Source organism: Trematomus bernacchii, unplaced genomic scaffold (assembly GCF_902827165.1).
Source record: "Trematomus bernacchii unplaced genomic scaffold, fTreBer1.1, whole genome shotgun sequence".
NCBI classification, from domain to species: domain Eukaryota; kingdom Metazoa; phylum Chordata; class Actinopteri; order Perciformes; family Nototheniidae; genus Trematomus; species Trematomus bernacchii.
This window is the reverse complement of record NW_022987973.1, coordinates 18397434-18541612: the sequence shown is the minus strand read 5'-3', so window position 1 is coordinate 18541612 and position 144179 is coordinate 18397434. Positions and strand designations below refer to the sequence as shown.

Below are 144179 nucleotides of genomic sequence, written 5' to 3'. Positions count from 1 at the left end.
GACTGTGAATGACTGAGAGGTGGTGTCCAGGGGGCTGAGGAGTTTGTTCATTGTGGAGAAGAGTGTTTTTGCGTTTGTGCTTTGGTGGGTGGGAATGTTGATGGTCATGGTGATGGCGTAGTGGTCGGAGAGGAAGAGGTCTGAGCCAGAGAGATGGTGAAGGTTTAGTCCAGTCGAGCAAACAAGGTCCAGAATGTGGCCACGGTTATGGGTAGGAAAGTTGACATGTTGAATGAGGTTGAAGCAATTAAGCATCTCCATGAAGTCTGCAGTTATTGTAGAGTCAGTGGAGTCCATGTGGATGTTGAAATCACCAAGTAGGAGGACTGAGGTGGAGAAAGAACAGAGCTGGGTCAGAAATGCAGAGAAATCAGAGAGGAATGATGGTTTTGGTTTGGGAGGGCGGTAGACAACTGCCAGGACTGACTGTGTGTGACCAAAGAGTTTAAAAGCCAGGTGTTCAAATGAAGGAGCAGATGAGATGGAAATGAGGCTGGTTTTAATGTCCTGTCGGTGTATTACGGCAATTCTACCACCTCGGCCATCCGAGCGTGGTTTATTTATGTATGAGTATCCATTGGGTGTAGTGAGGTTGAGTGAGAGATAATCCAGAGGTTGTTGCCAGGTTTCTGTCAGACAGAGAAAGTCCAGTGTATTGTCCAGAATGAAGTCGTTGAGAATGTGGCTTTTATTGTTGAGGGACCGGGTATTGAACAGAGTGAGTTTCATATTGCTTGTTGTTATATTTGTATTTTGTGTCATGTTTACATGCTTTAATGTTCAGAAAGGTCTTTGTTATTCTCGTACTGCCTGTGCTGCAGCACCTCTTTTCACCCTCTGTCTGAAACCAGAGCCCAGTCTGTTCTGATTGGATTGTTGAACAGATCTGCTCCGATTGGTCAACTGCTAAGAGACGTCCCACACCTTTGCATACCATGTACAATCTGTTGGAGCGCTAGCCAATAGAAGCGTACATTTTACATAGTGATATCACTATGTTACTTAAGTAAAATAGGGAGTCCAATCAAGGCTTTTGAGGTAAGGGAGGGGGAGTATGTGGGAGAGAAACCCCCCTTTTAAGGGATACTTTGGGATGTTAGCCTTTGCAGACCATTTGTATGCACACATACCTATATCACACAACAGGAAAGGGAAAACCTTAAAAAGCTAAATATGGCCTCTTTAACAATTTGTGTCAGCAGTTAAAATATATATTGCGTTTGTAACAGTGAAAAGCTCTACTTAAGGTATAACTTTTGCATGACAGTAAAATGTGTGAAAACTCAACATCAGAATCTGATTTAGATCACATACCCAGAGGTAAGTTTCAAACTCATCAAATTATAATTTGGCTTGGACTCAGTTTCAACAGAATCCACCTCAGTTTGTGTGGGTTTGCATCAGATTTGTTGGTACCAATCCCAACTTAACCATCTTTGGCCAACAACACCCCCGGAAAGTGTGAGTCAGCTGCAGTGTCTAACACACAGCTGCTATTCTAAATCTGCAAAAAGAGCAAGCAAACCACATCACCATATGACTGCCTGCCTAGCAGCCGTTTGAGCCTGTGACTCATAGCTGCAGAGCCAGAGCTGCAGAATGAGGGGACGAACTGTATGACAATGCCAGCTTCTACTTGACAGATGACAGTTAATATCATAATGAGTAGGGCTTGGTATGCAATGATTTCATGATACTATTTCCAGTGTATCATTTGAGTTTCGAAGCATGCCATACAATACCTTTCTTTTGAGAGGGATACACTTTTTTTCTACAAAAAGTTTTTTATCAAACCAAAGAAGTCAAAGTTTTTAAATGTACATGTTGTCTTGCCAAAAGACAGCCACACTATAATACAATTGTGTTTAAATGTATTTCAATAAATAAATATCAGTTTTGTAGCTGGCCATGGCATAACAAACCTGAACAATCACCTAACCTGCTACATACATAATATAGGATGCTAAATACAGAAGTTGGTCACCTGAAGCTTCACTGCTACTACCCACTGCTCAGGATCTTTTAAATTCAGAGGTAAAATATATTGACAAAAATATATTAAAAATCGAATAATTGGAAATCTTCCATTTTAGCGTTATTTTAAATACAGTAGGGTGCCGTGTTTCCGATTCTGTTTCGAAGCATTGATTTGGAACCCATTACTTTGAGGTCTATAATTTAAAAAACTATTTTTTTTAAATCACACGCTGTTAAGTAAAAAAAAGTACTTAGTGAGGATTATTCAATCAAACTTGCTCACATATAAGGCAGGTATGTTATTGAAGCCCTGTGGAAAATGTGGACAAAAACACTCTGTGGCGCTACTAAAGGTCAAAAACTCACAGGGAACCTCAAAGCTGATGTGACTACAAATGTCAACCTACTGCAGACTTTGTGGCCTTAGCATGGCTTGGGTGAGAGAGACACCATTTAAACATGTTTGTCAGCATAGTGGCAGTGAGGATCAGGGACGACACGCACCATCTTGTGTGCAGCAGACCTTAATTGAATCAATTTTGAGCCTAATTGTGATATCAACTCAGTATGCAGCACACATTCCCTGACTCTATGTACTAGACACTAATAGCATTTCAAAAAAATACTACATTTTTAAATATGAAAGTCAACATTTCTAAAGTGATCAATATTGTAAAAATGTGGGTTTATAAATATGTTTAACAATACTAGTAGTCCCACTTTCTACATTTTTCTCAGCAGTTTTTAGTTACGTACAATTATTCAAAATATGATCTAAATCGCAATATTTAGAACAATTATAAATGTCTGAAACATATCGCATTAGCAATGAATCACGATACGTTATTTTTCCAAATTGTGCAGCCCTATTAGTTTCCTCTCAAAATGTGTTAATCTATCTGAAGAGTCTGCAGCGCATTATTTCTATTTAGTGCTCATGCCGAAAATAGTTAACCCTTCGTGTAGTGAGTCAAAGGAAACTACATTGTTTGGAGGGAGGAGGTGATGGTGGAGGGTAGCAGGTAATGTTATGTTTTCTTATTTAGAACTGTAAAAAAATATATTATTATTACCTTAAAACAGCTGTAATATATATTGTATACAGTCCATCACATGACAATGCTTAGGGGTTGCCTGTAGTGATGCACCTGCAGAGGATTATCCTGCAATTGTACACCGTTAGTGAGATTTAACTAATTGATCACTTTCAGTGCTCTCATAGCATTGTTTTCATCCACATCAGGCAGCTGTTTCCAGAAAGAAATCCCACTGTTCACTACCTGCTCAGCGGCACAAGGAAACAGTTAGCATCGAGCTGGTGAGCAAAGTGGAGCATTTAGCTGCTAAAGAGCGAGATTTCCCTCAGGAGTTGGCAGAGAAACCTTTGGTAATTTACATGTAAGTATATTTTGAGGCTCGTACTTTTACTTTAATAACATTTTCAATGCACGCTCCTACCTGTAACAGAATATATATATTATGGGGCATTACTCCTTTTACTGTGTATGTAATAGTTATGCATTAAAGTGGACCTATCATGCTATATTTGAACAATATATTGTAGGGCCATACCTATATAAAGTATAAAAATATAGTTTTTTTTTCAAAATACCAAACAGATCCTGCATTTTAGCAATGCCTCATTTCGCTCCATTTGCTCTTTCCAGCCCTGTTTTTGCAGGGGGCTGATTCTGTGAGCTGCAGCGGACCACGCCCCCCTGCAGGAGAGGGGAGCCTGCTCTGATCAGCTGCTGGGCTGTCGGAAGAGGGGCAGAAAAAGAGATCTCCGTCCTCCGTGTATTATTATATTATTATATAGAGTCGTTATTCATTTGTTTTAAAGCTCAATAAATAACAAAGAAGACCTTTGACCGGCACTTTTCTAATTTTGTCCGGAAGATTTAAACTTTAACGGACATCTTGACCGGCGAAAGAAACTGAAACTCTGCCGCACGGTCCCCTCGTTCCTTGGAAGAGGCGGAGAGGTGGGTGTTTGTCATCTGCTGGTGGACTAACCGGAGAGAATTACAGTGCTTGCCTCGACGGGGAGGGATTGCATTGAATTAAAGCAGCGGGAGCAAACGCTTGCCTCGGGGAGGGAGAAAAAAAGCCACAGCGGAGAATAAACAGAAGGGCAACCATGGTAACCATGCGCGGGAAGTCTTCTTCGCTGCTTTTGTGGCAGACTACAGCGCCACTTACAGGCCTGGCATATGTACTACAGCGTCTCCAGCGCTTTCGAGCGGCAATGGCCGGCCGTGGCCCAACCCCACATTCCCCTGATAGGTGGAGAGTTGGCCCAATAACCGTAGCGCCACCGTCCTGACGTCAGTGAAATGTTCAAATCTGGATCAGTTTTTATCAGATCCGTTGCAGCCCCGTTTTTAGAGATTTGGGCAGTGGCGAACCGTCAGGGCCTTCAAGGTATTCAGAGAATACCCTGGAACACTCAGATAAAACAATCAATTTAATTATATAAATAAAATGTAATAAAATGTATATAAAATGAATAAATGAGAATCGTATCTGTGTTGTTGATCTGTAATATTACAGTGTTACGTTGATTTGTTTGTCCTTCTCGGACCATGCACTACGCATTTCAGTGGTTTTCTGTTAGAAAAGAAAGCAACCAATCAGATCTTGATCTGGGTCTCTGGGTAGAATATCCTTCAACCAAGGTATTCTACATCCTTGATAGAATGCCCTGGCCGTTGCACTGAATGAGAGCGTACGTTTGGACTGACAGTTTGATCAACCAATCATATATTGATTTTTAACGTTGAAATGACAAGTGCAACAGGTGAAGATGAAGTTGTTGCGGAATTGTTGTGAGTACCCTTTTCAAGACGACAATTCAGTGAAAAGACGGACATTATAATGCCGCGGCGGGGGGGTGTGTGTGTCTACAGAAGGTCCAGTTGTGATAGACACGGTTCGTCACTGGATTTGGGTATGGAGGAAAATAGAGAGGGTTGTGTTTTCTGACACTTGGTGAGTTCCCTGGAACACCGGGGACACATATTCATGTATAAAAGACGTACAAAAGTGCATTTTGCATGATAGGTCCCCTTTAAGTAAAGGACATTTACTTAATCATTGCCATTTGGGGCTATTTGATGTACTACTATTGAGAAACATGTAATGAACCCAGTGGTGGGTCCAGCAGAACTGAGGCGTTGTATCCAACTTCCTCTGGTTACACACAGCCAGAGTAAACCTTCTGGGTAAATACTATGTGGGACCCATCTGCCCCAAAATAGAATCTAATTTGATGCAATCTCAAGTGTCAATCAGTCTTAACAGCAAAGAGCCTGTACAGTGCACACTGAGTTTTCTGTTAACATCAAACGTCCTCTCATTCCATGCCACGAGTTTCCTGCCACCTACTGAGTTTCCAATCTTTGCACTCTACCACTACACTAAGTGCACCCTCGCCAGAGAAAGAAGCCTTAGGGGGTGTGTGTTGGTCTTAAAATGTGTGTGTTTGTGTGCATTGATGGTGCATTTGTTTGTGTTGCACATGAGGGAGCATGCGCTTTCTAAAAAGACCTCACAGTTTAATGGAATTGTGCACGGTGAATGTGAGACAAGACCAAGAAATGAGCCTTATGCAACCCCAAGGGGACCACTTTTCTTTTCACTGAACTGTGTGTGGAGAATAGACCAAATATGAACACCAAATGCTGCTTTTGTGAAATGGCAGTGAAGCAGGAGCATGCTCATTTTCTATCAAAAGAAAATCTATATGAGCAGAGTAAATAGGGTAGTTCCATTATGATGCTAAAAGACAACATAAAAGGTATAGTGTTGAACCTTATCTGTATAGGACTATAAGCACTAATGTACTGGTAATGGAAAAATCCATCCTGAAACAATTGAATGCTCTTATAAAATAACTATTATGGTCAATACCATATCTGCTTGATGTTGATATAAGTGGGAACATGATGAAATCAGTATAAAAAAGGGGATTATGTATTAGCAAGTTTTGAAGTCACTAAAAAAAGGCCTTCTTTAAAAAAGCAGCCATTTTGTATCAACACTCAATTTGAAAGATAAGTGTAAAATGCAAAGAAGAACTCATTGGCGAGACATTTATATTCATATATACGCCCACCTTTGATTGAAAGTAATAAGTTCATGCCCCCCTTCTCTCCAGGTTGTTCAGTCGATTTGGGTGACAAAGGAAATCACAAACTGAAGCAGAAGTGTTTCAGCCAAGTCAAGGGGAAGTGGGATTGCCACAAAATTAAATTACAAATTTAAATTAAACACTTCATCACAAAATAACTCCTGAACGTCAGTGAATATCTCAAAGCGATGATATCAGCCGGAGTCTATGAGAGCTGATTCATCCTTTTGCAAGCGAATAACTGCGGGGACAATAGTAATTGCAGCTTCTCTAATGGATTAATCAACACTCCTTTTGGGAGGCATTTTTGTGAGAGAAGTGATGACAGTCTGGTGGTGAAATGACACAGTCAAGTGGAAAACAGTCCAAAAGCTATACTGGAGCCTGGAAGTGTAAGAAGCATCAATGTTAACGTCAAACAAATCTTGTTTTTTTCAATAATGCAAGGTGTAGAAGACCTTGGAGCGAGATGAGAGCATTATTACGACAACGTTTACATTACTCTTCTTACAAATGTATTGCTGAACAAAAACGGGGGAACCATGGCAAGGACATCTCAAGACACTACATTTGAAGTATTTAACACTTCTATAGGGGCTGTGGAATAAAACAAATCTTAACTGTGTATCAAAAGTACATTTAGAAGAAAACAGTAGAGAACAACTTGCCATACAGTATATTGTTGGAGACATTCATGGATGATATGAAGTATAAGCAGTCCATGAAAACTTTTTAAAGAGAGTGGATAGAGCAAACGCAATGCTTTTTAACTTAACAATGAACCATCAACAATTCAAAGAAAAAGCAGGCTCAAGTTTAACTATTGACTTCCAAGCCAAAAACCAGAATTGAATAAAAATTCTCAAAAATCTTAAAGTATTTATAAACTAGATGTGTTCTGCAAGGACGAAAACCAAAATCAGGAATAATAACATGTTTGATGTCTATCAAATTAACTTATAAATACTAAGTAGGTGATTATCCAAAGTAATTCAGATTTATTATCTTCTTTTTTTTCCAATTTGGTGAATTAAGCAAAATTGAGAGTTAATGAGCATTTGCAGAAAATAATATACTGTGTTAACATCTCTTCACCTAAGTAATTACAAATAAAAACAAATCGACCGAACAAGTTTATTCCAGTAGTAATTACAAACTAATGCAGAGCTTATTAAAGACCAGTCTTTAAATCTGTTATAAAATGTAAGAAATTACCCATTTTCACTTCCCTCCTGTCTTTTTCAAAAACTGAAATGATAAGCCTCCAGAAACGTCACACTTGTGTTTCATCTTACAACATTTATTAATATGGAAATCCCATTTATTCATATCTCAACGCCTAGCAAACATTGTACATATCTTGAAAACTGTGAATGATCATGCATGAATAACAAAGAGCAGTGTAGCAGCATGCAATCACAACACAAGATTGCTGTGATGGATATCGCTAAATGGAGGTACAGATTCAGATTCACAGAATCTCCACCCTTTGGGCTTATGAAACGTCCTTCCTCTCTAAAGCATCTCGCTTTCTTACAGAGACTTCTATTATGCATTTAATCATCCGTTGTAAAATAATGTTTTTGGCACTAATGTCTCCGGATACAATGCATTTTTTCTCTTGCTGATAAGAAACTACTGATGCTGTCTACCCTTGCTTCAACAGAGGAAATTAAAGTATACAATCTAATAAAAATAATCAGCTCAAATGAAGAGAGTCTGCCACCCAGTGCATCTATCTCATTCTACCACAGTGCTGTCGAGAAGAGACAGGAAGCACTGGCTCTGGAGCACAATTAATTACACCATGATATTTTTCCAGGGGGAAATGCTGAAAATAAGGTTTGCCTTGTGAATGACAGCATCTCTAATTTGTTATGACCTATAGGCATAGACAATTTGGAAGTTCCAGCTTCATGGCCACTGAACATTATCATGAATGTATTTTACTGATCTATTAAGAGCGCTGATGGTTTGTTTTTTTTGTTTGTGTTGTTTATGAGACAAATGTATAGCTGTGTAATGAGGATGTTTAAAATTGCTTCTGACATTTCTCTCACATGAGCTGAGAATTTATACTTAATTACCGATGTATCAGAAATGGCATGTGTATTTTAGGACTGCATTCAGGACCACTGCTAATTGGTACGTGTCTACTCTCAACGGCAAACATTTCATTTTAACTAGCAGAGTGTAAGAAAGCAGCAAAATGGAAAATCTTAAATTGTAGGATAGTTTTAAAATGCTTTTTGATTAGATTTCTAGCGAGAAGTGTATATTGTACTTTTAGAATCCACGTCCAGTGGATGTGTAGGATCTATAGTTTGATAGATAATACGAAGATTATTTGAGGTCTCGCCAAGAGAACATGTATATACAACACACTCTCACTCCATAAATGTCCAGGAGCGACGCTTGGTCAGGATCCCGAGGCGTGCAGTTGGGACGCTCCTAGGCTCCTTCAGCTTCATAAACAGACGCAAATAGCTTTCAACTGATTGCAATGTATTCCCATCTGCGGCGGGATTTGACGCTCATGGAAGCACGGCATTCGTTTGTGTCGGAGGCTGTTAAAGGCAATGTGAGCGTCCATTCCCATTGGATAACGGAGAATTGTACACCCGGAAGTAAGTATTCCCCTTACTGTCGATTGATTTGACAGTGATATCTCCACTACTCATCAACTCAAAAACACCAGATTACTGTATCCTTGTTAATTAAACGACATTGATAGGTTTTAGTGTGTGTACAATGCTTTTGTCACGTTTTCCCCTTCAATTCTGAGAAACAAGTAGTTTTCTATGAGTTTTGGATGGCCGAAGACATTACATTACCCACAATCCTCTGTAGACTGTATAAAAAAATTAAATAATACATTATTCCGAGTGTGCTTGCTTTTCTTTTTGAAAGTCATCACATAACGGCATTGTAATACACGTTTCGGCTGCATTAAATATTACATATCTGCCGTAGTTAACTCTATTTATAGAGCCCTGATGACAAGACTTCTAGACAAACAGGAACTGCCGCCAAAACTGATTTTAAATATATAAGCAATTAAACAACATCTTACATTTCTTTTCACACAATACGTCTCCTTACAGTATCAACACTAATTCGTCTGACTTTTATATTTGATCCAATTGGTAGATAGGCTGTATTTACGCCATAACAGTGCACAGCTGATAGAAAGGGACACCTACTGGTTAAAGCACGTTATTGCATTTTATAATTGTATTATTAGATATTAATAGGATCCCTATAAAGTATATTCTTTACTCGTCGTTATTCTCTACTAATAGTTAATTAAAGACTGTATATAATGACTATTTTGCACATCCCATTCAAGATTTCAAGATTTTCTAAGGTTTATTGACATATCATATTATACACAACTACGGTGTAGTTATGTAATGAATGAAAAACTTGGGTCGCAGGTTCCTCAACAATCCGTGTATCTACCGTCCAATTGTTTTTCTTTATTAACCTGTTAAACCCCAAGCCTGTTTTTCAGGTCTCAGGCTCGAAAATGACATTCCCAGAACAAATGACAATAACTTCCCTTCTAAAAGGGGTAAATTAATAATATTTGTTCTCAAAACAATGATAAACCTGTGAGTTGGATGTAGAAAAGTCAGAATCAATATAGATTTTTTTTATTTTAAAGTAAATTCAGATTGAACATAGTGAAAAAATGTAAATTATAGTGTCCGTCCAAAAATAAACCATTACTTATAGTGAAAACCACCCTTGAATGATGGGATAGTAGACGAAAAGCTTTAGGAATCCAAACTATAACATATAATAAGTACCCTGTATCAAGATTGATGCAAAACAAGTGACATTTGACCTTTTTAGAGAGGTTTAGCAAAAAAAAACCCACCTCTGGGGTCATTTGGGTAGAAATGGGTGTATCTGCCGTTTCTCTGAAACCCATTGGTCGATTTTGATGATTGACATCTCTTTTGAACCGTTAGAGCCAATAGAATTGAAGGAGAATTTCCACATACACACACACACACGTTACCATTGAGAAATGAGAGCCATGCGCACGCAGTTTGCCCAAAGCGAAACCTATCTTACGCTCTGAAATCTGAAAACTGAAAACCAGTTTTATTGCTGATAGATTATCAGAAATCATTTCAAAGTGACACAGACACATTGGATTAACCTATTGATTAACCTTCAGCAGCGTTTTTATCGTTTTAATGCCATTGAAGATAACTTTTGATCAGAAAACAACAAAGGTAAGACATATTGCCCTGTTGGCTACCTAATGCTACGTGGTGTGATGTCTTTGTTAGCTTCTCATGTCGCGAGTTCGGATCGGTCAGTAATGATACCAATACCTGTCGAATCTGTGCAATCTCAGCTTGCTAATCGATATCTTGTTTTTGCAGATACGATAAGTAATAAGGGTATTTTAACGTGTGTTCTGTGCTAAGGGTGTTAGCATTTTTTTGCTCAGGGCTAATTCAGAGCCTTTGTTATTACCCTTATGTTTTGTTTTGCTAAAAATGGTTAATATTGTCTGATAGCTGAGTTTCTTCCCGTTAAGTGGGTATGACACATTAATAGGTTTTTAAATGTTAAGAAGCCCTCAGACGCTGTTTCTTGCAGATGTTGCGATTTTTCCCCTGCCCGCGGGGGAATGGGACTTAATCTACAAAGTAACTAAAATAATTGTAGTGGACTAAAAATACCAGGTTAACCTCTGAATTGTAGTGGAGTAGAATTACAAAGTAACAATAAATTGCATGTTGTACATGCTGCTGAAACAAAAACATTTCCCAACTTCAATATCAATAAAGTATATCTTATCTTATTTTAAGATGATCGATGGCTACTGCCATATTTGCAAAATGTGCCTCTGAACCTTGACAAGTGCATGTTTCAGGCTTATCAATTAACAACAGGAGGGGTCACAGACATAAGACCAGCTGTTAAATAAAGCTCTTCTGACTTTAGCTGTCATGTGGGTATATTAATGCTGACCATTATGGACACAAGCGATTTTCACCCATTTATGAATTATATGTTTTAAATTTGATAACACCAATGTGTTTCATATCCCCTAAACCTCCAGGGATGTACACAGTTTGATACTGGCAACTTTAATTATGGGAAATACGAAAACGTCTTTTAAAACTACAATTCCCAGTCGAGACGTGCCATAGACCATGTTGCGAAACACAATAGCCAGCATGTGTTGTTCTTGGGGGGGGGGGGGGGGCTGGGCTGGACCCGTTCGAGTCCAGTTTTGGATAGTCTGCCGTGGATTCATTCCAATTCAAAGAGCTCGGCGTAACCTTGGCGCACTGCCACTCAAACATCCAATCACAGAGCTTCAGGACTAATCACGGGGTTTGTAAAGCAAAGCAGATGTTGTAATCCCAAACGATAGCTGAGGATTATGGGTAGTGTAGTGTCTTCAGCCATCCTAAACTCAGAAAAAACTATTTGTTTCTCTGAATCGAAGATTAAAAACACAAAAGCATTATATACAATTTAAACCAATCAATGTTGTGTAATTAACAAGGATAAACTGATGTTTTTTAGTGGATGAGCACTGCAAATATCACTGTGTAATCATTTGACAGTGAGGGGAATACTTCCGGTTTTATTATGAAAACTTCGAGACCGGAAATACTGTTTTCACCCCGTGAGGGTTGACGCCAACTTTACATGGACGCTGCGGAAAGACGTGGTATATACACGTTCTCCTGGCGAGACCTCAAATCATCTTCGTAATATCTATCAAACTATAGATCCTACACATCCACTGGACGTGGATTCTAAAAGTACAATATACACTTCTCGCTAGAAATCTAATCAAAAAGCATTTTAATGGCCAAACTATCCTACAATTTAGGATTTTCCAGAGATGGTTATTAGCAGAGTTGGGTGTAACTGTAATAATATGACTTTTGTCGGTAACGGAGTAATGTAACGCGTTACTTTTATAAATGCAGTAATCACACTACAGTTACTAACATTGCCCGACACGCGTTACTTTGTTACTTTGTTACTTTGATAAAAATCAGTAATCACACTACAGTTAGCCTACTAACATGAAGAATTACTAGATTCTCCCTTTGAGAGAGGGGTTTCTGCCGCAGGTTTATATTTACGTAACATTTGCGCGACTTGCACGTCCACATGCAGTGCATAAACATGGCTGAGTCAACAGCGATAACTTTCGAGGGGTGGAGGTATGCCCATTATTTTGAGTTTGTCCGAAGAAAGGACAGGAATGTGACGGTGAGGTGCAAACTGTGTCCAGGCCAGAAGCTTTTATCCACTGCTGCAAACACAACGTCAAACCTCAACAAGCACCTGCAAAAACAACATGCTAACGTGAAGCTAATAGCTAAGGACCCCCGAACCTAGAGTGAGGATGTAAACAGGGCCGCCCCCTCCCGCTCCCTCCGCAGGGAGGGGCGGCCCTGCGTGTAAAGTAACGAGTAAAGTAACGCGTTACTTTATGTAGAGAGTAACGAAGTAAAGTAATATATTACTTTTTTTTAAAGTAATAAGTAATATGTAATATATTACTTTTTTTGAGTAACGACCCCATCTCTGGTTATTAGTGAATATACGACCCTCCCGAGCGTTTGCAATCAATTGGAGCATATGCCGCAAATTGTTGTTTCTTACACGACCACTAGAGGTGCTAAACTTTCAAACATGACTAGGTCGTAATAAGCTGCTGAACAATCGACCTATTTGGTCGTTTAATAGAGTGGCGAAGTCACGCCCATCTACTTCCGCCCCATGGGACCTTATTTCGGAAAAATAATGTATTGAAGTCAATGGAGAGAGAAAACTTATCTTTCGATCCCGTTTGAATTGTGCCATGAATTACACATATGATGTTTGTCAATCTTAAAAAATCATCTCCATGTCAAAAAAGTCACAGTTTGTCGTAAAACTGTTGAAATATAAGACTATGAAAAATACGCAACTAGAAAGACTACAAATCCCAGAGTAAGTGATGTCACAATTGAGACACTAAGAGATAGCTAAGATCAGCGCCATATAGATTGAATCTATCTATATGGCGCTGGCTAAGATAAGATAACTTTAACAAGATGCCTATGTGCTTAGTACCAGGTTGTTATTATACCAGCAATGGGTCTTGCTCGTTCTTTCGCTTCCCGTCTGATGAAAGGACTAGGAGTGTGTGGATCAAGCTAGCTAGTAGCTAGCACGTTAGTTATCATTACAGCCTTGTCATTTGTATTAGCCTTAACATGAAGTAACATTAAGTAACCCAAAATGTTAAACAGTAAGAGTAGTAGTCATATTTCGTGAACCCTTTGAAGAGTACTGTCACCGGTGTGATTATTCTATAATACACCATTTAAGCCCGGGGGAGAAATGCTAACGCTAACGCTAGCGATCTTCTCTACTTCATGCTATCTGCACAAATGGTTGACATTAAACATTAAAAAGACCAGGCAGTTCAGAGAGAATCAAAGGAAGGCAGGCAGGCAGCTTTGCATGACATTCTTCAGGACGTGTTTCATTGTGGTGATAGTGAGGGTAGTCAATCGTTTTGTTGACAAGACAGTAGTGACGGCCATCTTGGTGACGTGTGTTGTTGACCAGAGATGTAGTTCATTGAGCGTTTCACACAAACAAATGTGTTACTTCACAGTTTTACGACACTTTTTTTTTTTTTTGACTTGCAAAATTATCTTTTAAATTGACAAACATCATATGTGTAATTCGTGGCACAATTCAAACGGGATCGAAAGATAATCTTTCTCTCTCCATTGACTTCAATACATAATTTTTCCGAAATAAGGTCCCATGGAGGTCCACCGGAAGGGGAGGGACTTCGCCACTCTATGGAGGAGGACAGGCTGCTAAATTATGATGCCAAACACATCTTACCATTTAAATGTGCATTTAAAGTTACTTTAAAGACAAATAGCGCCTTGTCATCTGTTGAACGTGATTAATGCTGTAAAGATTCTCTCATCCTAATTACTATGAAATCTCAAATACAACTCACAGTTAATGAGCCTAATGCAATAAACAACTAGACACATTAATTAGCTGATATTTCAATGTCAACACATGCAATGCCCATACACTTTAAATTAAGGCTGCAACTATTTTTTTGGAAATAAAATTCAATAATCTGCCAACTAATTTATAGATCAGTCAATCGATCTAATGACATTTCATTAAAAAGTGAAAAGTTATATTCCAGTTCCTCAAAGTCCAAGAAATGTATTTCAATAATATAGAAAAGCATGACATCTAAGGAGCTGAAACAAAATGAACAAAATGTATTACTTACAGTTAACCATTTATCATCAATGATTTATTCTAGCTCTGTACCTTTTCCCCAAAAAAGAAAGAACTAGGATGCAAGTATTCAAACATTTATAATTATACAAATCAATGCAGTTCATTTACTCTAGGTGAACGTTGAGTGTCAGTACTTCTTCTGGAGTTAATATTCACCAGAATGACACATAGACGGCAACATGGACACATACAAATACATAATGTTGGATCAGATTTGATGGGACTGTTCGTATATTGATGTTGTTATGTTATGTAGACAAGTCATGCCACTCTATATGGCTGTTCTAAAACCAGACCTGAACAAATGCTTTTTTAAAGCTTTACAATTATCTGAAATGATCTACATTTTTATTGTTTTTAGACATTCATCATATATGTTACAATATATTTGTTACCAGCATACCTCACCATACATAATAAAATGTGACACAAATGTGTTTTCCTAGCAAAAGATAGTCTCCATAAAAGCAAATATACTTCTGGCACATAGAGAGCACTTACCGCCAGTGAGGAGAGTCAAAAGGGCTACAAAATCATCAAGTGAGGTTGAGGAAAATTGCAAGTTAATGAATCAAAGCCACAGCAAATTAATGGCATGTCATGGCATTGTAGTTTCCTTCATAATTATTTCTAAAATGGTGTTATATTCAAAAGAAAACATAAATGCCAGACCATAAAGTTACATGCATTAGCAAGTCGTCGGAAAAACAATTTCAATAAGTTGAAAAAAAGTTCTAGTCTGGAATAGGGCTGTATCAAGAAATGTTTTTTTCGGTTTCCAAATTATAATACACTAATTTATGAACATCATATTGGCATTCAGCTGAGTAATTACAAAAATTATTTTCTCACTTCGGCCAATAAATACAAAATGGGATGTGTGTGTGTGTGTGTGTGTGTGTGTGTGTGTGTGTGTGTGTGCGTGTGTGTGTGTGTGTGTGTGTTGTGTGTTGTCTGTTGTGTGTTGTGTGTTGTGTGTTGTCTGTTGTGTGTGTGTGTGTGTGTGTGTGTGTGTGTGTGTGTGTGTGTGTGTGTGTGTGTGTGTGTGTGTGTGTGTGTGTGTGTGTGTGTGTGTGTGTGTGTGTGTGTGTGTGAGACATAAGTAGTAAGACAGACAAAGCCTATCAATGTTTGGAGCATCATGGGAAAGATTGTCACCAATGATTGCATAAATACCATTTTCATTACACAAACACTACACACACCACTACAGTAGGTCAGCACTTGTCTTGCAGTTATCCCATTAGAGTAACACTTCATCCAAAATGTTTTCTCCTTCGTAGAGAACGGCAGCTGTTGCGTCCTTGACTTCATGTCGACTAAAGTACTCTTCCATGCTAAGAAAAACCCATGGGCAGTGTACTTGTGTGTTTTTGCATCATTTAGTAAAATTATGTAAGAGTTGTTTGAGGAGAAATGTCTAGTCTAGGGAATGTGTTGAATATAAACTCCCTCTGGAGGAATCTTTGGGATTTTAGCCTTTGCAGGCCATTTACTGTACATGCACAGAAACCTAACACACTACAGGAAATGAGTGGTTTGAAACAGTGATGACGCATGTGGACCAGAAAACTAAAACCCTAGACTGAAGCATTTCAACGCTCTGATATAAACTGCAGAGATATTTATTTGACGGTTTTGGCACTGCAAGCAACACCTTCCCATACACAGACAGCTTTTTGTGTGAAACTATAATCTTATTTAATGTAATGGGATGCCAGCCAGAAGATATTGTGGCAAAAATACATCATAACATTTGAAGCAAAAGTTGTGGCAGTTGCAATATCAAAATACCATGAACACCAGTTTTTTTTCAAATCATTCAAAAGTGTATTTTCAAGAAGAAAGGTACTGCTGAGACCAATGAATAACAGCAAAAGTAAATGCTTCAATGTCCATCAAACCAAAATACTATTTAAAAAAAAGAAAAAAGCCAATGCTAAACTATGATAAATATCAGGTAAAACAAAGAGCTACACATACATTAAAAAAAATCACTTTTAACAACCCTGTTATTTTAAGTATTAACTCATAACTCACTAATGTTTACATTCCTATTTATTTAAACTGCATTTTTGTGCAACATTGGCAACATTTAATCACATTCAAGCCCACCTGATACGTTGTTTTTATTGCAGTGTTATGAATTAATTGTAACTGAAGTAATATATTGCAGAGTCTTCTCTTTAAAAGAGAAAACTACCAACTTCATCAAATAGACGGTTTATAGGAGGCTTTTATTATTAAAGAGAATATAACTATCAAGAACTGTATTTAATTAAGAAATATGGTCAGAGCAAAGCCAATTAATTTTCTCTTACCATCAGAATTAAATTAACACTGCAATTCAAAACATTAGGCTAATCATCTAATCAATGCAATGTTCTCTCTACTTTCTTCTCATTATACTTAGACATTGTAATTCCAGCCATTCCCTTAAATGCAAATGAGTATCTTCCAAAAACACTCAAGATTCAGGAGATTTTGGTAAATAATCACTATAAGTGTTGTATTCTGCATGGCTGATTTTGGTAACTTATTATATCACAAATATGAACTTGTAAACATAGAGTTTAATTTTAAGGTCTGATTCAATGTATTTATTTTGATTACAGTTTATTCCCCATGTCTCTTAGACCGCAGTGATTTCTTTGACTTTCTTTTTAGCAGAGTAAATCCATTTCTGCTGGGTAATGTTCTGGCCTTGAGGTGTTCATGCGTAAAATGATCGCTGCTGAACCTGCTCTTTGTGGTTATCTTCCAACCCACCCATATTCCCTCAGATATTATTCACACCCAATTCCTCAAAGAGGTTATGCAGGCTGTGGTCTCTTGCTTGTGCTCTATTGTAAAAGTCTTCCTCTCTGCTGATGGCATTCATGATTGTGAAGTGTTTAGCCTCTCCAGGAGCCTCCCCTGATCCATGACTTTATAAGAACTATACCTTTGTTACAAAGCCGCACGTCTTACTTTTAAAGCTTTGTAGATTGTATTGCAAAACACCAGGATGTGATGTAACCAAGCAACAACTGAAGAGTGACTGTTTCACTGCTTTTGTTTTCTTTCTCAGTATGTGTTCAATCTTCAAGAAGGTCACCTTTGGACCACAGCATTCAACTGTGACTTCTGTCTCTTCCAGCTTTGTTTCAAATCGCCAACATAATAGTTTCTGGCTATAAAACATTGACTGTATGATCCCCCACTTTACATCAAATATAGTAGAAGAGAATAACTTATTTAAAAGGCATATACTGTAAGCTAAGTATAACATAAAAGATACTTCTATCATAATGGAATTCACTCATGTAAAGGCTGCAGCAATTATCACTGCATTTCCTCTGCATGTGCTCTATGTATTCAGCTAATAGTGATTAACCTACTCAACCCTATAGTCTGACTCTATAATAAGACCTCAACTATACTCCCTCCCTTCATTTCCTATAGCACAGAACAATGACTGCATTGTCGAGAAAACCATTTAAATCGTCACTGCCTCTGATTCATGGGGCTCAGCACTGAGCACTAACATGTCAGTAAAATAGTATTTGTATATAAATGTTTAAAGATATTTGGGAATACTTTATCCACAAAGGGATCATTTTGCATGCCTCTATGCTGAATGAAGGATCAAAACCCAACCTTGTTATATTGTTCTTAAAAATGCACTAATGAGCTCAAACAACCAAAGCCTTTGGTTCTTTATTAATAAATGAATGACTGAAAAGAAGCAGAATATAATATAATAGTACAATTGCATGTGGAACATTTTAGAAATGTTATCAAGGTGGTCTTTGTGTTCATCAGGGTCATCAAACAAGGCTTACGTACAGAATAACCGAGGTAAATGACACATTCGCAATTGATGTATCACTTTGTTTAAATAAAAGACATGTTTGACGTAACGGTTTCATATTTCATGTAATATCCTGCTGAGGACACACTTTGGTCTCAGTTCTTTAACATATTCATCATACACAAGAAAATGAATATTGGTTGGTATACTGTAACTGCTGATTTATGTATGTGTTGTCCTCAATTCCAATCCCAAATGTCTTCAATGATCAAATCACCTTTAATAAAGCAGATAAAAAGCCTATCCTTTGCCCACTAAACTCCACTGTGTTCCTTCCACCTCAGCTTGATAGTGTAGCACAGTCTGATTCTTCATGCAAGCATTTTTTGCTTCATCAGTAAAAATTAGAGTTTGATTTAAAAAAAAATGGATAACCCTCATTTCAAAAAGCTGTCTAAATCAACGAGGCCCAAAGAGTATGGGCTACCCACATCAATAGACATGGAAGGAGGACATTAATCTAGGTTTGCCTTATATAACTCTAGCAGTGTTTATGGATGTTATTGTGCTCCCGTAATATGTCCTCATATTCTCAGGTATATAGACCCATACAAAAAGAAATTATTCTAACCCTAAGTGGATGAGTGCCCATGGGAAATATTAAGTGTATTATATCCAACATCAATGTTAATAGCTGGCAAGAGCCAACAAAGACAGCACGCTTTCTCCCAACATATAGTTGCCTCACATGGCACAAAAGAAAAGCATAAATGCATGGTCAGAATGTTAATGGATGCTTTGTGTATATACTTTTAACTAAATGTTCTATCTTTTCCCATTTATTAAACTTTAAAAGACATCACCTTGGACTTTGAGAAACAGGGATAAATATGTTGTCCCTTGTTTCTGATTTGATACATTTCAAACGATAAATCAATTAAAAGTTAAACAGCCTTAATGACATCATACTTCACAAACGTTCAAATATGTGCAGCATGAATTATTAATAAGAGTATATGTCTAAAATGGGAAAATGACATTGGCCACTTTTTATTGATCGCATTGCTAGACATTTTAAACATGGAGGTAAATTGATAAGAAATACTGAAAGACCTACAGTGAAAATAAATCTAGTCGACACAAAATAAAACACAAATAATTCAGATAAGAGAACAACACATTATATTGGATAATAAAAAAACACATGGCAACAGAACGCAGCACACGTAAGTAAGCTACTGTATGATAACAGCAAATTGCATGACATGGCATATTAGAGGTTAAATTGATTTGAAAACCCCTGATGCAGAAAATTAAATCATATGTGAGAGCCAGTGTGTGTGCTTGTGAGAATAGTTATGGATGGATGTGTTTGTTTACTAATTTAATCTTCTATTAAATGAATTTCCCTATTCCCTTTATCAAGAACTCTTGCAATTTGTTATAACATGCATTACATGCCCTTTAGGGTCTCACATACACTTGGTGGAAACCCTCTCAGTATAGAAATATTCACTTTACTTGTATTTTCTTTAGTCCATGTATTTTCTTTAGTCCATGTCGTTTGACCTTGGTTGGACTACTGCAATTCACTTTTCTCCGGGCTACCAAAATCAACAACCGCCAAACTACAACTGGTTCAAAACACAGCTGCCAGAATATTAACCAGAACCAGAAAATGAGATCATATCACCCCTGTTCTCATTTCACTGGCTCCCGATTCACATAAGATCTGACTTCAAGATTTTACTATTAACCTTTAAAATCTTACATGGACTAGCACCTATCATCATTAATTACCCCGCGAATATCTACCAGGCTCCCACAATCACATAATGCCAGTCTCTTTCCATCCCCAGAACTCACAAATCATCCATGGGTGGAAGAGCCTTTTCATTCCGAGCACCTCTCCTTTGGAATCGTCTCCCATTTCAGATCTGAGAAGCTATTTCCGTTGACTCCTTTAAGGTCGCATTCACACCTAATAGTCTGCTTCTTTGGTGCGCACCAGACGACTGTTTGTTACATTGTTTCATTGTTCACAAGGTTAGGTTTGCTTTCACACAGGCAAATCTCAGGCGGTGGTGGTGAAGTCCATAGGGACTTGGCTTGGCAACTGGAAGGTCACCAGTTCAAGTCCCGGGAAGACCAAGTGCTACCGAGGTGTCCCTGAGCAAGGCACCGTTCCCTACACTGCTCCCCGGGCGCTGTACATAATGGCAGCCCACTGCTCCTAACACTAGGATGGGTCAAATGCAGAGAAACCGTTTCGTTACATAGCACCTGTACTACGTAATGACAATAAGTTGAATCTTCAATCTTCTTCTTCAAAACTCAAACGGACTATAAACTTTAAACACAAGTCGTGTGCACGGAAATGCTGTTCAACAATTGGTCAGACATTAAGGGGGTAAAAACGCAAATTCCGGCAATTTCTACCGTAGCCTCCACCATGGAGCATCGGCAGGTTATTTTCATACTTCTGTTAATCTGGACAGCATATCAACAGACTCTAGCAACGGCGCATGATTATACAATCAGACAACGTGCGATAAAAAACATTATAACCGATATGAGAGACGTTCTGCAGTAAGGAGGGGCGTTTCACCGACGGCAGGTGGCTCTGACTTCTATGTATAGTTGACGGAGAATTTTTACACAACACTGTTCAACACTTCATTCTGCTTCACTCTTTCGCTAAAGATTTTTGAAGACATCCGCGTTCTTGTGACTCGTAAATACTACGCTTCCTGTGTTTTGGTGCGGACTGCGTTCACACCAGCGATGAACCGCTCCAGAGTTCACTTGCAAGCGGTCCGAGACCACCTCTTCTAAGCGGACCAGAGTCCGGTTGTTTAGTTCACTTCAGAGTTCTCGGACTGCGTTCACACCGACCCAAACAAACCGCACCAAGCGGGTAAACGCACCAGGGTTCGATTCGATAAAAGCAAACTCAAAACCCATCTCTTCGCATCTGTCTTCGTTGTAAACTAATTTCCATCACCTAGTTTCCGTTCAACATTACCATCCCTTCAGTCACATGCTTTTATCACATGGCAATACTTATGTTGATGTATGATGTTGTATAATGTTTTTATAATTGTTATGCTAGGACGTTTGTATTTTGTATTTGTTTTTGCTTTTGTTTGCTTTGGACAGCCCTTTGAGTCATTTCTTGTGATTTGGGGCTATAATACATTTGGATTTGATATGATATTTAGTGTCTTGATTCAAGCAAATATAATGTAATCCCTCTGATTACTGAACACCAGCCATAGGCAACCGTAGAGGCACTACTGCGTCCAAAACTTCATCTGTGATAATCCGCCCCGCACATGTTAGAGTGGATTTAAACTCAAACACCATTCACTGTCATTCTCTCCATCCCTGGTCTGTGCATCACCATTAGAGTAATGGTCTACAGCTCATATGCAAAAAAAAAGAAAATGGATTTAGGATCCATTAGCTTATTAGGCGCAAAATGACATTATCTCCCCTCAATGTGAACTGGGTATCAGCCATTCGGAGATAAATTATGCCGCGGCAACACCCCCAGATCTGTCAATCAACCCTCTTATCGGTTAGTCTCCTGCTGGGATTGCAATCGCCCATTCACTGCATGCTATAAATGAATGGAAGTGCACTGAGCCATGCAGCATGTTTGTAGAAGGACTACTCTAACTGAGAAAGATATTCTGAAGTATTGGAAATGCTTGAATAGAGATAACAGCCTTATAGAGGCTGCCTGGACTAGACTATATTTGTGTCAGGTCCTTATAGTGCTCATTCCAATCTCCCATTCACCAGACATTGGACTCTTGACTCTAAACAGAAATGCAATGTGTTGCTTTTTTTCAAGAGATAGTTTTGTGTTGCGTTCACAAAAATGTTTCCACAGACACAATTACACACAGACTCACGAGGTAAAAACTGCACTGGTGCAACTGGTATTCAACCAAGACAATCAAATCTTTAAATATAAAAAGCTGGAACCAGAATATCTGGATTTTTGTTCTTCTTGATTAAACACATTTAAAAAAAACAATTATTTCAGCAGTATATGGAAATACAGTAAAGATATTCTATTCTCTCTTGCTTCTAGAATTGTTTCCCATTAAAAACCTTGAGAAAGATGGTCTCCTATGGCTGTAGATTTTCTATTTAAATCTTTACAGTACATTTGGAGGTGGTTAAACTGAAACTTCCAGTGTGGCCTTGGGAGGATGAATTAGGAATGAAATAGTGTGTCTCTGAAGGGTTAGCTCTACTCCAAATTGGAATCTTTCTTCTCCTAGCTTCATTATCACAACTTTCTCTTTGTGTCTGCTCTGAGGCTAATTAAGGGGGGACGGAGAGAGCCAGAGAACAAGACCCCACTGATGGTAATCAAATGAGAAGGACAGGAATGTGAGAATGGAGGAATAATCGGTCGTCTGATGAACGCTCAGTGCCCTTGATGAATAGCGCCAATGCCTTCCTAAAATGGATGAGAGGCGAGCGAGACAAGTACCAGGGACAAACTATACTTTGTTCTTGAAAAAGGAGGAGAAACCCGAGTGTAGGAAAAACCAAGAGTAAGTAGAATCAGCTTAATTTACTGGCTTGGGTCTTAATATTCGTCCTCCTGCCGCCTCGGAGGCAGACCACATAGCAATAATTGGCTTGCCACAAACCATTCTTTCTCCCTTCGTTCAATTCATCCCGCTACAATGAGTAGGCCTACACTGCTGTTCTTTTACAGAGAAGGCTAAACAAGCAATTAACCTTAAGTAATGAAAGGAAAGCTGCAACTAACAATATTCCTTTTATTGCTGATTAATATTAACGAATGGATTGCGTTATCTTCTCATAGCCCAGGGTAATGTGTTACAATGTATGGTCTTGTCTTACAGTCAAAAGTCAGATGAAATTGAATTCACAGTTATTCAAATTTCATCGATCATCTTCTGTAAATAATAATAATAATAAAAAATTGCAACTTCTGTCAATGGGATGGCAAATAATTAAACTACAAATTGGATAAATGACAAAAAATGTGTGCCATCACAATTTCTAAAGCCCAAGCTGATTACCCTTTTGCTTTCTATAATCCAACCAGCATCCAATTAGCAATATCAGCAAATGTTTACAATTGAGAAGCACTAGGTAATATTCAACATATTTGGTTGGAAAATAAATTGATAATTAAAGTATCTAATATTTTGTTTCTGTAAATGAACAAATACCAGATCTGCGTGTTCACACTTCACCAGAAGCCGAGATCAATGTGCGCCTCTCGTTGCTTTTTTACAGACTCTGGGAGGTCAATTACTCACTTTGAGTTTTCTTTTAAATCCTGTGCGACAACTGACCTTGCAAAATGGCTTTTGTCAACATCTCTGCATCATAATTTATTCTCTACAACACAGCCATGGCTGCGCCAGTGAAGCATCATTCAAATTGGTCATCTAGGCTAATCTGATACAAAAGTCAATTTATTAAATAAATCACGTCTCATGCCTCGTCTGAATGAAATAAAGTATTTTAAGAAAACAAACTGTTTTTGATTAAGGTCACGACTTTAAATGCACAGCTATCCTGTCTCCAGTCAGGCATGCAGGGTGAGGTTACTGAGCAAATACTTTCCCAGGAGGCTAGGGGTGCATACCGGTTCCCGGTATTACCGAAATACCGGCTACTGGTGGCTACGGTATACCGTACCGAAATCAGATCCGGTTTTCGATACTTTTTTTTTATAAAAGTGGGGCGTAATATCCTTAAACTCGCGCCCAAACCTTCGGAATTACGATGTCAATTTCGCGTGAAACTCCGCAAACAAGTCACTTTAGAAAATCTAAAGTGTGGCTGCATATGACTGCCAGTCTGAATGGTGGGGTCTGTAACCACTGCCAGTCTGAATGGTGGGGTCTGTAACCACTGCCAGTCTGAATGGTGGGGTCTGTAACCACTGCCAGTCTGAATGGTGGGGTCTGTAACCACTGCCAGTCTGAATGGTGGGGTCTGTAACCACTGCAAGTCTGAATGGTGGGGTCTGTAACCACTGCCAGTCTGAAGGGTGGGGTCTGTAATCACTGCCAGTCTGAATGGTGGGGTCTGTAACCACTGCAAGTCTGAATGGTGGGGTTTGTAACCACTGCAAGTCTGAATGGTGGGGTCTGTAACCACTGCCAGTCTGAATGGTGGGGTCTGTAACCACTGCAAGTCTGAAGGGTGGGGTCTGTAACCACTGCCAGTCTGAATGGTGGGGTCTGTAACCACTGCCAGTCTGAATGGTGGGGTCTGTAACCACTGCAAGTCTGAATGGTGGGGTTTGTAACCACTGCAAGTCTGAATGGTGGGGTCTGTAACCACTGCCAGTCTGAATGGTGGGGTCTGTAACCACTGCCAGTCTGAATGGTGGGGTCTGTAACCACTGCAAGTCTGAATGGTGGGGTCTGTAACCACTGCCAGTCTGAAGGGTGGGGTCTGTAACCACTGCAAGTCTGAATGGTGGGGTCTGTAACCACTGCCAGTCTGAAGGGTGGGGTCTGTAACCACTGCCAGTCTGAATGGTGGGGTCTGTAACCACTGCAAGTCTGAATGGTGGGGTTTGTAACCACTGCAAGTCTGAATGGTGGGGTCTGTAACCACTGCCAGTCTGAATGGTGGGGTCTGTAACCACTGCAAGAAGTTTATTTCTGGGAAAGGTGGCAACACATCCAATCTCCAACCAATGCTGTCTCGTATGGCAACCAAGTACCTTTGTGTTCAGGGAAGCAGCGTGCCAAGCGAGAGAGTGTTCAGTTCAGCAGGTGATATCCTACGCTGTGAAAGGGCCCGTTTGGATCCAGAGAGCAGATATGCTCATCTTCTTGAAGATGAATGCACAAAACTGAACTGTGATGGGATTTGTTTTCTTTCATCAGGCAAATGTTGATTTTAATGATGCTATTTGTTTAATGTGCAATGCCAGATCTCATGATCCTTTATGTGTTCTCTGGTCAGTCGAATCTCAGGTTGAATATTGATTATACTGGTGCTATTTTATTTTTGCATTGACAAGATGTACTATTCACGCCTGGTGGTTGTTATAAATGATATCGCAGAATCTTTTTTCTTCATAGATAACGTGTTTTTCATTGTTTGTTCAGTACTAAAAGGTCCCGCTATTGAATTTAATATTCATTTGACATGTTAACTATATCATAAATATATTACATAATGGGAGTAATTGCGGGATGATAACATTTTTCCCTTATGCAACATGAAAGTATCACGATATGTATCGGTTGAGTATCGGTATCGTTCAGTGGTATCGGCATCGGTATCGGTATCGTAAAAAAGTCAACGATATGCAACCCTACAGGAGGCTACACATTTCAGAGCATTCTGCCGTTTGATCAACATGAATGTGCCTGTCTCTATTCTTCTAATAAAGACAAAAAACCCAGACTGCTAAGTCAATATCAAAATCTCAATTCATAGACTACGTATTGATTATCAAAGGGAATCACATTAGAGGGCAGAGGTTGACTTCCAGGTCTTTAGACTATGACAAGACAGAAAAGAGTGGTACAGGAATGAGTCCTAAATCCCTGAAATGCAGTATGTTAGCATGTTTGTACTTCCAGGGTTTTTGAATGGGTTATTGAGTGCGTTTTTGGTAAGATGCCTTAAAGGTGGTCAGTAGTTAACACAAGGTTAAGAGTTTTTCTTGTTTTGTTCCATGGCATAGTTGAGTCATTAATTCGCCCCACATGCTTCTATGTCTAATAAATGGCAATTGCTAACAAGTGACTTAATAGGACTACTACACTTCATCGTACTAGTCTACCGTTAGCTTATCGGTTTGAAGTCATGGGACAGTGATGTAGGCTGTTTATAAGCCAAAGCTGGCTTTTTACTTCCTGCAATTGCATAAATGCTTCAAAAACGATATAGCCGTGTTAAAATTCTGAATTTATCCTGCTGAAATCTTTTTGCAAATATTATAAACGTTATTCTGCCACAAAGCTTATTTTATGCTATCCAAAATCCAATGGAGAAATCCCATAGTTTTTCTTCGGGGGAGCCCTTGCGGTGTTAACATCCGGGTCAGCATAAACAAATATGTCATCCCTGCATCACTATCACATTTACATGTCCTAGTTGAATTGATGACAGTATGAGAGAGCAAAAGAGACAAACCTGGCAAGAGTATTTGATAGGCATTACAGTTTTTTTACTGCGTTTGTACAATCACACTTTCGATAGACGCTCGTTGTAAAAATAAATGTACATCCGACCTACACTATGACTTTTGTATTACTGTGCTTTTGCTGAGCTATGACAGTTATAATTAAATAGATTGTTATTGTATATCATACTTTAAAATGAATTGCAACATACTAAACTGTGACTTTGTATGACTATTTATGTGGCTTAACATACTGTAATTTATTTCAAATGTATTCATGACATACTCAACTATGACAAAGGCAATGTGTGTTTTTTTAAAGAGAGAAAACATACACACAGTATGTACACAGTAGTATGTGGGTACTGTGTTCGGCTGTAAAAAGAGTGAAAGAAAGCTTAATGGATAGCATAATGGAGGTCTTGTTCATGAAATTAGTCTAAGCATAATGTGAGCAGAAACTCTTCATCTGACTGTCACAATATATTTGTTCGTATATACCCAATATGAGGAGGAAAAATAAAAACAGCTGTTGTGTAATTTTCTGCCAAGTATATAGCCTGTGCATGTTGTGTGATTCATGTCAGTTTGGCAGGCAGACAACCATCTACTCTGCACCATATCTTTATGTAATTGCTACAATCACGGAGGGGATTTGATACGTCTGACAGCATCATGCACATAATAGTGTTCTTCTTCAGTGTATAAAAGAACTCTCGAAGAAGACTGATGGGACTAAACAAAAGCAACATCTTCTACTGATAAACCACATTAGCCATTGATGCATGCTAAACAAAGGCACATTACGTAAGATGGTTAGACAAAGAATACAATATCTGGTGCCACAAATGTTGCGGGTGCGGAGGCAGACAAGTTATTTTTCCTACACTTTATTGAGATTCTTGTTAATGGGAAATGCTTTTGAACACTTTTTATTTGACCATATTGCTTTTACCTAATTACAGTCCTGTTTCCCCTGAAATAAAACTGATGATGTGGCGTCCAAAATGTACATTTGGCTTACCGGCCAATGTGACTCTCTCTCCTCTGCTAAGGCTTAGTTCATAAGAAATATAAAAGTATGTGGCAAACTAACATTAACAATATAAGATTGCATACATATTTTTTTCTTTTTCGCTTTGCTACGGCCAATTGGCTTGCTGCTTCCTTACTGCGAGTTGGACCTAGGTACCCCTTAACAAAAACACACCTGTTTGCTATCTTGGCTCGTTAACGGTGGAACAAACTCGCCATTGTAGCAAGACTGCTGAAAGACCTAACATCTTCAGTCACATCTTCGACTGCACTACGGCCATTAAAACCAAATGCAAACCTAAAATAGTTTGGCATATTTGAAGCTAATGTACTTGCACGTTTATTGCTTCTCTTGAATTTGTATCTTAATAGTCTGTCGCAAATATTTTGAAGTAGATTTGGATTTTTTTTAAACGTCTGCTAAATGAAATGTTCCAGTAATGTTTTAGCTTGGTGTTACAATTCACTATTGGTTGTGCCAGTACCCTTTGCCAATAGTGTACAACTAGTGATGTAATGTAACCAAGTACATTTACTCAAGTACTGTACTTCAGTACAATTTTGAGATACTTGAGTATTTCCATTTGTTGCTACTTTGTATTTCAACCCCACTACAGTTCAGAGGAAAAGTGTGTACTTTTACAACACTACATTTATTTAATATCGTTAGTTACTTTGCAGATTTTGATTAATAATGAATAATACAATGAAATATAAACCCTTAAATAAGACTTTAGTAACACCTGGAGTCAATTCACAAGCTACCCTGCAGCATACAAAGTAATGAAAACTGGCTGCACCCTTCCCAGCTTTGAACACTTCAATTTAGAAAGGTGAAAGCCATTTATTTTATAGATTCATTAAACACAAAATGAATTATTTCTAGCGTTTATTTGTTTTAATCTTGATGATTACCCAACATTCAGTATCTCAGAAAATTAGAATATTACATAAGACCAATAAACAAAACTGATTTGTAGTACAGAAAGATCGGCCTTCTGAAAAGTATGTTCATGTGTATGCACTCAGTGCAGTGCTTGGTTGGGTCTCCTTTTGCATGAATAACTGCATCACTACCGCGTGGCATGGAGGCGATCAGCCTGTGGCACTGCTGAGGTGTTATGGAAACCACGGTTGCTTCGATAGCGGCCTTCTGCTCTTCTGCGTTGTTGGGTCTGGTGTCTCTCCTCTTCCTCTTGACAATACTCCATAGATTCTCTACAGGGATCAGGTTCAGGCGAGTTTGCTGGCCAATCAAGCACAGGTATTGGTACTGTTGGCAGTGTGGGCAGGGGCCAAGTCCTGCTGGAAAATGAAATCAGCATCTCCATAAAGCTTGTCAGGAGAAGGAAGCATTAATTGCATCATCGTATCCAGGATGTGCTACAACTGTTGCATTCTTCTTGTCAAGCCACTCCAGAACCACCCCAAAACTCCAGAGACAACATCAGAAGACTTGTGCTAAGGAGAACATTAGCTGGTGGTCTATTGCTCAGTGTTTCAAAGTCCTCATTTTAGAAGAAAAGTTCATTTGGAAAATCAAGGTCCCAGGGTCCGGAGAAAGGGTGGTGAGGCACAGAATCTAAGTTGCTTGAAGTCCAGTGTGAAGTTTGCACATTCAGTGATGATACATGTTGATACATTTAAATGTCAACCTAGCCAAGCAAATGACAGACATATAAATGTTGCCAGACTATTTGATTTGAACCAAAAGCTACTTTGAATATGAATGCATAATAACAAATATAAGGGGAGCATCCGAAGATGTGAAGTAGCTTCACTGGGGGGGGGGGGGTCTTGTTGAAAATTACATCAAATGTCATAAAAAAATGCAGACAGCTAAAAAACAGACCAAGTGGTGGATACACAGTGATATACAGGCTACATTTAAATTGATAAATTGTAACAATTAGCATTTTAATATCTCCTATATCACATAATGACCATGATTTATCTGGGAGAGAAAGACAGGGTTGAACAGTATACTGAATGTAGTTAAGATACAACTACTGATCTCTGAGGGGGGGGGGGGGGGGGGTGAAGGTTGTTAAAGTAGAAAAAACAGGAATTAGTGTAGATAAGGGAATAGAGCCATGAAGCAACTAATGGGAAGTAAAACAAAAGATAATAACGAGGGCGATAAACAAATGCAGCCCACCATTACAACATGTTAGGAAAATAAAATGGGAAAACAGTCATTAACATTTATGTTGCTCTCTTAAGGCATACACAGTATGAAAACACAGAAATAGAATCAAGCTACAGACACAACGAATACAAAGCAACCACGTTTAAGCCACAGTATTAATAAATAGTTTGTTCTAAGGCTGTGCCATATATTTATATTATATCTTAGTCTTAGATTTTGGTATCGTGATGAGGCAAGTGTTCTTCTTTTTGGTTTTAAAGGCTGCATTACACTGAATTCATGTCATATTCTGAACCAACAAGAATGTTCTAGCTCTTCTGTTATTTGTCTTTGAACCACTTCACAGTCATTAGAGTCTCATTACAAATGATTATTTATCCAATATGCAATAGTCCCTTCATTCACCATTGGTACTATAGTCAACTAATGAAAGTCATCTGCTGCTTGTCCTCTTTATGGTCAAAATAAGGAATACAGCATTAAAGAATAGAAAGTAACTCTTCTGGACTTTAAACACTGCAGCACTTCCTCTCACGACCATGACTGTCGATGTTTCCACTTATCTGTTTCATTGGAACAAAATGTTTTTCTTGACATCAAGGCAGTTATTTTGCACTCAAGGCTATGTGTAGAAAAAGCTTCAGGTAATTCTCTGGAGACCGAGATGGCGTTGTTGATGATGATGATGCAGGCAATAATTGTAGCCTGACCAGCAGCTCAGTCTGGAAATGATTGAGCCTGATTCCTTTACTTTCATCACTAAAGCTCTGAAGTTTTTATTTATTTAATGAATGTCACCCGCTCAGCTGAATCAGACAGACTATGACTCATCTCTTCTCCTGAATGTAGTTATTAGTCGACGCTCTTAATAGTCCATTTATTTACTGCTTAAATATGTTGCTTTTGGGAATGGAGATCAAGTATTTTAAAATTGCCATACATGTACACAACATTTAGATTTAGACTCTGCATTTAGCACATCCTAATTTTAGGAGCTATTATTTACACATCGCTTGGGGAGCAGTGTGGGTCCAATGCTTTGCTCAAGGACATCTCGTCAGTGCCCAGGAAGCAAAGTGTCACCTCTCTAGGTGCCAGTTCACACTCTGCACTTGGCGACCCAAGCCCAATCTCTGCCACCCCCTTGACCTAGCATCTGTGCCTAGAGCTAAATGAATATCTTTTTTTATCTTAAGATCATTGGAGGTGTTTTTCATTTTAGGAGAGGTGGAGCATTTATACTATAAGAAGAAAGGTTGTTTTAAATAAAGCATATCGGTGCAATAGAACAAACAACTGAAAAACATCACAAATGCTTCTAAATAATGTAACCACTAATTAACTCAATAATCTTGACAAATGAGAAACATCTTTAGCCCAGAATTATTAGAACTTTTCAGAGCTGAATATTTTGTTTGGTTATAGGTGACTGGATTACCGTAGTGTTTCTGGAATACAGCAATGTTCTTTGTCATATACAATGGCATATTCAAGCAGCTTTGGTCCTATAAGTATGCAAAACTCACAGCTACAAAAAACAAATACAACCAAACACCACATGGGACCATTTGAATACAATATTTGTTAAAAGTCTATTAAAAAAAAAGTCCTGAAACACGGATCAAACTTCTGTTCCTTTAAAAGTCAATTCCTTTTCAGTTTTTGTTTTTCGTTCCACTTACAAGCATAGCCAGTCCTATTCGATTGCTTTCCTCTCTTCTCTCATCCAACAAAAAAGAATGGCTGATTGCTTTGGGGCGGACAAAGTCCCACAGAGTAGCTCAATTATTGACTTTGCTAAGTCAACCTTTAACGTTCAAATCCTGCTCACACTCTTGTCCTTGTGGTGGCCCAGGGCCCACTGAAGGCACGTATTCAGCTCACAGTCCAGCAGACATTAATTCCTCTCAATCTTCACACTCAATTTAGTCTTGAATGTTCCTGCCAATATGGCTGAGCCTTGGAATTAGAAGTGGTAAATTATACAAATAACCCCTTAATAGCATGCCTGGCCCGAATGAAGTGAACCCTCCAATGTGGAGGCGATTTTCAGCGTGACAAGTGAAATGGAAGGGCAAGTCCAATCATGTACGAACATGTATTCAGTGAGCAAGATATGGTGGCATAATGAGCATTGGTGTCCACAATGCAAATGATCTACATACAATGTCTGTTTGTTTGTCATTATTTTAGGCTTTCCATCCTCACAAAGAAGTGTCTTTGGCAACAATAAAAATCAATTCAGCACTACTGTTTGTCAAGACAGAAGTGATGTGGAAATATTATGGAATGAAAAGAAATATTTTCAAAAAGTCAAATAAAATGTCAGTCAGGGTTTGCCTTCAAGTTTCTGTGGATAAGTATTTTTAACACAATGGCCTCCATGAATCAGGAATTTGGCCTTCAGACTTGCTCAAAAGAGTGTAGAAGGGTTATATTTATTCATTTGTATAGATGCAAATACTTTTAAAGGGAAAGACACACTTGGAACTGATTTTACAAGTGAATAAAGAGTACGTTCGGAGTGAATATGTGGTGTTGGACTCTGAAATGGTCATTATCTGCAAGAAGACACCAACCTCAGCACAGCAACAACTGTGTAGTGACGATAATAAACTGCCCTCAGGGGAACTTGGAGTCACAGCCTAAATGTTGGTGTGAAGGTGGGGTTTGTGAAATGTTACAAGAAAGCAGCAATGGCAGCATCAAGTTTTTGCAGCAATGTAACAACAGAGTTAGCAAACTGGCCAATGGCGCCAACCATCATTTTGCCCATGCCTGGCCAGGCACCTGAGACCACGATATAAATACTTTGGAGTGAAATTAGGCAGATATATCAAAACCCAGCAATCCGCAATCTGCAGCCACAGGCCTAAAGATATCAGCTGTGCAGCAGATCATTATTATTAGTTAATACATTCTAGTGCAGTGTCTATTAAAACGTGCCTTTTCAGAACGGTTTTCCTCGGCCTCTGTCAGTATTGCTCCTCACATTTTTCTTGAGAACTGCTTATCCAAAAAACGTTCGCTCAACACTGCATTTTTCATAATAATTTGCAACACAACCACCATTCCACTCTATTCAGATTAAAGACCTCAGGTTTCAAGGTTAAATTCCTCATTTCAAATCCAGCGATGGACAGCAGATGACCGCCTGTAGGTTGACAATGCAGGAAGCAGTTTTGTAAAATGATAAGCAAGAACTCAGCAGCTTCGATATGCAAATATGGTAAAAACAAATATCATGGAAATATGTAAAGTTCTAATTGTTATATAGCCTACTTCTCGCATATCCAGTTAAACACCACGGCCCGCGGGCGGGGGCAAAACGCAACATCTTGCAACAAACAGCGTCTGAGGGCTTCTTAACATTTAATAAACTATGAATGTGTCATATCCACTTAACGGGAAGAAACTCAGCTATCAGAAAATATTAACTATTTTTAGCAAAACGAAACATAAGGGTAATATCAAAGGCTCTGAATTAGCACTGAGCGAAAAAATGCTAACACACTTAGCACATAACTCACGTTAAAATACCCTTTTTCCTTATTGTATCTGCACAAACAAGATATCGATTAGCAAGCTGAGATTCCACAAATTCCAGACATATAAGTATCGTCACTGAGCGATCAAAACTCACGGCGAAATTACAAAAAACAACAACAAAAAGATTAGCCAGAACGGCTAAAAATGACTTATCTTTGTTTTCTGATCAAAAGTTGTGTTCAATGGCATTAAAACGATAAAAACGCTGCTGAAGGTTAATCCATAGGTTAATCCAATGTGTCTGTGTCACTTTGAAATGATTACTGATAATCCATCATTCCATTTTTATGTCAATAACGGAGTTTTCATATCAAGCTGCTATGAGAGCTACGAGAGTGTAGGACAGCTTCTGGTTCCGGGGCATTCTGGCTACGTATCACTCATTCACCAATGGGTAATGTTTAGATGGATTTTGGGAACTTCCCCTCGATTCTATTGGCTCTAACGGTTAAAAAGAGGTGTCAATCATCAAAATCGACGGGGGCCAGAGATATGGAAAATGCCCCCAAATGACCCCAGAAGTGTTTTTTATTTTCTAAATTTCTCTAAAAAGGTCAAATGTCACTTATTTTGCATCAATCTTGATACAGGGTACTTATTATATGTTATAGTGTGGATTCCTAAAGCTTTTAGTCTACTATCCCATCATTCAAGGGTGGTTTTCACCATACATTAAGTAATGTTTTTTTTTTGGACAGACATTTTACTATATTCAATCTGAATTTACTTTAAAATAAAAAGAATCTATATTGATTCTGACTTTTCTACATCCAACTCACAGGTGTATCATTGTTTTGAGAAAAGAGATTATTAATTTATCCCTTCTAGAAGTAAAGATATGGTCAATTGTTCTGGGAATGTCATTTTCGAGCCTGAGGCCTGAAAAACAGGCTCGGGGCTGAACTGGAAGCGTGTCAGAAATTAACAATGTTACTGGGCTAATTTACCTGCTTTGTAAAATAAAGCCTTTTTTTATCACAACTCATATAAATAAAAATTATGCTTGCAACAAAAGTATGTTCAGATATTAGGCTATCTATGATAATAGACTGGCCAAGACAGAAGAGTTTATATCCCTAAAGCCATTGTACAATACTGCATGACTTCTATGGGCCTACAGGACACAAGTGTGTATCCAAAAACAGCAAATAGAGATTATGCACATGCTCAACAACAACCAAAAGAAAAAAAGTCTCAGCTAGCAGCAATTCAACAATTAAAATGAGTGCAAATGCTGCACACACAGGCAGGTAATGTTTACATCAGAAAAAGCAGCTAGCAATCACACACATATAGCGGGGCAACACAGTCTCACGGCATTTCGTGTTATAGTCACAAAATGAATCTATTGATTCGTGTTCACCAACACGATTTTCGCATTTTTTTTGTGTCACACAGAACGATTTTAAAAGCAATGTATTTCTATTGGTAGTATGTTTCGTGCCTGCACCAAATAATAACAAATTAGAAGGAACATTTTTTTTTTTAAATACAGATTTCAGTATTCTTTTCCTTGCGGACGGCAAAAAAACTCAGACATTATACAATTTAAAATAAAAGGGTTAGGGTTAGGCTTAGGGTAAGATATTGAGTAAGAAAATGTTGTTATGAACCACACAGCTTCCGGTCTTCCAATACCCGACCGAACAAAAAGACCTGGTGCAGGCACGAAATATACTACCAATAGAAATACATTGCTTTTAAAATCGTTCTGTGTGAAACGGAAAAAATGCAAAAATCGTGTTGGTGAACACAAATCAATAGATTAAATTAATTTCGTGACTATAACACGAAATGCCGTGAGGCTGGGTTGAGCGGGGCATTCAATCTTAGCAGAGGAAGAAGAAAAACGTACCATGAAGAAGTGACGCAGAAACAGGAGAAGCTCATTTTGAAGAGTTGATGTCTGATGTTTAAGTATCCGTGAAAGCCGACAGTTCACATGATGAAAGAAAGACAACATACCACAAACATAATTACTAAATTGGCTGTAGTTTACTGAAGGGCGGCAGAACAAAACACACAATTTCTCCACAAAACTGTTCTGAAGCCACATCACCTAACACGTTAGATTCTTCATTATATGCTAGCTAAACGAACAAAAGCAGAGTTGGCCAATTAGCATATCAGCCACAGCTGCAGGTAGCGCTGAGGGTTAGACTAGGTTTATTTTTCAGAAACAAGTCCTGTTTCTCATTTGAAGCCAGGAAAAGGCTAGTCACTGTGACCTTTTTACCTGTGCTGGACTATGGTGATCTGGTCAATATGAATGCACCTGCCCATTGCCTGAACAAGTTAGATGCCGCCTATCACAGTGCACTTAGATTTGTCACAAATTGTAAAGCACTTACACATCACTGTGTACACTGTATACCATGGCAGGTTTGCCATCACTTACTGTACGGAGACTCAGTCATTGGTACACGTTTATTTATAAAGCCATGTTGGGTAAACTCCCGTATTACATCTGTTCACTGATAACACAGAGAGTTGCAAGCAGCTATTGTCTGAGATCGCATGATGTAGTCTTGTTAGATGTGGCAAGACCAAGGACTGTCTTAGGTAAGACAGCTTTTATGTGCGCAGCTCCACTTGCTTGGAACAGTCTACAGCTAAAATTGAAACTGAGCAATTTTATTCCTCTGAATGTTTTTAAAGCAAGTCTAATTGAAATGCTCATTGTAACTATGGGTATTTGTAAATGTTGATAAGTATGTACATTTAGCTTGTAAATATGTTGTATGATATCCTCTAATGTTTTATGTTGTTTTATGTTTCATGTGGAACCTAATTGCTGCAGGTCTCCCTTGAAAAAGAGATCTATGATCTCAATGGACAATCTGGTTAAATAAAGGTTTGAAATGAAAAAGAGACATTATCACTTAAAATAAAGAGAAAACTTAAAGGTGGGGTAGGTAATTCACTTCAGAAACACTTTTTGTTATATTCCATGGAATGCTCTCAACATCCCGATAGCAATGAATACATTAAATGCTTTGACAATAAATACATTAAAAAAATTCATCCGTGGAAGCCATAGCGCTGTAAAAAGCACGACCAATCATCTGAGCCGGCCCGGCTAAAATAACTGGATGGCCTACCTGCCTGTCAGCCTTCCATCTCGCACAAACTTATCTTGTGCCCTCATTGGTCATGTGCGCGTTTGTGTGTGTTGGAGGAGGGGCTCTGTAAGGAAGTCTGAAGGAAGGGGCAGATTCTTTTCGGCTGCGGAGTTTCAAATTCTAGCGCACTCGAGCTGGTTTCTCCATTCTTACCTACCCTACCTTTAAGTGAAGCGTAAATGTATATTCTTGATGTTTGCAGTGAAGGACAGGTTGTTATCTAGGGTCACACCCAGATTCCTTGCAGTCTGAGTCGGGGAAACAACAGAGGTGCCGATGTTGATTGTTAGGTCAAGAGTGGGACAATCTTTTCCCGGAAGAAAAAGCAGTTCAGTCTTGTCAAGGTTGAGCTTGAGGTGATGAGCAGACATCCACTGAGAGATGTCTGCTAGACAAGCAGAGATGCGTGCGACGACCTGGGTTTCAGAACGGGGAAAAGACTAAATTAATTGAGTGTCGTCAGCGTAGCAGTGGTATGAAAAACCATGCGGAATAATGACTGATCCGAGCGAGTTTGTGTACAGAGAGAAGAGGAGGGGACCAAGAACAGAGCCCTGAGGGACCCCTGTAGTTAATTGACAAGGGTCGGACTCGGACCCTCTCCAAGTTACCCTGTAGGTGCGGTCACTGTTCAATGAAAGAAATACATAATTTATAGTTAAACATGATTTTATTCATAATGTAAACCTACACATTAGCTTAACACAAACATGTATTCTTTATGTTTCATTCTTCACACGTAAATGATCCTATTTAAATGTAAAAGACTTAAAAACATATTTTGATAAATTTGTTATGCTTTCTTCGCAATGTTGTATACAATACAACATGTCGTCAAATCATCTCAGAAACTGATCAGTAATTAATGCAGCCTATTTGTCTAAAGAATTTCCTGTTTGAAACAACAAAGTCATTCCATAGAGCTTCACTGTAAGAGGAGTAATCAAAAATTAGATTTTAGCATATTTCTTACCCTAATCTAGGACACAGAGTTAAAGGAACCCTGCAGCATACTGTGTTTTATTTATCTATTTTTGTTAGTGCTGGTGGTGGTGTGTGTGTGTGTGTGTGTGTGTGTGTGTGTGTGTGTGTGTGTGTGTGTGTGTGTGTGTGTGTGTGTGTGTGTGTGTGTGTGTGTGTGTGTGTGTGTGTGTGTGTGTGTGTGTGTGTGTGTGTGTGTGTGTGTGTGTGTGTGTGTGTGTGTGTGTATGCAGTGTGTCTTAAGTCTCACAAGTGGAGATTTAGGGTAGAATATTTCAGGACCCTGAACAAAATCCTTTTGAGAAATGCTGCAATAAAAAAATCAATATTAGTTCTGTCACCTCCCAGTAAGAGTGTCCTGCATTTTGAAACCAATTTCCACTCTTTGTAGAGTTTGCTTGTCCTCCCCGTATTTGCATGGTTTTTTTCCCCTTACACAGTCCAAATACATGCAACTTTAAATTGTCTATAGATATGTGGCTGTCTCTCTGTGTTAGGTCCTGTAATAAACTGGCGACTTGTCCCGTAATAAACTCCAGCAACCCCTTGCTCCTGGACAGATACGAGTAGATACAGACTTAGATGTTAAGAATTGTTGAACTCTGCTCTTTCAGGAGTACTGTACATTGGCAATCTGAGGGTAACTTGAGGAGATTGCTTCAAATAACTTCACTTCATCTTCAATAAGTACAACTTAAGTCAGCAATTTGGGCGGAAGATATCCAGGCTTAGGGTCTCACATTATCATATACCAAACTCCTTTATATTAGTTAGGTTTTTTTAACCCAGTGATTTTGTCGAGAACATGTGATTCCTCAAAAAGTAGGTTTTTATTTATTTTATTTTATTTAGATAATCATTCAACTAAACAGTGGTAGACTCAAGTATTTTGGAGCCTCTAATTGCCACCCCACAATGAATTAACAGAAGTGAAAGAGTTGTTCTAATGAATGCACATAAAACTATTTAAAAAATAAATCTGCCTCACAAAAAAAGCAATTCTGTATATAACAAATATTTGCACAACAACCAAAAATGTAAATGGTTGCAGCTTGCATACAGTATTTGCATTCAAATACATTTTTCTATCAAACATCTGCAGAGCATATTTTCAAAGATGTGTTGCTTTTCTTCTGAAAATCATCAAGCATTGCAGTTGCAGTCTAATGTATCCATGACTCAAACAACTGCTCATTCATCCTGTAATATGTGCTTCATAATTGTTTGTTTGCCTTTTAACTACTGCTTGACTGTGCAAAAACCGCCGTGTTGATAGCAAAGGATGAGGAAATGAATTGGTCATAGGACTGAATTCGTTTTTTAAAAAGGAGGCGGAAGAAAATATACACAGTTAAAAGGGTGAAATTGTGTGTTTATTGCAAAGTCCAAGGAGTGTACTGCATGATAGCTGAGGGATTGTGTTTTGGCCTCATGATTCATCACTGTGTCCTTTGATTGCTCTAAAAACAATCAAAGGTAATTAAATTCATGGTTCAGTTATATCAGGAAAGCAGGGGCAATGCGCAGATTCCTGTGTATATGCAGTTAGGCTGGACTGAGAGGAGGGATTGTTGTGTAGTGCAGTTTGTGCTATTTGGCTGGGAAGAAAAAGTGTATCAATAGTGCCACCACATGGAAAGGCCTGAACAGTTCTAATGGCTTTCTGTAAGCAAATCTTTTTTACAAAGAAAACACTCTATTGCTACATTTCAAGCAGCATTAATAGGAAAAGTGTGTCATAATATGTAACCCTTCTTTTCGCTTTATAATAAAGTGGACAAACCCTGAAATAAATTAAAACATCCGCTTTATTTCATATATTCAATTCAAACTCTTAGCAGCAGGCGATATGAAAATGAAGATAAAGAATAACAAGAATAACAGCTTGGCATTGTGCAAGTAATCATCATACAATAAAGCATATTTACTTAAAAAAATATAGATCTAATATGTAAAGCAGTGCATTTGGGCCAGCACGTTGAACTAGCTCTTGGAAAGGCTCCATTACAATTCTTTCGGCTCTTCATTGTTTCATCCACTGTCACAGAGTCCACCAGTTTCACCAACATATCACCCCCGATGGAGGTTTAATGTCAGCAAATCCGTAATACTGTAGACATCTGTTGGTCTCCAGACGGGGTGCAGGGAAGCCAAATGGGTCAAACTTGTCAGTATCAAACGTTTTTCTTTGGAAGAGCTCATCTGGTGCTCCTCCTCAGGCTCTCCACGGTCTGCAGGAAGGACCGCAGGGCTTGGTCCTCCTCCAGGGTGGAGCAGTCCTCCTCCTCCTCCTGAATGATGCCACACTGCATGCAGCGGAGGCGGGGCTCACGTTGTCCGGCCCTGCAGACACAAGCTGTGGACAGAGAGTGGGGGAACTCCTCCATCACCAGATACAGCAGATGGGCAGGGAGCGTGTCCATGCTGGTCGCCATGGTGAACGAATGTGAGGATGATGAGCTGGAGACGATGATGCACGAATTGAAATCCTTTCGTGTGAAGATCTCTAGTGTATTGGATGGGATGTCTCCACAAGTTTTGGTAAAGAAGATGCAACAAAAATCTGGAGAAAAAACCCCCACAATCAGGCCGAGCTGTTTAATATTCAGTCCTGAGGGCTCTGCTTCACGAGATGATTTCAGAGATCCTGTTTTGCTCGTCGCTCTGAAACTATGCTGTGAAATCTCAGAGAGAGTGATTGTGACTGAGCACCACCAAGCTCCTCTTTATATACTTCTCTGCAACCCACTCCTTTCTTCCTTTTGGGCATCCCTCCACACAGAGCCGCTCTCCCTCCTACACGCTCAGCGATGACACATTTCCGCAGCTTCCATACCAGTGCACCGGAAAAATCTCCCAGAAACTGTTGGCATGGGAACCGGACGGTGATGTTTGGGAGGAGGGAAGAGAGGCAGAACGTGAAAAAGCAACTCATTTGTATGGACTGTGAAGAAGACCAATAATGGCACAAGTTACACAAACTGATTGACGCTGCCATGTTTTATTAAACAGAAGAGTGTGTGGGCTTTTGACAGATAATGTTGGAGATGCCACTCGGTTTACAGACATGGAACACTTTACTCATGTGATATCTGACTCCAAACTCATTCATATTGTATCTAATACAAAGTTTGACACAACATGTAAACTAGAACTGACCCATCAGATGTTGCCATTGTATATAAATAAGCTAAGAGCTGTCCCATGGATATTATAAAAATAGAGAATGTGATACAAAAAGCAATTGACCCAAAGGTGAAACCAAGAATAACACATGGACTGTCGTTATTTGAATTAATATTTATTGATGGCTGGACAAATGTAATTTGATTACAGTTTGTTCTGCTTTCAACCCCAACATGCACCCCAGGTTTTAGGATTACACCTAATCCTAGAGTAAACACTTGACTGGAAGTTGGTCCCCTGCTGCTGCCTGCTGCACCTAGTCAGTGTGAGTAAAAAGTGTCTTTAGGGTTATTACAGTATAACTTAAAGCTGGTATCTTGACAAAGACACATGGAATGTGAGTGACAACATATTTAACACAAAAACTAACAAAAATGTAGCTTTCAAAAGAGAAAATCAAATAAATGTATCAGCTCTCATTTGGTTTGGTTCAACATTTTAGGAAATCAATCAATACAAGTGAAAAGATTGAGATGAATGTATGTTGTTGTACCTGGATCTAATGTATAGTGAGAGAATTTTAGTTTTAGGTTAGAAAGTCCTGCAAAACAGTAACACCAGTGGTACAAATTAATTTGAAAATCAATTTAGTTAGAAAATAAAACACCCATTTTAACATTCCACCAAGGCATCTCCCTCTCTGCTGGTTATCCATTTACAGCGGTTCCTCTTAATTAAACTAAACACGCACTGACTTCACCACTACATTAACACCTTTGAGAACATTTTAAGTTAGAAAAACCAAACAAGAGATAACTAAGGGTTTCGAATTGGTGCTGACGAAGAATCGTCTAAATCTGAGTGCAATAGAAATCCCATAGTAGGAGTTAATGAAGCTATTAATGTCAATAGATCTCAATAAAACATGTTTAAGGGCTCTAGAAAGAAAGTAAGTATCACCTGCAGTGTAAAACTAAAAAGGCTTAACGCTAGTAAACACATACTCAGATACACACAAATATACAGAGGCCTCAAACCTCACATGCATCCAAATTGTTCCCTCATCTAGGCTTTATACACCCTCATGTTGAACAGACAGATGGATGGATGGATGGATGTGGGAATAGTTTTTAGTTTCCACGTTAGTGTTCCATTCATTAAAGCTGATGAAGAGCACCACTTTGTTCAGTATTTTTATGTTTGAATTGAATACATGTACCGCTGCCTCACATCCTCAATGACAGGGAGTATCGGAGGGAGGGAAACTGGGATGTGGCCCAGAAACTGTCACATTCTGTCTTCCTGGTCCATGATGATGGTCGTGGGACGAGTGTTTAACACAGCTGGTCCCCTCTTCCTGCCGCCATGCGTCTATCTAACCCTGCTTTTGCTTCTTCAGGTAACGAGCGCGCTGGGACAAACCCATCCCCATCACGTGGCTGTTGAGGATCTTGGCAGGGAGCAGAGCTGTAGTCACCCAACCCTACAGAGGGAAATTACATGGTCAGCTGGTGGCCTTTACAAATAACAGATTAGCATTCATTATGTAGTTCCAACCCACAGGAGCTACAACTGCGGCGAGAACAAGGAAAACTGGGTAGATAGCGCTGTTTTACCGTCTAGTATGTGACAAAGACATGGCTTCACATCTTGCATATAGATATTTGGATATTTGATCAAAAGTCAATCCCTCAGTTGTTGTAGTGTCTTACAGTAAGCTGTAAAATATGGTCAACTCATCTTGCTGGATCAATTCACTGTTGTAGTATAACTTTTCTTGAAGAAATGCTCATTATTAGATAGTGCTATGATGCTTGGTATAATACAGTATAATAATAGTGTAATGTTAGGGTGTGTACACCGTCAGAACAGTGTTTCCATCTGAATGAGTGTGTAACTTCATGTGGAGAAGAGTAGCGGACTCTGCTGCTAAGGCTAGTGCGCATGTCTGTATAAGGGGCCCACTCTCTCGCTCTGAGCATGTATGTGTAGGTATATGTGTGTGTCAGGTTGGACGAAGGGGCCACTTTTAGGTTAAGGTTAATTATTATTCACAGTGCCTGAGGCTAATGAGATGCGAGGTTACAACTGGGAAAGAGACCAGTGGTAAGACTCCCCTCACTTGATAGTGAACTTTGGTGAAGGTCAAGAAGGGGTCAATGTGACGGAACGCCTCCAGGGCGCGTGTACGGAAGTATAAATCCAAACGTCTGCAGAAAGAGTTACGGTCACGTGTACGGAAGTATAAATCCAAACGTCTGCAGAAAAGGTTGCTGACAAAGAAACGTCACCAGGGTCAACCAATAAGGGACAAGAAGGCTCGCTATAAAAGGTGCGAGTGCAACGTTTGTTCAACAGTATGATCCCGGGGTCTGCTCGCTCTTTGATTATAAAATTAAATATTGCATCGAACTCTGTCTGCCTCCAGCCACTTCTTTTGAACCTGTTAGAATGTGATGGTATAGTGTTGAGAAGATCCGGTTTCAACTGGCCCAGATCCAACATCACCAAGCAGTTCAAATTAATGCAAAAAATGTGTTTCTGCTTTTGCTCAAATGTTAATTAAGCTTAATCTTGACAGTGTGGCAGTTATAAGTCATAAGAAAGTAGCAGTTCTATAAAGCATCATTAATGGTTATTTCATTGACTCACCAGATTTAATTAGTGAACATTTCTCTTTTTATTTAATTAAAAGTGTTTCTCATGCTGCTAATTTATCTTCAGCCTTGTTATTGTCTTAATTGAAATATATATTACAAAAGCTCAGTGGATATAATAATAGAAAATTAATGATGTTTGAACATGGTAATACACTTATTTATACTAAGGGCAATTCACTTACACATCCATTAAGTTTTATAATTTGTATTGGTATAATGAAATATCTCAAAGACTTTTTGCAACCCTAAAAATATATAGAATCTGGTGAACTTGTAGAAGGTTCCGTCTCACAGCGGTGCAAATTACGTTTTGGGTATGTGTGGATTATTACTGTGAGACGGGCAGAGCTGTACTGCACAATTGAAGGCAGAGGGATTATCAGATAATCAGAGCAGACGCTGCTTGTCTGCAGCTTTTGGTTTAGTGTAATATCAGAGCTAGTGACAGGGAAGATCTGTGCTGAGTTCACAATATCTGCACCATATCCAGTGAGTGCGCAGTATCCACAAAGGCTTTTTTAAGCTGATAAAGAACATTAGTGTTGATATTAGGGAGACGTTGTTCAGCAGCGTCTAACACAAAGTGGAGGAACTGGAGAAAATGTCACACTGAACTTTCTGCTGCTCGTGTCCCCACAGAATCATTTCAGTGTTAGAATTCAGACTAAACTGCCAGGTATTTAGATTTCAGAGGACGCTTTTGCTACATCATGCTGATTATATAAATGCACAACAATATGCGGAGGAAGATCTGGCCTGCAGTAGGATTTAAAGTTCCAACTGGCTCTTTCTGCTGATCTTGAGTCATTCTGAGTGGTGAGTGAGTTATGAGTACACGCATCTGACAACACAGTGCAGTTCTTCAGTTAAGAGTTAACACCCGTTTCCAAAAGATGAGAAACATCGACGGGAAGTTTGTGCCAGGCATTAAATAAAGCAGAACAGAACAGATAGAGGACCAATGAAGATTGCATTTCACTGAATCACCGCACCTTTTGTTCCCAAGAAATGGTCACAAAATTGTAACCCTCTGTTCTTTAATCCTAACGTTACATACCAAGACTTACCATAATGGCATGTGGCAGGTAGCCATTGGTCTGGGTCTGCAGACCCACCGTGTTGAGCTCGGCTGACACGTAGCGCTCTGGACTGGGCTTGTCCAGTGTAGCATGCCGGATTTTACTCAGCTTGGTTGCAACAAAAAATGGCAGAACACTCTGGGGGGAACAAAAAAGGACAAACACACGTGAACTATCTTGTTTGATAGCATGTTAAGAGTATCGATACATTGTTGAAACCACATTTCATTTTCTTTAAGCCTTAAAATGGGACACAGTGCTCATTTTTAGATTCATACTTATCTTGCACTGTCTGACTGAGTGTACCTGTATTTACCCACTGCCTGATCTGTTTAGGCACCTGTCTCTTTAAGCTACGCTCCCAAAAAAAGCCCAGTCTGCTCCGATTGGCTTGGAAAAAAAATAGGATTTATTTTGCAAAGGCAGTTTTCTAACTGTGGCTGGAAGAAGGGGGTTCATAAAATGTCTCCTTAAAATTGCCTTTTGCATGTACGAACTATCGTTATGAACCTTCATCATCCAAAGCATGCTTGAAGGAAAACTAAGGTTGGCTCATCTACCTGTATGATGATGCCTTTGCTCTTGTATTCAGCTTGCAGTCCTCGTGAAAAGAAGTCCACAAATGCCTGTTTAAGACAAAAGCAGGTCATTAAGTCTACAATTCCAGTCAAATAAAGATGGCAACAAACATAAAAACACATTCACGTACACATTGCTGTCACAATGTTAACGTGTAATGAACTGAGACGATCGTTAAAATGCACATTAAACTAAAGATTGACCCTGGATGGATTTTTGATAAACTTTTAAACCTGTATTGCAGATTGAAGGATTAAGTAGATAAACATGGCCCAGAATGAAGACACAAATTAATCGGCTGAAAGTGTGAGCAGCAGGCTGTTTTTAAGCTAACAAAGACACATGAGACCGTTATAAAATATTATGATGCCATATGCTCCTATAAACATTTTTAATTGGTACACTACCTCGGGACCCGGAGTTAGTCAGAGACTTATTTATGTTCAACAATTAAAACGGCAAATATGAAAAAGGACACTTTATCCCTGCGTCCAAATAAAGGCTGAACAGACGTTAATCTTCATCGGTAGTGCCTCAGTGTGTGTTAGTTAGAGGACTAGAGCAGGGGTGTCAAACTCAAGGCCCGTGGGCCAAATCCGGCCCGCAACCTCATTGTATGTGGCCCGCAAGAGCTTGCAAAGAATATAATACATTACAATTGGTGTAATTGTTGAATATTTGCTTTCAATTATTTGCCCTAGACTTCTGCTTTCAGACGTAGTTAATTATGAAGTTATTACCAGAACTGATAATAATCCAATGCAGAGCCAATCATGTAATATAATATATTATTTTATATATATATATATTTATTTAGTCTTCAGAATCAGAATCAGAAACAGGTTTATTACCAGGTAGGTTGACACGTACGAGGAATTTGATTTGGTGTTGTGGTGCATATATAAAAGTAAAACAAAAATTAAAAACACAGATAGAGATATTTTAAGAAAACTATAATAACATAAACAATATATAATAAAAAATATAAAAAATGTAGTCAAATATAGCAGTATTTACATAGAAATAGAATGGAATAAAATATGTGCAGTAAACTTAAAGTTACAACCGGCCCTTTGAGTGCAACCATAATGCTAATGTGGCCCGTGATGAAAGTGAGTTCTGACACCTCTGGACTAGAGAGATCAACTCCTAACATGAGGAAGAAGATGGATTCCTCCTCATGGAGCGCAGGATGTAAACCGTTAATGGTCCTGGGATGCGTCTATCGAAAACATGTCAGTTAACACTTGAAGAAAAGGCCATAAACCATGTACTCCAATTACCTTAGAGGCAGAGTAGACGGTAAGGAGAGGGAAGGGGTACATCCCACTGGCAGAGGAGATGTTGAGGATGGCACCCTTCTTCCTGGAAACACAGGAATATAAGCAGAGGATCCTTTACTCTGAATAAAAACGTCCTGAAATCAATCGCAGTGTGATAGGAGAACATGGCACTGTGTGTGTGTGTGTGTGTGTGTGTGTGTGTGTGTGTGTGTGTGTGTGTGTGTGTGTGTGTGTGTGTGTGTGTGTGTGTGTGTGTGTGTGTGTGTTAGCTGAAGCAAAACGGCTCCATTTGTATTGTGAAGAAGAGATGGTAGATATTGATCAAAGATACTGTAACATCAATTCCTCAATGTATAAGTGTTGATATACGTTGCTACAGCCTGTGGTGTGTTCATACAATATTTAATATAACCAAGAGGTGGATGATATTTTGGATGTGTATATGATGGCCGGGCAAGTGACAGCCTTCAGACTTACTTTGCCTCAGCTACAAGAAATATCTGAAACCTGTATAAGTCAGCTGTAAAGCAGAGTTAACGATTCTATCACATAACAATACCCAATGTAACAGATGGTACAGTATGCTATTTATAAAAGAGACTATATTCCTTTTAAAGTAATAGTGTTGTCAATTTAAATAATGTTTCTATAGAGCTATTGCAAATAACAAGCAGTTTGAAGGTCAAGTTTATTAAGACGGGTTGTTCAGTGTGCAATATGTGAACAGCTTTGTTGTCCTTTGAGTTATTGTATAAACGGGTCACTATGATGCATTATGGGATGCTGTGGTGGTTGATACAGTTCAAATCAATGTCACAATTTAAATCAAAATATGGAAAATATGGAAGATAAATTGTTGACATCATCTTCAGTGAAATAAAAGTTAGAGTTAAACATTGTGGGAAATGTGCTTATTAAAAAGGAATTTGCTGCGAATGGCATAGAAGTAGTTTGGCAAATAACCGTCATACTAGGGCTGTGCGATTATGGCAAAAATCATAATCACGATTATTTTGGTCAATAATTGATATCACGATTATTAAATACGATTATTCATTGACTTTGAAAACATCCATTTATTAAACTTTAAAACAAATAATAATTTGAACAGTGTCTTTTTAACTGTTGATTATCCTGAGCGTATAATTCAACTGAAAAACCAATACAAAAATAAATGATATCAAAATAATAAATACCAATAAACAAGATCAACAAATATTTGGGAGCACACTTCAACAAGCTACTAAACATATATAAATATGATGAATAAAAATAAATTAGACTAAAATAAATTAGATCAAATATGTCACAACCTAGCAAAGCAAAATAATCGTTTTTTTCGATTATGTTGTTTTTGTAATTGTGGCAGGCCAAAATCGTAATTGCGATTAAAATACGATTAATTGCACAGCCCTACGTCATACAACCACTATGAGATTACACTTCAGTTCATGTACTGATCAAATCATTACGATATAACACTGAAGGCAGAGTTTTTTTTTACTTTGGAAAGAGTGCAAAACCTCCAGCTACACTTTTAGAACAATGCGCAGGGACGAAAATGAATATGCATATTTCCCAAAATATTCCTAAACTATCCTTTAGCCTTTGCATTTCACACACATGTTCAGGTGTATAATGGAAACAAACCAATTCATTTGAAAGGTAGTCATTGATTAACACGACACATTTTTATAAAACATGACACCAACCACTCAAGTCAAAGCTCTCTATAGCGCCTGATTGTGCCATTTGTGCCGGCGGTAATTACTACCAATCACAGTATTGTATCAGCAAAGCAATTATTGTTGAAAACACACGTCTTACCTCTCCACCATTCGAGGTAAAACAAGTCGTGTCATCTGGGATAAACAGTGGGAAGAGAGATGAAGTGTGAGAAACATAGTGAAAGCATTAGACTGACAACAAATGGCCTGTTGATGTGTGGGTTGTGGATAAGTGTGCGGAGGTGTGCATAAACATTTGTAACCGTGTGTGTGGGTAGTTTTCAGAGAGGTGGTCGTGGAGGGAAGAGAAGAAGAGAACGGGACTGATAATGATCGCAGAGGGAACAGTTTGAAGGAATATTGATGACATAAATGGAGGTGTAAAGAGAGGGGGTGGACTTTAGCTGCTGCTCTGGGAACTGCCAAACATGGAGAAGAGCGACGGAAGTGACTTACTATACTTTCCACGAGTGTGTGTGCGAGTGGGTTTATGGTCTGTGGGACTATCTGACAGTGGATATCAAACTATGTCATCCATTTGAATCTACTTGGAGAAACTTAATTATTTAAAAGGCAACCCAGATGCCACAGTGAGACATACAACACACATTAATGAGTCAATATCCACAAAGTGCATTTTGAGCAGGGCGATCCACTAATTATGATAATATAAACCAAGTGTCTTCAAAATCATTTTAGCACCGCTTAAACTTTATCATTTTGTATTACTTTGAACTTGAATAAAACGCAGACAGTTGGCTGTAATCACTGCCAAAAGTGCCCGTAGTAAATTTCAACTTGAAAAGGGGAAATACTTATTGGTTTGATTTGTTTCATCTTTGACACTAAAATGTCCTTTTTTGGTGGAGTCAAAAAGCTCCAATGACACATCAAGGTTTTAGATCACACTCACGTGGCACACAGACATTATGTTGATGTTGACCATGGTGTCGATGAACTGAAACAAGAAGAACAGGAGCTTTGCTTCAACCAGGGTTGCGTGTTTGTGTATTAACATACACATATTGTTCAGAAATCTACACAATTCTATTTGTACAGCAGGTATTTCAGATGTCGTCTTGGGATTTATTATAGCACAAGAAGATAGACAAGGGCTGTCACTATGTACATCTTAAATATGAACCAGCATAAACATTATCTTACAAATGAGAAGTGTAATTATTAAGCAATACAACTCACTGTTGCTCAATTGGATGGTGCTCCTACAATCTTTCTTAGCCTGGATAACCACCAGAAGCTAATGGTGGCCAATATTAGCTAAATGTAGGTGGACATTGCAGTTGTATTATTAGCGCTCTATTGTACTTATGATACACTGCTCTTTAGTATGTGCGATATTTGCCTTCTTTCAGCAGAAATAACATAGGATTGCTTTACGCAGACAAGATAGTTTAACTGCATTATGTTACGAAAAATGAAAGCATTTTCCAGTTCATATTTAAATCGTACTGAGATGGCCACACTATCCAGTTTCATTATGTCTGAAGCGTGGTTCTGATTGCACGAGTTGCCTATTCAATGTAAGGCTGAAAGAATCATTTGAGCCCAAAACAAAATGTGACAAAAATACATAAACTACATCTTATGGGATCTGCTATTATAGCCACTTCCCTTCCTTTTTAATCTTCACAAGACTGCGTGATATTATAAATATAATCCTTTATAAATTCATGGCTAATAGAATAATAATAACCATCAAACTTACAGTCTCCAGGTCGGGAACGTTGAGGAAGAATTCAGGGTAAGAATAGGATATTCCAACATTGTTGACTATAAACAAGAGATAACAAACAGGACTGTGACATAATACAAATAGTACATAATACTGTAAGAAGATGTTAATGAGTTCAGAGTGCTGTTCCTCTTTCTTATCTTAGGAGGGCAGCAAAGGGCTGAAGGATAAATTAACCTGTATGATTACATGAAAAACTGACATTTAATAGAGTGGAGTTTAAAGCATTCCTTAAGTCTGCAGTTCTTGATTTAGATTGACTTTGGGATCTCAAATGGGAAAATAATTCAAAGTGAGGTGGTCTAAGTCTTACCCAATACTCCGATCTCCAGTCCTGCAAGTCCATCTTCAATCCTGGAGTAGATATCTACGGCGCTGAAGTCTGCTGCGATCGTTTTGGTCTCCACGCCACATTTACTCGCTGAGGGGCACACAATATTTTCATTTTGCATATATGACAAGCGATGAAACATTTAAAGTGTTTAAAGCTTGACTCTTTTTCTTACAAATAGTCACATGAAAAAGGAAGAGCAGAGGAGAAAAAATTAAACCCTGAGATAATCCGTCTTCATCAATGAGGATATCCCTCCCTTAAGATGAAGCTTTTATTTAATTGGACAGATTCCATTTAAGCTCCAGCAGGAGGCTTTACTGCCTCCTAGCCAAAGCACAGGGGTCCTGCTCAATCTCCACTCAATAAGGACTCACTGATGGAAAACCTGCAACTCAATGTAATATCATTTAGTCTTAGTCATTTAGCCCTGCTGCCCTATCACAGTGCAATATGGATGCAACATTTCACATTCAGGATAAATGAGGCTGTGTGGATCATTAAGCTTCACTTTAGCAGCTGTCTTATTTCAACACATGAACTACATCATGAACTACATCAGTCCTGTGCCTTGAGCCACAGGTACTCTTGATTTCCCCCCCCCCCCCCGCTGTAACATGTGGGATTAATTAGATTGAAGGATTAAGTAGAGTCATATTATGATAAAGCATGTATTTCACCATGATTTATATGCTACTCATCTAAAGAGTTCTTTACTATGCATTCATTTTCCAAGTTGGGCAACATTTGTCTGCAATCAAATGTTTATCAAAATCTAAATAATTCAGGCAACCCACCGATCGCCTTTGAAACGTCATCCAGCTTCTCCTGAGAGCGGCTGATCAGCACGATGGCAAAGCCTCTGCGGGCGAGCTGTAAACACAAACAACATGTCAATAAAGCACTCAGTTTGCTGGAAACAGGGTGGAAGCTAAAAAGTTATTTATGGGATATTTACCACTTCATTAAAAGTTGTGCTTTCAAATAGAGTTATGGAGTTGTACATTAGATTTTGACCTGACATTTTAGTTCTAAACTACTCAAAAAGCAAAAAAGCAATCTTTTTTCTTTTTTTTTTGGCCAGCACTCCTAAAATGTTACTTTGGAACTGAATAAGATTAATCTTGAAGGCACGGATCTGAAAGCACAAACTTGTGAGGGACCGTTTGCAGAAGCCTTTATATTCCGGAGCAAGAAAATAAATCTTGTAAGTCTTAACTACACAATATGATGACTGGTAATTACAGAGACAAATGAAATGTTTGCAGAACCAGGATTAAAACACACCTACTGCAGCTTACAAACCACCCCTTCAAGTACAAAACACCATGTCATAATATACAGGGTTCATACATTTTTTCACAAATGATTTTCAATGACTTTTCCATGACCTTTACCTAATTTTCCATGACCAAAGAAATTGTTTATTTTAACATGGAACAGGAAAATAAGGTCTGTATATGAAACATGTTGTGCCTATCTAAAACAAATCAAATAGGCTTACTAGCTTCTACACGCTAAAGCAACTAAAATCTCTCACCAGCAAAATACCTCGTCAGTTAAATGCCATTTTACGTTTCATACAGTATTTATTATCATTATAGTATTACTATTTCGGCGATTAGATCAAATATAAATTATATTTGATGCAACTTTAGTTACATTTACATGACTTTTCCAAAACTTAGGGAAAAATATTGTTTTCCATAACTTTTCCAGGGCCTAGAATTAGCTTTTTGAATTTCCATGACTTTTTCCAGGTTTTTAATGACCGTAAGAACCCTGAATATAAGTGTTCCAAGTAATAATATGTAGGTGTTTCCCCCCCCCCCATCTAGTTTCACTGTGGCCCTGTGTTGTTAGAGTCTGAAGTTTTCCAGAGCCGGGAAATCATACCTCTTCTGCGTAAGCTTTCCCGATCCCATCTGTGGCTCCTGTCACGACTAAAAAGGAAAAAGGAGAGATAGAGACCGAAATCAGCAAGTTTTATATCACATTCTTTTAAAATATGAAAACACAAACTTTAAATGAGGCAAGATATGTTCATCCATATGAACTGAAAAAAATGCAAAATACAGAAACGACTATAGATTACTTCTATCAGCATAGATGTGGGCTCAATTGGAGCTCATCAAAACTGAAAAATGGATTCTTAGACTTATCTATATGCCCCTGTGTCAGGGTCAAACCATCTGTATTATTCTGCTGCTATATTAGCCTTCACTCATGCAGGAAGAGTAGACTCAGAGATTTTAAACAAATATGAACACAGCCCAGAAAAAGAAAGCGCCACATATGAACAGATGAAGTGCGCCACCTCCAGGAGAGTAAGCGCCACAGAAATCCAAGGATAAAGATGTCAGAGTTATGGACTGCTTGACAGCTAAGGGCTCCGTGTTAAGGGCAGTACAAAAAAAAAGAAAAAATGATAGACAAAAGTTCGAAGAGGCATTCGAAACATATAAATGAATTGACTTGTAAGGGTAAAGGGCTACATTGGAGTGTAGTCAGATATACTGAGGTACACGGAGAACAGACGAGGGGAATAAGGAGGACGAAGAGAGAGGAAGAGTGATAGAGATAAAGAGAGTGAGGTCCTCTCCTTCAGCAGCGCCAGTGAAGCGAGCGGATGCCCTGGAACTGCCTGGCACAAACAGCAGCAGCAGACTATTTTTAGCAATTCCCGTCTTCAAAAGGAACTATTCATCACACCTCTGGCTAAATATAAAAGTGGGCGCGAGTGGGATAGAGGGTCAGGGCGTTCCGATATGTCCCTGAATGACATGCAAAGCCCGGCTCAAGGAGCATCCTATTCCTGTGTAAACTTACACCCTGTGTATTTAGGTCGTACTATGTGTGATTATTATTTTGTTCTTATTTACTGGAAATGTTTTCTTTCTCGTTTGTTGTTTGGACCTACTCGTGAGAGTGAGGGATATTTATGGTTTAGGTCCAATCAGTCATAGTCATCGAAAGATTAGAACACTTTAGACAAAAGTTGTTTTTTTGGTTGTTCCTGTGTGCTGCCATTGGTTTTGTTTTGAACTACAATTCAGGTGATTAAAGAACATTAGCAGAATATGACAGAGCAAGCCAGAGACAGCTCTGTGGGGGAATGAAGCATCCCTGATGGAGGAGGCACCATCACAAGAGGGAGATAAAGCAGTAAAATGACACATGTTACTCTAGTCATGTCAAAGGAGCATGTGCTTCATTTGAAAGACTGCAGGTTCAACTTTCATTGTTAAGGAACTGAGGTTGCCTTTTGGTTGGCAACCCCAATTGGTCAATGCAGTTGTCTCATTAAAATGAGTCCAAGATTCAGTCTCACCATTTTGTATTTAGACCAGGAATGCATTGAATCTTATTTTTTCTTTTTCAGAATCAGTGTTGATACTAGGCGTGTTACGATGTAAAGCAGTAGTGACAATAACCATGATGTTAAAAAAATGAAGTGTTGATATAATGTTGATAATACATACATACAAATGTTTAGTATATTATTAAGTGCCTCTTAAGTTTAACCGTCCATTAGTGAAACTGTTTGGTTAGAGACGCTATCAACCTCCCTCTATTCATATTTTGAGTGTAATTAAGATACCAAAACAAATAGTTTTATTATATCAACCTGCCATATTAGTTAAGTAGTTCCTAATTAAATATGTATTTTGTTTCTGTGGTTCTACTGTTTATAGGCATGTGGTTAAGTAAAATACTCTCTAAGTGTACTAACAGTGCAGAGAAACCATACATTTCATATTTGTAATTACGCAATACTAATGTTTTAAGTTAGGAAGAGTTTCAAAATCAATATCTGGTGGAATCACACCAAACTATTTAATATTTCTCTCACTGCTCCGTCCATCTACCCTTTGCAGTACACATGTGCCCCTTTTGTGATCTTGCTAAGCACAGATGATGCCGAGGTGCCGAGCATCGTCTAGGGCTGCAGCGGAGACAAACAGGAGGGAGGGTGGGGGGGAGGAGGGAGGGGAGAAAATGACAAACACGAACATGGGGGATCCTGGGGCCACCTAAAAATAGCACGGAGCAGAGGAGGGGAGAGTGATGGGGCGTCTGCAGGCACGATGATTAGGGAAACAGGCTGGGTTATTCTGAGCGGTTTTAAGAATTAACTATATGAAGTTGGAACAGAGAAAATGGAAAGAAGCTTTTACAGCGGAGTGCATGTTCCCTCTCGTCAAATCAACCAAAGTCTATTTTAGGAACGGCTGTCTTCTCCGAATGTAGGTTAGACAGGCTGGGTGCTCTGATGATGGAGCTGCTCTGTGTCCGCATGGGGTTATTGGGTTTGATAGCCAGCTTCATTCGATTGTGGAACATAATTGAAGGACTGGAAGTAAATCACAATTATATGCACCTAAAATATATATAATAAGTCCAGCCCTGCTTCCGGAGATGCTTTATCTCCACTAGTGGCCTATGTCATGCAGAGATTTTTGCTAGAAGACACGTTTTGTTTATTATACCAATATCCGCAATCTTTGTGTGGCCATGTGTGCACGTTGTGGTCTGTAAGCAAAGTGTACACGCAGGATTAGACTATGGGCTAGCTAATGACATGTCAACAGTGACATAATGAGAAGAAGTACAGACGTCACAGCAGAGACAGAGGCTATTATTGCCACCGTTCTTCGGGGGGGGATTTGTTCTGCCTTGGTTAGGAAGAGATCTAAAGCAAACGGCAAACAGAGAGTGATCAACCAACTGTGATGTAGAGGGGAAACCTTGATTCCTTTAAAGATTGGTTGATTGGTGTAAAATAATAAGGAACGATTTGTAATAATCCATTGTTTGTTTCGATGAAATGCTGATTTATCTAACAGCAAACTGAACATCTTTGGGATTTGAACATTTGAAGATGTCACTTGAAGTTCACGGATATAAGACGGGACATCATCATATGGAATTTTCTGTCATTTCATTTCAAATAGTCATTTGTTGCAGCTTTAATTTAATGTAACATTGCATGCCCTATTGTAACATTTAAAACAATACAATTGTTCACTTCTGTGTCTGAAACACCAGGGTGATGAGTAATTATAGAACAAATGAAACCATTTGTATGAGTACATATGTCAGCGTTAGCATCAGTGACTGAGCCCTGATAAACTAAATATAGCTTTTATTTTGTCCCATCATCCGGTTGATAATACAAAGCTATTTAAAAAGTATGAACGTGGTACCAAAGCCCTCACAAGTTTGTAATTGAATGTTTGTGTACAGTTTGTATCTCAAATGCATAACTAAGAAGATACAATTGATCACAATTGACAGCATATTTCCATATACAAGCAGTGACATGATCGTGAGGAAGTAGCTGAAACTTTCTACATTTTGTTTCTTAACTTAAAGTGGACCTATCATGCTATATTTGAATAATATAGTGTAGGACCATACCTATATAAGGCATATTTATACTTTTTTTTTTCAAAATACCAAACAGATCATGCATTTTAGCCATGCCTCATTTTGCTCAATTTGACAATTTTTAGCTCTGTTTTTGCAAGGGCTGATTCAGTGAGAACAGCACCACCTACAGGCCTGGCATATGTACTACAACGTCTCCAGCGCTTTCGAACGGCAATGGCCGTGGCTGTCTCCTCCTGATTGGTGGAGTTGGCCCAATAGCCGTAGCGCCACCGTCCTGACGTCAGGACAGTGTTCAAATCTGGATCAGTTTTGATCAGATCCGTTGCAGCCCCTTTTTTAGAGATTTGGGTATGGAGGAAAATAGAGAGGGTTGTGTTTTCTGACACTTGGTGAGTTCCCTGGAACACCGGGGACACATATTCATGTATAAAAGACGTACAAAAGTGCATTTTGCATGATAGGTCCCCTTTAAATAATAGAAGCATTGTCTCAGATAGCATTATAATATAGTGGCTCTCTGTTATACTGCCACAGACTCATACACAAGAAAGTGAGATGTGGGTACCAGTGAACCTGCATCCCGAGGATCCTGCGTCTCATTTATGAATGGCTCGGGTTACATAATCAGGCCGTCCTTTTCAATCGAGTCCACCTCGCTAAGACAAATGTTGTGAATGAAGGCAGTGGCAGCAGCCAAGGCTAACGGGCTCGTTTGCCTCATCGGATATTCTGAATAATTTTGCATGTGTGATCCAAAAATAAATAAACCCGTCTGACGCGTTCCCATTTTTAGCTGGCGGAAAAAAAGATCAAAGCGCGCATTCCTCTCAACATTTGGGTTTCTCTGGCAGCCTGATGCCACTGTGACTGCACAGGCTGAAAAAAGACTGCTCAGATATTTTAAGAGGGAGCGTCTCAGTGAAACGATCAATATTCACACATCAAATGATTCAGGATCGGGATTTAAACACTGAAAATGGATGAAAGATTTATCCGAAAACTGACTAGTAACAAGGGTTTTTCTTCCACTGAGCATTGAGGATATACGTTTTTCTTCCAAACTACTATATGATTATATCAATACTTATACAGATTTATGTAATACCAGTGGTCCGACAGCTTATTATGCTATCATGTGAACCTTGGACACCAACATTACAACATCAAATCCATCCCAGCAGTCTGTTCAAACTGCAAGGGTCAGTCAGTGAGCCGTCTGGACAGATGGACAGCATTCAGTGTGATTTGATAATCCCCTTCGAGCCATAATCCCATGACAAGATTTACTCGAGTTTACACCAGATGACAAAAGGCTGATCATTCCCTGCCCTTTCTTTATTCCTTGTTAAAATGACCACAGACTAACACTGACCGCAGTCTGCTGCTGGGACAAAGGAGCTATAGTGTGTCACAAATGTGTGTGCTGGAGAAACACCAGTAGACGGGAGACTTCAAAATCAACAGTGTGAGACAGGCAGGGTGAACTTATCATGCAGCTGGGACACAGTGCACCAGCACAGTGCTGTACATGGTGTTCATGTCCTGTGCCCAGAACAACACTCAAACATTACTTCATCCATGTGTGCACATAACTGACAGTTTTAAATTGAGAATGTTCAAAATCAGTTACACCATTTGACTGAAAATATTCGTTCTTATTCAAGTTATTTAGTGTTTTCACTTTAGGACTAATGTATGTTTATTATATTTTAGACTAACAAAATGGTCTCTCTCGACTATTAAATATATTGCTCTGCTATTGCTCTCACTTTGTCCCGACAAGATTGTAAAATGTATTTATGGGTGTAAATATTAAAAGCAGAAAGTGTTCCCTAACTTCCCTAAATGCAGCTCCTGTTCCAAGGCTTCATTGTTCAACTGCTAAAGCTGATAAGACCGTAGGATTTAAAGACTAATGTTAAAAGTTACATTTAAAAATGTTAGCTGTTGCTCCATATGATTAAACACAAAATAGTAGTATTGGACGCGTGAAATTGTTAAAAGCTGAGCTGCAGGTCAGAGATTCTGGAAGAGGTCAGAGTTGCAACAGAATATCATTTCCAGCCAGAAGGGGTCAGTGAGCAGTGGTTGTAAATGTCTGGTTAATACAACCACAAGGAGGGTTCAAGTTGATTCAAAAGTAACAGTCATAAAGTACTGTACTTAAGTACTTTGTAGGTTATTGTATTTTACTTGAGAATTTTCATTTTCTGCTACTTTCTATTTCTCCACTACAATTCTAAGGCTAATAACGTACTTCTTACTCCACTCCATGTATTATAAATACTTCACTTTGAAAATTAAGATAAATAAATCAAAATAAAATTATCAATTAAAAGATAGATTAGCAATAAGCATTATAGAATAAGATAAAGCTGTATTGATCTTACAAGGTGGAAAAACACAAGCTAATTAAGGAGTAAATTAGATAAAGTAAATAAGACGGATAAGCTTTTTCTTTACAAGTTGCAGCATTGGAGTAATGTGCACAATATTGTGAATACAATATAATGATATATGCATGACCCTGAAATGGGCCATTGTGTATGATGAGTACATTTACTCTTGCTACTTCATATATGTAGATGACAAAACGTACATGTTATCATTTGATTGCAGGACTTGTTCAGTACTTCACCTCTGCTCCCCTTGGGAACAACCAGGAAACTACATGACTATACCAACATTTAACATGCAATGAACTTAATAATACAAATTAATATGACGAATTAGAAATTAACTGACTCCAATTATAACTTTGGTTATTTATGTCTGTATGATATTTTATCTTGAATTGTTTCACGCTTCTCTGTGGTCATACAGTTCAGATAAAGAACCTACCTGCCCATTTCCCCAGTCTGGTGGGGGACACGAGCTTCCCGTTGCCCAGCACCCACACCCTGAGCCCGGCCAGCAGCCGGTACACGGAGCTCACGGAGAGCCAGGCCGCGGTCAGAGCTCCGAGGACCAGCAGCGGCGTCTCCACCGCCCGGAACACTGCTTCTCCACTGGACGACATACCTGCACAGCACACTCCTAAGTCTGCTTTAACTGTTTATAGTAACGCCTGGATTTATAAAATATGTATTCATGTAATAAAAGTGTGCTCAAAGTGCAAATGCATGCGTCCTAAAAAAGGATTGTTGCTTGCTTCCGCGTTTTACACTTCCGCATTAGAGCTTGGCTGGCTGTGATTGGTTCCTCTTCTTCTTCTTGAGCTGATCGTATTAGTAAATAGCAAGGTATCTCAGCTCTACTACCATCTGGTGTTATACCGCAGTCCTCCGTGTCTTCCGTCCCGTAATTTGTATGTATACATTTACATAAAATAAAGAATATAATGTCTTATATGATATGGCATTTTCTTAGCTGTCATGTTGTTTTATAGTGTATGTCTTTGTCACTAATTTTCTCTTCATGCTCATTATGTTGCTCATCGGCCAAGTTGGGTAAACTTTTCTTTATGATATAAAAAAAATGCAATTCGAGCTGCAATGTTTTACATTGAACTGTAAATGTTTATTATTTCTGAGAAGGTTGAAATACCTTAAAAGGATATTCTCTTACCATAATGTTTGAAGTAAAACAAGAAGTATGTGTCCTGTCAAAATTGTTCATCCATTGTATTAGTTTTATGAGAATATAGCCGCTTTTGGCTTTTGGTATACAGTAGCAATCATTAGAAGTATTCATGAAATATACTCACAATATCGTGAGAAATACATCATGTACATCTAATGAAACCTGAGAATTCTGTGAGATTTATTTTGAGTCTATTTTACCAAAGGGGCCTAAATGTGGGTAAAAAGTAAAACTACAAAACAGCCCTATGCACGATATTTCTTGAATTTGTTATTTTGTGTTCATTGTAAAAAGAAAATTGTTTTTATTGTTTTTGCCATCAACACGTATCCTTTTGAATTTTATATCTTTCTTCATAGAAGTAACAACACAATTAAATCTAACTTAGAATACACACACACACACAAACACACCACACACACAAACACACTCACACACACAGACACCACAGAGTACACAATTCAGCCAAGTGGAGCAGACAGCAGCCGTCCATGATGTGAGAGTGAGCGTTACATAAGAGCATTGCATCTAAAAATAGAAATGCAGCAATGGTAAACAGGAGTCTAAACTGTTGGCTGTAGGCTTTCAAAGTAACCTGAATGAAATGTAGATTAAAGAGCCATCTCGGACATAAATGGACCAGCTGCTCATCATAACCAGGAGAGCGTGACAGGCGAGTAGCAGGCCTGATGTCTGTGTGAGACGGAGTGTGAACGAGGTGGATGAAGCTGGTTAAGTTGTACATTGATGAATGAAGAGAGAAGCTAATTTGTGACATTAACAAAACATATGAAACCAGTGGGAAAGTAACAGAGGTGTATACAGATCTTTTGATCATATGGTGCTCAGACATTCAGCATATTGACGGATAGCTCCTTACAATTATCTCATTGTTTGTATTTGTCATTTCTGAGAATAAACCTCATTGATATAAGAGATATCGTTATCGAACACTGTGTACATTCAGGATAATATGAATGTAATTGGACTAAACGCACACACATACAGTAGAGGCAGAACACCATATTCACAGAGCAATTATTACAAATATTATACTTTATAAACTCAAGTGGATTTTACAAGACATAACACATTATATTCTGTGTCTTCTTAACATCTGTTAGGTTCACAAGCTTTTATTTATGTTTATTTCATGTGTTTATTTCAGGAAAACATCACACTTATAATTGCTGTGGTTATTTTCACGAACACTAAACATGGAAAAGCAATAAGGACACATTATAGAAGATTTCACTTTGCTTTTATTATACAGCTGTTACATGAAAGGTGTGAAAAGCCTTATTAATATTGAAACATATAGCATCATCCGAAACTAACCATGCACACACAGTTAACAAATCAATTGATTTATAATTCAATTTTGTTTTACATAATCCACAGACATTATGATATGTTTGAAAAAATAAAATAGAAAGGATATTACAAAATAAGACTTATATAAAATGTTAGGTTTAAATACATCAGTTAAAACAAATAAATGGAGACAAGACACACATGGAGGGAGGACAATTGTGAGGTAAAAGTTAACACACACACACACAAACACACACACACATTATTGTCTCTGCCTTTTGTTAAATAAGAACCGCCACAAATTAATTATTCAGAGAAATATTCATTTTCTTTAGGAGCCTTAACAGTTATTGTGTACCTCGTTGTTTCAAGATAGTTGAACAGTTCTTTAGAGTGTTAGAAGAATGACAAGCAGATTTCAGTTGAAGTCTGTTCCTGGTTGCTTGGTGTGAGTGTAGTAGTCCTGCATTCAAAATGTTGTTTATATAAAAGTAGAAAAGTATTAGCATCAACCCATATCAATTTCAAAGAAAAGCACTAATTCTGCCTAACAGCCCATTTCAAATGAATATTATACAATTGAAATATGTGTTCACTGTTCGTGTTTGAGCTGGAACAGAAGGAAAATGTTTCAACTACAAATGCTGACCTGTACTTTGTGAATCTCACCGAGGAAATAAAACTGTTTATCCAAAACTTTCATAGTACACTATGAAGTATTTGTTGATTATATTTTGTATTATTGATTTGAATCTTCAACGTATCAAATTGTGGGTTATCATAGATTACAAAAAAAGTCTGTGGGCTTCTGTGAATATTTATACATGCAGAACACAGTATTGCATCTAATTTTATTTCAGAATGTATTCGACCAAGAATTGTAAAAACGTATTTTCTATGGATTTATTTCTCTTTCACACACATACACACACCTGCAGAAGTACCATTATAACATGGATGTGCATTGACTCCTATAGACATTGACCTGTGTCTTGCCTTTCAGAAAACATACATATTTAAATGCTCATTATCAGACAGTCATAGAATACATAAATACATTTAGAAATTCCTCTTTAATGTATATGTGTTGTTGACTATACATTGTTTGTCCACTAACAGAACATTACAGCACATTACAAGCTGTAGGTTTGGTTCTCACGAAATCCTAAACACTTTCTCAAAACCCCAAATCCCCTAATGATTTGCAGAAAAGGACCAGAAGGTCTATTATGACATTAAATGTAAACCCCTTAAAAGAAAATCACACACAGTATCCCTATATTTCTCTCAAATAGAAATTGTATTTAAGACTTTTGAAATGATCTGGTTTTGTTTCACTGTATTAAATAATAGTTTACCATTTATGACTTTTTACAAAGTTATTGTCTCCATCCTCACGCCACATAAGACAGAGAACTACCGAAGCAGACCAGTGTGTGTATTTTGTGTAATTGTTATTAATTCTCCTCTAAGCAGGTGAGCTGATTAGAAAGATGGCCTGGAGGTGAAATCGCAGGGAGAGGGAGGCTTAAGCACATTCTCAATCCCCTGAAACAGGAGCTCCCTGCTCACAAGAGCCAAGGGGGTTTTCTTATTGCTCATAGGTGAGACCCCAGGACCTAGGGTCTCCTCTATGAAGTGACTCTTATTCAAATATCTCACAAAGCAAATTGAAAGGGCTCAGTATTTCATGACGGATTGACAAAAAGCAACATAACATATGTAAAACTGAGGGTAAGCTAGGGTTAGGGCAATAATCACCTGAGGTTTTCAGTGTGTGTGTGACTAATCATTTCATTTGAACACAGAAGGTTTAGTTACAAGTTCCTGCCCGTTGAAGTGTTTGCACACTAAAACATGATGAATCTTTGAAGATCAATACACTGGCATGTTGTGACACATACAGTAGTTTAGTGCTGAGCCTGAACAGGTTCAAATGAAATCCTTTGGAAGGCTGGTAAATGATTAGGGCTCATTCCTTACTTGCAATAATAAGTAGACATAGATTTTGTTTTATTGTAGATAACACTGATCAACGAGTATACTATACCCAAATATTGTTGTTGTAAAGGAAAAGTTGCGTAGACAATCTGTATTTCCATGCTTGTAATATTTGGTGATCAAGAAGAAGAAGAACAACAACAAAACAAGAACAAGTTGTACATTTCAGGGTGGTATAAAATACGTAAAATGAATGCACGGCTATGGTGCATGAACATGTTTACAGACGTTTTTGCTTACAATGAGGAAAATCTAAGGTTTACTTCTCTCACAGTTTTCCTCACTCACTCTGTGGATTCCACCTGCTGACCTCACAGTGGTCAGGTCACTGCTGCCGTCTCCCAGCATAGTGTGTGTGATGTACACAACCTGTCAGTTCAAAAGGCACAGACAAACACAAATAGGATAATATGAAAAAGTAGAAGAAAATGATGTCATGCTTGTTTAAAGAACCGCTCCTGTAACCTGTGACATTAGTTACATTGGTCCATAGTGAATGTTTCCCTCAAGATTCAGAAGAGAACACATAAAACATCTACATATGTTAGAGTGTGATTTCCTATAGGAAAACTTGCAATGTGCATTTTTTAACTATAGGATCGCAAAAGCTTAACAAAGAAAGAGAGGTGTATTTGCATAAACATTTTAAAAATGACGTAGGTGCACCTCAAGTTTCTGCAACGGTAAAACTATTCACAGTACATCATTTTCAATTCAACATCTACGCAGGTGACTTAAACCCCTAAAATCCTGAAGTAAGTATATGTCAGTTATTTAAAAATAGTTTCATCAGGAACTGTTGAGGAACTGCTTTGACCAAAATGCCTGATTCATCTTCCTCCCTCTGAAAGAGCTGAAATATAAGAGTCAAAACAACATGCTGCTAAAAACAAAAGCTTCTATTCAAGACAATGTTTGCAATTTTATTTGCTGAAAAACAACAAAATTGTACATGTTTAGGGAACCAATTAATGTTATTCTGATGCAGCATCATTCCTTTATTTATCATTAAAAACTATTTGTTTATATAATAATTATATTTTAACAGTGTTGTGCCAAATCCTTAATATTTACTCACTCTTGTAAAATGTTTATTTTATAACAGAATAGTGTGCCTAATTAGACACATCACAAGCTGCCACAAAACACTCACTGCTGAATGAGTGTACTGTTTCGGCTGGAGGTGGTGTGGTGTGTACAGAGGTGCAAGGAAACACTCCTTATTTCTGTATAACCCTTTTTGACCTGTGGCTTCTTTCACTTCCCCATGCATCACAGCTGGAGAGAATACATCATTTAGAATCAATTTTAATGCAACATGCTAGTGTTTTGGGTCACTTTGTGAGTCCAGACCTCAGCCTGTCTTCACTGCACGACAACAAGAGCGACGTTCATTATCCTCCACAAATGCTTTTTGGGGTAAGGGCTTCCCAGATTCATGTATGCACAGCAAGCCCAGACCGCAAAAAGATTCGTGACGGACAACTGCTCCCAAAAAATCCACATCCACTCCATTCCTCGGGTCTTCATCCTCAAGATGTTTCCAGATAGAAACACCTTTTGCAACGGGGCGTTTGTGTAGCTACAATCGGTTATTTTGGGTTACCATCCGATACCAAAAGTGAAAGCCACTGGGCTGGCATTGCTTTGCAGCAGCACGCAGCCTTGTTATTAAAAAGAGCGGCGATGAGGAGAGGCGGCATCTCATTGCTGTTATAGACTTTAACGCGCAGCAGAGGTGACCGCCGTTTCATTGGACAGGGAGACTCGTCATCTACCAATAGCGATGCAAAAGGAAAAGAGCACCTAAGCAGGAGGCCAAAGCACCTGACAGCTTCATTACTGCCCCCCGACATCCACTATGGACACCAGTGAGACGTTAAACAAAACCATAACCCACAAAAAGACAGAATCTTGATCTGATGTGTGCGGATCACTTTACACTGAGGAAAAACACATTATGACAACGATCGGTGACTCCAGTTTCATTAATAGTAAAGTTCCCTTTATTTACAAAGGGTTAATTTGGCTCCTAAGCTCCAGCTGCCGAAGCAGGGGCCCCACCCTCTCTCCGTTTTCATTGGGCCGTCCAGCCTTTCATTGGCGGACGCGTCTCCCAGCCGGTCACGATTCCCCCCATCTGTCTCAGACGCACCGGAGCCAGACGCCACTGACGCAGCACGCGCCTTACTCACTTTTAGCAGTCACGACTCGAGACTCATCGTGCACAAAAGGGAGAAAAAACGGCAAACAACGATTGGATAGTAAAGGTAGCGATGTGCTCTTGGGATTGTTGCCCTTCAGCCTATGCATGACAAAAAAAACGAAATCTGAGCTTTTGCACGTTAAAACAGCAGAAAAATGAAAGAGCAAGCATAATAAATGAGAAATCGTAAAAGCCTCAAGCCTTTCGTTTGAAACATGGTGCATGGAACTTGAAAAAAATGCCCACTGTGGTGTTGTAAGATCGCTCTGTGCTAAAAGGCAAAGCCATTCTTAAAGCGGTTCAGCACCACAGCCGGAGGACAGCTCCCCACTCACTCCGAAATCATCCAGATATTCCAGAAATCTTGTTTGGGTCTAACACAATTACAACAGCAATAGAAAAAATAATTATGAGATCAACTGCATTTAACTGAGAGAAGAGAAATCCACCCTTTTTATTTAGAACTAAGGGTGATTCCCGTGTAGCTGCAAACAGACTGGTTAGAGATCCCTTCACGCATAGTGCAACATTTTTTGCAAAAATCCACACAAAACACTCATGACATGGCGTTTCTCCCCGCACACATCCCGCGTAAATCGAAAATGAGCTACACATCTACGTTTTGCATTGGTTTAAATAAAAAGCATACATAGAGCCTGAAAGAAAAAGGAAACAGGTGCATCTGGAGAAAGGTTCACACAACTCACCATCGTAGCCTCGGAGCCTCCAGTAAAACCACGAAAAGTGTCAGAAAAAAAGCAATTTTCTCCACAAAATGTGCTCTGTCTTTTTGCTTCTTCAAACTATGCACACACTGTACTCTTGAATGGTGAGCCTTTTATAGGAGTGATGCCCCCTATCTATTTCTGGATCACGATCCAACCCCGTTTCTATTTTTAGCTCGCGCGTGATGAAAAAAGAAAAGCTCGCAGAGGTTCCTTGGAGGAATTTCGAGCGTGCAGCGTTTGAGTGCTGCCGCGCGCTCCCGCCTTTCTCCCTCCCTGCCTGCACGATGCATGCGCGTGCACGGCAGCATCTTATTAACAGTGATGCTGTGGAAAAAAAACGCACGCCGGGACTTCAACAGAATCAAGGAAATGTGCACAATTGGGCATTTATTATTTCGTGATTTTCTACTGGAAACACCTGGTAGACCTTCATGCACATACACGCAAGAGCAAAGCTTCCCCCACCCTATCAAATAAAACACATTGTGACCAAAATGCTCACACTAACCTATAATCGTTAGTCCTCATGGCAAATGATGATTTCATACCATTACAATTTATAAAAACTATTATTTTGGCACCCTTCTTTATATGTAACCCCAACAGAAATGGAGGAATACTTCCTTCTCCTGGGGGCTGCGTCAGTCACTAGACGTCAGGTGGAGAATCTCCCACTTTGAAGGTGGATGCAGGAGCTTCCGCTGTGTGTACGGTGGCTAAAAACCAGCGACCATCCAATGAAACACCCGCTGAAAATGTCGAAAACAGATGATAGGCTAAAGAGTGAGCAACCTCCTCCCAATTTAAAACTGGAAAGATAATTTTTGTCTAAACCTCCCATGTCATTGAAAGCAAATGTGTAAATTGTCCATCATGATCCAACACAACATCATGTCATACATCCTCTTATTTCTATAAAGGTGGATCAAAATGACGTCCGGTTGGGTTAACCCTCCAGCAGAGCCAGAAGAGGCCCTCAGTGTGATGATGCAGAGACACACACGCACACGCACACGCACACACACACACACACACACACACACACACACACACACACACACACACACACACACACACACACACACACACACACACACACACACACACACACACACACACACACACACACTCAGGCTGCTGCTGCTGCTGCTGCTCCGTCCTGCAGACTCCCCCTGCACAGGGCAGAATGCTGAAGCGCGTAGTAACGGAGCGGCGCTTGGCCGACCGATGATGCTATTTTTAACTCTCATACTCAACATGCCTGGCGCTGCGGGTTTCTGCTCAGGGTAGCCTACTACTGTACGGAGAGGCTAACATCAACACAGAGACAGCTTCCAGGCTCCATCTGCTCTCCCACAATAAGAAAAAAAACAATCCTGTTTGTTCTTTATCAATGTATCTCTTTAAGAATGAAACACTGTCTCATTCATTAAAGCTGCAACCTGTTGGATTTTCATGGCATTACATTTTCAGGAGATGATTTATATTTTGATGATCACAACACATGATTCCTTATTACTCTATTCAACATTTAAATCTTATACATCTTTAAAAATAATAATAGAGCCTATTTATAATACATTATAGACACACATCTGGCACACCAGTGAACTACAAGCATCACTATGACTACAGAGGATCTGTAGTCATAGTGATACTCAAAGCTCTTTCATATGAATACATAAAGTTAGTTACTTTGCAGCTTCAGCACATCACACCATTGATAACTGATGGTGCAGACAAGGAATTAAGATGGACGTTGCAAACAAGATTAGCTGAAATTAAAGCTATACTTATTTCAATCTTAAAAACAGATCAAAATCTATACTCTGTTTAATATACTACATTACTGCACTCAAGTCAAAATGTGATCTCGAGGCTTAAGGGCTAGACTCAAGGTGTGGACTCAATACACATGAGTCATTCGTTTGAGTCATGCTGATGAAACAGAACCAATTTAACATTAATTTTGTACTACAAACTATATCCTTTTTAGCTTTGTAAATGGAACATATTTAGTTTCAGACTGGTTTCGGACTAGTGATTTAAACTGGTATTTGACCAACACCTGTGCACTTTATCCCCATTTTAGAAAAGTCTAAGAACATACGTATGGAACCAGATTTCAAAGAAAACAAACCCAGATGGGCGCGGTCTTTCTCACGATTACAATTTATGATGTTTTTTCTGAGTCATTTAATATCTGTGTTTTCCTTTTGTCTCCCGTCTTCGCTGTATTACTTCAGTAGAAGTCTGAGGAGATAGTGATGGTGGTCCCGAGGAGCTGTCCAGGGTACTAAGGCAACAGAGAAGCAGTTAACAGTCAGGAGTGAGTTCAGACTAAAGATCTGTTGATTTCAAGGCTTAAAATGGAGAAATCTGTTGTGTAGCTACCCTACGTAACACACATAGTAACGTACAGCAATCAACTAGAGAGAGAGAGAGAGGGAAACGTTCAAGTAGAGTGTATCAGGAGATAAAAAGAAGGGTCTTTGGTGTTAATGGCAGCAGAAACTATTGTCCCCAGAGGGCCAGTACATTTGTAATACAGAACTGAACTTTAATAATTCAGGGAAATCCCTTGTGGATAAAGCCTAGAAAAAGATAAATGCTCTCTATTAATGTCTAGTCATCAAGTACAGTATTTATATGTATATTCAAGCCAACATAAAGGGCAAATATGGAGATAATGTGCTGCTACACTAGTATTCTCCTTCACAAAATGGACTTTGAGATCTCCTGTCCTCCACCTCGTTTAAAAAAGGAAATGTTTACATTAAAAACATGATATAATGGTGTTTGCGGACTTAATAAATAATTAGATGACTTGGGGTCTAAAGAAGATGTCAATGTCAAAGAAGATTGTTGTAAAATGTGCTATTGACTGAGTATTTTTATATTCTGCATGATAATGTGCGATTATCTTCCATTTTCTCTGTGCTGTTACAGCAATACACTGCATTCTGATATCTAGAAAATAATATTACACATCCTGGCTTCATTAAGATCCAGCATTATTTCGCTGCAGTAACTGAGAAGTGTGTCAAACGTGAGATGGTAATAAAAAACATGCTAATGTGTGAAAATCCCCCCCATAAATGAGACATTGAAGCAAACTGACATGCTCTCCTTGTGTGTGGAAATATTGCTCCACTCTTTGTCTCTGTGTCTTTAAAATAGTCATCTCCTTTCATGTCCGTGCGGGCCATTCACTATCATTATGTAATATCTTGCAGCAATATCCATTCAGTGTTACTATTTTTAGCTCACTGAGCCAAATATATCCACTCACTGCGAGGTGCAATAACAATTTTCAACATGGAGAAAGTTTTGCATCGGAACAAATGAGGACCTCAAAACATTGATGGTCCTCACCCTGAATGACTTCAGGGCTGCTTTTCTGCATCGGGTTTCACTGGCATATACATACAAAGCTGCAACACATTTTTTATTGATTTTACCCGCAGAGGGTGCTGCATAAAAATAGATTATTTAACAAAAAGTGAACAACAGCATCTTCTAGGGAATATATGTGCGGGAATCGTGAGTCAATTGTGCTTAAAGGTCACCTATTATGCAAAATCCACTTTTTTTGTAATACATAAATATGTGTCCCCTCACTTAAAGGTGGGGTAGGTAAGTTTGAGAAACCGGCTCGAGATACACTTTTTGTTATATTCCATGGAATTAACATCCCGATAGTAATGAATATCTTAAGTGCTTTGACAAAAAATCCATAAAAAAATGTCATCTGTGGAAGCCGTAGTACTGTAAAAAGCACGACCAATCATTTTAGCTTTCCCGGCTAAAATAACTGGATGGCCTACCTGCCTGTCAGCCTTCCATCTGTGCACAAACTTATCTCGTGCCCTCATTGGTCATGTGCGCGTTCGTGTGTGTTGGAGGAGGGGCTCTGTAAGGAAGTAGCAGATTTCTTCCGGCTGTGTATTTTCAAATGCTAGCGCACTCGAGCTGGTTTCTCCAAAATTACCTACCCCACCTTTAAGTGATTCAGAAAGTATCGGAAAAAAAGATTCTCTCTCTTTTTGTCCTGAGGCAAATGAGCTTATCAGATTTTGACCACTTTGTGATGTCACAATGTTTTTTGGGTTGGGCAACCATTAGCCAATAACCGACCAAGGTAACACCCGCCCACCTTATCACCTGAATATCCTCCTAGACCACCATTGTGTTTTATCCCCAAAAACCAAAGAATCTGGAAGAGGGGCGTGGCCAGCAGCAGCTCATTAGCATTTAAAGATACAGTCACAGAATCAGCACTTTTGAAACAGGGCTGAAACAGAGGGGTTGCTACAATGCATGATCTGTTTGGTATTTTAGCCAAACACTTCAGAGACATGTTCTGTATATATCTGAGACCTATAATATATTGTTTAAAAATAGTATAATGGGGACCTTTAAGTGTTTCAATTCTGCGCATGTGTTATTCTGCGCTCTTGTATGTTTTCTTTTAATGCCACCAACCTGCCAGAGACTGCAGATTACAATTAAACTCTATTGCGTAATCTGGCACGTTTACATGATGGACTCAAACGCTCATGTTAATTAATGTGCATTGTCCTTTCTTAAATTATTAAACACAAATACAAAATATAAAACTGCCAGGTTACCACACTATTTTAATAAAGATATCTACTTTACCAGTCTCTTTTAGTTAAACTATAGTGCGAAATATGGATGCTATACGTTCAAATAAAAGTGTTAATATTTAACATTTATGAGCACACTCAACTTTAAATGTCTATATGTATAAATGTACTGTATGTGTTACTGTCAGTGCATAATTTCAATGTAAAAAAAGGTGCACGTTGCAATAATGAATTGTTCTGCCTGTGCAGGAGAATTAACAAAGGAATCCCAGTGAGTATACTATCACTCTGATTAACACACACACACACACACACACACACACACACACACACACACACACACACACACACACACACACACACTTTACACTGCAAAGTCCTTCAAAATCTGCTCCATCTGAAAACATATCCAGTCCTTGCAAAATGTTATGAACTTGCGGCATGGTAGGGACACACATGTATTGTTTTATTGTTCTCACCTATTGGAGCGTCATTCTTCTTGTCTCGTTCACTGCAAAGTCCATACAAATCTGCTCCTTCTGAAATCATAACATAACCAGTCCTCTTGCTCTCGGTCGTGCACGCCTTGAGTTTTAAAACGTGTTGATCTGAATGCTGCTGTATTTTTCTGTGGGCTCACAAATATGTTATTCGATTTAATATTCATGTAAGTTTCAATTTCTAATAGCAACAGGAGCAGGGGTGGAGCTGATAAGATTAAGATAATTGAAAGTCGATGCAAAAAACTTGCTTTGATTCTTTTATAAAGACAGTTTTGTGAAAGTTATAGATCAAATGTATAAGTGTAACTTGTATTAAAGACTATGGCTGTGTCATTTGGAATCAAACTGTGATAGTAATTTAACTTTCTGTAAGTGCTACTACAAAATGATTGTTATGGACAGTTTGTTATGCTTGTTTCATGGCTCACATATTGACTAACACATGCAGTACACAGGGGCACAAAAGCACTCTGGATATATTTGCAGTAATCTGGATGAAAAACTCCAGATGGGGCGAGCACCAGTGACACAGCTCCTGACTCTCAGTTGCTTAGGTCGGAGACCTTTCTGGGTTCAGAGCAGAGGAGTGAAAAAACAACAACTAATATCCCAATACTGACGATCAAATAATCTGCAGGGCTGTCATCAGTATGGGGACATTCATTCTGCATGTAGAACACACACAAGATCATTTAAGAGATTTGGATATCTATTAAATCTATTATTTAAGTGTTTATAGACATGATATATTTGCAGTGTCTTTATAGTGTTCCAACTCACATGTCTATTACATAACAGGGCTCTTACTCCCCGGCCTCTAACGCCCCTGACAAATCCATGCACGCTTTGCTGCACATGAGCTATTTATATAGAGCACCCAAGACAGGGCTGGTCAAAAATACCACTCCAGTCAATTATTCATTGAGAAACATTCCAAAACAGAGCGGGGAGTGGGTTCGGCTGCACAGGAATACACCAAGGGGCTAACAATAAATAGCGCCCATTAGCAATGCAGCACCGCGCTTGTCCTCAGCGGTAACCAATCTGTGGGAAAAGGGCGGGAAATGTGGAGCTGAACATTTGCCCTCTCATGTGTTGTGCTTGTATTTATAGGAGTGTGTGCATACACTTCAGCGCCTCTGCAACCATCTTGTTCCCTTACAGGTTTCTAAAAATAGCAGGCTGCACCGTGTTTGTGCCATTTTTAGCTGTCGCAATTGAAGGGAAAAATAAATAAAAGGCAGCAGGGGAAAAAAGTGCTGTTTCACAAGGAAACTATGTGGGGGCATCTCTTCGTGGACACTCTGTTCCAGCTTTGTCCTGAGATGCACCAAGCTGCATCGGCACCATCATGTTCAATTGAACGGCTTTGAACTGCAAGGTTTTCATTTCATTCTAATGCATTGTTATGCTCTTTATAAAACAGGGTTATTGCTTCCGAACTACAAAGGTTCTTATGTTTTAAATTCATTTGATTCTGACTACAACTACAGATAGCAAACAAGCTAGTAGTTTAAGTCTGGATGTTTAAAAAAAAAGAAAATATATTGTCCTTTGTCAGAACATAAACGGCTGCATTGCTGCTTTTTAAAATCTGCACACAAATAAACTTGTTGGCCTTTTTTAAAACATATACATTAAACATAACATCTATTTTAAGCCTACAAATAGTTCACAACACCTCAGGAGCCCCAGGTGTAGAGGACTTTCAGCTAGGGTTGATTCTTCATGAACCTGCCATCACACTTGTTGGTTTGCTTTAATAATGTGCACATATTGCCAAGTCCCTCCTCACTGCAGTGCAACCAGAAGTCTTAAATGTTTTACTGTTCATATCATTATTTCAACATTGCCGTTGTCTATCAATACAACATGCATGGTGTGGATCCAAAGCTTTTATCAACTGGCTGAGGGTTAATTTATTTACACTAACTAGGTAGTTGGTCCCTGGTGTAGAGTAGAAAGTAGAACATGGATTTACAGAAATAAAATCCAATGGAATTATTAAGATTTCAGTGTGATTATAAAAAGCATTAGCAAGGCTCAGTGTATTATTTGCTGGACTAGAGATTATCTTTTTTTATTGATCTAAAAAGATCAGAGTTGTCTGAAGAAAGCAAATGTGAAACATAAATTAACATATTTTAGATTCCTCATGAGTTGTATTCAACATAAGCTGAATTGAAGTGTGACCAAATGTTCTGTATTTTTCAGTCAGATTATAATACTATTATAACCCAAAAATACCAGTCTATTCCAGGTCATGGTGAAAACCATTAAAGTGTAATCGTATTCTCTTCATTCAAATAAAATACATACAGTGAACACTTTTGGACGGTTTAATCAGTGATACATGGACTGATGATGTGGCTGTTTGCTGTTGTGAAAATGCTAAATACTCAAACTTTCTTTTTGAATGAAGCTGATATGAATTGCATTTTGAGCTATCATCAGAGGTGGGAGAAGTACTCAGATCTTGAGTAGTAGTACCAGAGTGTAGGAATACTCTGGTACAAGAAACGGTCCTGCATTCAAAATGATACTCAAGTAAAAGTACAAAAGTATTAGCATTAAAATATACTTAAAGCACCAAAAGTAAAAGTACACATTATGCAGATTGGTGCATTTCAGAATAATATATATTATGTTTTGCTTAAGATTATTGATGCATTAAAGTGTTATCATAGCTGGTAAAGTTGCAGCTAGTTTTAATGACGTTGTATGCTGCAGGGTAGCTTGTGATTTTACTCCAGGTGGAACTAAAGTCTGATTTAAGGGTTGATTATAATTCACATCATTCATCAAAATATGCAAAGTAACTAAAGGTAGAAAATAAATGTAGTGGAGTAAAAGTACACGATTTACCTCTGAATTGCAGTGGGGTAGAATTACAAAGTAGCATAACATTAGAATACTCGAGTGAAATATACAAGAACCTCAAAAATTGCACTTAAGTACAAAACTTGAGTAAATGTACTTAGTTACTTCCCACCTCTGGCTATAATACAGAAAGGGAGAGACAGTAGCAGTTGATAGGAGTGAAGAAATGTCAGACAGTGCCACCATTTGGCCGCTTTAAAAAATGTGAATTGAAATAGAAAAAGTCATGTTTATGACAAGTGTTCACATTAAGGATGGGAGTGTGGCTGTAAAGTGTTATTGGTGAAATGCTATAACTTCTACAATCTAATTTAACCACAAAACACTTTATTTCCCAGAGACAAAAGAAATTGACGCCGAGAAGTGAAGTAATGAAATCCACACACTGCCTTTAATACTGTACATTAAATACAGATTCCACTTTAGTTTTTTTATTGTAGATGGCCAATAGCAAATCCTTTGCTCTGCCTTATGAGTGCCAGAAGTCAGGAAGCAAAGCATAGCATGTTTCAGTTTCTCTCTTTTGTTTTTAAATGACCTTGGAACAAATCAAAGTTTGTAGGTCCCATATAAATAGGAATGATAATGAAATAAAAGTGCAAAAGAAAAACTGAGAATCCCTATCCATTTTATGAAACAGAAAAATTGAGGGCATATATCTTCCAACGCAAACCCCTTTAACCTCGGAGTCTAGAGGCACATTCCTAACCATCTCAGCGAAGAATGAAAAACATCTTCTCATTTGAAATGTCCAATTAAGGTACATTAAAACATGGCGCCATTTCAGGCACCCAATACCAAAATGCTTCAATATCTTTAAGCATGTAAACTGTCCAGCCAATTAGCACAGGATGAAACCAGAATATTTAAGAATTGAATGTAATTTGCAAACCGTATTTGATTTTATTTCCCTTTCATTTTTGCAAGTAAAGCAGACAATCATGACTTATTGATTGTTAGATAACAAGAGGTCCTGCATTCAGAAGTAGTGGGGCAAAGTTATCTACAGTTGTACTCAGTGACGTCTCGAAACCTAATTCTTTGGGGGGTTAGAACCCAGATTCCACTGGATATGAATATTGATACCTCACCTTTGACCACATGACGGTTTCTTACACTTGTGTGCAGCTTATGTGTGGTTTTCAGATGAGTGTGTGTCAGTGTGAGTGTTATTATCATGACTGCAGGGAGTCCTGTGATGAAGCGGTCTATGGCTGCCGGCGCTCCCTCTTGGTGAGCAGGTAACACTGAATGGTTCTCAGTCGATCTTTGGCAGGGGCGAACTCTGGCTGCAGCTTCAGAGTGGACTCGTACCAGCGCATCGCTTTCTCAAACTCCTCCTGAGGGCGAGAAACACAACAAACACGTCACCAGGGGAACACATGAACTGCATGGCTGCTTCATTAAAGGGCCATCTACTGTGACATGCTTTAATGTTCAAAAAGCTCTTTATCTGCCTGTGCTGCAGCACCTCTTTTCACCCTCCGTCTGAAACCAGAGCCCAGTCTGCTCTGATTGGTTAGCTCGCCGCCTCTGTTGTGATTGGTCAACCGCTTAGAGATGTCCTGCCCCTTAGCCTATCACGTAGAATGTGTTGGAGCATTATACTAGCCAATAGAAGCATGAGTGTTGCATATTAACGTCACTATGTCGTGGAAGTAAACAAAGGACTCAAATTGAGGCTTTTCAGGGGGTGAGCGTGTGGGAGAGAAACTCCCTCTGGAGGGATTATAACCTTTGCAGACCATTTACATGCACTAAAACTTAAATACCACACTACAGCATAATAGGGCCTCTTTAATATCTTGAATTGTCTTGCAGTGGTTACACTTGAGGAGCTGAGCAGAGGGTGACAAACAATGATCACATTGTGACAGATAAATGTGCTTGCAGCCATTACCATTGCTATGTAGACGTTGGCGAGGGTAAAGTGGTTCACGACAAAGTGTGGGGCGATTTCTACGGCCATGCGGGCGACTGTCAGAGCGTCGTCCCATAGCCGGGCATTCTGGAAGATGTTGGCCAGGCTGATGAGGGGCACGTCCTGGTTAAAAAAAAAAACAGCGTTATTACTTAATTATTTAAAACAATCCTTTGTAATCCTCACCAACAGTTGATGTGTAACTTGCCTTCATGTGGTGGGGGGCGTAGTTGAGGGCCTGTCGCAGGCAGTCGATGGCTTTCTTGCCTTGACCTTTGACCCTCCAGTACAGCGCAGCCATGCTGGATAACACCCATGATGTCTGGTTCTGCACTCAGGGATGAGGAGGAGGGATGAATGAGCAATTTCAATCCACAGTAATTATTTGATTGAGTGTGCTGGTAGGGTGTTACTAATGCTGGGTGTAAATTATGCACAGCAATGACACTTCCTTCAAATCCTTGCTTATCCTTTTTCCGCAACTGCACTGGTACTTTTTCTCAGATAACAAATAACATGCCTATTGCTTCTTTTATTTCAGAAAAAAACGTGTTTAACTTCTTTAGTGAAAGTGGCTTGGTACTGAGTATAGCAGGAACAAAATATGTATCTGTCATTTGCCTTTGCTGTGGACAATCAGTTGGTGTTCATGATGTCATAGCCTCCATTATTGAATAGTTTCTCTTTAACTGAGATGAGCGAGCGTTACCTTCTCCAGGACTTTAGCGATGCGTGTCCCCACCTGCTCAAAGGACTGAGGGGGGAACTTATCTTTGCCGAGGTTCTGCAGGACCTGCGGGTCGGGACAAGAAGAGACAAGTGAGGGCTTTAACAGAGAAGTGGGGCTGTGGGTATGACTAATAATTAATCATAGGTGAATGTACAAACATTTTGTAATGATTGACAGTCAGAGTTTCAACACTTTAGGACTGAGTTTGAGCATGCATCAGCTAGGGATGGGAATTTGAAGGCAAATTTATATTTGACTATTCGACTCAACTCATAATCGAATACCTGAATCATTTTGAATATTCAAATAATCATTCCCTTCCCTAGCATCAGCTTCCTTGGTAGCATGTGCTTTAACCAATAACTAGCTTAGGGTCTGATATAAACTATTGTATAACCTTCTGTGGTAACAAGCACACATTATAAAAATGATTCACGTAGTTTTATACAGGTTTTAAGCTTGTTATAATAAATGCTATACAAATTAAGAGACCACAGCAAAATGATCAGTTTCTCTGGTTTTACTATTTACCAGTATGTGTTTGAGTAAAATGCATTTATGTATTTTATTTTATAAAACTACTGACAACATTTCTCTGTGTGGGAATTCAACAGACACTGGAATGGAATGACTGCCATACATGTAGAGATTGAGATTTAAGAAACATGTGGAGTGGTCTACCTGTAGCATTGAAAATGAGAATATCAAATATTGAACTACACTGTTGATGGGACTCCATGCTGTTGAGGTAAAAAAAGAGGTAAGAGTATGCATGTTAATTCCTGTAATCCTCAGCCTACCTCCCGCAGCTGGCTCTCTCCGGTGTAGTGGATGGCGGCGCGGTTGGCCACCCCCGCCAGGTGGTCCAGGGTGTGCATGCTGGCAGCGAGGTTGGCGTTGCATAAAGGTTCAGCAGCTGGCTCCTGGAGCGGAGTGGCAAAGTCTATATGCTCTGTGATGCTGAAGAGACAGGGACAATCAGACATTAGACTTAAAGCTGCATTTACTGCATTTTGGCTCTTCATATCTTTCCTGTCAACCAAGAATATCACGAGGCAGCAATGTCCCCCCCCCCCCGGCCTTTGATTCCCCGTCCCTCTTATCTTTTCTAAACACTTTATTAATTTTCTATAAAAAGAGCTGTAATTTAATCACAACTTTCTACATGATTATTGTGTCTAAAAGAAAGAAGGCCGAGTCATTATCTTTTACTAATAATGCCCAAAAAATAATATTTAAACAAATATACATCTATATACATATCTTTAAAAATAATTGAGTATACACCTTAGTACTATTACTGCTCAAAGGTGAGATTTAAGAGGTGCTGGATTATTAGCACAATATTATCATGTGTATAATTAAGATGATATACTTATTACATTTTTTTAATATCATGGTTATGGTCTCTATACCGTTATGTTGCTATACTCCTATCGTAAAGGACACTTCACACAGTACTAACCTGTATTTTAAAGGTCCCATGTCATGGCCATTTCTACTGATCATAATTCCATTGTTGAGGTATACTAGAATAGATTTATATTGTGCAATTTTCCAAACTCACATTGGTTTCTCATACAGCATCTCTGTATAGTATGTGTATTCACTCTGTCCTAAACGGCTTGTTGGAGCTCCTGCCCCCCCCCTCCCTGTGAGCCCACTGTGCTGATTGGTCAGATCGCCCATTCTGTTCTGATGAGTCCACCGTTACAGCGGAACATCAGTGATTATGTGTTACAATGACGTTTGTTAGCAACCAGAGAATGACACCAGTAATGATAAACAGATGAGAATGCTGCGTGGGGTCTGGGTGCCGTGTTGGCAGGACGTTGCGGGGCTCGCTGCTCCGCCCTTTGAGGCTCGAGGAGCGGACAGTGTGAGCTGGGTTACTGCTGGTGTCATTTCCTGGTTGCTGCGTGGGGTCCGCGAGACAGCGAGACATCGCGAATGGACGCGGGAAGGGGGGTGGGGGGGGTGCTGAGGGGGCTGTACTAGCACCCGCACCCCCAAACGCGGCGCACCTAAAGTGTAAGCGTGCCACAGTTTCGCCGCTGCAAGGCTCCACTAGCACCACCCTCCCCACCCCCCCAGCGTGTCACAGTTTTGCCGCTGAGAGTGTGTGTGTGAGGAGCTCCACAGATTGGTCCATTTGGGTATGGGCACATCACTGTACCCAGGGAGACATTAATGGAAAAAGAGAAATCTCCAATGAGGCGTTCTGGGGCAGCATAGACAGGTCTTTTCTGTGTTAGAGTTTTACTCGCTACAGGGTGTACTTTGATGAGGGTTTGTGACTTTGCAGACCATTTACATGCATAAAGACCTTCATAACACACAAGGGGACGGGTAATAACCAGAAAAGCATGACATGGGACCTTTAATAGCTTTGCAGTTGTTCTTTGAGCAAAAAACTGACAGAAACATTAAAGCCGTTACTCCAAAAACTGACATGGTCAATATTACAGTACTAACTAAATTCACAGTTATATAACATGAGATGAGAATGTGAGCCGGATCAGGAGGACATTAAGAGTCTTACTCGATGTTCTTGGCAGAAACAGCTAGCCAGGTGCTAGCTACAGTGGTGAGGTCCACCCTGCGTGTCCGCTGGCACTCCTCGGGGCCCGGCCAGCCAAGACTTGTGTAGTCCCTCCAGCGGCCTGCACAAAAACACAGAAAACACAAAGACATCTCTCTTAGCTGGGTGAAGTCCAGCCCCCTGGTGCTTTCTCTGTGTTTATGCTGGAGTAAAAATAAATGGTACCTGAAGGGCCAGGCGATGGGATAGTTGGCCCGCTTATCTCCAAGACAGAGTGTCCTCCAGGCAGGGACTCCCCGTTCTGGCCTTCATCAGAGCTGGAGACCCCCTCTGTGCCATCCACCTTAGCCTTCCTCACCCGCTTTACCTGGAAGGTGATCTGAGGAACATAAGGCACGTTCAGTTTGGTTACACACACTTCAGTCACATGAGGGCTGGGCAATGTATTGATATTATATTGTGATATGAGACTACATATTGGCAAGTGGATTCAAAGGCTGCATTACAGTAAAGTGATGTCGTTTTTTGTGTATGACACTGTTCTAGCTATTTTAATATTTGGCTTTACTCACTTAGTCATTAAAACCTTATTACTGATGATTATTAAAACTCTCATAGTGTAAATATTTTGTAAAAGCACCAATGTTTAACCCTAAAATATCTTCACAATGTCGATATTGAGATCTTTGGTCAGAAATATTGTAATATTTGAACTTCTCTTAATTGCCCAGCCCTTAGGCACATCAGTCAATCCCACACACTTTAGTGGTGACTCAAACACAGGAATGTGCACTTACCCACTCAGCTCCCTCGTCATCCTCACAGTTCCCGAAGCACGGCCCACCACCGGCACGGGATCCCATGACACGGTCGTTCTTTAGCACCCGGATCCCTCGCAGGTCCCCCCGTTTGCCCCCAACATCAAGCGCTCCCTCAAAAGCCCCCATCAGGTCCTCCTTCAGCTGCCACTCCTCCTCCCCCTCCACCGCTCCACCACCAAATGGAGTGGCCATGTTAGCAGTTGCTGAGGCGGAGGGAGCATCCCTCTGCTGACCGGCTGCTTCACCCGACCCGTTACTGTCCAGGATCACCTCTGAGGAGAGGGGGGGGGGGGGGGAGGGGGGACAGGACGAGGAGCACTTAATATGTGGTTTGTGACAGAAACATTTCTCAGAGTTACAATTTAGTTTTGAGTGCAGCAAAGGAAGCCAACCGACATCTGAGAATGTGATATTACATTTTGTAACTGCTAGTCAATAGATAAAGACATATTTGACCAACACAGATCACATATCTTTGCCTTAAATGAGTGGGATCTGGTTAAAGACATTATTTAGAATTAAGGCTTTTAGGGAATTTATTGTTTTTCACACTCAACTAGTCAGAAAGTATGTAGTTAGAAACTAATAAAGGCCTTAGGACCAATGTTCTTTTATGAATCAACTTGTTTATCTTTGTTCAATTGTTTATGATCCCTTAAGCACTAAGCAATCACACTAACTTCTTCCAAGCTTTGAGAGAGACAAGGCCCACAGTCCCAGAGTTTGAAAACCTGTGCCTAATATCTAATCATTATTATTAAAACATATTGTGTGAAGAAGTAAATAGGACTGTTCATTTAGTTCGGATGCCGTATATATGTCTTAACTGTTTGATATTGCCACTGTAGGTGTCGGTAAATCATATTCTTACTCTCAAAGAGCAAGGAGTCCTCCATGGCAGAGAGGGGGGGGGCATCCTGCTTCTCCTCGTTGCCCTCCCACTCCTCCAGCTGAATGCCGAGCTCCTTTTCAGCCAAGCAGGCGGCGCCCTCTGCAGCAACACAAGGGAAGTTCATTTGAATAAAAGACAGGTGGCAAAATGTACTGTTGAACGTATTCTCAAACAGTGTTTCTGAAAATCAATAGATATTTTTGTTGCATTGTGTGCAACAAAATGTTTGGAATAAATCGAATATTCTGAAACTTCAACAATTTTCAACAATTCTAATGTGGTGAATAATGTGGTAATACTAACAACATTATTACAGACGAGTAAGCAAGGCAGTTTGGATGTTTACTTTGAATTAAAGGAACAAACTCACCTTTTTGTCTACACATGTGGCCTTTTTACTCTACTCAATGACCGATTTAGTGATTCAAACATGCTAGATCATTTACGTGTTTGGTTTACCTTTGGAACAATTCTCCCCTCAACAGAAAGTGATGCATTTTATATTCCGAGACACACCAACCGTGTTTGTTTTTCTTGGAACAAACAAATCAGTCCCTTCAGCTTCCTTTTCTCAACACTCTGGTGACTCCATTCACGGTCTCAATTTACTCTAGCAAAGCTTATATATTATTAAACTTGGAAACTCTGATTATTGCCAGAAGACATTAGATGCATTTACAAGGAAAAGCGAGAAGATAGTAATGTTGAAACACATGCAATTAATTACAACTTCTTACTTGTTGAATAAAGAATATAAGTGCCATTATTGTTGCAGTCCTAAATGGCTCTCCTTGTTGCACTGGTATGTTTTTCAGTAGTTTATCCACAGGGATTGATATAACCATAATGTTGGCTCTGAGGTGCTGTTTACACGAGAACGCAAACGGTTGTATCCGCTACTTTTCTCTCGCGTATAGCCCGTTCGTTCACACGCGGCCGTAACGGAAACGCGGAAACGGATCCCGCAAACGATAACGGGTCCCAAGGTGGAACGCTCTGGGGGGCCAAACGGCTCCGTGTGTACGTCCTATATGATAATTTCCTGATAACGATGAAGCCATAGCCCCGCCTCTGCTGCTCACTCCTGTAGCATGGTCAGTAGAGGAGAGTAGCTACTGCTACTGCTACTGACCATGCTACAGATGTTAGTGCAAAATCTACAGCTCCTCTACCACAACCATCAGCAACAAGTGGACATGGAGAACTACATGAACTACATGTTGCTAAATCCACCGCGGGGCATAAACAGAAGGGCAACCATGCTCGGGGGTCTTCTTCGCTGCTTTTGGTGTATTTTGTGGCGGGAGTACAGCGCCACTTACAGGCCCGGCATATGTACTACAGCGTCTCCAGCGCTCCCGAGCGGTCTCGTGTGAACGGAAGACTTTTTTGATATCGTATTCGGTTCGTTTGCGTTACGTATGTGTTTGCGTGTAAATGGGGTCTGAAGCTTTTAGCCATATTCAATCACAACGACTCAGGCATGGCGGTAAAATGTAGCAATGCAACAGGATCAAACGTGGGAGGAACAGCAACACATTTAACGTGAGAAATGTGTGTATTTTTTGTATATTTAAACCTTTGATCTAACTTGAGGTGGGAGTGTGTTGAGTGTGTCAGCGAGCAATAAGGGGGTAATATTTAGCTTTTGAGATAAAATAGACCCTTCTAAATTTGGCATTAGCTATTTTCTACTGTCTGAATTATTGAGTGGCAAAATGTCTCTACTATTTTCACATAACAAGTGCAACATGCTACTTGTTTCTCACAGCGTCTCTTGCAGCTTTAGATGACAACATTGGGGGGGTTTTGATTTTAAGACTGAAAAACTAGTGAAGCAAGTGCAATTTAAGCCCATGGCCTATTTCTATGCTCAATATTTAGATATAAATAATAGATTTACATGTTACAAGTTGTCAAATCAGTTAGAAGGGGTATATCATATTTAAACAATATGTGCAATATATATTTAAGCAATAGCTCACGACAGGCCGTGGTATATGCTCATTATATCACAGCTAAGGGGCGTGGTTCGGCCCGACGCGAAGCGGAGGGTCGACAACCCCCTTAACTGTGATATAATGAGCATATATCACGGCCTGAAGTGAGCTATTGCTTTTATAAAACGGTTACCAAGTGTGGCAATATGAAAGAAAAATACACACTCTAATTTAAATAGTTTTTATTAGTAAATAATGATGTTCAAAATAAAATAGTCCCTCTGTTGCCTTCTGCACGAAACATAGTGCGAGGTGGTTGCTATGCAACAACACTAACAACAGCTAGCAAACATATTAGACAGAGAGCGTTGATCCATTATTTGGCTATTTATTTACATTAATGTGTATGTTGCCGTTTATTGTGCACCCACTGAAAAACTGTCCAGCATCAGTAGCATGGCTTACGTGGTTACTTGTATAGGCTGAGGTTGTTCTAGGCTGTTGTTTGGCGTGGCGAGAATATTGCTCCACTTTCTCCGGTCCCCGAGATTCGGCTTCCAGTAGCTCTGGAGAGAGCTTTCGCACCTGTGGCCACTAACGGTCATAATTTCTCTGCTTTGTTTCAAGACCCGCATCAGAAAGCTTTTGAATGGTGATACTTTTCCAGTTGGTCTACCTGCTCTTCACGTCGCTCTACATGTCGTCGTTTAGGTGCTTTTTGTTCTGGAGATAGGCACTCCTCAATCCACTCCTCCATAGTAAGACCCACCTCCCCCGGAGGATCTTAAATGTTGTTGCGGACCTTTTTGATTACAGATTTGAAAACATCGTTGCTCGCTTTAAAAGTAGCACAATTCATTATGTCAAACCTTGGAAAGTATCTAAATATCCCTGCCCTAATGCCAAAGGAACTGCACACTGAATATGTTTTTGCCGTTTGATGTCTATGTCTGGACCGTTGCGTAAAAATGAGGGTTTCTGCCCCGTTACTTCTCCGCTGCTTTCTTGTTCCAGTTTGAAAAGCAAACTGCAGGCAGTTTGCTTTTCAGCCCAACTGTATACTGTTTATCTCAGACGCGGAGGGATACTGACTTGTTGTGAAAAGTAACTTACAATTCTACCCGTGGTATACGCTCAGTATACCACGGCTAAGAACCAATCAGATTGCTTGATTTTACTTGTCCGTTTTATATATATATATATATATATATATATATATATATGCCGTTAATAACTGTGCAATATATACCTGGCGGCTAAATCCTAAGAACTGTTAAAGGATGTGTATTTAGTAAATTGTGTAACTTTTTTTTAACTTTAATACTTTTGAATGCATGTAACATTAAGCCGCCTGTGGCTCTTTTTCTGCTGTAACAACGTACATTTCCCCTCTGTGGGACTAATAAAGGTATTCTGATTCGGATTCTAAACCGTTTTAAAATATATATTGCATGTTCTTGCATGTTGTCAGTATGGCAAGATTTACAAACAAAAAGGATTGTGATCATAAACTTCAAAATGCTTCAGCTTCTTGTCTGGCTTGAAGACATTGTTATAGTGCAATTGTTAGGCGTTTAAAAACCGCAAAATATGTCTCAAAATATGTCTCAAAGTGTCTTCATATCTTAAATCATATTACAGAAAAATGCTGATGTTTTGAAACAATGCAGTTGCCTACTCTTCATTTCATTTCAAACCTTTATTTATTCAGGTTGTATCCCATTGAGATCATTGACCTCTTTTTCAAGGGAGACCTGCTCAAGTAGGTTCCACATGAAACATTAAAAACATAAACAGAACAACAAAAGGACATCATACAGTAGCATTACAGGGATTACAAATTACATACTATCCACATGCACAGGTACCAACAGCTTCCGATTCAGTAGCATCCAACCGAGTTTTAAAAACATTGAGTGGCACCAGATTGCTCAGTTTCCATTTTAATTGCAGACTATTCCAGGACAGTGGAGCTGCGCATCTAAATGCTATCTTCCCTAAGACAGTCCTAGCAGTTGGCACATTTAATAAAACCACAGCATGCGATCTCAGGCAGTAGCCACTTACAATTCGCCGTGAGATCAGGGAGCAGATGTAGGATGGAAGTTTCCCTAACATGGCTTTATATATAAAAATGTACCAGTGACTGAGCCTCCGTACAGTTAGTGAAGGCAGACCAGCCCTTGCATACAGGGTACAGTGATGGGTTAATACTTTACAGTTTGTCACAAATCTCAGTGCACTGTGATACGCAGCATCTAACTTGACCAGGCAATTGGCAGGTGCATTCATATAAATCAGAGGTGCACTCTATCACCATACTTTAAAAAGAAGTACAATAATCAAGAGGAAAAGATCTGTGTGTGTTTGATTGACTCACGTGAGCAGGGCTGTCGATGTGAGAGGTTGTAGAGGAAGGGGTAGAACTGCAGACAGCGCAGCAGAGGAAGGCTGGCGCGACACTGTTCACAGCCAGCGAAGGAGGAGGAAGAGGAGGAGGAGGAAAGGGCCGTCACCAGGATGTGGCGGAACAAGGCCAGAGCGCCGGTCACATTGCCCTGAGCCAACTGAACACTCACCATGCTGATGAGGGTGTGGGGCTGCGATGGAAGCAAAACCAGACATGGGAACATTAGCTTTTGGGTAACATCGAGAAAACACACTTGAGCACACGTGTTGCTGCTCAAAAGATTTTGGGAGGCAGATTATCTGAACAGCAGTCCTATATCAATATATTATCTATACCTACTGCACTTGACCAGTTCCAGTTTTTACACAATGTAACTTCAGTACTCTTTTGGTTTGATATGTGGAGAATCTGCAAACCACAGGAGGACTAAATTCATATTTATGAAACTTGAATGACCTTGAGATGATATATTTTGAAACATGGCTCACTAATAAAGCTAGATGCCTAAAACAAAGGGTAAATTAAGTGGCAAAAAGAAAAATGTGCTGCGTCTGCTACATTTGGGCATAATGTGGCATTCAAATTATGCTCTATTAGTATTCAGGGGGACTCATTTTATTTTATTGCAGGTAATGATTTTGGACAATTTATACTTTTACTCATAAAAAGACTAAAATAAAAATAGTTAGAACAGTCCAAAATGAAGTATCCAACAATGCTTTAATTTAAATCTCTGAGTATAAATGCATTGCTGATTTTAAATCTCTGCATGATTGCCTGGTGATGTAACCAAGTTTTAAAGGTTATTTGGCCATCCTGATAAAAAAAATCACACAACACTAAAATTATGTTTTCTAGGTTTTATTCATACAAATATCAGTTAAAGTTGTATACTACGCTCAAACCATGTGACTGACTATCTGAAGAAACAGCATGTTTCTTTTTATAGTGGCAACAAATGCAAAGTAAATGTACCACCCTATGAGTGTGCAACTCCAAGATGGTAAAAACCAGCAGGTAATGAAGCGATGAGCCTTTACCTCCGATGCATTGATAGCCATGGCTTGCTCCAGCAGGGTTTGCGAGTGGGTGGTCAAGCCGTGATGTAGCAGCAGGTTAGCGGCGTTGGTGAGGGGGACGTGGCGGTGGGGGGGCGGGGCAGAGCTCAACACTTGGCGCAAGCACTGCAGGGCAAGGCTGCCGTTGCCTTTGGCGCGCCAGAATAGAGCCGCCTCACTGTGGGTCTGCCAGCAGGGGACAGTGGCCTATGTGTGCAAACAAACTTCTGTTAGCTCTGGAAAGGAATGACTATTGTGAGCAGAATGATTCTAGATACTTTTCCAGCATACTGACTCCAGTTCGAATAAAAGGGCAGAGTTGTCCGCAGCCGAGCCTGGCACATATTATAATGGACCAGTATTGGCCTAAATAAAGCTGATGAAAATCCGATCATTTCTTTAATGAACTCTTCGGTTACGTGTCCACTTCAGCCTGCTAGTGTAGCATCATTGCTCCCCTTCAGCTGGGGGAGCATTTCGCTCCATATGAAAGATGAAATAAGAGTGAGTAAAGGTTGAAAATGATTTGATTGCACCATTGATTGACTCTGTTCTGACCCCTCAGTCGGCTGAATTCAATGCAGTTAAATAAGGTGTTTCGTGTATCCAGATGGCCCTTTCTGTTTGGTTAGCTGGGAGATCTGGACACCGGTAACATAGGGGAGAAGTCGTACACTGTTAATCTGCACTAACTCCCCCCAGAAGTGTGAGACGCCCTCTTACTTGTTTCATAACGTGCGCTATTCTGGAGCCAATCTGCTCCAGCGTCCATCCTCCACTACGTAACTGCAGGATCTGTAAACACACACAGTGACATTAATGATTGGATATTCTTCTGAGGAGTTCCACATGCCATACACAACATCAAAATACAGAGTAGGGGTATAGAAGTTCTGTAAGCCTACTGCACATGGTATGAATCCATCTCTGTGTTCTCATATTCAGATCATGCACACACACACACACACACAAATAATGAGACAGTCAGATACCTGGGAGGCAGAGGGATCTGGGAGCTTCTTTTCTTCCAGAGGCCAGTCTATTGAAGCAGGCAGGAGGGCTGGGTATGGTTGGGGAACGGGACCACAGTTTGGCAGAGCTACCGTCAGAGGAGGACTGCTCCCATAGAGGAGAGTTGCCACTGGGCTGTGTATCAACAAACGAGGCATATTTAAGTGCGATGTTTTGATATGCAACTCTAAAAGCACATGCTGATTCTTTTCAGTATTACTGGATTTGGTGTGTGCTGCCCTTTTGAATATGATTAAGGAAAAACTTAACCAGCACAATCGTGGGATGTGCACTGACCTGAGGCCCTGTGTTTCAGGGGGAAGGTAGAAGGTTGGCAGCAGGTGAGCGGGGGGAACACTCGGGTACTCGTGAGCACAGTCGCTCCTCTGAGGCCACAGCATCCTCTGTATGTCCTAAACGAAAAAAGCAATTAGCTCTCAATCTCCAAAGCAATAGTGTGGTTGACTACCGTTTAAACTTTAAATTAAACTGACATTTATTTCAGTCTTTTAATATTTACACAAAGAATTTTGGGAGAACACAACAAAAACAAATTGAGTCCAAGCAAAACAGTTAAGTAGAAAACAGAGTCAAATCAGACAAATCTGACATTTCTCTACACTCCCTACTTTACGGACGCAAACATGCCATTCTGATCTCTATTTTTAATATGTGTCCACTAAATGACCATAGCTTTGTTATATTTAGTATGCAATTATTTACTCTATGTCAGCGGTCTTCAAAGTGTGAGGCGCGCCTCCCTGGGGGGGGGCGCCAGAGAGCTTCAGGGGAGGCGCAGTGTGAGAAAAATATTACGAGAAAAAGACGAGTAAAGTGTCACTTGCACACTTTTGGCTGTCTGTGGAGACCGAGTTCCCCCACCTCTCCAAAAAGTCTGTAAAAGCTCTCATTCCCTTCACCTCCACCCAGGGCCGGACTGGCCATCTGTGTATTCTGGAGAATCACAGAACGGCCGGTCGTCAGCGGGCCGTTGACGGCCGGCTCGGTGTGCTGACGGCCGGCACCGGCCTTTATTTTTTATGTTTTTAAACGGCATTATTTAAGTTGCGCTGACAGGCGACAGAGGTCCGTTCAGCGGGCCGTTTTCACACAGCGAGGCTCCCTCCCCCCCCGTTGACAGTTCACTAGCGTGCTCTACCAATTTGTGTGGGCTGGGCTGGGTGAGATTCCAGGGCTGATTTTTAGTCCAGCCCGCCCCTGCCTCCACCTACCTGTGTGAGTGCGGGTTTTCCACATTGACTTTGATCAAAAGCAAGTGCCGGTCAAGGCTGCAGCCAGAGGATGATCTGCGTTTATTCCTGTCTACATTGCATCCCCGCATCATCCTCCTGTGCGCATCGCAGACGCAGACTCATTGTTCCCGCTAAAGTAGGGGTGAGTGTAATAAGGAGGCAAAGTTGACGTTCAGTGTGTTGCCGGGAGCATATAAGGATTCATCCACGATGTTGAAAATGCTAAAGATGTTTTAACAATATGTTTAAAACATAAAGATAAAAAGGTTTTAAAAAGTTGTTGTTTTAAGGAGGTGACGCTACTCAGCCAATCAAATCGGTGCAGTCAGTGAGTCAGCACGATAGATTCAAACACACACATTTCAAATGGCGTGCTCAAAAAAGAGAAAGGTAGACAGCAAAAACAGAGCATTTAATGACATGTTCTCTTACTGGACCTCTTTGCAATGCTATTGAATACCCCTGCATTATAGCAATAACAACAATAATAATATCAATAATAATTGGGAGGGGGGGCGCAGCTGTTCTTATGTTCTCTGAGAGGAGGCTCACCTTCCCACACTTTGAAAACCCCTGCTCTATGTTATTGTCTGCTTTGAGCACTTAAATAAATGCAATTCATTATTAATATTATTATGTTAATCACTCTAATGATTTCTAATCCCCTGCAATTCTTCTTAAATATTTGTAAACTGACGCAAGACACAATGTGATCCAGCATTTTCACACATTCCCATTTCTGCATTTTGTTTGGTGGGCATTAGCATTGCAGAGGTATCATTTGTCCTTTTAGTTTGATTTGGCAGCATACTCCGCCTACCTTGGGGTGTAAAAGAAAAAAAATTCAAATAGAGACAAAAATCACAAGCTATTCTTGCCTGCGTGTAATCCAGACGGCTGCCCCAGAGAGCAGCGGCGGGGTCCTGGTCTCCGGACACGGAGGGATGGAGCTGGGGGCTGGCTGCCGTCTGGTTGGAGTTGCGCTCTGACACAAGCGCCACGCTGGATGCCACCGACACCTCCTCCCCAAACTATGAACAAAGAGAGAAACAGAAAGAACTCAGACACAGAAACTGAAGGAACATTTTCACAGGTAATGATGCAGTGTTTGTTAGCTTCCTTCAATTAATATCCACTGGAATAGTCCAGGGAGGAAACAGATTTTGTGTGTTATGGTCTTCCTTTAAAACTTGGCTACTAATCATCAAGTACATTGTCATAATGAAAAACTCACTTGAACAAAGCTGACATGCTCAAACAGATCGCCACGGTGATAGCGCACAGGCAGGTCAAAGGGGCAGTAGAGGCTGCGATGCTTATAACCCAGCCGACACATCTGATGGTTCCCTGGAGAACATACAACAAACAACATTCAGATGGTTCTTTACACTTCAGTCTCAACAATATACATTATTATCAAAGCTAACAAATATATTTAAACAAATTGCACAGAAGGCTTGCTAACGATTGCCTCCCATGAGTTGATACAGTCACATTGTTCTCTACTCAATTGACAATTCTGTTCTCTGAAGCCAATAGTAAAGCGTTACCTTTCTCCAAAATGATAAATGTAACTTCACTGCGGAGAACCTGTCAGTTCATTAAATGTATTTGTCATAATTACGAACATCTGCATTCTTTAATCACAGCAAGTCAACACATGTTTTTCTGTACAGCAAAAGTAATTAGCTTTTCTGCAGTGAGAAACTCTTCTATACAAAATCCAAAAGGTTATGTCTTGCACACATTAGGTGTTCTCAGTTCCATGTGCGTGGCATCTTACCAAGTTGGGCTTCTTTGGCCATCTGGGTCTCATGGATAATGTTGCGCAGGATCTGCTCTTCCTGCAGCAGCTTGTGTTTGTCCAGTGCCTCCTGCTGGCGGAGGTAGTGATCATGCTGCTTCTGGTACTCCTTCAGTTCATTCAGTGTCCGCTGCAGGGATCTAAAAATAAAAGTCAAAATGAAGAAGGGGAAGCAGGACAGGCAGAAATGCATAGCAGGGAACAAAACATTTGAAAATGATCATCCAACAACAAGAAGATCTATGTCGATCATCGGTATCTGCACCAAATCCACTCTGCATTCATGAGCAACTCTCTGCCAGCTCAGGGGACTTTCATATTTTGCAAGGAAAACTTCCCTAAATGAAGAAGTGTCTTGGTTTTACTTTTATCACTAAAAAACCCCCAGTAGTGATTAACATGCTAACATTTTCTAAAAAGTCCCTAGTAGTCTTAACTGCTAAGCAGCATAAAAGCTTGTTCACAAATAATTCAATTCAACATTTTCACTTTCAAGGAACTGAACTGATGAAAGAAAGAGGGACAATAAAGAACGTATTTTCAGATCTAACCCAAGATCAAACATACTGTTACAGTGGAAGTTGTTTTGATGGTGCTTCACAGATGTTTGAAAATGTCCATATACAGTATATTGTGTGTATGTACGAGTGGTTGCTTACCTGTGCTGGGCTTCCAGGCGCTGCTCCAGCTTTTGCTGACAGAGCACGGCATGTTTCCTCCTCAGGGCCTGCTCGAAGCCTGGCTGGGCCTGCAGAGCCTGCTCGTAACACAGCACTGAGTGGTTGTATTCCCCAAGCATCTGGTCAGACAGCAAGAGAAGAGGACACAAACACAAACATGGATAAGGCAGTGGTCAAACGCAGGTGATTTCAAGGTAAAGTCGTTAAAATATAGATATATAAATATTTGTATTTAGGGGTTTTGGATGGCAATATGCTGTACCTATACATTCAGTTAATATTATCTTCTATATGTAAAACAAATACAAAAAATAGCTGACTGCTGAATTCTGTCTTATTTGTGTAACGGGAACCCTGAAACTCACTAACGGCCTGTCCACACGGCGGCGTGTGTTGTCGCTTGCCGGCGGGGGGGGGCTGAAACTCGACCAACAACCAATCACATGAATCTCCCGCCCCGGACACACAAGCACGCGGTTTGATTGGCTAGAGCTTGTACTGTCATATGATTCGATTGGCTGACGCTTCCGCCGAAGCTTCAAAAGTTGAACATTGCTCAACTTTCGCGAGCAAATCTACGCTTCGCTCCCACAATGCAGTTCGGCGAAACGTGACGTCACCCCATTCAAAGTGAATGGGAAGAAGCGTTGAAGCTTCAACGCACGCCGCCGTGTGGACGGGCCGTAACAGATGGTAAGAAAGCAAAAATCCTTATCAATAAATGTGCCAACACATCACACTCCTGTGGGCCACTGTAGCAATAGCACAGGAATAAAAGCACAGGAATGAAAGCTAGACTACTTAGCTAAGACTCAATTTGTTTGATATTACATTTACATGATAGACTTCAAAAGTCAGCAGACTATCTTGTTTTGTGAGATTTTACTTTAACATTATGCAAAATATATGTAGCTTATGCAAGATGTGTAGTGACAGTGTGGAAGCAATAGCTGTGATTCTGACACCAAACTTAATGACTAAGTTAAAAGATTGTAAGGCTGTGGGTTAAATACACAAAATGTGTACTGCGGTCTAATCTTTTTTCCCTCCAACTTACAGCATAAATGTTGCCTAAGGTGTAGTGGCTGGTGAAGAGATCTGAGGTAAGGTCCAGGGCAGCGTGAGCAAGAATAGCAGCGTCAGCTGAGAAATGGGCGCGGTGCAGGATGTTGGCCATGTTGACTAGAGCTACATCCTTGTGCTCCCTGCAAGAACAATACACACACACACAGTATGGGAATATGAACACCTGTGAGTAGTTTGACACAATAAACTGTAAACTACTGCAGTGGCCTTCTGTCCTTTACCTTGGAGAGAAATGCAGAGCACGAACCACACAGTCCACTGCCCTCTGGGGCTCGTTCTTCATACGCCAGTAAAAAGACGCCATGTTGTAAAGCACCCAGGACGAGGAGTTCTGCAACACACAATCATTAAGATTAACATCACACACACAATTTCCACTGCTTCAAAAGGACTGACTGCTTATTGTAAGGTATCTATCTATGGCAGAGTTCCCGTTAGCCGGTAATTACTGGACTATGACCGGTAAAATATGCTGAAGACCGGCAAATCTAAATCTCTCCGGTCAAAATGTCCGGTCAAAATAATTTCCCCTTTAGCGCAATACCGCTTCAGTTGCGCCACTTATGTGACAGACAAGAAGAGTATGTGACAGACAAAAGAGTATGTGACAGACAAGAATAGTCAATTCTAATGTCTAACACTTAATGTGGAGAAAGAGATGTCCTGTATGGTTTGATTGTGCGTTGATCTGTTGGTAATGCCTCGGGGTTCCGGTGGGCATGTAAACAAATGCATAATGCTGCGCTATACTTTGTGGCCTCACCCGGTTGCATAGCAACGCTTATTGTTTAGGTGTCTTTTAATAAGCAGGTAGTCATATCATTAGCTAGAACTAGCTAGATCTGATCGATATGGACATAAACGCGAGTAAAGTCTAATCTGACGGGAAAGAGATCAGCTGCTGCTGACGAGTCGACACGCAGCTCTGCATGATCACCTGCAGCGGTGAGCGGAACAAAACACACACTTCAGGTTAGAATATCACACGTAGCTATTTTAATTACCTCTCAAACTACCTAAACTAGTTATAGATATATTTAGTTTTACTGTCGGGTCACTCATTACTGATCCGCGAGCTGCATGATACTGGCGGGCTGTCAGGAGAGGGGGAGAGCGCTCCGTGTTATTGTAAATTACTGTACACTTTTGAATAATGTAGTTAATCTACTATAATTAGTTTGTTTAATATCGAATCACATCAATTTGTTTTAAAGCTCAATAAATAACAAAGAAGACCTTTGACCGGCACTTTTCTACTTTTGTCCGGAAGATTTCAACTTTAACGGACATTTTGACCGGCGAAAAAATATTCTAACGGGAACTCTGATCTATGGAATCTTTGTTTTTCCCCAATAACAATTTGCTATATTGAACAACAGATTTTGGGGCCATGTCTGTTTGGAATGATTTGCTAGTCCTAACAATGACTATTGTTTTGGCCCCATTCAAATATTTTCTGAAACAACACGCATGTTCTGATAACCCTGACTGAGACAAAGAAAGATACATCTACAAGTATACAGAAAAACATGCACACAAATCCTAAAAATACATATCTTCTCCCCATTAGCATGTATGATGCATTGTCCAGGCTTTAACATTTTTAAATTGTTTAAATGTTCATAATCTAATGTGTTTTTTTCCTTCCCTTGCTCATTTAGTTGGAATGCTGTATCAGCATCTGTTATGCTACGCACAAAATTCTTTATTATTCCGCCGGGTTATTTTGCGCCTCTTCTTCTCCCACATTCCACATCGCAGAAACTCCGTTCAAACATCAAAATGTTCAGCTCGGTCGGGAATCGATGGCTATTACTTTTCTTATTCATAACTTTCATAATTCCAGAGATACATCCCATAATTCATCAAATTTTTAACTTCAGATTTTAGAGTGCGTGATGTCACAGCTAGAGGACAGATTTAATTTTGCCTTCATATTTTCTTTTAAACCTGCCATAATTCCCAAACCCTACATTCCTGAGACATAATTTTTCATGAGAAACATAGGAAAACATCTCGTAGCTTGAAAGATAAAATAAAATTAAGCAAAATAATTAAACAAAATGCCATGGAAACCTTTGATCTCTGGACACGTCGTTAGCTCAAATATAAACACCTGTGTCATGGAACACGATGATGTCATAACTCCAACTGACATGCTCAGAGCAGCAGACTTCAGATAATGGTTAATGGTCCTGCCCTCAACAGCTCTACGTCAATTATGGGGTGTCATCATATGCAGTTTCCATGGAAACCCATGGCGCATCCCTCGCCATGAAACACGATGTCGCTGTAACTCCAATGGACACGGTCCGATCGCCCCCAAACTTCGCTTGTATATCACCGGTCCATGTCTCAACAGCTCTACGCCAAATCTGAGATCTCAACATAGGCTGTTTCCATGGAAACGCATCCCTCGCCAAAAAACACGATGTTGTCGTCACTGATATGAAAATGGTCAAAACACCACCAGACTTCAGATGACAGTTAATGGTCCAGCCCTCAACATGTCTATGTGCCATTAGTGAGTTTTCCTCAAAAGCTGTTGCCATCCCTTGCAATAAAATACGATATTGCTATAACTCCTATGAAAATTGTCAAAAAGTGCTTAAATTTCACATGTGTGCTAACAGTCCAGCCGGGAAGACATCTACGGGACAGTTTTGAGATTTCTTCAAATGTCGTTGCCATGGCAACACAATGCTCGCCATGAAACACGGTTTTCTCATAACTTCAGTGAAAATGCTCCAAACAGCCCAAAACTTCACATGTTTGGTAACGATGCAGCCATCAACATATCTAAGCGTATTATGGGGTGTCATCAAATACTGTTGCCATGGCGACAGATCATTCACCATCAAGTTAGTTCAATAGTTTGCAGTTCAAATATTCTGCTGCTTTTCCAAGCTTTTTTACTTTCTTTTCTTCTCTTATCACATATTCAAGCCCCCAGTGTTCATGTATCATTTCAATCAAAATTCTTCACTTTCTTCTTACACATTACATTTCAGCATAGCAATTCAGCGTCAGCTTTTTAGCATAAAGCATTCCCACTAGCAATTTCTTCAGGAATTGCATTCTCTAGTTTCATACTAGTGTCCAATATCTCTGAAGGGGAGAACTAAGGCCCCGTCCACACGGAGACGATATCAGTTGTATCCGCTAACGTTCTGTATCGTATAGACGGTTCATCCACACAAAGCCGAAACGGAGCAGCGGATTCGGAGCCCGAATCCGAAAAACTTTGAAAACGGCTCCCAAAGTGGGTAAGTCTGGAGACGAAACACTTGCGGCTCCGTGTGTACGCCCTATACGATCAATTCCTGAAACGATGATGCAATAGCCCCGCCTCTCCTGCTCACCCCCGCGTCATTGCTGATGCGTTTCACCAACAACAACAACAATGGCGGAAAATCTACAGCTCCTCTACCACAACCATCAGCAACAATAATAATATAATAATAATTATAATAATAGTCATTGGTCTTATTCGCTGCTTTTGGTGTATTTTGTGGCAGAAGTACAGCGCCACTTACAGGCCCGGCATATGTACTACAGCGTCTCCAGTGTTTTCGAGCGTTTTCGTGTGAACAGAAGACTTTTTTTAAATCGACTTCGGTTCGAAATCGTTTTCTAAGTCCATGGTATTTGTATGGTTTAGTGAGTTAAAGCTGTGCAGGCAGACCTTACCTCCAGTAAGCCGTGATGGATGCGATGGCCCACATCATCCACACTGCGGCCCAGTTTATGAGACAATGAACTAAAAATGGGATCCTCCTTAGAAAGCAGTGGGGAGGTCAAGTTTGCCCTCTCCTGCACACCCTGGAACAGACACAAGGGAAGTGAGCTCAATATAAACATCTGATCAGTCACACAACAGTTTCATCATTGTGTTGTCCATAACAAGCAGAGCACCAAATATATCAACTGACAGAATGGCTTTCTGGAATTTTTAGAAAGTATTTTAGGTCTAGATAAACAGGAAACTTGAAATGTCTCTGCAGCCTTATTCAAATAAATATGATTTAATGGTGAGCACCCAGTGGACTTTTAATGTGAGGTAAGACAATATATGTGTGACTGAATGAAATAAGACAAAGCGATACAGGTTTGACACTATGACCATATTTAAGTATATAGTTTGTTTATTGTTACTTGCTCACAAAAACAACATTTTTACCCAAAAAGCCTATTTTTTTTTTAATGTAGTCCGACTTGAGCTCGACCTAAAGATACAATCAAGTTGTTTTCATGAGCCACAGACAAAGATAAAAATGATTTGCATATGTCCAGAGCAGAGACCATATCTATTGCTAAAATGACAACAGAATATAAATGAACCTATAAAGGACTTACATCATACCATATAAAGAACCTTATTAGTAAACTGCAACAAAGGCTTAGCTTTTTCTTCAGAAACACAGCCAGCTTCTCTCTGAGCTCTTTTTTTTTTTTTTTACTGGATTATTGGACTGTCAATTACTGACATGCAACATCCACTCAAGGCATTTAGCGTGCATTTGCAATTTTAGGGTCATTACTGAAGATAATTTCAATACTCACTAGTGCATTGTATTTGATAAGGGCGGATGGTCTTCCCTTTTTAAGAAACGTAATAAACTACAGTCATAAACCCGCAAAGGCCTTGTCAGAATATGGCAGTCTTATCTTCGGTGCACTTGATCTATGTCCAGGCCTAACTTGCTATAGTGACCAGCTGGTGCTTCAGTAACCCTGTACCACACTGCTGTTGCTGTTAGCAGATCACCGGTTAAAAATAAAAATATGCAAAGCCAACCAACAAATCAAAACACATTCAGGACCATGTTTGATTATCATCCCATATCTTACCTATGACTGATTTAACTGTGAACCAATTTTCTGGTTGCAATTTATTTTCTCCTGTATGCCTCTGTTCTTGCCTTAACGTAAATAATCTACCAGAGTAAACAGAGCGCTGCTGTAAAATGTCAGCTCGACAAAACCAAAGGTTAAATACACTCCCAACAGAATGCTAACATTTGATGAATAGAAATGGAAGAAATCTTCTTTTAAACAAACCTGAAGTGCATCCCCACCATTAAAAGAGGTTAAAGTTGACTTATTCTAACTAAACTTGGATCGGTTGGCCTCTACTCACCCTGAGATGCTGGAAAGCATGGATACTATATGGTAGTTCAAACACCGCACAGTCAGGCTTTTCTAGATCTGGGGGCAGAGCTGACAGAGAATCCACAAAATCTTCAGGGCTATAGGAGAGCAGAGAAATCTTTTTAGAACGACAATTTCATCACAATCATAGAGAGACACTGAACACACTTTTAATGATGCCCGAACCACTTTACAAAATACATTGTAGAGATAATAAGCAAGTCGGCAATTACCTGTTTTATTGAGGAGAGCTTACCTGATGTCTTTGCTTTCTAGGGAAATATAAGTGCCATCATAAAGGTCCAGGTCTCCCAGGGGAACCTTAGCCATGACACAGTCTGCATCCTCTTTGTAGTGTCTCTGTTCCAGCCCTGTGTCTCTATCCTCATTCTCTTCAATGTGAATTTTTTGCGCCACAAGCTGTTTCTGCTCATGAATAAACAAGCACAATCCATCAGAGGAATAGTAAGCAAATGAAATGGACACCTAACACAATAAATAATGGATATAAATAAATAAAGTAGTGATGGAAGGGAGTAATGTTCGAAATAAGAGAATGCTCTATTCCTCCCCACATAATTGAGATCAATGTTACCTCATTTATGCACAAATTAATCTGAATGCAATAAACAATTATGATAGAGGAATTACTCAGAACGAAAACTCAAAGAGGAACTCACTGAAAACATGTTTGCACATGAAACTGACAAAGTGAAAGCCACACTCACCTCCAGCTTCTTAAGGTAGTTAACACGAGTCTCTTGCCTCATGAAGATCACAACGTCTAGTGGATGCTTCAGATTCAAAGGTGAGTCAACCTGAAAACGAAAATAGTTTGGTAAGGCGGATCATATACTCACCATATTAATTCCCATGGCAAACAGGTTACCGAGTGGAATAATCCAGTCGATTGAAATGTTATTAGGCGACGTCGGAAATAGTCTATACATCTTTAATTCCTGATGCAACGTTACAAATCGCCAACTCAGCCCATTACAGCATTAACACGACCTTTCTTTCTGGATGAAGGTAGCTGGGTGACACTTGTCACCAAAACAATGCCTTATTCCTGGCATAATAAATACGCGGTTTACAACGCAGACGTTATCATGGGCCTGTAATATATTGGTAATTTTGACCTCAAACACCTAACGATAACGTCAGGTTTGAGGTAGCCAATGTAAGCTAACTGATTTAGCCAAACAGTATATTGTTAACGCTACCTCCTAACCCTATGTAACGTTACCGAGGCTGGCATACTGGTTTTGCTGAGTTTTAATAAACCACTAAATGTACGTTGACAAACCACATAACAAAACGTTACTGTTAATTCTAATAAATATAGCTTTACAAGCTAGCCACCTAACGTTCGCGTTAGCAGGTCAATGAGCTAGCGTTTACTGTCATACCTGTTGTTGTATTTTTCCATCCTCTGTGACAACCCAGTGGGTCGTAGCTCCTCCGGTGTCCACTTTAAGTATGCAAAGAAGGATAAAAAGCTTCCCCTGGAATGACGTTTTTCGCGAATAGCTTAAACGACAGGGCAAAGACTCAGGACAGATTTTCCTGACGTCCGCCATTTTTCTGTCTCATTTTGCTCTGTGGCAAAGGCGGGCAGCCTCCGGCCACCGGGCGGCGCTCCCGTTCACACCGGGCCAAAACTCAACAGGTTTACTTTGATGACGTCTGGAAAAGAAAACAGGAAACTCTGTAGAAACGAAAAGTGCGATACGTTTTCAAGGCAAAGGTGGGTAGAATTACATTAAAAAAATAATATCTGCTTTCACAAATAGTGGCAGTACCTGGACGCTGTTGATGCTAAAGAGGAGGCTTGTTTGCTGTATTTGGTCAGTACGTTTTCTTTGAATCGCTCTTTAGCGCAGTGATGTACAAACTTGCAGTTCCGCATCCATGGGCATGACTACCACATCAAGTGACAACATTGTTCATTGTGTTCAATTATGTAACTGCTATGATAAAGTGTGGAATCATCTCAGTGTTCGCTAAGGTGCCACTCGTTAAGTAAGGGCCTTGATGACTAACGACATATTTTAAACTGTACTTCCCAATATAGGTGCAGCTTCACCTGAGTTTAGCATGAGTTGACAACGCCAATGACTTGCTATTTAAATATATTCCTAGATATTTGAGCTGCACTGTATTTGGGTTGACAGTAGTATGTTTTTGGAATCTGTTGTATATGTATTCCCATAACACATTTCATTAATTAAAAATAAAAAAATGCATTAATTCATTAATCTCAAGGTAAAAATTCAGGATTCAAGATAATTGTCAGTTGATAGTTCAGGAAGTTGATGGTTAGTAGGGTAAGGTAAATCCTCAATAATCCTGTGTCCCTTTTCTGTTACATTAAACATTTCTGAGCTTTGTTCAGTACTTTTGTAGGATACCTTCAATGGTTGATGATGCAAAACATTGAATACTAACATAAAACACAAGGCTGTATTTATTTTACCATTTCAGGCCTTCATTTACCATTTCAGGCCTTCATTTACCATTTTTGTCTCACTCCACAGATGGCCTGCTTTGGAAGCAATAAGGGAAGTTTGGAGGAGGACAGCTATGATGGACCTGTTGGTGGAGAGCTGTCCGACTGTATGTTGGCAATGCTGGAAAAGGAGCGAGAATCCCTCCCCAGCCCATCAGAGAGCCCTGGCAGCAGCAGCATCTCTGCAAGTCTTCAGGCCGCTGCCCCCATCCAGGGCTATGATGTGGAGTTTGACCCACCCTTAGAGAGTAAATACGAGTGCCCTATCTGCCTCATGGCTTTAAGGAATGCCATTCAAACACCCTGTGGTCACCGTTTCTGCAAGAACTGCATTGAGAAGTCTATTCGGTATGCTATTATACAGCCTTCTAACAATAAATGTGCTCTAGGTACAGTGTGCCTAAAAAATGCTAAATGTTCACATTCCTGCATACATATTGAGCACAATGCAGAAGCTGGTATTCTTTGGGCTTTTACCTGAATTATACATGTTCTTCCTCTTGCAAAACAGTGATGCAGGACAGAGGTGCCCTGTGGACAATGCAAGACTGTCAGAAGACCAGTTGTTCCCGGATAACTTTGCCAAGCGGGAGATTCTGTCGCTAATGGTTCGCTGTCAAAACTCTGGCTGTGCTAACAGAATGGAGCTCCGACATTTGGAGGTGAGCATTATAAAGTAAAACAGGCATCATGGATTTCAAATGCAACCAAATACACGAAAAACAGATAACCTTAGTAAACAATTCAAGGAATTTACACAATTACTTTTGGTAGCATAGTTCACTTTGAATGATATGTACATCATTGTTATTACTTGGATCTGTTAAGTTGCTGTCTCATAACATGTTATAGTGATCACTTATGGTTCCATCCATCTCTAAAAAGAACTGCTTCAATCAAATATTGTAATAGAAAACTGGCAAGAAATAAGCTACTTCCCTTGTTTACACCTACATAGTCAGGACAGAAACTTCCTTCAGGCGTATTTGGCATCTACATAAATGATAGATGCCAAATAAGAACAGAATTCTTCTCTGGTGTGAACTATGTTATGTGAACCGCTGCTGTTTTACTACACAATAATATTAATTGCATTGTTTCAATGTATTTTTACTCCCAGAAACATTTGGCGAAGTGTGAGTTTGCCACAGTGCCCTGCCCGCAGTGCCAGCAGTCTGTGAGACAGAGCCAGATCGAGGAGCACACGACTGTGGAGTGCACAAGGAGGCCTGTGTCATGCCCAGATTGTCTGGCGTGCTTTGTTCACGAGGAGAGAGAGGTAATGTGGACTCACTTATCTATTTGCTCTCATTGGAAAGTTAACAGCTGCATTGTGAATCAGCGGGGATTAGTCTCCTTACAATCTGTTTTGGTTTGTCATCAGCTTCATGAGCAGCAGTGTCCCTTTGCCAGTGTGAAGTGCCAGTACTGTGAGATGGATCTCCTCAGAGACCAGGTGAGCAATACAATCACAAAATATGTTCAAACGTGGTGAATCAAAATATTAGTTGGCAATGTTAATTAAGTTGATTGGTTTTTTTGGAAGTTCCAAAAAACAACAAGAAAACGTATCTCTGATTCAATATTCACATAAATAAATCAGTTCTAAATACTTCAACATCGCTTGTTACGTTTCAAAAGGCATTGCATTCACTATTTGGGTAAATTGGGCAGCTTATACGTTCCCACTTTTATTGTTATGCATTTGATATAATATGAAATACCCATACATTTCTGCCCATCTCCGCTGCTACTGCACTGAAACTGTACTTTGAACACTTAAATTATATTATTAACATTTTAAACTGTATACCCCAGTTATCTAGGCCCTTTGTTTTCTTTAATGTATACCATGTTTATCTAGGCCCTTTTTGTTTTTTGTTTGATGTATATATGTCACACTGTAGGACTGCGGGAAACGATATTTCTATATTTCTGGATGTACAACATGTAGAATTATTGACAATAAAGCTGACTTTGACTTTGACTTTTGATACAATATGTAACTTAGTCAAGGGTCAACAGTTTAATGTTGAAAAGGGAACCCTTTTAAGGGAACTTATTTTATCAGCAACTTTGTTAAAACAATGGGGAACCGTTATATCTCACACAGGCTCCGCCCTCTACTGGACTCTATGGTACTACTCTCTATCATGCTGTGCGTGCTTTCACCTACTGAATTTACGTAAACGTAGCCGGCCAATCGGGGCGAGCCTACCTGAATGCGCGCGCAGGCCCACAGTATATAAGGCGGCTACACCCGCCGCCCCACTATCCTTTTTCTCTTCAGACGAGCTGACAACCGAAGAGTTAAACGTACGAAGATTAGAAGATTAGAAGAAACGAAAAATGGACTCACCATTACTGGAATCTCGGCCATGCCCCACCTGCCTTGGTTTGATCGCGGGCACCGATCTCCACCACCTCTGTTATGGCGCAGTTCCACTACAGCGCGGAGCTCGCTTTAAGCGTGCCGTGTCGTGCCGTACCCGTTTTTGGTTGCGCTTCCACTAGGCCTAGTTACGGCCCGGCCCGGCCCGGCCCGGGGCCACTTTTTCACCTCTTTTCTGGCCCGACAAAATTGTGGTTCTATCGGGGCCAACAAACAGGGCTGAGTCGGGCTGAGTATGCTAAACTAGAGAGAGGAGCGCTGGCAAGAGGGCTCCAACTACAACAAGATGGACATATTTGACCGTGATTTAATTGTAATACACGTTTCAAAATGATGCCGAAGTAACAACATACTGATACCGGTTAGTAAAAACCATGAATTAATGCTTTGTCAAGTCTGCAGACAGACGGCAGGCGAAAAACCTTTTAAAATTCGTGTTTTTCTAGATGGAGATTGGCTAAGCTAACGCAGTATATGCCCCGACCGTCCACACTCACAACAACGGCCTATACAGACATAAATATAGCAGCGACTGTATTCACCATGACACAGGCAGTCTGTGGTGTGTACTTGTTTAACTTTTGTCGAGTTTCTGAACATATATAAGGAGCTGTGAGCTCTGAGTGCTAACAGCTAACGGCTGTGTTGTGTTTTCTGGAGTTCTCATTGAAGATGACGTCACGGCTCCGCCTACACTGCGTTACTATAGTAACTACCCCAGTTCCTAAACTGTAATGGAAGCGCAGCATGAAGTGAGTCGGCCCTGTTAAGGCCCAACGCGGCCAAGCCGTACCGAGCCGTACCGAGCGTGGCCGAGGCCGACCGTGTAGTGGAAATGCGGCATTAGAGTGTTTGGGGGACCAGGATATGGCCGAGGCGGTGCCATTCACGTTCGCCATTCCAGCGGGGCGGATGGCTCCGTTTGCCGTTGTCGGGCATTTCCGGGTTCGGTCCATGGAGATCCACCGCCCTAGGTGATGACCATGGCGGCGGAGCGCAGCTGCTCCCAGCGGTAACCCTAGTAACCCTAGTTCTAGAGTGATGTGTGTGTGAAAAATGCATTTAGTAAAAACGATTGCATTTATCCCAGAGTTAGTCATATCTCTCCACAATTCCAAATTTTCCCATAATGTCTCGTTGAGATCGGCAAGGCCGTTTTCATACGATGTTAATTGGACACCCATTATGAGGCGCGGCCCCCGTGAGAGTGGCCGCGGTGCATTCAGGGACCTCCGCAGAAGAACAGTGGGTTACGTAGTGTAACTCTAGTTCTAGAGTGATATGTGTGTGTAAAATGCATTCAGTAAAAACGATTGCATTTATCCCAGAGTAAGAGTCATCTCTCTCCACATTCCACATTTTCCACATTTCCCCATAATGTCCGTTTCAAGAGACAGCATTATGACTACGCGCCCCCCCCCCCCCCGAGAGCGGGCCGCGGTGCGTTCATGGACAGAAGAAGCTCCGATTAATGCTTATTTCTCTCTAAGAGAAAACAGCATTATGGTGGAGCGCGCGCTCTCACGGGAGCATGCCGTGGTGCGTTCAGGGACCTCAGTTAAAAATCGGCCGTTTTTTTCTCTGAGTGGAAACTACTTATAGAAAAACGGCCCTTTCTGTGTCAGCCCCTCATGGGTCAAACTTCCTTTTATGGAGAGTTTGACGGCGGAGTGGGCCACCAGAGAGTACCACCGCTTCATAGCTGCGGCTCCGCAGCTGATTGCACATCCCCTAACACAATGTTATGGGGAATGGAAAATCAGTGGTGTATTAACAGAGCGCATGGACAGGACACTGAGACTGGGTTATTCACTCCAGTTTTGCAGCATCCCTCCTCCGTTCAGAGGCAGGAGAGAGGCACATCTGTCATCCCAGGAGGAGGTTTCCTCTCAGCATGTGCACTCTCAAGTCAGAGAGAAGGGGCACTATTCCCTGTACTTCCTGGTTCCCAAGAAGACAGGAGAATTCAGGCCCATTCTGGATCTTCAATGCCTGAACCAGCACATTGCATGCAAGAAGTTCCATATGTTAACTATGAAACAGTTACTGAGACTGGTGCAGCCAGGCGATGGGTTCACAGCCATCGACCTGAAGAACGCTTACTTTCATGGCGAAATTGCTCCAAGAGCACAGAAAGTATTTGCGTTTTGCCTTCCAGGGGGTAGCCTACGAGTACAACAGACTGCCGTTCGGCTACTCCCTATCCCCACGCACGTTCAGCCACGACGCTGCAACCGCTGCGGGACCATGGCATGAGGGACGACCTCATAGTTATGGCCAGGTCCAGGGAATGGGCAATACTGCACACAGCCCAATTGATCCTACACCTAACCAAGTTGGGTTGAAAAAGAAGTTGCGGTCAATTGGAAGAAGAGCTCCCCCATACCTCACCAGCAGGTAGAATATCTGGGGGTGATGCTCGATGCAGGCAGACTACGTGTCACCCTGACAGAAAGCAGACAGGCATCCCTGCTGCGGGCAGTCTGCAGGCTGCGTCAGGGGGCGACGGTGACAGCTTTGATCAGCATTCAGACTTTGGGTCTCATGACGGCTGCTCACTCCGTAGTGCCACTCGGACTGCTGCATGCACGTCGCATGCAGAGGTGGTTTACCGGCCTTCGTTTAGATCTTAAGACACAAACGACGTCTGGTGGCCACCCCCCCCTCAGTAGAGAGCAACCTCCGATTCTGGGGGTCCCCAGAGAATCTGCGGAGGGGAGCTCCACTGGGGCAGGTAACCTCCTATATCACAGTCTTCACAGACGCTTCAAAGAAAAAGAAAGTGACAGGATGTGGGGGGGACGTGTCTAGAAAGGGCTGTGGGTGGTTGCTGGCCTCTGACGGCACAGCAACCTCCTGGAGCTGCAAGCAGTGATGTTGGTCCTACAGCACTGCAAACCCTTAATACAGGGCAAACATGTGCTAGTAAGGAGTGACAACCGCACCACAGTGGCGTACATCAACAGGCAGGGCGGAGTCCGCTCAATAGCCTGGTTGACCGCAGCAGAGAACCTGTGGCTGTGGGTTTCACAGATTGTGTTGTCTCTAAGGGCCCTGCACATCCCAGGACGGGAGAACAGGGGGGCCGACCTCATGTCAAGAGGCGGACCCCTGCCAGACGAGTGGAGGCTTCACCCGGAGGTGGTGAAGCAGGTCTGGACTCAGTTTGGTAGAGCAGAGGTGGACCTGTTCGCCAATCGGCGCAACAGCCACTGTGCCCTGTGGTTCTCCCTGGCTCGGTGGGACAACCCGCCCTTGGGGGTCGACACATTTGCACACGAGCCATGGCCAAGAAAGCTGCTTTACGCCTTTCCACCGCTGCACCTTATCCCCCCCCTCCTGGAGAGGGTGAGGCGGGAACAGCTGTCAATCATCGTGGTGGCCCCAGATCGCCGCCTGGCGCCGTGGTAACGCGGGGGTAACACAGATGATGGTGGGCCAGCCCTGGGTGATTCCTCAGGTCTGGGGAGCGCTGTCTCAGGAAGCAGGTGCAATAGGGGCGTTACCCACTCTGGGCCAACCTCTCCAGGCTTGGCTCCTGAGAGGGACAGGCTGAGACAGGTGGGGCTGTCTGATAACGTTATTCAGACTATCCAAGCAGCAAGAGCAGAATCCACCACAGCTTGTTACAGGCCAAAGTGGGAGGGATTCCGGCGATGGTGTGAAGGAAGGAGTCTAGAGCCTCTGTCGTGCACGCTGGGCTCTATTCTTACCTACTTACAGATACTGGTGGACAGGGGGCTGGCTCATTCTACAATTAAGGTGTATGCAGCAGCCATTTCATCCTGCCATGAGGGATTTGGAGGCAGGTCAGCCTTCAGTCAGCCTCTTATGGCGCGGTTTTTGCAGGGGGTCAGGAGGCAGTGCCCAGTAGTGCACGCCTCCACCCCGCAGTGGGACCTGCCGTTGGTGCTCGAGGCTCTGGTCACAGAACCATTTGAGCCTCTGGAGCTCTCCTCCCTGAAAGCAATGTCATGGAAGACCGCATTGCTACTTGCCTTGACTTCGGCTAAAAGAGTGTCCGAGCTGACCGCTCTGTCGGTACACCCAAGTTGTCTTTTGATCCGGGGTGACCGTAGCGGGGCGACACTCAGGCCGAACCCCTCCTTTACTCCTAAGAGTATCAGAAGTTCATTCAGATCAAGGGCTATTCAGTTAGGTGGCTTTCATCTTCCACCCCATATTGGGGCCAGGGAGGCTAAATTGCACCTCCTCTGCCCAGTGCGTGCGCTAGCATGCTATGTAGAGCGCACGGCTGCCATTAGGCGCACTGAACAACTGTTTGTGTGCTTTGGGGATGGTGTGGCTGGAAAAGCCCTCTCAAAGAAGCGCCTAACAGGATGGCTATGCAGGTGCATTACACATGTCTATGGACGGGTGGGGAGAGCCCTCCCCACTGGGGTCCGTGCACATTCTACACGGGCTGTGGCTGTGTCAACAGCCTTATTCAGCGGCGTGAGTGTAGAAGATATATGCACGTCGGCGTCTTGGTCTACGCCAGGCCCCTTCATAAAATGTTATCTCCTGGACATGTCTGGCTCCTTCTCGTCGTCGGTGCTTGCCGAGGCAACGCATGACTGGTGAGAGTGGGGTGGCTGTGGGTCAGCAGGTATCTGACCCCCCCCCCCTGGACATAAAGCACTTGTGTTTTTCCCATGCTCCTGAGGGACTCGGGAGACATGGTGCGCAATCAGCCCCATACAGGGCTGGTGGACTCTCCCCGCCTGCCCATAGGCAGGCGGGGAGAGCCTTCCTCACTATTGTCCATGCCCACTCTACACGGAGCGTGTGTGAGTGTGGGGGATGTGGTGCACTTATGTTTTCCCGTGCTCCTGAGGGACCTGGGGAACATGGTGCGCGGTAGGCTCCAGACGGAGTCTCCGCACAGTTTTTTTCCATGCACACTCTACACGAGGTAAGCGTGTGTGAGTGTGCCTTATCCAAGTTGCGGCCCCGACTTCTCCACGGTTACAACCGGGTGGGAGGAAGTGGGGATGCAGTGGATGTTAGCCAAAAGCCGGTCAGGGACGGTGTGGTGGGTCGATGTTGTTGGACGACAGGGCGTTTATACATCGGGGCTCCGCCCACTGTACCCATAGAGTCCAGTAGAGGGCGGAGCCTGTGTGAGATATAACGGGGGGTTACGTATTGTAACCCTAGTTATATAAACACAGGCGGAGCCCTGTCTTTCCTAGTCCGCTCGCTGAAGAGTGTATAGGATAGTGGGGCGGCGGGTGTAGCTGCCTTATATACTGTGGGCCTGCGCGCGCATTCAGGTAGGCTCGCCCCGATTGGCCGGCTACATTTACGTAAATTCAGTAGGTGAAAGCACGCACAGCATGATAGAGAGTAGTACCCATAGAGTCCAGTAGAGGGCTCCGCCTGTGTTTATATAACTAGGGTTACAATACGTAACCCCCCATTACACACCTAGTCACTTTGAATGGCACAGCTGATGTGGGCTTCCACCAGTTTCCACAGCAAGTGCCATTGATGATATGTAAATGTTTTTCTGTTTAAGACAGGAAATGTGTCTTGTCTATCACTTTCGCCACAAATATGCTATGATAATAATATAATATATATTGATAACTGACTTGTTGGAATCCTGATTTGAATAAATAGATCTAAATGAAGCTAAACTGATGATGTTTTTGTTTCAGATTGAATCTCATTGTGATGCAGATTGCCCGAAAGCACCCATCGCCTGTAACTTTAGCACCTTTGGATGTAAGGAAAGGGTATGTAATCAAGTTCAAGTCGTATACTTACGTTGAAAAAAATCTTTGTTCTTAGTCCCAGATGTCACAAAGACAAATGTTTTGCCTGTGCAGATGCAGCGACACAACCTGGCTCAGCACATGCAGGAGTTCACTCAGATGCACATGCGCTACATGGCCGAGTTCCTGCGTGGCCTCAGCCTCAATGGCACCACACCCAAATCCCTGTGGACGCTAGGACCATCTGTTTCCTCCGAGGATCCGGCAGCAGGAGCCGCAGCAGCAGCCTCAGCCTGCAGCGGGCCCCGAGGAGCCGCAAGCTGCAGCAGCAACTTTGGCCCCAGTCCGCCTACTGAGGAGGTCCAGAAGCTCAGGGACTTGGATGGACGATTGGTAAGGCAGGATCACCGGCTGCGGGAGCTCGTCATCTTTAAAGAAACACAGGTAAATGATGTCCTCGGGCCTTGACAGTGTTTTTGTAAGTGTTTTTAGCATAATCTAATCTAAGAGATTTTTAACTGATTGTGTCTGCACAGGAGTGAGCTGAGCCACAAACATCTGATGGAACAAACTTACTTAAAAAAAAAAAATCCATTGAGCTGTCAACACAGACACTCATGCTGCCATTTGCGCTGTACCCTAGTAAAGATGACCGAGACATGTTTTTTTTTGCTATGCTTTAGTTTTACATGCATAAATACAGTGATTGTGAGATGGAACCCCAACACAGGTGTCCTACACTCATTGTTGTGTCTAAATGCACCCTTTGTGGACGCAGATGGAGCACTGGAGCTGATATTGCTGCTCTGCTAACATCTCATGCAAAAGCTCCTTTTTTTTAAGCCTTATCCGATTTGGATTTGAATAATAATTAATAATAATACATGACATTTATATAGCGCTTTTCCTAGTGCTCAAAGCGCTTTACAAGCAAGTAAAACAAAATAACAACAAAAGTAAAAAGTGCTAAGCTAGGTGGAATAAGGGCGAGGGGTTAGTGGATTAGGAGTTGAAGGCAAGAGTGAAAAGGTGATTGTTTGAATGATGTGAGAGTGTTGGCAGATCTGACATAAACTATTGTTCCCTCTCTTTTGCAGTCCGATCACATTGCAGAGCTCAGGCGCAGAGTGTTGTCGCTGGAGGAGACGGTGAAGGAGCTGGAATCGCAGCAGTGTCACGGTATCTTCATCTGGCGCCTTAGAGGTTTCTCCGCCCTCCTGCGGAACCAAGAAGCAGGCCTGCCCGTGGTGGAGCACAGCCCCGGCTTCTACACCGGTCGCCCCGGCTACAAATTGTGCCTGCGCCTACACCTGCAGGCCCCGAACGCCCCGCGCTGCTCCAGCTACATCTCCCTCTTCGTCCACACCATGCAAGGAGCTTTTGACGGGCAGCTGACGTGGCCGTTCCAGGGAACCATCCGCCTCACCATCCTGGACCAGGGCCCAGAGGGTCAGCACCACATGGAGGTGATGGAGACTAAACCTGACCTGCAAGCCTTCCAGAAGCCCACCATCCAGCGCAACCCCAAAGGATTCGGCTACGTCACCTTCCTGCACCTGCATCAGCTGAGTCAGAGAGCCTATGTTAAAGATGACACTCTGCTCATCCGCTGTGAGGTCACACCGCGTTTTGACAATGTGATTCACCGCGAGGGCCCAGCGGTGCAGCCTAGAGGACCAGAGGCCACAATTTCGAGAGACTAAAACCTAAAACTTTAGTTTGGATATCAGCGAGGTAGTTCTGCCAGTGTTTGAATACCACTTAATTCATATGAATTAATGCACATTAGGATGAGGTAATTGTATGTTCACACACATTTAAATGTTGGACTATGCAAGTATTTATTTGTTTCCCAACTTTCAAATGTCAGTGTGTTTTTTTTATTTGTTTGTTCACATTTTTTTAAAGTACAATCCTTTTATTTTACATTTGAAATGAATGTTCTCACCCACAAGGTACCCACAGTCAGCACACCTCATAAGTACAAGTTTTGTAAATAGGCAATTATGTAAATCAGCTCAGAATGGCCATCCGCTCTTGTTGTAGCTGTTGGGAAAAGCACTGAATGTTGAAGATCTCCCCGTGGAGCTTTTGACCCGGCGGGCACTATAGATCATTTTATTCTATCCACCATCTTCTAGTAGGAGACACACAGATTCACATGTATGCACGAGGACATGTGGATGATGAGACAGACATTCGTAATGACTGCAGAGGGTGGTGACAAAAATAAGTTGTCCCCACAAGCCATTAAAAAATATAGATGTTGTTGTAGTGACCACAGTTGCCCTCACCAAATTATTATTATTTAAAAAAATTATTAAAATAAACATCTTGCATCTTATTGCTTATTAAGTGCTATTCATCCAAGCACATGGAAACCTGAAGAACCTTTTTTGTGTCTATAATGCGCAGGGTGAACTTTTATTGGAGCAAGTGGGGTGGTATGTTGGAATAGGATATAGGATTTCTTTAATAGATATCTATATAGGGGAGTATCATGTCAACTGGAAATTATTAAGCAGCAATTAAAGCAAAGAAACAAATCTGATATTTGGTAACGGTAATGGGAAGTGTGTTGGTTATGTTCGAGCCAAGGATTAAAATGTATGTGTGTTTGGAACAATGCAAAAACCTCCACTTTGCAAAATAATTATTGGGTTGGAAATGCCATCAACACAATTGCTGGACAATAGTGCATACAGTGTATATTGTGCTTATACAAAATCTCCACAGGGTACAAATTCTGCATTTCATGCTTCACTAGTTTTCACTGTACTGTTATTGGGGCCTCACTAACATAGTAAGATAACAAATGATGCCCCTTTCTCACTAGGAGTTTCTCTAACCTGGTTTCAGCACTGCTGCATGACATATTACAAAGTTACTTATTTCGTTTCTGACAGACTTTATGGTGCATTTTACACAAGCTCCTACTGTATGTGACCTTAAATTAATATTTGAAGAGTAGACATAAATCCAACATCATTGTGTCTTTGCTTTAAACCAATATGCTGCCTGTTTAGCCTTCACATGTATTATTGACTTTAATATATTGTATTGTTTTTGTTTGGTTTGTTTGTACATCTGCAGTATTGCATAGTTGTGATGTGACTGTGTATCAAATGATTTCTTTAATGTAAATGATTGAATGAGATAATGTTTCCTATGCATTTATTTAACATCCAATACTGATGAAAATAGCCTTAAAAAGAAAGCTCAGCTTACTTCATCTTATACATTTCTTTATCTAAATTATGTATTTGTTGCTGCACTAAGGTTAAAATATGTCCTATAAGAATAATACCATTATCTTGTCTTACAACAACGGGAGGCAGTATAACTATTAATGTGTCCTGAAATGTAATCTTTTACAGATTATTATAATTTGGCAAATCTTTTCAAATTGAAAGCTATTATTTTAAGAATGAAATGAATTTGTTTCTTAAGATATATACACATTTTCCTGCACCATCACTCAATAACCATGGCAACATCTGAGAAAAATCCAACATCATTTTAATCATTTTAAGTCCAACCAAATAAATAAATCCCAATTTTACCCCTATCAAATATATTATTATATATTGAAAATCACAAATATAATAATATGTATAGCATCATAAATAGCTTTGTGTGAGCCACCAGTTACTGTTACTCTATTCGTCAATGTAAGGAAATGTCTTGTTCGCTCCATATCCTGAGTGCCCTGGTCTGGCTTTAGCCACTTCCTGTTTGACTTCTTTCTCTGGTTGACTTTGAGGTGAGTCTGTGGAGCCGCTTGCCTGGTAGCCTGTTAGAGACACTGAAATATAATGTTATATTAATATAAAATGAGATTAAAATCCATACGGAAGTGCAAAGGTACTATCACTTTATTCTACTTAACTATGAGTCAATCTTTCCTGTTTTCAGTATTTTACTCACTTGGAACCTTTGGAGCATCTGTCCCGCACTTCAGTGTGCTTTGAGAAAAGCACTCTGCCATCCAGGACAACACCTCTCCGCAATATCTGACCTAGAGACGAAGCAGAATGACTGAGGGTAATGCAAACTGTCACAGTACTTACACGTTAGTATGAAATGTGTTTAAGGAACTGCAACTTGATTATGTGTCAAATGGTGCTTTTGAAGTCACTTTTACCTGAGCCTCCATGGACTGCTGTCGTTTCTCCTGGTCCTTGAACCCACCGACAATCCGCAGCAAGCTCTGAACCCTTGGTCACAATAAAAAAAACAGTTATAATCAAATTCAATGCTGCACCATCAAAAATAAAAAAATAGAATAACCACAAGGGGGCAGAAGAGCTTTAACTTTAATATTGCTAACTGGAGTGCCTGCAGACCCTAGATGTCTACTTTCTGTAGACAGATTTGATTTATTTAGAATCTGTTCGAAGTGACCTGATATCTTTGTTTTGTGTTTCTTTTCTAACAAGTGCCTTCACTTGTTTAAAAAAATTTAAAAAAAATGTTATTCCACACATGTAGTTTAAAATATGTAACATTTATTGATTTCAAGTTTGTCATGATTTATACTATCAGACTGTATCTGATAGGAAGGGGGGGGTCCACTCTCAGTTATTTTGGAAGAGGGTCACAGATGCAGCAGATGGCTGTGGAGGGTTGGTGGTTTGATCCCTCGCCCCTCTATGAACGTTTGTTTGTGGATAAGTGAAAGTTTGCAATGCTTTGAGTGGTCAATGAGTCATTCACACAGATTTCCTCCATTTTCTTTTAACATTATTAAGCACATTTTCACTGTAACTTTTTGTTAAGTTATAATATTCCGTGTTTTTAATGTATTGTGACCAAATACGTTGTTATATTTGATGATAAACTGTTGTTGGATGAGGGTTACACAAGGACCACTTTGACACACTACATGCCAAAAAGATGATATCTTCTGATACTCCTTTTACATTGCAAAACATTACTTTGAAGAGGTGCTCTTGAGTCTCTCCTCGCTGCTCTCCCAATGCTGCCGCTCCAGCTTGGCCAGGTAGTTCTCTTTCTGCACCGTCTCCCATGTTATCAGCCTCTGGTCTAGCCCCTCCGGCAGCTCCCTCTCTGGCAAATCACACACACACACACACACACACACACACACACACACACACACACACACACACACACACACACACACACACACACACACACACACACACACACACACACACACACACACACACACACACACACACACACACACACACACACACACACACACACACAGGGAGGCAGTCCAACAATCAATTAACCAACAGGCAATTTCCATGAATAGAACAGGTGAAGGACAGAGATAAGCACGCAATTTGTTTCCAGTATTTCATTTAGCCAGTTAATTGTTTCAATATCTGTTTGGAATAATGGCTAAATAGTGCCTAGTGGAAATATATTTCAATACACAGACATAACATTCATACCAAGATGCTCCTGCTTGGACACAGGCCTTTTGATCAGGCTAAGGAAGAGCTGAGAGAGGTGGCTGATGATGATGAAGGGTGGGGCGAGTGCTGGGCGGCTGTGGTACTCCACTATCAGGTTGTACCTCTGGAACTTCCAGAAGATGTCTGTGTTACCCTGCACTATCTGGAATGTGTAGCTGTAAGAAAAAAAAGCCAGTAAAATCAATGTTTTGGGGGATTTTATGTTGTGTAAATAAGTCAATTGCAAACGGCTTTCTGTATTCCCATCCTCTGACCTGAACATGGCAATGAGCAGATTTAGCAGCAGGACATTGGTGACAAGAAGGAAGATAACCAGCAGCAGGATGACCAGCCAGTTGGCATAGACGTTGGGACATGGCGGCCGTAGGCCCAGAATAATCTCCTCGGAGTTATTGGTGCAGTTGATGTCAGGCATGTGAGCAGCTGTGCTCCGTTAATGAAAGAACAAAAACACGTGAGCAGAGGGAAAAAAAACATTCAGGCTAACACAGCATCCCTGATTGCACACAATTAAAATATAACATTCAAAGTTTACACATGAGTGAACAGACCAGGGGCCTCATTTATAAAGGGATATACGCTCAAAAAATGGTGTACGCCAGTTTCTACGCAATGTTTGCGATTTATAAAATACTAACTTGACGGGAAAATGTGCGGTCCTCCACGCATACTCTAACCCATGCGTACGCACTAAGCACAACAACGGGAGAGACGAGAAACTGCGACACCGTTGGCAGAAGGAAGAATGGAGAGAAATATGTGGAAATAATACCATAAATAAAATGTTACCTCTCATTTATCATATGAAGAATTCATTTTCAAACATTGATTAAAGCCAATCTTAAAATGATTAAACAAACGCCTGTTTGAGACTCCTCAGTGCACACAAAAACATAACTTGGAGAAATAAATAAATACGGATATGTTATTTAAAACCACCTCGAATATGTTGTGTTAATGTTATGAAATGTTTTCTCATAAATAATGCGGTAAGCAGGAGGACAGAATTACGTCTAAACTGACGCCGTTTTGCATTTCTATAGGTTGTAGATACGAGCATGGTTTGATATCCTATCACGTTTAATCGTGTTTTATGCCGTTTGCCAAGACTTGATAAGTCGCTCGTAAAACACAGGAGGTATGGAAACTAAGAACACCATATGTGTTAAATTGTACAGTGTAGTGATCACTAATTAACTAGGTTACCTAATTCACTCATGGAACTACAGGTTGGGGGTATTGTTTCCGCACGGACACATATGTTGACGGTACCTACTGTGTACCTACTGTGTGTCCTCCCTTTCGCTTTCTCTTCTCTTCTCGGGCTGCGACCCGACAGCATGTCCATTTCTGTCGCTCATTAAAGCCAGATTTGCACCTTCGATGCACCACCTCCATCGGACGTTTCTACAACCTGCTCCACCTGTCGAGCTCTACGGTGCCGAGGAGGTTTTACCACGGGGATATCGCGGAGAGACCGGAGCGCCTCTACGTTTCGGGCTGGACCTGCTTCGCCTATCCTGTACTGCTGTGCTGAGGAGGATCTTCACCGGGGACATCGCGGAGAGACCGGAGCGCCTCTACGCCTCGAGCTGGGCCTGCTTCGCCTATCCTGCTGTGCTGAGGAGGTTTTGCACCGGGGTCATCGCGGAGAGACCGGAGCGCCTCCACGTTTCGGGCCTGCTTGCGCACCTATCCGGATGCTGTGCTGGTCTGGGAAAATGGCCCCTATTGTGATTCTGCTATGCCTGTTAGCTATTTTGGACAATGAGAAGTTCTCTCGTCATCCGGAGAAGTCGACTGGGTTCAGGTCTGTTCTACCGCCCGCAGTGGACATCCCCTGTAAAGGTTCGGATGTCTTACACAAACATTTACCGGTCACCTTGTCGCAGACAATCTGCTCGACAAAATATGTTTGTCTTTTTTGTTTGCCTGCGATGATGGTTCTTCAGGACTGCTTCTTAAGCTCTAATCAAACTCTCGCAGACTTTTCCGGTGATTCTAAAGTAGATGACAATGTGTGTGTGTCGATTAAGAGGAAAAGATGCCTGTTTTTTTTGTTGTTATTACTGTCAGGAAATGTTCAACCTAACCCTGGTCCGCCCAGTAGTAGTAGTCAGATCGCTACTCCTGCTGATTTTAAAGCTAGATCTGGGTTGGGTTTCATCCACTTGAATGTGCGCAGTCTGTTAGGTAAACTAGATTTTGTCCGCATTTGGGCGAGCTCGACTGACGCTGACGTCATTGTGTTATCAGAAACATGGCTAAATAAAACTATTTTGGCCTCTGACATATCCTTAAATGGTTATAATGTGTATCGTACCGACCGGCCTAATAAAGGTGGTGGAGTTGCCATTTATGTTAAGAATAAGTACAGTGTAATCACATTGATCTCCAAATCTGTCAGTAAGCAATTCGAATTTTTAGCCTTAAATATAGAAGTGGCAAAGGGGCAACAAGTCATGGTGGTGGGCTGTTACAGACCCCCCTCAGCTGTCAAGGACTCCTTGTTTTCACTAGCAAAACTTTTATCACAACTAGACTACAAGGAAATAGTGCTACTTGGAGATTTTAACTGGGACTGGTTAACTGCAGTATCAGAGGATTTTAAAAACCTTTGTATCTCTCTGAATGTTACTCAGATTGTTGACAGTCCTACTCGCCCTAACGTTAAGTCCCCTAATAAATCATCCCTAATTGATCTCATTCTAACTAATGTTCCCTATAAATACCCATCTGTGGGAGTATTTGCAAATGATGTGAGTGACCACTGTGTTGTAGCCACAATTAGGGACACTAAGGTCCAAAAGGTTAAACCCCGTATTATTATTAAGAGACACATAAAACATTTTGTGGAGCAGGGTTTTGTTCATGATCTGTTTGGGTTTGATTGGGGAAAAATAGATCTGTGTGCTGATGTTGAAACTGCATGGTCTTATTTTTATCTTGGTTTTATGGAAATTATAGATAGACATGCACCCCTACGTACTTTTAGAGTAAAGGGACGAGACAATCCTTGGTTTTCTGCTGAACTGTCCAGTCTCCTACATGAGAGAAACAAGGCCTGGGCAAAGGCTAGGAAATCAGGCTCAGAGGTAGAATGGCTGCGTTTTAGGCAGCTAAGAAATAACTTCACTTCACATGTCAAAAGTGCTAAGTCGAAGTACTATTTGTCAGTTACTACAGAAAACCTAAATAATCCTAGGAAATTTTGGAAAGCCATAAAATCGCTATCCACCGGTGAGGTCCGAAATGAGCTACCTCCGTGCATTACCACAGCATCTGGCTCTATATCGGACAGGGCTACTATGTTAAATTGTTTTAATGAGCATTTTGTGTCCTGCGGTTCTATGTTTGATTCTGTGACTAATTCTGCTACTGTGAACACCACAGTCTGTGACTCTGAACAATGTGGTCTGGAAAACCCTTTCAGTTTTACTCCTTTTACTGTAAATGTTGTTCATGAAGCTTTATCTAAGTTAGATCCTAAGAAACCGGCTGGCCCGGACAACGTAGAACCTTTCTTTTTAAAGATAGCTGCAGATTGTATTGCTCCACCTCTCACTACTCTTTTTAACCTCTCCCTCAGCACAAACACAATTCCTAAAGTATGGAAGTCAGCTTATGTCCTGCCACTACTAAAAGGAGGGGAGGCAACTGTTTTAAATAACTATAGGCCAATCTCGAAATTGTCAGTTCTGGCTAAGGTTCTTGAACGCCTAGTGAGTGAACAGGTAAAGGAGTTTTTATGTAACAATGACATTCTGTCTAAACATCAGTCAGGCTTCAGAAAGAAACATAGCACCATCACTGCCACAATGAAAGTGGTGAATGACATTACAAGTATTTTGGATAAAAAGCAGAGTTGTGCAGCTCTATTTATTGACCTTTCCAAAGCGTTTGACACAGTCGATCATCACATCTTAAAGCAGAGGCTACTCAGTATTGGCTTATCCAGCCATGCAGTGGGGTGGTTTGTGAACTACCTCTCTGAAAGGTCCCAATGTGTTCACTTTGATGGGCTGTCTTCTGAGTGGTTGAACATTGCTAATGGTGTTCCTCAAGGTTCTGTTTTAGGTCCACTTTTATTCTCCATCTACATCAATAGTTTAGGTGAAAATGTGGATGAAGCTACTTTGCATTTTTATGCGGATGACACCGTGATGTACTGTGCACGTCCCTCCATTAAGGAGGCGGTTGTTAAATTACAGGCTGTTTTTAACATTATTCAGACTCAGCTCTCTGAACTAAAGCTTCTTTTAAATGTTGAGAAAACCAAAGTAATGCTCTTTTCTAAAGCTAAAAAGACTCCAGAGACTGCTTTGGATATTGTGACTATGCAAGGACAAGTACTCCAAGTGGTTAGCTATTATAAATACCTTGGTATCTGGCTTGATGATTGTCTTACTTTTAAACTTCAGGTCACTAATCTGCTTAAAAAGCTGAGGGTTAGATTAGGTTTCTTTTTCAGAAACAAGTCCTGTTTCTCTTTTGAAGCCAGGAAAAGGCTAGTCACTGTGACCTTTTTACCTGTGCTAGACTATGGTGATTTGTTGTATATGAATGCACCTGCCCATTGCCTGGAAAGGTTAGATGCCGCCTATCACAGTGCTCTGAGATTTGTTACTAACTGTAAAGTACTTACTCATCACTGTACCCTGTATGCCAAGGCAGGTCTGCCTTCACTTACTGGTCGGAGGCTCAGTCATTGGTACATGTTCATCTACAAAGCCATGCTGGGTAAACTACCTTCTTATATCTGCTCTTTGATCTCACGGACAGTGGCAAGTAGCTATTGCCTGAGATCACAGGATGTGTTTTTATTACATGTGCCAAGTGCTAGGACTGTTTTAGGTGCTAAAGCTTTTATGTGCGCTGCTCCTCTGGCTTGGAACACCATGCAAAAAATATTGAAACTGAGCATTTTGATTCCCTTGCATCGTTTTAAAGCACGGCTGGATGAAATATTATTGGATACCTGTAAATGTAAATAGGTTGCTAATGTATACCCCTGTAATTATGTTGTGATGTCCTTTTGTTTTCTGTTTGTTTTTATATGTGTAACTAAATGTGCCGCAGGTCTCCCTTGTAAAAGAGATCGTTGATCTCAATGGGATTTTTTAACCTGGATAAATAAAGGAAAAGAAAAAAAAAAAGAAAAAAAGGGTATGGAAACTAAGAACACCATATGTGTTAAATTGTACAGTGTAGTGATCACTAATTAACTAGGTTACCTAATTCACTCAAGGAACTACAGGTTGGGGGTATTGTTTCCGCACGGACACATATGTTGACGGTACCTACTGTGTACCTACTGTGTGTCCTCCCTTTCGCTTTCTCTTCTCTTCTCGGGCTGCGACCCGACAGCATGTCCATTTCTGTCGCTCATTAAAGCCAGATTTGCACCTTCGATGCACCACCTCCGACTCCCTTCTCTCGGCACTACATTGGATCACGTCGGGGTCACCAATGTAGTGCCGTATAATTATCTCGACCTCCCCAAAATAAACAAAATCTGACACGGTGTGAGATGTCTTTTTTAGCTGTTCGGTCGTAATTTCCTGCGATCTTCTTCATGCAGTCAGTCAGCATGAATGAATGAATGAATGGGCGTTTCTTTGACTATTTATAGGCAAATATGGGCGTTACGAGTCGATTGTGATTTATAAAGGGAAACAGGCGTAGGAAGTGCTGTACGCACTTCCCTCGCTGGTACGCAATGTTTTGTGAATTGGAAAATGTCGGAACATTTCTGTACCTATTTTTTTGCTTTGTACTACGTAAGCAACCTTCCCACGTCAATCCTACGCAAGGCGTTATAAATGAGGCCCCTGATCTGAAGTTCTTGTCTTCTAGGATACAATGACAAAAAAGGCATATCATGTAGTTTACCATCTATGTGCTCCAAAGGGATCTGGCCAAAGATGTGCAGGTAGGGGCGGTACAAGGCCCTGCGGAACACCCAGTCAATCCTCGGGTCATTGGGGTGGAGAAGAGCCTGCGTGGCGACGCCATACGCAATCATCCACACGCTCAGGAAGAACAGGAAGAAGAAAACGTCCTTTATCTGTTGGGAAAACACACACGTTTTATTGTGAAGAATCATCATGGTGAGGTTTTTTTCTTATCCTATCACAAAAATGTTGCTATATCTGTATTGTATATTATTCAAAATGCTACCTAATAAATACAGATTAGCAGAAGAAAATGAATGTGGTAGTTTTCTGAAAAGATGGCCCCCTGAACAATATAGTTGAAAAGCCCCAATCTTTGTGAAACCAAAGAGCCCAATAAGCATGAGAAGGTCCTCTACATGCACTGCATCAGTATTCTGAATGGGCTACACAGTGTCTGTCTCTATAACCATGAACACAACTTGAAGATCACATAGTAAGAAATGCTTATATATGTTATAAAGAAGTGCTTTTATCACCATTCTTTCCACAATGATGATCTTGGGGCCAAGCTGCTTATAAATGGCAAAGATGTGGATCAGACGCAGAGTGAAAACCATGAAGTCGATCGCCAGAACTGTCCTTCCTGCTTCATAGGTTTTCTTCGCCATCCTGCAGGGTCAAAGAAAACAGACATTACTGTGTGGCCTACTTCCTATTCAGTGACTCATTTATTATCCTAGACCTTCATGGCAATAAATCTAGAGCATCTGCACTGTTGTGTTGTGTTAACAATGTCGATGAAGAACATTTACCTGCATGAAACCCCAACGACAAAGAGTGAGATTGCAACCATGTCGCTCTTGTTCCAGTTGTCCTCCACATAAAGTTTGAACTTCTTCAAGATGTTCATCTCTTCGTCCGTGAAGAAGCTCTGTGTCGTTAAAGAGAATCGTTCATTCATCACTACACATCATTATATGTACGCTTTTGAAACATTACAAAAAAGTAGTTTATTAGTAGCAAGTCATTTTTCACAACATTAACTTTGCTTTCTTTTCTACATCTATCATATGTGAGCATATTGTGTTTAGTTTTTTTACGAATTTTATTTTAAAGGTAACACAACTTCTATGTCTATAGAGCATTGTAGACATACATATGTTTTGTAATCTGCTTATACCAAGGCATTTTTATAATTATTAGCCATCATGATTTCTCATTATAAAGCATTTCTATTTATGTATAATGACTTACAATGTCAAGTATTATAGCACTTCATTGTACACTGCGAAGATCATTCCCAGAGTAGTAATACATTTTAATATTTTATTATGTCCTATTTTGCATTTGAACCATCTCCTTTATGCAGTATAACCATATGCATTTTCTGTATTAATATTGAATTAGTAGAATACAAAAATAAAATATATATAATATATATAATCATATACTATTTGCAGTAAAATTATACATGGCACTATCATCATGTTTTTATTGTGGTTTTGCTAATAGTAAGCATATAGTAAGTAATTTGACCTAATACGTAATTTTACTTTATATTGAGTTAAAATAATTGTTATGAAGTATTACAAATATAATGAGAGCTTATACTGTAACTATAGTAACATACTGCTCAAAGGAAATTATAAAGCATGATATACATGTGCTTATGGTTATCATGTATACAAGTTTTAATGTGTTGATTGATACCTTCTTTGAAAATATTGTGACACTAACATAATATTTGTTGTACTATGGGACTGAAGTATAAATAGCATTACTTCAGAAAACATTTTGCTAAATGTCCTTTTCAGACACACCTTCAGGGCCAAAGGGAGTTATCAGGTACACAGCAGTGTCCACAACTCTCAGCCCTGTAAGATGTTTCTTGCACTTAGAGCAGAAGGTGAAGTTGTCTCCTGTGGTTCAAACAGTCCAAGTGCATCAAGAAAACAGTGCTTGGTCCCAGGATGGAAACATTGGTTAGAGGACAAGCTGAGGAAAGCATGTTGCTTTCATAAAGTGATAGACTGACTGTCCTAACCTACGTACTCGACAGGACACATTTGTATAATCAGCACTACCACAACTGCTTAATTCAACCATTATAGTTCAGAGTTTAAGTGGGTTTAAGAGACAGTATTCCTGCATAAAAGAATGAAATAAAAGCAGTAGTCTGGACTTCCTTGGCATTTCATCTGCAGAACTGCTGATGGAGTCTGACATTTTCGGGCATAAATGATTTTCAAATAGAGCTGGAAGGTAACTAGGCATAAAGTGTAGACTTAGAGGCTGAGGGGAAAACGATCAAATGTCATCGCAGATGTATTGGTATTGCAGTGGCAGTCATATATTCTGTATAAATAACAATGAAACAAAAACACAGATTATGTAAAATCTCTTGGACACTGATGTTATACAAATTGTCTGGAATAATACGCTGTTTGCACTTTAATGTAAAAGGAAGAAAATTCGACACCAGCATTGGCGAGGTCTGTCGATGTAATGAGACGCTACATATTGCTGCCAGCCCATATCAATTCATGCAACAGCATATTGGTTTTTGTGAGAGCGAGCAGCCTTGCACCAGCCCATCCATCACATTTAAAAAGCTGTTAAACCTCTCTCATTGTGCCATGACAACTATGGCGAGAAGCAAGGCCCCTGTGGCATTGTCTTCCTTTGGGGACAGGCGGGCCCCCCTGGGCTTGGGAGAATGCCAGGGTCACGCAGTGGAAACACTGTGCTTCTTTATTTGAAATCCTCTGCCATAGTTCTGTTCAGCTCAGGGACTTTCCAGAGATACAACTGATCTCCCTCATCTGGGGCTTTTTGCCCAGGGGAGGTGGGCTCAGCGGGAGCGGTGCAATAAGGGCTCCTGCTTCTCTGACCTGGCTCACCGAGAGGGAGTCAGGCAGAAAGGTGAAAGGCTCATGAATCTGGAAAACCCCAGAGAAAATGAGCTAATTTTAGCAACTCATATCACCTCCTACTCAGATATGGCTGACTTCTCAGGTCTGAGTGCTGTCATGCAAACACATCTAATAACAGTGCGTCACAATGTGTGTCACACTGCATGGATGTGGATCCAAAACAACCACACAAATAAGAATTCAAAATGGGTTTTTGATTTTGTGAAATGTTATTATAAAGTAATCCAATCCAGTCACCTGTCGAATTTCCTCGAGCACCAAGGTGAAGACCCAGAAGTAGAGCATGATCTCCGGGGCTCCGGGGCCTAAGGGAGGCGGTGGGCGGAAGTCTAGCAGGAGCACGTAGGTGAAGAGGAAGAGGAAGGCGAAGTACATGATGACATTACCAAGGAACACGGTGACAGGAGCATTCCAGAAGCGACGCCAGCGGCGGATCAGGTAACGCCACCAGACAGACGCACAGCTCTGAGCTGCAGGATCTCCAGATGAAGAGTCCCTGGAGAACAGAGAGTAGAGATGACACTTGAGAACTATTTTCGGTCAAAAAACAAACAAGTGACAAACTAACAAGTATATAATGATGTGATGATTGGAGCAGGGTACGATTTTTGATATTGTTTTAGCTGTTGCTGGTCAGGTTTGTTGATTCAGGCTAAACATACTTCATATTGTATCTTCTGCCATCACTAATGGACATTGTCTTCTGTGGTGAGTTTTAGCATATTTTTTTACTAATTTTCATTATATGTTATATTTATTGTGATGTTTTGTTCAAGTATTTGTTTGTCCTGTGTTTTACTTGGCTGCAAAACAAATTCTGATTGGGGTCATTAAATGGGAATACCACCTAAATTAAGAATGTCTAAGTCAGTTTAATTGCCTGAAACCTTGTCTCAAAACTTGTGTTGTTGCCAAGTATAACGTTTGGGGCTGCTCCATGTGCAATGAATGGAAGACTGATTTGGTGGACACACAGTAAGTGTCCTTACTTTTATACGCATATGAGCTTTATTATATTGTAGTGTTCTCAGTTGGGAAATAGAAAACGTACTTCTATACTCAGAACATTGCCCTGTGTGCTCTCTGTTATAAAATCTTCCCCAATGCATTTTCTGTAGAGCTGTTCCCGATTTTTAACGTGATAACGATACACATTTGGATATGGCAGAGAGTTATTCATTTTAACCAACATTTTTTACTCTTAAGAAACACAAATATTAATGAAAATGTGCATGGTTGCCCTTTGAAGTTGAAATAAACAGATGAACGACTGCAAGATGCAAGGCATTTCATGCTAAATATTTGAGAAAGACATATTAACATCTTAAAAAATGATTTATGAATTTATCATCAAAGTGAGTATGATTTCTTAGCAAACTCACAAAGGGTCATCGTCATCAGTCATCAGCAAAGCCTTTTCTGTATCCAGACTGTCCAGCTCCACAAACTCCTCGCGGTTATTGCGATTATCAAATTCCTCTTCGCTGAGAACAAACATAACAGAGTGTCAGGACACACAATGGAACGAAAGACTAATGCTGTGGCGGCATAAGATTGATCACCTGAACTTTATGAGGTTGGTCCAGATGAGTGGTGGACAGAAGAAAGACACCACGAGTTTGGAGATGGATGTGTCTGTCGTCATGGCGCCCCACCATATCTTTGTGAGGAGAGCCTGCAGTAAAAGTTTAGTTTTGTATTAATTAGGTTGAAATCGACAGGGTAACACAAAGCTCAATGACGTGTACCACAAGAGGGCACCACAGGCCTTAGAGTATTTCTGCCCTCGAGTATTGTGACTAAATCCATAAAAGCATCATACACAGAGGTGCTCCAGCTGGTTTACAGAGGAAAAATGCTAATTGTGCCTCCTCATCAAACCATTTCACAGGACGAGTGAACCGCTTCCTTCTCCACAGCTGTCTTGTTGCAGTTTGATGAGTCGCTTGAATGAAAGGACACCTGGAGCTTAGTCATGAGTTTGTCCACCTTTTGTATCATACCAGTAAAATCCACATTCTATTGAAACACAACGCGGCTTCCTATTAAAACGTTTTTTGTGCTTCAAATAAAATACTTTGCTGTCAGGAGTTTTCTGCATATTCACTTTCCCTGCTGACATTGAATGGCAATTAACTCTCAATTGTGACATTGTGTAAGATCAAGGACGTCTATTCAAGGGAAAGTGACTAGCAGAATTATATGACTTTGAAAATAAGCGTCAAATGGTTTGCAATAGCCTTGATAGTCATATTAAAATAACTGCAGGGCAAAACAGTATTTTAACACAGAAGGTAGCGAAATAAACTATAACTATCTAAATAAAAGGAATAATATTTGAAATGCTGGGTAAAGTTCAATGTTTTACAATAGGTGATGTGCCTCCTTGTTACCTGAACTCCATCGTGGGCAAAGAAGGATTTGGCATCAGCCTCAGTGGCCAAGTTAAGGACGGTAGATTTGCTCCAGCAGTGTGTTCTTCTCACTAACAAAGCATAAGCCCTGTCCTCACTGTTGGAGTAACACTCTCCGAAGACATCTGCCACAATAAGAACAGTCAGTACACAGAGTCAACCACAGCTACATTGGAAGAATTTGCACAGATTCATATTTCAATCCCTTCCAGTGGGATCTGTTTGTTTGTGTTGTTAAGGCCGGTGAGTGTACCTCTTTCTAAGCCTGACCTTTGCCTTTTCTAATCTCACTGCCAGCTTTTGTCATCGAGCGGTTTGTGTACTCACCAAGGGCGAATTGCTCATACTTCGCCTCCTTCATACTACGTGCAGACTCAGCCTCAGATTCAAGTCGAGCCATCTCTTTCAGAATCTTACAACCCGCCAGAGCTGCCGCAACCGCCTCAGGGCCCTGAAGGATTAAAAGAAAGCTGGATCCAAGAAATAGGTCTGAGAGAGGAAACTGAGAAATCTACTTTAGAGTTTTAGAAAGCTGTGTGTACCGTATGCATCAGGCTACAGTACATACATTTCTACCTGCAAGTCCACGGAGTGTTTCTAAAGGCTTTCAGGGTGATTTGAATTTGATAGTATAACACTTATAATCCAATACTGTTAAACTCAAGACCTGTATGACATGTAAGCAGTTGTGTGCTGCTTAACTGATCATATTTGAAGTTTTATATGTCTTTTTAACAGCCTCAGGAAACATCCATGCCTTAGTTGTCATTATAGCCTGTCTGCACCTATCAGCCTGAGTGGGTGTGATAGCAGGTTCCAAACCCTATATGTAGGTAGTGGACCCGTCTCACCTTGGAGATGACTTAAGTGCTGTTTTTAAAGACCTGAGCTAAAGAAAAACTATGTACTAGGGGCGGACTGGGACTAAAAATCTAGTTAGGTGCTAGTGAACTGAACTGTTGACGGGGGGCTAGCTGCGGGGAAACGGTGGTCCTCTGTCGCCTGTCAGCGCAACTTCCATGATGCCGTTTAAATACATAACATTTTTAATGAAGGGCGGTAAAGCACTTCAGTGTTTTCATATGTACAATAATTCATGCATACTTTACTTAATTTCAGTGCACTTAAAGGTCCAATGCCAAAAAGTTGTTAAGAATAGGTCATTCATCATAGTCAACTATATGACTTCATTGACTTAAGTCTAAGTGACATGATGCGCTTGAATGTTCAGATGTATCTGAAAACTATACATCAGCATGTCTGCTTGTTGATTTATTAACTTACCAGAAGAAGTGGAACCCAAAGACTGTGTTGACCTGACGTTGTGGAACATATTTCGTATTTCTTTAACAAAACCCAGCTTTTTAGTAAAGGGTTGGAGATGTGCAAAACAGTTCTCCTTTCTTTTCTTACAGTGACTCATAGAAGATGGTTGATAACACTGTTATGTCTATCCATGCAATATGAAGCCGGAGCCAGGAGAGAGTTAGCTTAGCTTTGCATAATGACTGGAAATTAAAACAACAAAGGCTCTCTTTGTGTGGAGCAACACTCTTCAAGAAGTAGTCTGCTCACTACCCAACACGTAGTACATCATGTTACCCCCTGTAAACGCCACAAACACAGTCTTTTGAAGCATGTGTACACCAGGTTGTTTTTTTTGTCAATCATACATACATGTGAGGATAGAAGAAAGAGGATTAGTATAGGAATACAGAAGATAACTAGTCAACTTTTACTAAATATATATATCATTTTGGCATTGTATAATATGGTATTCTTTAGTAAGTTATGTATATTGTATTGTTGTTACTTTCTATATATTAACAGGTCCTTGTTACCTTTAACTGAAATAACCTTTATTGGACAAACAATGTGTAAATAAAGAGGAATATACTGAAACAGAGGGCTCTCTATTTGAAATGCAACCCTCTTAAGTCAAAAGATCAATACAAAAGAGAATAGGTCTGGCTGCATAATGTTGCTCCTGGGTTCATTTATACATTAAATATGAAACAATTTGCAAGCATAAGCAATCCTGCAAGGGTAATAGTGATGAGGCCTTCAACACCAGAGATACTTCAAACAATGAAATTATGAATTCAGATATCCCAGCCAGAGTGAGAGTGGAACAAAGATTTGCAGTGGGGGCTGTACACACACTGAATGCAATTACCATAATTTCCGATAATGTTTGAAATAAGACGCAGTAAAGGAGCAGATGAGGGTGACCGCTTGTGAGATTACAATAATTGGTTCTTCTTAGTTCGGGAAAGGGCAATAAAGAAATGAAAGGTGTCTTGAAAAGATGTTGAAAACAAAGAACAATTATCATTGATTTGTGTCCTTTAAACCATTCATAGGGCATCAATCCCATTTAAGGATATATTTCCCATTAACTTCATCAGGACAGCTCGTTGAATTCAGTGCCCTATGACGCAGCATGACCTTCATTTGAATAATGTTCTTGGAGATAAGATATATTTTTTAGTTCACCTGAGTTCTTAAATATGCCGTTTGCTGGGCTCTTTTATCTTGAAGTGACATTTTCATATGGCAGGACTGACCTGCACCTGCGCTGTTCGGGCCCTCATCACTCTTGTTCACACTTAATGCGGAATACAAACTCGCACAGTATAATTCAACTCGATTCAGTTTGGAATTCATAATTGTTTGCCAATGCCGGGCACATTATGACTTTTTGATAGAATTGAAATAGTATAAGTTGGAGCAGGACTGACTAAAAAAACTGACAAGACTCACCATAGCCCAAAAGTAGTTAGCCATCTGCTGTCGGTTCTGAAGGACAGCCCAGAGGAAGAGATCCCTCCAAGGATGTTCGCAGCGCTGCTCTAACTCCGGCAGGTTCTTCTGGCTGTGGAACAGTCGACCCTTTGCCGGTTTCTCCTGGAGCCCACAGACAGAATTTAATATGCATAGTAAACAGAGAAGCTGCACATAGAAACCTGCAATTATTACATGAGTCATTCGATAAACTAATTACTTCCTCTGCCAATGAGGTTATTTTTGCCTGGGAGATGTCAACAGGAAACAGAGGATTTCAAAAATGTATGAAGCATGCTAAACAGACAGACAAAGATTGATACAGAGCAAACACCATACTTTCCACAACACAGAGATGGGAAACCAATATTTATGTTGTTACAGAAAGTTTGGTGTGCGATGATCCATATCTTCCTTTTGTTAGGCCCCTTAGTTCCCAACTTGTAAGGACTAGTGGGTCTCAAGAAAATCTCAGGGTTGCATGTTTACTTATACAATAGAAAACAGTAAAACTAGTGAAGATAGTTGTAGGTTGTGACAGCTTATTTTGTACTACAGGTGCAGGTTGGGGTTGCCATTAAACATTCATTGTTTTCCTGGAGTAAGTTTACCACAAGGGCTGTATATTGACTATTTCAATGCATCTTTCAGACTTCTAACACTTTCAAAAGAAAAGGTCTGAGATGGAAATGTATTCTCTCACAGCTCATAGACAAATACAGACTGTGAGATGGGGGGCACAAGTAGACTGTTGCATTGCAGGTCAGCTTAAGCCAAAAAAGGTTGAGAACTGCTGCCAGACGCAATACAAGGAGGAACTTTATTCATCAGTGAAAATTATTTCTTGTTTGTTGCTGTGAATATATGTGATTTATTGTAACTTTTGATCACTTACTGTGGGAATCTTTTGGTAAAAGCCTTTGCAGGAGTCATGGAGGAAGTCCTTGAGCACTTTGGCGACCTCGTAGAGGGTGAAGCGAGGCTTGCGTTCCCCTGTCTCCGGCGGGTGGTGCCCAGGTGGGCCAGGTGTTCTGGCAGCTCCGAGCAGAAGCTGCTTCTCCTCGTACTTTTTGAGGAGCAGGTTGTGAAAGAGACTCTTCTCCGACACAGACCAGTAAAGCTCCTGTAGACGACCGTAGGTGAGGAACTCGCCCAGGTTCACGCCGTTGTCAACAAAGAGGCGCACAAAGTCAGGTTTGTCATTGATCAGTGCGTCCATCATCACCTCTTCAAGGTCACAGGCCTGTACAAATAATGTAACTTTTGAACAATGACTCCTGAAGCACCTGTTTTCTCTTTTTCCTGTTAAAATGTTTTTCTAATTGTTGTGCTATTTAATGTATAATGGCTTGCCACCCTTATTTGAGTGTTATCTACTTAGTCATTAGTCCATAAGTCCCTTAGATATTGATCGAATACAAATACTGTATACATAAATAACATTTAAGATGAAATAAATGCTTATACTAACTAGATTTTTGACCAAATGATTTTTAGCTTCATGGCCCTCGGGGTTATATATGGTCAGCTATCTGGTTGGTAATTTGGTTGTTAGGTCTTTTATTTGGTGGGTTGGTTAGTTGTTTAGTCAGTTTCTTGGTTCGTTGTTGGCTCAGTTGTTCGGTTCACCAATTTGGTAAAAAAATAAAATATCTTGAATAATATTGGATGGGATGCCAGTTTTTTGTGGTCCCCAGAAGATGAATCCTACTAATTTTGAAGATCCCCTGATTGATCCTCTAATGCCACCATCAGGCTGAAATGGCTTTAAGTGAAATGTCTTGTTGGCTTTTAGATGGATGTGTCTACAGCATCATTGTGCTAAAGCACAGACTCACAGAACTGCTTGTCAGGTGGTAGATACTCATTTGCAGTTAATTATGCTAAACTCTGACTTGATTGCAGATTGAATTTAACAGTTTTAACCACATTGAAAATGTTAATTACCTGAGTGTGAGAAATCCCTAATCCAATTATATTGGCTCACCTTCCACTCCACATCTCCATTAAATATGTCACTCTTGGCAATATCCACCCTGTTCCAGGCCACAGCCAGCTTCAGTTCATCCAGGAAGTCTTGAGCTTCCTGGCTTTGGCTCTTACAAGCTGAAAAACCCACACAACATAAAAGATGTCAACGGGTTCACAACCATGAAGTGCTCATTTAGTGATCTCTCCCCATGCAACGGTCAAATCACAAAACCAGTGCTGTGATTTTACAGCCTTGGAAAATTGCAGTTTTCTTGATCAGGGATCTTTCACAAGTTACTCTACCTTTGACTAAAGCTTTGAGGATGACCGTATCAAGCTCAGAGCTCTCCTGTTCAGGGTCGTGGACGGTGAGGAGATGCCCATGATCAAGTATCTTCTGGATCTAATGGCAGGGTGACAGTTAGTTATTAATAATTTATCATATGAGGGAAGCATTCTACCATGTTTTCTGAAATAACAATCTCTACCCTGTGTTTGTTAACTTGAAAATATGTTTAATTAGGTCATCACATACACATTTGGAAGATAAGGATGGAAATCCCACATTAGCTTCCCTCACAATCATCCCCAGTGTGCTCCATTTTTCTGGCATCGTTTTAAGTCTTGTGATGTTAATATCCGTGTGTGTGCCTGCCTCCATGCTGTGCACATCGCTCTCACCAGCTTGACCCAGTTACTGATGTCCGTGCTGTGGTGGGCATTTGGAAAGGTGTCCAGCAGCAGCTCATGAACGCTGTCCATATCCCAGCAGCCCCTATTCATCAGCGTGACAAGGATGTCAGCCACGCCTCCCGAGCCTGCCAGGATCAGCCATGGTGTCGAATTGCCAATGCCTTTGTACATTCTCTGCAGACAGAGACACAGTGTGCAGACTCACAAACATCCTCATTCTCACTAAATAACTTCTCAACTAAACATTAACCAAGAATTATATTGATCTGTGTGAGCTGTTTTCCATAATTGTTGTTGCAGCTCTATTTATGCAAATGTGATGATTTGACAGGCTCTCAAGCCCAAGAGATTAGTTTTTGAGAAAAACAGAAATAATTTGTTTCTCAGTCTGGCTTTGACCCGAGACTTCAGGAGGTGGCACAACTAAGAATCTTATCCTCAAGTCTAAGCTACTAGTCAGATGCAAATTGATATGAGAAAGACATCCAGCTCTTAAAAGTTCTCTTAGCGGTCACTTCTTTAAAGTGCTTGAGTAACCTTCACAGCGTATTGAAATTAAACTCACCTTTAGGATCTTGGGCTCTCCGTGCACCAAGAGACACAGAACAGGTATTTCAAAGCTGCCTGCACCTAAAAGCAAAAACAAGCACAATTACAATAACATCTTGTGCATCTCAAAGTGTCACACATTCTTATCACTGTGGTGTTACAGTAGATCTCGCTGTTGTGTGAATGGTGCATAGGTTTTCTGCTTCCAGCTGTAAAACAACCCTTTTTTCCTCTAAGTTGTGAGCAGTAAACCGAAAAGTAATGATTCATTATCAGACTGCATTTTTAGAGTGGGATAAAACTACCTAGATTTCAACAACAAGGACAAGTAAAACTGTTTCATTTCATACTGTAGCATTTTTATTATTTCCTGACTATCATCTCACAGCTCTTATGAAATGATGATAAGGTCATATTTATCTGTGTACTTAGTAGGCCATGAACTGTATAATAATAGGAGCATACTATATGCTAGTATTCTCAGAAAAATAAACTATTATGCAACTTTTTCACAAATCTAACCTAGAAAGGCATGAGAGGTAACATTTGATGTCCATTGCCGCATGCCTGAGCCATGTTTTTATGAATGAATCCCTGTCTGGTCTGCATGAGCATGTGGGCGATGAAATATACATCCCCGATGCTCCTTTGAGGGAACTTCGCTGACTCACAGAGAAACATGCTGTAGCAATACTCATCCAAGATAGAGAGGAAGACGGCTGCAAGCTAGCCCAAATGGCACAACTACTGGGTATGTTGGATTCACATTTCATTTCTTGTTTCCAGCGAGAGTTAAAGGGCTTTACCTCCATAACCAGTGCGCTGGAGAGAGATGTGCTTGAGCAGCTTCACCCTCATTTCACTGGTGGCCCCCGGTCTGTTGGGATCCTCCTCCACCAGCACAAAGTGGGAGTGGTGGCTGTCCAGGGAATACACCGAGCCATGGGGCAAGTCCTGTGGCTTGTATGCGGTAGGCTCGTCCACCTTTAGAACAAGAATGAAGGAATGCAGAGAAACAGAACACATTGATGTTAAGGATGTTAATGTATTTCTCAAATATCTGTTTCAATTGCTCTATATTAAGTGTCTGTGAACATAAAACCTTGGTGTAGTTGCTGGTGAGTAATGCCTCTCGGTTGTGGATCATGTTCCAGGGTGTGACGCCAATGGCCACTACACGAACTTTAGAGGAAGTGCTGGCCAACGAGTGATCCCTCACCGCCTGGCCCAAGTGCTTAGTGATGCCAAAGCGAAGGCCATTAGTCAGAATCCAAGCCCCTAGAAAACAGAGAGGCAGCTGCAGTCTCTGCTATGTCTGTGAATCAGACCAGAAAGTACTGTTCTGGGTTTCATATTAACAGCTGGCCTAGTGATAATGCTAATTCAGTCATATTGTTTATAAGTGAGACATTATAATAACCATCATTGATAAAAGATAAATTGATTTTTTTGATTTATTTACATTTATAAATCTGTTAATGGTTGATATTTGGTTTGTAAACGGTCAATAAATATGAGTATAGTTTTTATTGGGTTGAAGCGTTTACATTTCAAACGGTAAATAATACTTAAATGCATCTATATACATGATTTAGATGGATATTTAATAATTGATCAATTATTAATAACTGATTTCTGGTTCATCTATCTATATATTGTTTGTAGATGTTTTACACAACATTTCTCAAGGTTTTTCATATCCTAGGGTAACAAACGCTTAGTATTGTATGTAAAATGCTGTTATGTGTGTAAAAATCAACTATAATTGTACAGTTCACAATGTAATCAGGACGTAACTGTTACTGTTTCATATCAACTATGATACTTTATAAACTATCACCCATTCTAATTGGTGGTTATTAAAAAGTGTTAATGCCATATTTGTTTGTAAAGCATTATGTGTACGAGCATTAACAATAAGACAAACATTCATCATGCAACTTCAAAACACATTCTTTTGATAAAGAAAATTATCATACATCAGAATAAAAGACAGGATTTCATCTTGATGAGGTGTTTTATAACTCAGCTACCAGCCAATAGAGGGCAACATAGTACCAGCTCTCTGTTACTGAATGTCGATTTCAAAAGCCAATCCCAGTCTAAGCCCCTGATTATAACCTGTACTCTGTGCAGCCTTCACAAGTCCTTTTCTTAGAGTGTCCCTGAGCCAGGGCTTCATCTGAGCCAGCTCATCTCCTCCCACCAGTGACACCACCAGGTGTGGGGGGGCAAGGCCCCATTCCTCTGTCAGCATCTGGTAGATCTGCACTGGGTCTGTGTTGCTGCGCACCCTCACAAACTGGATACAAAAAGACAAGATGATGCGTCATTATTTCCCCTCTGAACATTTATTCTGAAAACTCCACCTGTGCTGTATATTGGTTGTTTTTATTTATGAAAGGCTTTACCTTTCCTCTCGTCTTAGAAGTGCCGATGAAGTCAATGTCGCCCACCCTTCCCGCCGCCCAGGGGCTCTTCTCCTTCTTCATTCTGCTGGCCAGGCCTCTGGAAACATTCTCCAGTGTCTCATCCACTGTAGAACAGCAGGAACAGCCCAGCAGGACACTGAGAGATACACACATTCAAGTATTATACAGTCCTTTCTACCAACACACAAAAGATAAGAAAGCTCTACTGTAGCACACTCTCTGATCTTCAGCTCACCTGGAACCCCCATCTCACTATGCTCCTCATAAACATGCAACAAGACTATTTTATATTCATGCTCTCCCATAGTGTGCCAATCATTTAAATAAAACGATGGAATCCCTTGCCCTTAAATGAAGGTCCACCTTCTGAAACGTATTGCTTTTTTACTCTGTACTTTCTAATACAAAAGTTAAATCTACCCTATAGCCATTGAATCAGTGCTTTATATACACCAAGTTGTAGTTTTGTCTGCAAAGGAGGTAATTGTGTTGTTCTCTTCGTCATTTGAGTATTTTTAAGCGGGACGTTTCAAAAGCTACGATGTTTGCAGTAAAGTTAAGCCACGGGCCAATGACAAACAGATTAACACCACCACATGGTCATTTATTAACCCCTTCATAACTCCTGTACAGAATTATTACATGGAATTGTTCGATGTACGCCACACCATTTTCTGTCCAAAATCACCTTCCACAAAGGGGCAACCTCTGGCCAAAGAATTGCTTTAATCTTCAATTCATTCTAGCCAGCAGGAAGGATTCCTGGTTGTGCAGAAGACTATGAGGGAATTATTCTAACGCTGACTTAATTTATTAACTTGGTAAACATTGATGACTTTATGATCTCAATTGCTAGTTAAAGACTCTGCACAGCATGATGTTGGTTTTGTAAATGATGGTCCCAATTAGAGTAAAGCAGACGATAGATCATGGTATGCTCTAGTGCTTGGCAACCTTGTGGATGACAAGTCGCTACCACAGTGTTGTTTAGCAAGAATGTTATTAAAGACCATGGGTGTGTTGTAGAACTGGATATGCCACCACTGCTCAGCCTTGCTTCCATTTTTCTTCAGTGACCACTCGCAGTACTGTAACTAAAAGAACAGTTCCCACTTAGACCCATAAAAGAGATGTCTGTCAAATTGTTTACAGGACTCTTACAGCTAAATGGGGTCCATCTATATGACATCCATGTCAAAGTTTGTTTTCTTTATGCCTAAAGTCAGTAAGCCTTTAATATCACAGTTACAGTGAATTCACATGAATGGATGCACCTTGCCAACCAAGCCAGCTGAAATGTGTTTGTTATACTAACAGAACTGCTCCGCTGGACCTTGCTCTTCTCCATCATACTAGTCCAAATACTGTCAAGTATAGCTAAAATATGGCAATGGCCAAAAGGCAAACATTTAGGCTTAGGTAGTTAACAAAACAAAGGGTGACCTCACACAGACAAGGTCCATTTTTTAAATAAAGAATGTGAGTTCCACCAATATCCAGGGTTTTCTCAAAGCCATGCTGCATACAAATCCAGTTGTTGCCATGTTTGGCATTAAACACAGTTGAATGATCACAAACACCCTGGTATAATTTAGTTTTTTTTTACATATTTGAAAAGGAAAATTGGGCATATCTCACTACTGTATAATATAACCTCTTTCATATTTAATTGGGCAAAGCCTTAACATTTCAAGACAGAGTCACAATCCAATTTATATTAGACCTCATCAAAATGTTCTATCAATAAAAATGACTAATTTAGACGAGTGTGCAAGGCTTTTTGGGCTCTTTTATCTATAATCTGCTGGATAAAGAATAAGGCCCATTGCCTATGCTATAAGATAAAGCATTCTACTTTTCTACAGCTACTTATGAACATTCTCATGAATAATTGAAGTATAAAAAACTTCAAATTGGATTTAATTAAGGCCTTTGTGCAGCACAAATGTTTGCTTCCTGTAGCACCTCTTCCACTTAAGGCCTGCTAACCACAAGTCTGATCTGATTGCTTGCAAATGATGTGATGGTGATCTCTATCACGAATACTGAACAGCACTGTCATTTGTTTCAGATAAGAGCTCAGGTCAAGTCGCTAGAATGTTATGTAGAGTATATCACACACACAAACAAACAAACAAAAACACACATGCACACACACACACACCTGTGTTCCTCTGACCACTCCAGCACCTCCCCACATCTCAAACATCGTGTCTGCGGCTTCAGTTTCCCCTGAAAACAAATACACATATATTATGTCCATTCTTCTAAAACCCATCATGACTCGCTCAGCACTCTTTTCACAGAGGGGAAGGCTCTTAGAAGTACTTGTGGTCAATGCAAAGTTGGCAGAATTTTCATCCTCGCCTCATATGCAAAGTGCTTCCTGCATGATTTTTGAACTAGAACTCCACAAAACACTGTCACTCATACACATGAAACAAATAAAACTAGGTCACACAACACTGTGGCTTTTCCCCAGAATCTCTCAAAATAAAACCCTTCTGATATAATGTCAAATGACAATAATGCATTTAGATTTTATTAAGCAGCCTGGGATTGCTTTTGACTTTATGACTCAGCTAGTCAATGTTTTACAATGAAAACAGTCACAGTTTGTTTATCTGGGAATGGTTAATTTCATAGAAATAAATGACACTGAGTTCAGAAAGGAACCTCATTCATTATTGATACGATTATTGCTTTGCCTGAGTAAACACAGACTTTTATCAGCCAGCCGTATTTGCGTGGGCTGTTTAGGGAATATGATTAGAACAAAAAGGCGGCCCAATCGCATATTTCTCCATGGGTACTTTGAATATAGGAATGTGTTTAAATATGGTGCCCTGGTTAACACACAGACTCAGAGTCAATTTGTGTTTAGCCTTCTGCTCTAATGTAAGTGAGCAGCTGATTGTGGAGGCCTTTATTTGACTAGGGTCGGAATCTGGGAGGGAAGAGTTTACTGGCTATGCAAACAGGGCAATTTCCATGCAAAGCTTTGCACACACACACACACACACACACACACACACACACACACACACACACACACACACACACACACACACACACACACACACACACACACACACACACACACACACACACACACACACACACACACTCACACACTTTTTACATCTTGCTTTACCCTGGCATAATGAACTAATGAAGATGATGATGTGTGATGTCTTAATCTAGGCTAGCAGGCAGCAAACACACAGCTACATTAGCCCAGCAACTGCCTTTAGACACATGTAGAGACTTCCTTAGAAATAGAATGATTTATGTTTTGAGAAAACGGTGATACATATTGGAAAAAAATATATTTGTTAAAGAATCTCAACATTTTAAAGCATTTGAAAATAATAATGAGAAGAAAAATCAATATTTGTTTTAACAATAAACAAAAGAGGTTTGATATTGCATACAAAAAGCGTCTGTTACTAATGTAAGTATGTGCAAGTGAGTAATATAGGGATTTGTGAATTATTGTGAGATACTTGGTTGGTTCATCTTCAAGTCACACTCTTAAACAAATCCTATTACATTTTACATTACACCACACCAAATAATGTTTTTCCCATATTGCTATATTACCCTTGACCTACAAGTCATTGTGTAAATACAGTAAGACCCTCTGAAATTATTGGACATCAAAGAACAAACATATTACCAGAAGATAATATTTTCACCTGGTGAAATGTAGACAGTCCTGACAGTGATTAACAGAAAAACAACAGGTGCTGCACTGCATTTACTCACCAGAGGTATGCCTTGTTGCTCCTGCATGGCTCTAATAATGGTTCCTCTCCTCCTCCTGCTGAACTGTCAGGGCACAGATATTTTTCATCACTGCCCTCAGGTCAGGTGAACTACCTGGGCCATCAGGTGGTGCAAAGGTGGGGCTCTCCCTGTCTCCGGCCAATCCCTGACTCTGCTGTGCACCTTTGCTTTGCATGTCGCTCAGCGGCTGCAAATCGCCCTCACTAGGACCGCATATTCCTGCTGCCTAATGCAACAAGCTTATTTCAAATACTTTAAAAACTGCCACCTTTGTGTTTATTTTCTACCTTGGCACATCCATTGAGGGGGAACGAATTACAATTCCAAATTAAAATAGAACAATGGCAAATAGATTCACACAAAAAGTGTAATTTTTTCTTCAGCATTGATCTTCAATCTGTCAGTGTGACGGCTTTGCAGTATTTAATATGAGTTTAATGGAGGAATGTACGATTAGTATAGTGTTTCATTATACTGGTTTGCTTTAAAGGTCCCATGTCATGGCCATTTCCACTGATCATAATTCCATTGTTGAGGTATACTAAAATAGATTTATACTGTGCATTTTTCCAAACTCACATTGGTTTCGCATACAGCATCTCTGTAAAGTATGTGTATTCAGTAGTATTCACTCTCTCCACTAAACGGCTCGTTGCAGCTCTTGCCCCCCCCTCCCTGTGAGCCCAGTGTGCTCCGATTGGTTCTGATTAGTCAACCACCAGAGAGGCTCCGCCCATGTCTAACGGTGCTTTTTTCGGCTCGCTCTCAGCGGAACATCAGTCTTATAATGGCCTCGGTACAGCCGTATATGTTATACGCTAACTAACCGAACTGTACCTACAACTGTTGTTATAGAAGAGTGAGTTATTTTTTACCTGTAATAAACTACTACTGTTTGATGAGAAATCAAATCATGGTTTGCTATATATGAATGATATGTTATAGGAGCAAATAATTCAGGGAAGAAAGGATAGGCCTACTAAGTATTTCCATCCAACTTTATTTTTAGAAATGTACAAAATGAACATGCGTAAATATACATATATACACTGTATATCATCCATTCCTCCCCTTATAGGCGTTTTCGGCATCTTGCCTATCGCAGCTTTGTAAGCGGCTGCCGGGGCTTTTTAGGACGAGGCATCAGAGTGGTCATCCCGTGTGTGTATTGTCCGCCAGATACGCCAGGAGTTTCCTGATCTGGCTGGACGAAATCAAATGCAAATCACAAAATATTAGAGAAACTTAGATGTTTTAGATTCGTTAGTAGTAGTTGTGGTAGGAGTGTGTATCTATCTAATCTATCTAGCTAATCAACACAGTTAGCTTGCCAGCTAATATGCTAACCTACGTTTGCTAGTTGTTCAGTGTAATATGCCAATCTACTATGAACAACAGCTAGTCTAGGCTAGCAAGAACATGTTTACAATTGCAATCTTATACGGGTAGTCTGCTACGTTCGGTCATTCATTGTAGCTGGCATGAAAACAATGTTTTCCCTAGCATGTCTAGCTCTAGGTAGCCTTGTTGTTATGTAGCATACATTACATTACATTACATGTTACTTGTTAGACGCTTTTATCCAAAGCGACTTACATACTCAATACTGTGGGCAATCCCCACAGGAGAAATTTGGGGTGAAGTGTCTTGCCCAGGGACACAACGACATGCTGACTGCAGTGGGGTTTGAACCTGTGACCCCCTGATCCCAACACCAAGGCTCTATCCACTGCGCCACACACCTCCCATACACGCCTCGCATACACGCTATGAACGGTAGCTCAGTAGCATACACGCCAGGAACGCCAACTATAATGTACTGACCGTACGGTAAATCACCCGGAGTATACTGTCTATGAGTATTTCGTGTGTGATTGCAGACATTCTCCAGCTATGAGATACATGTAAGGCCATCTGCTAACATTGGAGTTGATATATGGAAACGCTAGCAACTTAGTTAGCCCAGTTAGCATTGCTCGCACACACACAGACACACACACTGCTGGAGGAGCAGACAGGCTTGGCGATAAAGCTAGAACAAGCGAAATTCATCCTGAGCACACACAAACACTCACAGCCGAAGTAAAAACAATAAGTGTGGCTTGATATTGAGTAAGAAAAAGGTTTATAACGCTGTGAGCATGGGTCCGAAAAACGTTTACCCATTTAAACAGTCGTGGTAGATACCTTGTTTGTTTTAAACATCATAAATACACAAACAACAATGAATACTTACAGGTTGTGTACCCGAACTCCCGCTGGTCCAAACAAAGTAGGAACAGCATCGTTCTTCAGTGCCCTACGCTGTACATATCCGGCATGAATCCTGAAAGGTTTGGGAAGCTTTGTTACGTGAAAGGCTGGCAGAGGGTGCGGCCATAGCTACTGGCCATTCCTACGTCACGATACCCAGGAAGTAAACAATGGAAAATGAGAAAGCTCCAGCGAAGATGACTTCCCGCGCATGGTTGCCATGGTTGCCCTTCTGTTTATTCTCTGCGGTGGACGCTCTGGCTCTTTTTCTCCCTCCCCGATGCAAGCGTGTGATCCTGCTGTAAATCTCTCCGGTAGTCCACCAGCAGATGAAAAACACCCACATCTCCACCTCTTCCAAGGGACGAGGGAACCGTGCGGCAGAGTTTCTGTTTTTTTTTTTTTTCGCTGGTCAACATGTCCGTTAAAGTTTAAATCTTCCAAAAAAAATTAGAAAAGTGCCGGTCAGAGGTCTTCTTTGTTATTTTTTTTAGCTTTAAAACAAATTGATAACGACTCTATATAATAATAATAAATGGAGCCTCTCTTTTCCTCCCCCTCTTCTGACAGCCCAGCAGCTGATCTCTGAGCACGAGAGGTGGGGAGAGGCGGGGCCATCGCTTAATCGTTATCAGAAACATTTGGCCCCCCAGAGCCAGGGGCGGACTGGCCATTGGGGATACCGGGAGTTTTCGCGGTGGGCCGGTTGTGAGGTGCTATGTTCCTTTTCACCTGCAATGCCTTGGTAACTGCATGCAAATTTCCGCATTTTAATTAGGCCTAGATAACGCCTAATTTGCATATCAATGTGGCGATTGTGATGACGTTATTAGATATACATTGTACTGTATTCACCTGTAGTGTCTCCCCTTAAGTACAGTAGGCCTACATTAGCCTGTATGCCCATGATAAATTGCCTTAGCTAAACCTTGAGCTAACTTATCCATTAGCTGTACCCTACTTTAACTATATTTGTTTTTGTCTTTTGGCTAATTAGCTGTAAACTCGAGGCACTAGCAGTTTAGTCATTTGTTCATTTGTTCATCTCCACTCACCTTCAAACAAGCCAAGAAAAGCCGGCATAACATGGGACTTTAAGGTGGGAGGTGCTGCTACCTGTCTGTCTGAAGTGACTGCCGATGACTGTCCGCACCGCTGTGCAGGAGACGTGGAGGGAGGGAGGGTAGAGGCTCAAGCCCACTTTGATGTCTATGTGTGCACGTGCCTGCCCCAGAGCGTTGCGTCCCCAGATCTACCCACCTTGGGACCCGTTATCGCTATCTGCGTTTCCCTGTTGGCCTTGTTTGGCCGAACCATCTATAAGATAGAGAACTGTAGCGGATACGACCGTTACCGTTCTCGTGTGGCTGATAGCTTTTAGAGAATATTATAGCCTGCAGTAGTTTATCTGGGAACCATAATATTCACATCATTTGCATTTCAATCATAAAAGAACCCTGTGAAGGTGTTTAACTGTGTGAGTGAGAACAAGGCCTTTCTAAAATATTCTCTCTAATCAAGTAGAAACTATAATGTAATTATCATATGGTTGATGTGGGGTTTCTGAGGCTGCAGCCACACGAGAACGGTAACGGTCGTATCCGCTACAGTTATCTATCATATAGACCAGTGGTTCTCAACTGGTGGGTCCCCAAAGTGGGTCGCGGACCCGTTTTGAGTGGGTCGCAGATGTGTGAGTGAAAAAAATAAATATAGAAATCATTGTTTAAATTTTTTATTTTTTTTGTGGAAAAAAGTCAAACTTTTATTTTGAAGGCCCGATTTTCTAACGCTGTGCATGCAGAATAAACAGAATGGCAAGCATGGCAAACATGCGTGGGAAGTCTTCTTCACTGCTTTTGGTGTATTTTGTGGCAGAAGTACAGCGCCACTTACAGGCCCGGCATATGTACTACAGCGTCTCCAGCGCTTTCGAGCGGTCTCGTGTGAACGGACACGTTTCTGGTGCCTATTGCGTGTGGACGGAATACTTTTTTGATATCGAATTCGGTTCATTCGCGTTACCGTTCTCGTGTGGCTCCAGTCTAAAGAAATTGCAAGACTTAGAGCCACTCTAATCTGTCGGGGAAACATTTTTCTCAGTGGGTAAAAAAAGCAATTAAAGAAATGACATTTTGATGAATGTAGTCTCTGTTAAACTAAATCCCATCTCTTCATTAAAACAACCTTTCCTTTTAGACCTTACACTTACTTTCTATTTCATTTTGGCAAACATACTTTGGTCTCTATGGCCTGAGGCAGACACGCCTGTAGTGGCCACACTGTTCCCTGGGGGCTGGCATGCTCCGCTGCATTTTGGTGCCCTTTCATTCAGAATACAAATATATAAACAGTATTGTTATGACTAAAACACCAAGCTTTGTAGCACTGTTTTCCATCTGTGCACAAACTTATCTCGATCTCGTGCCCTCATTGGTCATGTGCGCGTTCGTGTGTGTTGGAGGAGGGGCTCTGTAAGGAAGTGGCAGATTTTTTCCGGCTGTGTATTTTCAAATTCTAGCGCAGTCGAGCTGGTTTCTCCAAAATTACCTACCCCACCTTTAAGTTGTATTTAGTAAACAAAAAAAACCTTGTTATTTACTAAATTCATTTTGTGACTAAATCATTTGATTTGATTTCACATGGTTTAGAGGCAGGTATGTCAGGAGTATTTGGAAAACAAGTTAAAGGGAGGTTGTCAAAATGAGTGCTTTTCTTTGTTTTGACACATCTTAAAAAAGAATTGAAAGGAAAACAACATCAAGGTTACTCATTGTTTGCTGCTTGCTGGCACAAGCTGTTCAAGTTTTTCATTTGAATCCACAATAACAGGGCCACATGTCTATGCAAAGTTATTTTATATTACAAAGCAAAGTCAACCACTCAAGCTGGTTTCTCCAAAATTACCTACCCCACCTTTAAGTACATTTTGATGATAATATTTCTGTACTTTTATTATTCTCAATTCGGCCACAGTATTCTTTCTTTTTGATGGTAATACTTTTGTACTTTTACTTTAAAATCAGGACTGTTACTTGTAGTGAAGTATTTTAAGACCATAGTGTTTGTACTTTCACTTAAAGTGGACCTATCATGCTATATTTAAATGATATATTGTAGGGCCATACCTATATAAGGTATATTTATTCGTTTCTGTTTTCAAAATACCAAACAGATCATGCATTTTAGCCATGCCTCATTTCGCTCTATGTGCTGTTTGCTGTCTACGGGTCTGATTCTGCTGACCACGCCCCCCTGCAGGAGAGGGGAGACGTGCTCTGATCAGCTGCTGGGCTGTCAGAAGAGGGGGAGAAAAAGAGATCTCCGTCCTCCGTGTTTTATTATATAGAGTCGTTATTCATTTGTTTTAACCTGTTACGCACGGCCCCCCCGGTACCGGGCGGATAAACGCGTCATTTGCAGGAAACAACGTCTAAGGAATCTTAATATTTAATAAACTATGAATGTTTTATATCCATGTAACGGGAAGAAACTCAGCTAACTGATCTTTTTAATTTTTTTTTTTCAAAAAAAACCCCACAATGCTAACACTCAGCCTCTGAATTACCCACGAGCGAAAAAATGTAACCTAAAACGGCACCTAAACTCACAATAACTCCCTTATTACTTATCCTAGATGCACAGCCAACCACTCGTTTTGCATCAGCTGGAGACACAGAATCGTTTGGTGCCCACCTCAACACTCAGTGATAAACATTTGCGACGCTATAAACGAAAGCGTACATCATAACATGTGGAGCTAGGTAGCTAGAAACGCTAACATGGCTTACCTTGGTCAAAACTGGTCTTCAATGGCATTCAAACGATAAAAAAACGATGCTGCAGTTAATCCATAGGTTAATCCAATGTGTCTGTGTCCTCTTTGAAATTATTTCTGATAATCCATAAGCAATAAAACTGCTTTTTCGTTTCCAAATACCAGAGCTAGAGATAGGTCCACTCTGCTGCAAATGTACATGCGCGCAGCCCCCACCTTTTCTCTTCACAACGTGTGGCTCTAACGGTCAGAAAGAGGTGTCAACCATCCAAATCGACCAAGGGGGGCCAGAGATATGGAAAAAAAAACATTTTCACCCAAATTACCTCAGAGGTGGGGTGGTTTTGGCTAAACCTCTCTAAAAAGGTCAAATGTCACTTGTTTTGCATCAATCTTGATACAGGGTACTTATTATATGTTGTACTTTGGATTCCTAAAGCTTGTAGTCTACTAACCCATCATCCAAGGGTAGTTTTCACTATCTGTATATATGTATATAACCCTTTTAGAAGTTAAGTTGTAGTCATTTGTTTTGGGCATGTCATTTTCGAGCCTGAAACATGAAAAACAGGCTTGGTGCTTAACAGGTTAAAGCTCAATAAATAACAAAGAAAACCTTTGACCGGCACTATTCTAATTTTGTCCGGAAGATTTAAACTTTAATGGCGAAACAAACTGAAACTGAAACTCTGCCGCACGGTCCCCTCGTTCCTTGGAAGAGGCGGAGAGGTAGGTGTTTGTCATCTGCTGGTGGACTAACCGGAGAGAATTACAGTGCTTGCCTCGACGGGGAGGGATTGCATTGCAGCGGGAGCAAACGCTTGCCTCGGGTATAGGAGAAAAAAAGCCACAGCGGAGAATAAACAGAAGGGTAACCATGGTAACTATGGGCGGGAAGTCTTCTTCGCTGCTTTTGTGGCAGACTACAGCGCCACTTACAGGCCTGGCATATGTACTACAGCGTCTCCAGCGCTTTCGAGCGGCAATGGCCGGCCGTGGCCCAACCCCACATTCCCCTGATAGGTGGAGAGTTGGCCCCTAATCGATCTGTTGTTTTGTCTGTCTGACTTTTGTTTTGTTATGTTTGTTTTTGCCCTATTACTTGTAAAGCGACCTTGGGTCACTTGAAAGGTGCTATATAAATCCAAGCTATTATTATTATTATTAATAGCCGTAGCGCCACCGTCCTGACGTCAGTAACGTGTTCAAATCTGGATCAGTTTTTATCAGATCCGTTGCAGCCCCTTTTTTAGAGATTTGGGTATGGAGGAAAATAGAGAGGGTTGTGTTTTCTGACACTTGGTGAGTTCCCTGGAACACCGGGGACACATATTCATGTATAAAAGACGTACAAAAGTGCATTTTGCATGATAGGTCCCCTTTAAGTAATATATCTGAATACTACTTCCAACCAGGGTGTCTGTTAGCCGGTAATTACCGGTTTTTAGCTGGTAAAATGTATTCAAAACCGGTAAATTCAAAACCTGCAAAATGTCCGGTAATAATTAGGGATGCTCCGATCGATTGGCCACCGATCATTATCGACCGATATTCACTCTTAATAGTTTGATCGGTGCTCTCTATAAAGGCCGATCAGGAGAGCTGGATCTGATCGATATGGACATAAACACGAGTGAAGTATAACCGGACGCGAGAGAGAGATCAGCTGCTGAGTCTGACGGAGACACGCAGGTCTGATCACCTGAAGCCCCGCCCACTGTTTAGCGAGCTGCATGAGAAACTGACGGAGAGAGAGAGAGAGAGAGAGAGAGAGAGAGAGAGAGACGATGAGACGAGCAGAGAGAGAGGAGAGACGAGAGAGAGGAGAGAGAGACTGGAGAGAGAGAGGGAGAGAGAGAGAGAGAGAGAGAGGAGAGAGAGAGGAGACGAGAGAGAGAGAGAGAGAGAGAGAGAGAGAGAGAGAGAGAGAGAGAGAGAGAGAGAGAGAGGGGAAAGAGAGGATCCGTTTCTCCCGTGTTATTATCCGGTAAACTTTTGAATAATGTACTTTATCTACTATAAGTAGTTTGTTTGAATGTAATAATTATGTTGTTTGTTATTTGTGGAAGCGCATCATTTATTGAAAAATTAATCTGAACTTTTCGATCTGTTACGATTATAAACTGAAGCAATATAAAAATGAAAACATCAGTAGGCTATACATTAGCATATCCGGTCATAGTCCGGTAATTACCTGCTAACGGAAACTCTGATACACAATTCTCATTATTATTATTGAAACATGACCGGTAAGTTTCAAATTTGTCCGGTAAAATAAATTATTTCCGGACACTTGACCGGCAAGAAAAAAATCCTAGCGGAAACCCTGCTTCCAACAATGGCCC

General features: G+C 40.5%; 4 protein-coding genes across 9 annotated transcripts; 1 reads left to right on the top strand and 3 right to left on the bottom strand.

Moving 5' to 3' along the window:
* Nucleotides 1–40200: 40200 nt before the first annotated feature.
* hsd17b12b (hydroxysteroid (17-beta) dehydrogenase 12b) lies at nt 40201–58337 on the bottom strand. Its single transcript, XM_034116791.1, has 11 exons — nt 57989–58337; nt 51650–51696; nt 50551–50626; nt 49736–49843; nt 49396–49460; nt 48583–48627; nt 47770–47804; nt 45943–46024; nt 44641–44706; nt 44069–44218; nt 40201–41824 (listed from the first exon to the last, which is right to left on the bottom strand). The coding sequence occupies exons 1-11, from the start codon at nt 58164–58166 to the stop codon at nt 41717–41719; spliced, it is 960 nt and encodes a 319-aa protein (XP_033972682.1). The 5' UTR covers nt 58167–58337; the 3' UTR covers nt 40201–41716.
* A 14998-nt stretch (nt 58338–73335) lies between these two features.
* Nucleotides 73336–97964, bottom strand: ttc17 (tetratricopeptide repeat domain 17). 3 transcript variants are annotated; one of them, XM_034116784.1, is made up of 25 exons: nt 97680–97964; nt 96999–97088; nt 96527–96696; nt 96260–96368; nt 94810–94941; nt 91341–91450; nt 91091–91238; nt 90013–90152; nt 89333–89493; nt 88784–88896; nt 88428–88580; nt 86594–86709; nt 86278–86431; nt 86009–86080; nt 85268–85492; nt 84198–84417; nt 79857–79976; nt 78962–79257; nt 78390–78543; nt 78165–78285; nt 76423–76582; nt 75602–75685; nt 75101–75220; nt 74872–75015; nt 73336–74311 (listed from the first exon to the last, which is right to left on the bottom strand). In XM_034116784.1, exons 1-25 carry the CDS (start codon nt 97848–97850, stop codon nt 74180–74182), a joined length of 3615 nt encoding a protein of 1204 aa, XP_033972675.1. In that variant the 5' UTR covers nt 97851–97964; the 3' UTR covers nt 73336–74179. The 3 variants fall into 3 exon arrangements, with proteins under 3 accessions (XP_033972675.1, XP_033972676.1, XP_033972678.1); XM_034116785.1 differs by having other exon boundaries at nt 86594–86700; XM_034116787.1 differs by lacking the exon at nt 85268–85492.
* On the top strand, nt 97933–110048 carry traf6 (TNF receptor-associated factor 6). 3 transcript variants are annotated; one of them, XM_034116788.1, is made up of 8 exons: nt 97933–98017; nt 98808–99127; nt 99291–99441; nt 99900–100058; nt 100164–100235; nt 106835–106912; nt 107006–107335; nt 107989–108594. In XM_034116788.1, exons 2-8 carry the CDS (start codon nt 98808–98810, stop codon nt 108592–108594), a joined length of 1716 nt encoding a protein of 571 aa, XP_033972679.1. In that variant the 5' UTR covers nt 97933–98017. The 3 variants fall into 3 exon arrangements, with proteins under 3 accessions (XP_033972679.1, XP_033972680.1, XP_033972681.1); XM_034116789.1 differs by lacking the exon at nt 97933–98017 and adding an exon at nt 98027–98117; XM_034116790.1 differs by lacking the exon at nt 97933–98017 and having other exon boundaries at nt 107989–110048.
* Nucleotides 110049–135866, bottom strand: trpm5 (transient receptor potential cation channel, subfamily M, member 5). Of its 2 annotated transcripts, none has more exons than XM_034116782.1 (26): nt 135783–135866; nt 134179–134246; nt 131994–132150; nt 131704–131884; nt 130685–130860; nt 130389–130566; nt 129599–129663; nt 129022–129207; nt 128644–128743; nt 128357–128475; nt 127265–127612; nt 126349–126492; nt 123913–124036; nt 123565–123710; nt 122734–122846; nt 122554–122655; nt 121409–121667; nt 119051–119169; nt 118775–118907; nt 118234–118408; nt 112596–112764; nt 112318–112496; nt 111829–111961; nt 111036–111108; nt 110819–110909; nt 110049–110696 (listed from the first exon to the last, which is right to left on the bottom strand). In XM_034116782.1, exons 1-26 carry the CDS (start codon nt 135807–135809, stop codon nt 110551–110553), a joined length of 3711 nt encoding a protein of 1236 aa, XP_033972673.1. In that variant the 5' UTR covers nt 135810–135866; the 3' UTR covers nt 110049–110550. The 2 variants fall into 2 exon arrangements, with proteins under 2 accessions (XP_033972673.1, XP_033972674.1); XM_034116783.1 differs by having other exon boundaries at nt 131994–132118; nt 135783–135797.
* Nucleotides 135867–144179: the final 8313 nt, after the last annotated feature.

Coding starts and splice junctions, on each gene's coding strand:
- traf6 (XM_034116790.1), top strand. CDS start 98,808: ATGGCCTGCTTTGGAAGCAATAAGGGAAGTTTGGAGGAGGACAGCTAT. Junction 99,442..99,899: donor TGGAGCTCCGACATTTGGAG/GTGAGCATTATA, acceptor TTTTACTCCCAG/AAACATTTGGCGAAGTGTGA. Junction 100,236..106,834: donor TGGATCTCCTCAGAGACCAG/GTGAGCAATACA, acceptor TTTTTGTTTCAG/ATTGAATCTCATTGTGATGC.
- ttc17 (XM_034116784.1), bottom strand. CDS start 97,850: ATGGCGGACGTCAGGAAAATCTGTCCTGAGTCTTTGCCCTGTCGTTTA. Junction 91,239..91,340: donor GCTCTGCATTTCTCTCCAAG/GTAAAGGACAGA, acceptor TTGTTCTTGCAG/GGAGCACAAGGATGTAGCTC. Junction 79,258..79,856: donor GGACTCCTTGCTCTTTGAGA/GTAAGAATATGA, acceptor CCCTCTCCTCAG/AGGTGATCCTGGACAGTAAC.
- trpm5 (XM_034116782.1), bottom strand. CDS start 135,809: ATGCAGGAGCAACAAGGCATACCTCTG. Junction 134,247..135,782: donor AGCAACAAGGCATACCTCTG/GTGAGTAAATGC, acceptor ATTTGTTTTCAG/GGGAAACTGAAGCCGCAGAC. Junction 119,170..121,408: donor TGCTCGAGGAAATTCGACAG/GTGACTGGATTG, acceptor TTAACGACACAG/AGCTTCTTCACGGACGAAGA.
- hsd17b12b (XM_034116791.1), bottom strand. CDS start 58,166: ATGTCGTCCAGTGGAGAAGCAGTGTTCCGGGCGGTGGAGACGCCGCTG. Junction 47,805..48,582: donor ACATAATGTCTGTGTGCCAC/GTGAGTGTGATC, acceptor TGTTTATCCCAG/ATGACACGACTTGTTTTACC. Junction 44,707..45,942: donor CCGTCTACTCTGCCTCTAAG/GTAATTGGAGTA, acceptor TGTCTTAAACAG/GCATTTGTGGACTTCTTTTC.